General features: G+C 43.2%; 1 protein-coding gene and 1 long non-coding RNA gene across 3 annotated transcripts; both read right to left on the reverse strand.

The window, feature by feature from the left end:
- Positions 1–3,678: 3,678 nt before the first annotated feature.
- FHIP1A (FHF complex subunit HOOK interacting protein 1A) lies at positions 3,679–86,970 on the reverse strand. The gene is given in 18 exon segments (XM_088164419.1): positions 3,679–3,936; positions 5,904–6,082; positions 23,188–23,580; positions 23,583–23,717; positions 23,720–24,190; positions 24,465–24,604; positions 24,606–24,647; positions 25,968–26,071; positions 29,165–29,332; positions 55,724–55,810; positions 57,943–58,095; positions 62,610–62,693; positions 62,696–62,849; positions 62,851–62,900; positions 62,902–63,143; positions 63,146–63,233; positions 64,649–64,881; positions 86,927–86,970. Coding segments are annotated over 17 exon segments (2,937 nt in total). The 5' UTR covers positions 64,838–64,881; positions 86,927–86,970.
- Positions 86,971–92,502: 5,532 nt separating this feature from the next.
- On the reverse strand, positions 92,503–96,852 carry LOC106861953 (uncharacterized). Of its 2 annotated transcripts, XR_015803564.1 has the most exons (4): positions 95,429–96,852; positions 94,724–94,845; positions 94,447–94,521; positions 92,503–94,356 (listed from the first exon to the last, which is right to left on the reverse strand). It is a non-coding gene; the product is annotated as an uncharacterized LOC106861953 (long non-coding RNA). The 2 variants fall into 2 exon arrangements; XR_015803563.1 differs by lacking the exon at positions 94,724–94,845.
- Positions 96,853–144,179: the final 47,327 nt, after the last annotated feature.

The raw sequence follows: 144,179 nt of genomic DNA on the forward strand, positions 1-144,179 counted from the left end.
AACAACGTTACTAAAAATACTGAATCACACCTAAAAGGCAAGTGCTCTGTCCTGCAGCATCAGAGCACTGAATTCAGACGTTCTGCAAAGTGACAAACCCCAGAGAAAGAGGAAACAAGTAATTTATGAACTGGATGCTTAGAAGCATGTACCTGGGCCTGCTGGTGGGAAGGACAGCCCATGCTTGATACTGGAATTTTCTCATCTCTGCAGAATATAGCTGAAAACAGAAGTTCTCATTTTTGTTCTTCCAAACCAAGATCAGCAGTTACCAGGACAAAAAAAGATGATGCATTTTTTACACTCAGAACTGCAACACCAACAACTCGATCTCATTCAAAATATCATAATATTCTTTAGGGCACACATGGAAGAGATCAAATTTAATAAAAATGCCTAGAATACAATAATAAAGGTAGTAAGCACAGCCAGAAACACATGAACTGCACCTGATTATCCATGTCCAAATATCAACACAAGGGTGAATGAAACTGCTCAGTGCTTTAGTCCAATTAGTACAAACCATGTGTATATTTACTAAGACTAACACAGAAAGCATCCAAAAATAGCCAAAGGTTAAAAAAATGACTACAAATTTTGAAGACAAAGTGCTCACTTTATAGGTAGTTTGCAAAAACAAACAAAAGCCAAACCAAACCAAACACACACACACACACAAAAAAAAAAGCACGTTCAAAATGCTGGAAAGATTCCTTGCTATAGCAGAACAGCTTAAAAACACACTCTAAGGCTACATAATTGGAAATGTGGCATTCACAATTTGAAACATCTAATAGGAGACTGGAAATTCACTTTGGTATCGCTGAGCCACTACTTGCAGTCTTTGGAATAGATCTGCCAAGGCACTTCATTTGGGACTGATGCTGAGCCAATGTACCAAAGACAGAATGCTCCAGTAACACAGACACCTGAATGTGGGGAAAACCAGATCATAAAGCATTTCCTTGTTCTTGGACAGAGCAGCATAAGGCTGTTGTCCTCCAGGGACCTACAGGCAGGACCACAGCTTGGACCACAGGCATGGGTTTTTTGGGAAAAGGATGTATCATTGGTTAGAGATATGATAACACATTATCCAGCTGGAGGGAGGAAGCTTATTAGAGAAGCATTTGGCTGAAAAGCTTATGCACACAGATGTGATTCATCTCAAAAGATCAACGTTTTCAAGCAAAATCACAAGTTCTGCATTTTGAAGACAGGAAGAAGCATTTTCCCCAATAGTTTTTTGTGCTGGCTGCCAAATTTTATATTGCTATTGCATCTGAGACACAGCTGCAAGTCTGATCCCACTGAGAAAACAAGCAATGCAAAGGTACATGTATGATCTGCATTTGAACATTTTAAGCCAGGGTCACTGCACTTATCCAACTCCTCCTTTTGGGGAGCTGTGGTTACTGTGCTGCAAAAAGAGAGAAAAGACAGCAACACACATGGACCTCTTTTGGGGAAAAAAGGCCAACTTTATTGTATGGACATCCCCTATTTAAAATGTATTACATGCAGCTAGGACAGGACAGTAGTTCATTGGACAATTGGGACAAACATCCCTGGGACAGCATGTCCGGATGTCCCATGGGAAAGATACCAGGTGTTAATCTTTATTATGAATTCCCGTCTGTTTTTCACCAAGTTATCACTATGGGAGACTGCCTCCCTTAACTGAGGCTATAGTCAGCTTATCAGCCTGGGAATGGACCTGAGAGACAGGAGAAATCCAGGCCTGAAAGGAATTGCCAAGCTGTAATTTCCTAGCTCTCTAAATGTGTGTGTCCACAGGGAGCTGACAGACATTTCCCATTTGTGAGGGGACACTGTGCACAAACACAGCTCTGACCTATCATCAAGAAGCCTTCCACAAAACTCCTGGTTTCAAAGGCTGACTTTATCCTACTGGATGTAGAACATAAGCTCTGGAGGTGATTTTGTTGGAGGTAGACTTTGGGATTTTTTTTAAATTTTATTTTAATAGCCAACAACAGGCTGACACAATGAATGCAGACATTTTAATCCATACCTTGTAGGTTAAAGGCAGAACTTTTCAGAACTATCTAAAGTATTTAGGAGCCTGCACATTCCAGAAGAATTTTACAATTAATTAGATTGTTCTGGATCATCTGGTTTTTGTTTTTAAATTGCTTTTTCCTTTAAATCTCTGAGAATGTGTATTTCAAAATCAGTATGTGATTAACTGGAATTCCACATTATGGAATTACAATGAACACGAGAACTAATGTATGCAATTTCTAATTTCTGTTTCTTCACTTATTTTGCAATCACTGTTAGTTCGTATCCTGGACAAAAGGTTTTATGTCTTTCTTGAATTAGGCCCCTCTTTATGTAGTGAACTAGAACACACCCGAAGCACAATTATGCAGCTAAGATAAGACAAAATGCAGCAGTGATGCACCAATTCATCATGTTTACATTCTTCTATTGAAGCCCATTACTCACACAAGAGAATTTTCTCAAGCAGTTAGTCACCAGCAGACAGCTTTCCCCATTACTCCTTCCTTTTCTGCAGCTGGTGAACAGCCTGGTCCTTCCCTCACCATCCCAGAAGTGCAATATTAGGAAAATTCAACACCTAAATTAAAAGTAAACGAACAGTACTTAACTTCCCCTTAACCAAAATAAATTCACAATAAAACAGTACACCTTTCATGAGCAAGCAAACACTTTTCGTTTAATAAAAAATAGACAAAGACAAAAACAGCCTGCCGTCCATTTAACACTGCAGAAAGATACTGAGTATCTTTCTTTAGCTTATTACATCAAACATACAAATAATCTAGACACTAGTAACAGCTTGCATAGAAACATTTTGGTTTGTAATTTGTGCAAATCTTACTGCATAAGGCATGCTCATCGGCTTAGGTAGCAATGCAAGAGTTATCAAGGAATGCAGAGAAACCGCAAGGAAAATTCCAGGCAGTCTGCAATCCACATCCACTTACATTGGACACTTCATTGGACTTCAAAGCCCAACAGCTGATAGCTGCAGATCTGTCTTCGACATAAGGCAATATGGTATGTGCAGGGCTCAGCACCTGCTCTCAGCTATTCATGGGTTTACTACATGTAAGATCACTTAAATTCAGAAAATCTGAGCCAGTAGTTAAAAAGGGGGTTTGGATATGGATTGGTAAGAACTCGGCTTCAGGCTGAAGCAATGGAAAAGTAAAAGAGGACAATGATGTCAAGAAGCACAGCCCTCCACATAAAGGGGTTTTGTGCAGATTTTGCATGTCTTTTTATACTGTGAACTTTTCCAATGGGGCAATGTTTTTTCAAGCAAACTTGTCTCCTAACAAGTTATTCAGGAGAGTATTTCTGGAACAGAAAAAGCTAATGTGTTTGTGTCTCAGCCAGCCAACAAGTGTCTCTTGCAGAAATTCAACAGGAATTAGTGACGCTGAAGAAAGGTGGCTCTGGAAAGAGGAAGGGATGAAAAAGAAGCTGCAGTAAGAGGAGTATCAGAAATCTCAAATAAGTTATGTAGCACAGAGGGAAATTATAAGGCCTAACTGGAATAATATTTTGCCTCCTCCTTCCCCCTCCAAATCAAGTATTTTCAGGAAATATTGAAGTACAACTTTCTTTTGAAAGCAGCTTTGCATTTAAAATCTGTTTAAACTCCAAAAGCATTTTAAAAACCCACTAATAATAATCTTCAAAATCCCTCAATATTTTGTAACATAAAATGGAATGTTCCTGGGCTAGAGTTGCCAGGTCCTTCAGGAACTCTGGGAAAAGGGCAGCTGCAAGCACAGTGTTCCTCACATGCACAGGAAGGCTGGGATGAGCGAGGCCTTTCTTTCCTTTCTGTCCCAGGAAAGGCTGCAGTACAGCAGGCTGAGTTTCGGGAAGATTCTTTCCTTTCCCTGTGTTGATGTTGTGCTGGACATTACCTAAAGACAGGAGGAGAGGAAAGAAAAAAGATTTTGTATATTAAGCCCACAGAGTATTTGTACAGTGTCCAAACCCAGTTTATAAGGATTGTGTTCAGAGCTGTAATTTGCAGTACCCAGATTGTGCAGGGTGATACTCCACTAATCCAGCATTTTAAAGTTCTATGTGGCCTGGTTCTATTGCATTTTTTATTACCTATCTTTCCCCAGGTTATATATCATTCAGTTCCAGCTCTGATGAGAGAAATAGGAGGGCAGAAGAGGAGTCAAGGGAAAGAGTAATATGGATATACCTTCTGAAACAGCAGATAATATCTACCCATCTAGAGCCAGCATGGTTGTCTCCATTTCAATAATATTATGCTCTATCCCTCCCCCATCAAACTGTTGTTTTGATTTTACTGCTCTTTATCCTCTCCCTGTGAATCACCATGTCAATGGGTTCAAGGCCGAGCTATCACATCACCACGAGTTTGAATCAAGTTAGAAACTAAAGGAAAAAAAAATGGATTTTTCTGCAGCTATAGGCCCCACTAACTACACTTACTTCCCTGTAAAACAACTAACCATTAAAAAGAGAGCAAGTGAAAGCCACTGTGTGTTCTGCTATATGATCTCTGCTGCCAGAGTTCAGAGGATCAGAGCTCAAGTATCAGAATGCATGGAATTACAGTGACATCAGCACTTAAATTTCAATCAATTTCTCCTTGTTTCAACCTGAAACGAACTGCCCTTTAATTACATTATAATTAATTCAGTGAAACTAAAAAGGTGACAAAATTTAATGCTGATGGAAATAAATACTCTACAAAGAAAAATTAACTTGCTACAAGGTATCGAGACCAAGAGCGGAGACAGAGAAAATTCTGCCTAACTTAAAGGTGGGATGTTCTCCTGAGATGCGTAAATCATTACAAAGAAATAAAAGGGCCATTAACTAACATACAGCAGACAAACCCAGCACTGCATTGCTGCCTTCAGAAGGAGTTTCCCTTACAGTGCACACAGTTTATGTTTAAGTAAAAGGCTCAAGTGATGCCAGCCTTGCTCTAAAGCCCCTTCAAGTAGTGAACAGGCAGAGCTGTAGATGAAGGCCTCACTCAATGCTGCACAGCAATCCCTCTGTTCAACAGCTCTGCACTTTTGTTCCATGCCTGTACTTCACCCTAGGCACTGTGGAATTACTCTACTCTTCCAAACACTTGGAAAAAAAAATTAATCTCAATCATTTAACAGACTTATACTTTTCTTGAGTTTAAGACACCTTTCCAACTCCAGACTTATCAATCATTCATGTTGTTATTCTACAAATATCTACCTACTAGAGACAGAGTACAGGAGTTTCTTGTGCTTGAGAGGCAGCAGATGTTACAGAGTCCCCTACAAAGCTGGCTTGGTGGGATGATACCTGTCTAACTCCCCACTGCTCTTAGACACACACTGCTCAAGACACACCTTGTTTTTTTCTGTTTGTTTTGCTTTTTTTTGTCATACAAGAAAGATACTAGCGAGAAAACTTTCAGTGTGTATCTCCTTCACTGGTAGTCCAAACCGTAATAACAAGTCTTATTCAATTGTTGCAGAAACCAACTAATCCTGGACTTCTGTCCTCTCTGACATTTATCAAAAAGACCTGGGAAGTCTGGGAAGCAAAACGTTAAATCATCTTTTTCACAGGTGCCAGCACTTGCCATAACAACAGTAACAATTACTTCTTTCTCCTTTGCTTCCAGTGCAGCCACAGACTGAATATTCAGGCTTTCTCTACCTGCATTAAAATAGAGTTCTGACAAAACCTATGGTCAAACAGAGTTTCCAGTTCTTTGCACAAATGTAATTAAAACATGGAAATGAAATAAGAAGCTCTCAGACAGGTAGGAAAGCTACATGTGAAACTGAAAGGAGCTAATGTAAGGTCTAAAGCGATACCAAAGACACTGCTCCAGTAACATGGCTAACACCTGTGGTAAATACCTGATAGAGTGAGCGCACACTAGGCTGAAACACCATGTTGGTGTTGAGCAGAAAGGAGCGAAGAAGTGGCTGTGGATAACTTGCCAGTTGAGTAATAATTCCAATAAGCAGCAAATTTACATGCAAGGAATTTTCCAGCATGTTCTCCAGCTTCGACAATACTACGCTGATGAATGGTCCTGCAAGAAAATAAGAAGGAATCAATGCTTTTGTTTTCACAGAGGAAAAGCCTTAAGATCCAGGAAAAAGGCATTTAAAGGAAATTTTGATCATCATAACCAAGCAAATTAGCCCTCCCACACACTACTTAAAGACAGCAGGGAGAAAATCCAAACTGTAGCTGAACAGAGAAAGCAGACTTAACAGAGGTGTTGAAAGCTTTTGTGGTTAGCAGCACATTTGCTACCTAGCCAATCAGTTTACATTAATGGCATATTTAATATACGTGACTATTCCACTTGCATGTACCATTAAGGATTTAGCCTAGGACATTACAATCTACCACTCTATTCCCCTTGAATAAATTGGAAGGGTACTACTAGTTTAAATGCAAATAGAATCTGCTATTTTTATTCTTCCTGAGCCTTATTTCTACGTAAGGACTGGGCAAATTGAATTATCGCTAGCTTTCTTGTTCTATCAAAAAACTGGTGTTCTAAAGAAAATATGAAAATGCTATTCTAAACGTAAAAATCAAACTGTGATAGTTCCCATCAGAAGAGAAGGTATCTTCAGTACACCAAACAGTCACACTATTGGGGGTTGGATCTTTTTCTTTTACTTGTTGCCTGTGGAGCTTTCCCATTGACTTGCTAAGAAGCGCTGATGACTGGATACTTGAGATGGGGGAGGGGAAACCCCTCTGGTTTTCAGGAGTTTTTCTCAGAGGGAGGCGGACACCATGATTAGAAGCAGGTAAAAGGGGGAGGGGGGAGGCAGTTGCTCTCTTGATCGCTCTTGGCTTTGGAGGAGGAGGATGGCTGCTACCCCTACCAGAGCCTAGCCAGTAGCTGCCTTCTTCTGCTGCTGGACCCCACACGCCGGCCCTGTCAGGACACCCTGCCAATTCAGCTTGCTGTTTCTGAGCATCCTTCGGGAGCAGCAGGACTGACACTGCCACAGGGTTCATGAAGCAAAGTCTCTCTTTTCGAGCCCTTCCCGTCTCGGACACAGCCGCCATTACCGCGTGCTGCCCGAGCTCGCGCCCCAGCGCCCCCTGCAGCCACGGGGGGAGCATCGCACCTGCCCTGCCCACCGGGAGCCACCAGCGCTCCCTGCCGGCTGTGACGAGAACTGCACCAGAGGGGAAAGTGCCTGCGGCTGAGAGGACCGGAACTGGGTTCCTGTTCTGTTTGTTATTAAATCCATTGTTGTTATTTTGTCTGTCTTGTTATACATACTAGTAAAGAACTGTTGTCCCTGTCAGGAAAATTAATCCACAAACACCAGAGGTTTATGTCCAAAAAGGAGACAGAGGAGTCCTTTTTGCTTTATTCGAATAAAGGGAGAGGCCATGGGACATTCCCCTGGGATCTCTCAAATTTTCGGAGGACGCAGCCTCCTTTTTATCCTATTTTCCCGGCCGCATTTCCCTCTCTCTTTCCCCATTGGCTGAGGTACTTGAGAGGCACAGACTTCCCGGAACGCCTGATACCTGAAATTCCCCTCTAATGTATAACCCTCCCTTTTAATTTTTAATTCTTATAGAATTCATAGTTTTCCCCCCGTTGCTTCTTTCATCTTTCGATATCCAATTTCATTTATCAGCAGCCCTACAGTTTGTTTGTAAAGGCAAATATCTCTTTCCATTCATCAATCAGTGGAATCCATCCCATTGTTTCTTTTATCTCTCAGTGCTAGCCTTATCTACAGGCTGATCCACAACTCATTTGTAAAGACAAATTTAACATTCCTCTCAATCCCTCCTCTTTTATTTATAATAATTGTCTTTACAAACTTTAGCTATCATTGACTTAATTTCTTGTTCCTGAGTTCTTTTTGGTTTTGTAATTATTTGGAGTGACATCAATTTCTATCCTTTTGTAACCATTTCTGGATCAGTAGGCGTGGCTATTACCTGCATTCCTTTGATCACATGTTGAATAAGTTGTACTAAGCAAGGGATCGTGCATGGTAAAAAGATTAGAGTTGCTACAGCACATAAGAGGAAAAAAAGTAATTGTTTAACCTATAGTCCACCAGGTAGCCAAGAAAACATGTCCCATTCCCATAAAGGTTTTTGCTACTTTTTCTCCTAAGGTCAAAACAATTATTTTCCCATTTTTGGCTCCAACCTAACTGATAATATAAAGGTAACATTATTAGGAGAAACATTCTGATTGTGTAATCTAATTTCCTAACTTAATTTTTACTTTCACGTTGTCTTTCACACCACTTGTGGCGAGTGAAGGCACAGAAACGGCTTAATATAAAGAAAACAATGACAGCAAGGGTTGGCCCCCAGTGACTGGAGATCTGAGAGGAGGGATGCCCACACAGACTATTTTAGCAGGCACTCTGTGGGTGGGCACACGAGGCTTCCCCCGATGTCGACGCACTGGCTGCTGCTCCAGTCCACTCCTGTGGAGTGTCAGTCGCGGCTTCCCGTCCTTCTCCTCCAGCTGAGATGTCCAAATCTCTGGGGCTGCAGAGACCTTGGCCCGAGTGTGATGGGTCCACCCGTGTTCAGCTGTCTTGACGGCTATTTCTGTGGTCAGCAACACCTGGAAAGGTCCACGCCACTTGGCCACCAGTGGTGCTTCTTCCCACTCCTTAACCAGGACCCAGTGTCCCGGTTGGATGTTGTGAACAGCAAAAGTCCAAAGGCAAGGTTTGTGCCAGCTGAGCTTCCTGTCAAAGAGATTTCACAAGAGACAGTATCCGAGCCATATATTGTTTTAAATACACATCATTTATCTTTATCCCCCCACTCGGCTGAGAATTACAAGGGTAAGGAATTCCAAAGATCAATTCAAAGGGAGATAATTGAATATCTTCCCTGGGTCTGGCTCTTATCCTTGCTAAAGCCGGGGGCAGGAGCCGTACCTACGGCATCTTAGTTTCTATTACCAGCTTCAGGAGATGTTTCTTTATTTCTCCATTCATCCTCTCAACCTGGCCCGAACTTTGTGGGTGCCAGGGGGTATGGAGGTTCCACCGTATTCCTAAAGCAGTCATAACTCCTTGAAGAATTTTTCCTGTAAAATGAGTTTCCCTATCTGAATCTATCGCTTCCACCATCCCTTATCTTGGAATTTTTTTTTGTTCCAAAAATATTTTAACAACTGATCCTGTAGTTGCTGACACAGTTGGAAATGCTTCTGGCCACCCGGTTAATTGACATACTATTACCAGAAGATATTTAAATCTTGCCACTCGAGGCATTTCAGTAAAATCCACCCGGCATCTCTGGAAGGGACGTACTGCCCAACGCCTCCCTCCCCTGGCCAGTTTCTTTGTAACTTTGTTGTTGGTTTTAGCACAAGTCAAACAGCCTTCAGTGGCTCGCTTTGCCAGGCTAAAGAGACCAACAGCAGTGTTCATTTTGAGGAAGGCGTCTGCCAGTCCTCGGGAGCCCCAATGACTCCCTTCATGAAGTTGTTTTAACAATTGTAGGGCTAGAGCTTTTGGTATCCACTGCTTACCATCCCTTGTAAACCAATTATTTTTTCTTTTCTCTGCCCCACTTTTTTTAATTATCTCAAGTTCCTCTGGTGGAAAAGAGAGTTTCTCTGGCAGCGGTGCAGTTACTGGGAGCAAAGGCAGGATCTTAGAGACTTCTGGCAACAATGCAGCTTTGCGAGCTTCTTCATCAGCCAGTCGGTTTCCTATTGCCTCCTCCGACCATCCTGCCTGATGCCCCTTAATGTGGATTATCGCCACCTTTTTTGGTAAATTCACTGCCTCCAATAGGCGAGAGATTAAGTTCTCGTGAGCTAATGTCTTTCCTCTGCAGCTTAATAAACCTCTTTCTTCCCATAGTTTTCTAAATGCATGTATTACCCCATACGCATATTTAGAATCAGTAAAGACATTTACTGTCTTGTCCTGGTATAATTCACAGGCTCTCACAAGCGCGTACAGCTCTGCTGTCTGAGCTGACCAGGTGTGTGGTAACCTCCCCCCTTCCCTTAATTGCTTCCCATTCACGATAGAGTATCCTGTAAATCGTTTCCCTTTTACCACCTTGGAGGACCCATCAATGAACACATTCTCTCCCTCAGGCCAGGGAATATCCCGTAGATCTTCCCTAGCCCGTGTCTGGAGGTCTATAACCTGGATACAATCATGGATTTCTTTCTGGCCCCCCTTTTCTCCAGGGCCATTTAAATAAGAGGCTGGATTAAAAATTTCCCCACCTTTAAATTCTAAATCCTCCTGTTTCATTAAACAAGATCCATACTGTAATAATCGAGCACTCGTCATCCACTTAGAGGCTCTCTCAGTTAACAAAGCTTTAATCTGATGTGGGACTTTAACAATGAGATACCCTCCCCTTGTCAGCTTTCGGGCCTCAGCCACCATCAGAGCTGTGGCTGCAAAGTACTGCAGACAATGGTGCCAGCCTCTGGCACCGGGTCTAACAACTTAGAAAAACAGGCAACAGGCCTCCGTGTTCCCCCATGCTCTTGCGCCAAAATTCCTTTAGCATGACCCTGTTTGACATCCACATATAGCTGAAATTCTTTTTCTGCGTCTGGAAGAGCCAAGACTGGGGCCTTAACCAATTTGTCTTTTAATTTCTTAAAGCTTTTTTCTCCTTCTGGTGTCCATACCACAACATTAGGACTGTTTTGAGTTAAAAAGTTATATAAAGGTCTGGCCACCACAGAAAAATCCTCGATCCATGCTCTACAGTACCCCACCAACCCTAAAAACTGCCGTAACTCCTTTTTAGTCTGGGGTAATGGTACCTGTAAAATCCCTTGTATCCTTTCTGGATCAATACACCGTAACCCTTCGGACAGAATGTGTCCCAAATATTTCACCTTCTTTTCTACTAACTGTGCTTTCTTTTTGGATACTCTAAGTCCCTTTTTTGCAAGAAAATTAAGCAGCTTTACAGTAGCCTCTTCAACCACCTTTTCCTGTTCCCCTGATAAGAGCAAATCATCTACATACTGCAACAACTTGACTCCTAAGGGTGGAGTAAACTCTCTTAATATTTTCTGCAAAGCTTGCCCAAACAGAACTGGTGACTCTGTATATCCTTGAGGGAGTACTGTCCATGTCAATTGTTGTTTTATCATTTTCCTTCCTTCCTCCTGTTCCCACTCAAAAGCAAAATACTGTTTACTATCTTCTGTGATTGGACACCCCCAGAAAGCATCCTTCAAATCCAGTACAGAATAATACTGATGTGAAGAAGGGATTTGATTTAGGATTGTGTATGGATCTGGAACTGTGGGATGCCTTGGTTTGACAATCTCATTTATTATTCTTAAATCCTGCACCATTCTGTAGGTTCCATCTGGTTTCTTAACCGGCAGGATAGGAGTGTTATAGGGAGACATACACGGCTCTAAAAGACCTGCTTTTAGCAGGGACTCAATAACAGGCTGTAACCCCTTCTTTCCCTCCCTTGAAAGAGGGTATTGCTTTTTAGACACCACTTGTCCTGGTTGCTTCAAATTGGAGAGGCTCTATGTCCAGTTTCCCATATTTCCCTGGAGCTGCCCATACTTCTGGATTTATTTTAGCATAAGCCTTTTCAGACATTTTACACAAAGATATCACAGTTTCGGACTCCGTGTCACTTCGTACAATACTAATTTGCATTCCCATTCTAGCCATCAAATCTCTTCCCAGTAAATTACAATCACAATTAGGAACAAACAAGAATTCATGCAGTTCAAATCTGTCCCCCACATCTATTAACAGCGGTTGAATAAAATGCACTCGCTCATCCTTCCCGCTTACTCCTTGAATAACCAAGGATCTTTTTTGACAATTTCCCCCCCTTAGGTATAAAATTTAAGGTGGACCGAGAGGCCCCCGTGTCTACCAAAAAACACACCTCCTCTCGATCCGGACCCACCTTAAAAGTTATCAAGGGCTCCTGAGTGGTGGGTCCTTGGTATAATAGGAGCCCCTGACACCCCTAACAATCCATTTCCATTATCCTCTGGACTTCTTCCTCCTGAGGGTCCAGTTGTTTTTGCGGACACTCGTTTTTCCAATGCCCTTCTGCCCTGCAGACAGCACACTGGTTCTTCCCCAGCCGCTGTTTGGGTCGGCTGTCCCCTGCCGAGGAGGGAATCCCTTTGCCACTTCCTTGTGACCGACCCCGTCCCCTCTGTCCCTGGGGACCCCTTGGACCCTGCGGTTTATTCCTCTGGGGCTGCAAAAACTTTGCTATCATCTTTGCTTTAGCTTCTGCCTTTTCCTCATCCCTTCTTACACATATCTGCTGCGGTTTTCTAACCAATTCCTTTAGAGGCTTATTTTGCCACTTTTTATCTTTTTGTACCCCTTTCCTTATATCAGGCCAGGCCTTAGTAACAAATTGCACCTCAAGCAATGTGTTGAAGGCTGGCCCTTCAAGATCCATCCCCCCGTGCTTCCTCAAGGCATCCCTAATCCTCTCCAACCAATGAGGGCTTTCCTGTTTCTCCTGTTCTAACGACAGAGCCTTAGCTATGTTGTTAGTTCTGGGAGCCGCAGACTTGATTGCCCTGATCAAATAAGCACGGTAATCGTGAAGGCGAGCCAGACTGGCCTGGTTATTTGGGTCCCACTGGGGGTCTGCCTGGGGGATGGCATCACCCACCGTAGGTGCATTGGGTCCAGCCCCCCCTGCTGCTTGTGGGTGTTCATCCTCCCACAGCTGCCGAGCTTTCTGCAAAATCATTCGTTTCTCTGATGACCCAAATAAAATTCCCAAAAGAAAATCCCAATCTTTCCATGTATAATCCGCATTTCCCAAATATTCCTCTATCTTTTCCCCCACCCCTATGGAATCATCCAAATATGGGGGTAATTCTTTTTTCAACCCTCTTATATCCTGGGTAGTAAGTGGTACAATTACAAACCCAAATCCTCCCCCTTGACCCCCCCAAAGGAACTTGACGGAGTGGCATCTGGTGTACCCCTGTCTCTTGGGGGGCTTCTGATGCCCTAAACTGAGTTCCTCTTCTAGTTCTGGGGGGTGATACAACATGCTGCTCCCCTCCCCCTACACCATCATCCTTCTCAGGTGGGGCTGTAGGAATAACATTTCCCTGATCCCCTTGCTCTGAAAGTTGAGGATACAGACGACCTGCAGCTGGCTCTGGGTCAGCTAGCAACACTGGAGGACAAGACGGGGGAAGGTGCTGAAAAACATTCCAATCCTCACCACTTTCCTCTAAATACCTTCACAAAATTCGACACAAATGAATTTTATCTGTTCCATAAGTAGCCATATAAGTCCCCTTGCCAACTTATACTCTGGCCACACAAAATAACAATATTTTACCATAATTTCCATAGTTACTTCTGGGTGAATATACAATCTGTCCCAAGACCTCAGCATTCACCCCAAGGGACTCTCCAGGGGTATTATGGGATCGTCATCCCATTTGCCGGGGCCCCTTCGCGGCTTTACCTTTCCAACCCTCTCTGGGTGCCCCGTTTTACCTGTGCTACCCTCCATGGGTGCCCTCCCAGGTTTACCTGTGCTACCCTCCATGGGTGCCCTCCCAGGTTTGTTCCCCGAAGATCCCATTTTACTCACCGGTGAGATTTTCAGTGGTCCTTCCCTGCGGACTCTTCACGGACCCCCCTGGTCCGCCACTCGTCTGTCTCCTGGACAGTCTCGGGAACCCAATCAATCGCCCGGTGCCGGCCGGCACCAAGGGGAGCTGATCACCCAAACTGGGTGAGGCGCGCCTTCAGCTCCGCTCGCCGCCCGCCGCCCCGGACGGTGGAAAGATCCCGGACGAGCCCCCAAATTGTCAGGAAAATTAATCCACAAACACCAGAGGTTTATGTCCAAAAAGGAGACAGAGGAGTCCTTTTTGCTTTATTCGAATAAAGGGAGAGGCCATGGGACATTCCCCTGGGATCTCTCAAATTTTCGGAGGACGCAGCCTCCTTTTTATCCTATTTTCCCGGCCGCATTTCCCTCTCTCTTTCCCCATTGGCTGAGGTACTTGAGAGGCACAGACTTCCCGGAACGCCTGATACCTGAAATTCCCCTCTAATGTATAACCCTCCCTTTTAATTTTTAATTCTTATAGAATTCATAGTTTTCCCCCCGTTGCTTCTTTCATCTTTCGATATCCAATTTCATTTATCAGCAGCCCTACAGTTTGTTTGTAAAGGCAAATATCTCTTTCCATTCATCAATCAGTGGAATCCATCCCATTGTTTCTTTTATCTCTCAGTGCTAGCCTTATCTACAGGCTGATCCACAACTCATTTGTAAAGACAAATTTAACATTCCTCTCATCCCTATCCCCATATCTTTGCCTGAGAGCCCCTTAATTTCAAAATTATACTAATTCAGAAGGAGGGAGTTTACATTCTCCATTTCAAGGGGAGACCCTGCTTTCCCTAGCAGACATCTGTCTTTCAAACTGAGACACACAAAGCAGAGAAGACTTTAAAATAGATTTAAAGCATAATTGCTGGAAGACAGACATTATCATATAAACGTCACCAATAAATAATAGCTTTAGTTTGTGTATTCATGCTGAAGGACAGACAATGAAATACAGCAGAATTTACCATGAAGTACATAAACCCTTAGTGTTCAAGCTTAAGAAACCTTTGCAATGTTGAGAATGACTTCACTCAAATATTACCCTGTGTAAGGGTCAGTCCGAAGTTTCCCTCTTTTTTTTTGCCTCTTGACCGTTGCAAGGTGACCTCGAGGACCCCCACCCAGGCTGACTCAAGGACAATGGTTTCCTGGCCTGGCCAAGATGGATGCTTGTTATGTGACTGTGTGCCGGTGTATTGTGTTCACTGGACTGTATTAATAGCTGATCGTGACATTAAATGGGCCTCACGGACAGAATATTCTGGCAGACAGAAGGGATGCAAGGTTGTGTATAGTCTGTATCAGGGGAAGGAAGTCTTACTCCAGCCGCACCTAGCTGGCCACCTTGAAAGGGTGAGCCTGTCTAGAATGCAAGGGGGTTTTTCTGATTTCCCGCAGACTGCAGACACCTTGGTGTAAAGCATCCCCAGACTCATTTGAGGGCTCTGTCGTCAGAATTTCACAAAAGATCTACTGGTGCAAAAGGCTGTTGTTGTTGTTGTTTTATGATGTTTGACTGCTTGGTGCAGTGAAGAGACAACCTGGTGTTTTGTAACTAAGGAGTGCCTCCCAAGTAGTTTGGTCTCTTCACCCGCACAGGGAAGTGAAGCGGGGCACACAGCAAAAGCTGTTTCGTCGTGTGTGGTAACTTAAGCAATAGACCTCCCTGTTTTTTACTTATCCCTTTACAAAATGACTGAGAATTCCACTGTAACAGATAAAGCTGCATTTTATGCTCTATTAGCTAAGTATAGCACCAGATCATCCCAAGGTGGGGAGGAATGGGCAAGCAATAATTAGTTTAATGTAGAAAATGTGATTGATAGAATATGTTCTTTGCAACATGAATCAAAGTTCAAACTGGGCAAAAATAAAACCATACTCTTCTCAATTGTGGGAGCTTGTCTTACAGCAGCTGTAGAAACTCGCTCTAAGTGAAGAAGTGAGGAAGGAACAATTATAGACTCTACAAAATCTTGTTCAAATTTTGCAAAAGCAATTAGATCAAGAAAGGAATGAGAACCATTTGTTGCAATATGAAAATCATTTGTTAAAAGCTGCCTTAAGAAGAACATGCCAAAAATTCAAAGCAAGGTGTAACACCGAAAGAAACACAGAAGGAAGCTGTTCACATTAATCCAATATACTCTCAAAAAGACCTAATTTTGATGAAAAATTGTAGGAAACACTACTGCCCCAACTTGAAACCTGTGATTAAAATAGAATATTATTATATCAATGATGCACCCCCCGAGCAACCTTCTCCACAGGTTCTGGGCAGTGTACTAGAGCAAACTTCTCCACAAGTTCTGAACAATGTACCAAAGAAATCTCCTTCACAGGCTCTGGGAGTTGAGCCAAAGCAATACACCTGCACTAGGCTTTCCCAAGGGTATGAACATTCCCCCACTTTGGCTCACCACGATTTAGCCCAGGAATTAGACAAGATATCCAAACTTGACAATGTGGATATCTATCAATACATCGATAGAACATGAGTGCAACATCTTCTCAGTAACAGAAAGAGCTGTAAAAAATCTGGCAATACAACAAACTGAGAGCTTGGCTAATAGCCATGACAAATCTGCCTTGGTAATTAAAGTAGCCACTCCTTTCTCCCCTGAACAATCAGCAAATTCTTGGTTAACTGATGCTTTTGCCAAATGAGAGGGAAAGGTAGGGAAATACAGGGCAGTAGCCCTCCCCACTTCTTCTGGTGAATGAATTATTACTGAGGGAGAAGGCAGCTCTCAGGCTGATGAGCTGATAGCTGTTTGGAGTGTTTTCCAACTTGAGGTACAGAATACCTCTCTTGTTTACATCTACACTGAATCTTATGCTGTCTTTAAAGGCGGTACAGAGTGGCTTCCTTTTCAGCAGCAAAATGATTGGGAAGTTAACAGAATTCCAGTCCACGCTACACACTGGATAGTTCCATCATTTTAATCTCCAGCCTCCTGGAGGCAGACTCTGTTGTGTTTACTTTTCACAGAAGAACACCGAGGGGCATGAAGAAGCACCTCCTTAGTGTTGGATAACAACAATGTTTTTCCTCCCTTTATAGTAACACAAGGTGATGATGTCACCATAACATGTGAATTAATTGCTGAATCCCTCATCGAACCTGCATACAGTTATGGCACAGGACTTTATGGCCGTGTTTTATATTGTGAAATTCATAATTAGGACTGTTGGCTAAATTTAACTGCTGTACAATTTTCCTATAAAATCATATGTAGTATAAACAATATAAAATACTGGGGAGAACTTGATGTTGATGTTGTAACACCTACCACCCAACCACTGGTTATGTTGTGCCCAAGAATTTTTGAAATTGGACCATTTGTAATTAGGAAAATTGGCAAATAACAAGTGTTGTTTAATCCGTTATGGTCTCTTAAACAAGTCAAATTGTTAATGCAATGCAATGTCTCAGAAATTCAGCCAGCTTGTTCACCTTTTTTGCAGACTTCTTTTGAGGAGTGGACAACCTGGTTGCAAAAACAGAATCCTTCTAAGAAATGAATGACAAGAGATATAACCGGTGTTGTGGGAACAGGATTGGAAATTTTGAATAGCATCGTTTCAGAAGTACTAATGAATAAATTGGCTACCACAGCTGGAGATGTAACCAAATTACAATGGCCCCTGCAATCGTCATTAACAGCTTTGGGAACCCAACAGTGGTTGTTATCAAATATATTGCCAAATTGGGAAAAGGTAAATGTAAATGACCACAAATTGATAATTGATGCACTTGGTGCTACATAAAATAACATCTCTCTGGCTCCCAGCTGTATCCAGACCCAGTTGTGGATGCAGTCGGTTGCTGCTTCAATTATAAAAGAAGGTGAGGAAGGCACTTTTCCCACTGAAATTTGAAAAATAGTCTGGGACAATGCCACCGATTTTGAAAGAGAATTCCAGTCCTGGTGGAACTTAGTAAATTTTACCTATGACCCCAGCACAAAGACAGCCACAGCCTTTGTACTGATGATACGCAAAGCTTCAGTGCATTCAATATTCCCTATCATTGCATTAGGGCTGAACCACGATGGAGCTATTCTCTATCCTTTCGGGCATAGGGGATCTCACATTTAGAGAGCTAGGAAATTACAGCTTGGCAATTCCTTTCAGGCCTGGATTTCTCTCTGTCTCTCAGGTCCATTCCCAGGCTGATAAGCTGACTATAGCCTCAGTTAAGGGAGGCAGTCTCCCAGAGTGATAACTTGGTAAAAAACAGAAAGGAAGTCATAACAAAGATTAACACCTGGTGTCTTTCCCATGGGACATCCGGACATGCTGTCCCAGGGATGTTTGTCCCAATTGTCCAATGAACTACTTCCTGTCCTAGCTGCACGTAACACACTTTAAATACGGGATGTCCATACAATAAAGTTGGCCTTTTTTCCCCAAAAGAGGTCCATGTGTGTTGCTGTCTTTTCTCTCTCTTTGCAGCACAGTAACCACAGATGGGCCTGTCAAATTGGTGAGAAATGGCAAACCGTCAATTTGGAAACTTGCATTGTCCAGGAACAACAAGGGTTTATCTGTGAAAGTAATGCAATTAGAGCTCAAGATATCTGCTTGGACACAGAACAGAATGTTTGTAATTTTGAAATTCATCCAAATGAGATTCCTGAAAAAGTACTGGTATATATAGGCAATGGATGTGCATGCTTTAGAACTGCTTGTGACAGTGTCTTTATAGAAAATTTGGTAGTGGATACTAAAAATCATTCTAATCTTTGTATTTGTGACTTCGCTAGAATTGCAGGGTGTGATTTTTCCTATGTAGCTCCAGTTACTCCTTACCATGTTTTGCAGTCAAATTATACACTGATCCACCATCTATTGCCCACTCCAATTTGAATGAACCTCTCTCTGGTGAAGCAATTGTTGCTCCACCAAGATCTGATCGAAATTTTGGAGAGGATCAAGAAAAACGGACAAAAAACTTTAATAGCTGCTCATCACAATGTGGAAAAAATACATCGTGTTTTGGAAAAAGTAAAGAAAGATACCAAACACAGGTGGTGGGATACACTATTTGGGTGGTCACCTACTGCTTCAGGTGTCCTGAATAAACTGTGTCCTCCCATCATTGTTCTTTTGATTTTGGTTTTAATTGGTTTTGTTTTATCAGCAATCCTATACATTATGAATTGCAGAATGATGAAACAGTTAACACAATTGCCATCTGTGATAGATATACCCAAATCAGTCACTGTTGACATCCCTAAAGTTATTGACACAAGATGAACTACACAGGCATTTAAAAAAAATAAGATAAACTCTGATATTGACTGAAATTGCTTATTTTTTGATTGTGTGGTATTTTTGGAATCAAAATCATTTACTTATTCTTTTGTAACCAAAAAATTGAAAAAATTGCTTATTTCTTTGTAATCAAAATTGAATGCATATTTTAATTGAGAATTGATTATTTGTTTTGTTTTGTTTTATCTCTCTCTCTCTCCTTTTCCTTTTCCTCTCCCTTTTTCTTTCCTACTTTTCTACTTTGTCTGACTCTGTCTCTGTTTTCTGGGATATGCTCCCAACTTTGACGAGTCCTGAAGACTTCGCAGCAGCTCTACAAAGGAGCTCTCTTGACGACGATCATGAGTCACGGGGTTTTGTAAGGGTCAGTCTGAAGTTTCCCTCCTTTTTTTTCCCTCTAGACCATCGCAAGGAGAACTCGAGGACCCCCACCCAGGCTGACTCTGGACAATGGTTGCCTGGCCTGGCCAAGATGGATACTTGTTAGGTGACTGTGTGCTCATGTATTGTGTTCACTGGACTGTGCTGTTGTGGCACCAACCAGAGATTGTGTTGTACCAACTGGAGACTGCATGTACTGCCCAACCACACCTGTCTCCCACAGCACCACACAATGGTCCATAAATCTTCCCACTTTTTGGCCAGAGGCCACTCGCTTTGGAGAAGGACTGTAAAAGAGCAACCCTCTGGAGAAGACCCTTGAGATCTCCCCATGGATGAAGACTCGTCTATTGGCTGGCCCATGAGGACATCTGTCTTGTCTTGTTGGTAGCTATTTTCCCATCCTGTTCTTTTTCTCTCTCTATACTTTCTTTCCCATATCTCTCCCCTCTATCGCAATGGAGTTGTTGGCATTTAATAAAAATGCACTGCTGTTGTTGAATAAATTGATTTTGTCCCCTGCATTTTGCCTGTTTGCACCTCTGAGATCAAACGAACTGTCACAACCCCCGCTCTGTATTAATAGCGAATCGTGACACCCTGTTAGATTACACAGGTGGGGAGATGCCTGAAGCAGGCAGTACAAAGGACCTACTCACAAGTAAAGTCTTAGAAATGTCCCTTGTTTGACCCACAGTCCCACCACACTATTCCAGTTGCATAAGGGCTAGGAAAACCAAGCAGAAGAATCCCTAGATGATAAGCACTGCTATCTTTGATTACCCCACCCTCAAACCTGGCAAAAGATGCATGCCATGGGCGTGAAGCAGGTGACCATAATCCAACATCATTCCAGCTCCCCTCAGCTTTCACATGGCTGCCATCTGAGCTGGCTGGGCACAGTGCAGCCCAGTTCAATATGCTTGCTGGAAGGGCAGCCTGCAGCAGAGGCTAAGGCACTTCTGGGCCAGTGCAAGAGAAAGGATCAAATGAGGAGTGCCCCTGTTGCCTTTTAACATAGCTCCACTAAAGGCTGGAATCTGTCATTCTTTATAGCAACTATGAGCACAAAGCAAGCACTCCTTCCAGACTCATCTCTCAGGGCTAATGCTGGCACAGCTCCACTCGCAATAAGAAAGGTAGGAGGCCAGAGCTGACAAGCCTTTATGTGACTGCTGCCTTTCAATTCAACCACCACAACAGCCATCAGAGCCCGAGTACCCAGTGGAGTAGCCCCAAACACTTTTGCTGAGATACTGTTTCTTCTGTCCCAACATAACCTATCCTGGTTTTGGTGACATTTTCACAGAGCTCCTGAGTATCCTACTGTATCAAATGGGATAGCAGAAGGAGCTGAGATGTGTCACTGTTTCTCTCCTCTAGGTAACACTTCAAAGCTGAGTAGGTGAAGCTGGTGCTAGGTACATGTGACAACTGTTGCTTGCCGCTGTGAGAGATGTTACCAAACAGAGAAACTTTTTTTTTTAAGTAATAGCATTACTTTTACCCCCAACAATTTATTGAAATGAGAATCAGAGTATGTAAGCAGAGTTTGGAAGCCTTGTACGAAACAGGGTAACTAGATGAGAAGTCAAAAAATTACTCCTTTCATGGTCATGAAGTCAAGCACTGATATATGGAGACGGAGGGACCGAAATATAAACTCCTGTTTCTAAACACCACAAATAAAAATAGGGATGAGAGTGCTTAATGCTTTTACAATGGATATAAGACAATGAGAGGACATTTTCTTCACAGATCCATAGGCTTGAAGGGAGTATCTTTGCATTGCTGACACCTACTGGCTTTGGGAAACTTCTGTCAGAAAGAGGCCCCATCCCTTAATGCCATTCCAAAACAGTAAAAGCAACCTAAAAGCTTTACCAAACACATCTACAAACATAATACAGCACAGCATCCCAAATTAGATACAGAATCATAGAATGGTTTGGGTTGGAAGGAACCTTTGGGTGGGAACACCTTCCATTAGACCAGGTTGCTATTCTTGAAAGGCCCTGCAATTTTAACATTTTCAAGGTGGTGTTGTGATGCAGAAACAAAGCCTCCCGAACCAGTTAAAGTTAGAAAGTGGTATCATCCTGGGCACACCTGGGAGAAATCTCCCACAGGGATGTGCAAAGTACTCAGGGCTCTTGCCACCTTTTATCCACAAGTCTTACATATTCATATAATTACACAATATGCCTATACATCTGCATTACCTAACCCCACCAATCTCCACTTCATATTAAAATAAGACCAAAGTCCTTCTATGCTTACTCAGTCCCTTCTTTCAAATGAGTTGGTGGGCATTTGAAATGGGTCCGTGGACTCCCAGTGATGAAATCAGGGAGTCTTCCTCGCCTTCAGCTTTTCACCTCTGTCTTGTTGCTAGGTTCTCAGGTCTTTTGGCCATAGTTCAAGCTCCTAACATGGTTCTGGCTGGTTTCAGGGCCCAGGTGCAGTTATGGTTCCTTCACTTTGACAATATCCCAACCGCCTGTCTTGACACAACAAAGCCAAGCAAGTTATTTATTGTCTTAGCTCTGGCTCAGCCACTTTCTACATTGCTTCTACTATAATCACTATATGTATAGCTTCTATCCCTCAGCCAAGCTTTTAACCCTTTGATTTTGGCTTCAGTTGTGAGTACCTGTTTACATGCAGTCACTAAGATCTCCATTAAAGCAAGGTAAGGAGTCTAAGAGTAAAACACACTGTAGATGGGTAATGAACATGGAGGTTTATTGTTTTTAGCTTTTTATCTTCATTTTCCTCAGTTTTGAGGGTTTTGTCGGTTTGGGCAAGGGGTGGGTTTTTGAAAATTAACAAATGGAGAGAGAGGCTAGATGAAGAATGAGAGACAGAGAAAATATTTTTGAGCTACATTTGACACCAGATAATGGGAAAGAGAGATTTGGATACAACTAGCTTCCAGTACAAGGAATTTGCCACCACAGCAAAAATAGCAAATTAGTTGAAAACCAGACTGGATTCTTCAATTAAGAGACAGTGCCATCCATTCTGGCCACAGCTGACCAGAAAGGGCTGCTTTTTAATGAACACATTTTCCCACTCCAAATGGATGAGAAACCATCTTACAGAGGTTTTGTGTCAGGTGAGGAAACCTAGTACATAATTATTTTTTATTATTTGCATTACTCCAGTATCTAGGGGATCTAATTAAAGACCAGCAGCCTGCAGTGCAAGGAGCTGCACAAATACAGATCAAAAGCCCACTCTGATCTCCAGTAGTAACGTCATTCCTGAATAGCTTATACAGTCAGCAGAGAGCAATCTTAAATTGCTGCCTGGCACTAGACAGAGAAGCATGCCAACAGCACGGGCAGACCTGATACTGGAGAACAGGATGCCAGGCCAGAGCAGGGAGACAGGCACATTACAGATATGGCACCACTGCTGACACCTTCTGCTACAATGTGGAATAGCAGAGAGAGGAAAAATGGCACTATGATGTTGCATCCATCTCAACAGAGATGAAAGTTGCCAGAAAAACAAATTATATTATATTAAATTAAAACAGCTACTCTGAACACCTTTCAACTGAAAAAGCTTCCTCTGGCATGACAGAGCTGTCACATAACAACACAACCCCTGTTCAATGTCTTAAACAATTACCAAGAAAAAAAGTGAAACCCTACCATTTGCTTTCACCACACTGATGACTCTGCTGTATTTTCACATTCTGTCTCTCACTCTCCTTGGAGTGGTTTCAGCTATTTAGGCTATACCCTGTTTAGTGCCAGAACTCTTCCTTGCGTTATGCTTGTATTGTGTGCCACACAGTGTGATCTCATTTGGCCACCATTAATCACCATGCTTTCTTATATTTGCTATGCAATTAACAGGACATTCTACCTGTAAACAGAGCATTCTGGCTCCTTGGAGAGTGCTTGGGAGAGACATCCTCCTTTGGTCCAAAGGGAGATGATATGCTCTCTGCAGAAGGGGTATCTGCTGAGAAATTCTCAAAGTCCTCTTCTGCTGGAGAGACAGGATCAGGAGCGTCCAACTTCTGCTCCTCCAAGCTTGCACTATTTGGATCCAGTTCCTTAATAATTCTGTCATACTGTGCAATGAAATCTTCACCATCTGTGCTCAATAGTTTTACACTTAAGTTACAATCTACCTCCTGAGAAGAAATCTTTAAGTCTGGCTATGGATCAATCTCAGTCATTTTCTGGTTTATTTGTTCTTTAATTACACCTTTAGTTGAGCTTGAATTTCTCTTACTGTGCTCATCTAAGTCATTTCCAGCTGGGTCTTTGCAAGAGACCCATTGACTATGGTCTGGCCCTGCACCTTGTGTTCTCTGGCTACATTTAATTTCTCCTTGGAGCTGTCATCATCCTGAGTATCCTTCTGGGCACATAACCTGTAAACCATATATCATCCTGAAAGTCTGACTCCTCTATATAAGAGCCTTTGATGAGCATAATGGTATTTTTTTTCATTTCTTGAATGTGTTTTGGTGGCTCTGCAGGTGGCTACATTTCTGTGCTTCCTAGATCATCATATGGTTGTGGTGAGCTCACATAACTAGGAGAAATCCCTGTGCCATAGCTATCATGCTCTAGCTGCATCTTCTCACTTAACAAAGCTGCTTGCACAGAACTACATGTACTAGGTGTCCTTTGCTGGAGCTGAAACATGGGGTATTCCACATCTGTACTGTTCTCCTCTGCAAGCATCTGGATAAAGGTGTTTGGATCAGGATTTACTCCATCATACAAGGCAGACCAAACCTCACAGTCTTTCATGCACTGCATGATGGCTTCCCCCAGCTACTGCAAGTAGCTGATGCCCACAGCCCTTCCATATTCCACAATGCAAGCAGATTCAAAATAACACCTACCAGTATCTGGAAGTAAAGAAGACGACTCATATCAAGAGTAGTATATCAAATTTTCTCCAGCAAGGCACCCACTAAGACATTACAGGGAGAGTCTTTAACCCTAACTATCCAATAAGGCAGGAAGACCAAAGCACAATTGAGATTTGCTCATGAACACATGACTTTTTGCTATCGCAAAGACAGAGCTGTAACTCAAGACTTCTCTGAGAGCAGCCTGCATTCAAATCCTAATGCAGCAACCACTCTGAAGCAGCCGGAGTTGCTGCCATGTATCAGTAACCTTTAGTTTGTGCTGGTTTTGTCCAGAGAATATAGTCTTTTCCTTGACTTTCAAGTGTCAGAGTGATTCCAGCGGAGCAGCAGAGAGGTGAGAGGACCAACAGTTTTGCAGCAGATACAGAGTAACAATCTCTCACCACTGGCCCACTGGCTCAGCATCATGTGGTTGCATGGGATCAGATACCTGAAACAGCAGTGCCCAGCATCACTTATCATCCTTTCATGTTAGAGAAAGCAACAACATACAGAATTCCCTTCCCACCTCCATGCCTTCTCAAATGAAAAGAAACAGCAATAATAATATTTACAGTGATCCATTTTCTAAAACTCAAGAGCATGAAACCATGACTCTTCATATTGTGATGCTTGGTTTGATGAGAAGCTGTCAAGATGAGTAGAGATAGGAGACAGTTGCATCAGAACAGGGAATCCTTTGCACATCAGAGCAAACCTGTTGTTGGAAAGTATGGAGGCAGAAAATCTAAGGCCAGCAGAATGGTTTGGTCTGACTATGAATGCATTTGGTCTCAGAATCCTCAATTTATGTTTTCCAGGGAAATCCAGAGAGAGGCAGTTTGCCAGGCAAGCAGCTAGAGAAAAGAAGATGGAAGGGTCATCCAAGAGTTTTACTGCAGCAGATCAAGACTGAGCTCTTAGGCAGAGGAGGGATGATGCTAGAGGAAGCTAAGGAACAGAGAAAGCAGTCTCATGCTGAACTTCTTCAGAGCACTTTTGTTATACTTTTTAAAAGCACTATTGTAAGAGCCTCAGTGTTAATTGCACCAACAATCTGTTGTTCAAAATGCAAATAAATTCTAAAGGATTCCCTAAATAAGCAAAAAGATCAACCACAGCACTCTAATGCTATAGTGGTGATGTATTTATGTTCACAGAGGTCCTAACAGTATTTCCAGGCACCACTGCCAGATCTATAGGGAATTTCACCTTAGTGTTTGTGTGTAGAGGGACAGACAGTATTTTGAAGCAATGTGTAGAATCACAAATCAAAACCAAAAATTATCACTGCATTTAGTACATCACTTAATCTACCCACAGTAGTGCAGGAACCTGAAGTATTCTCATTGAGTGAGGAATCAAAGAGGTGAAAAACAACAAGAAGGGTGGAAGTTGCAAACAGTATATAGGTCCATATCACAATGCATAATACAGTAGAGAAAACATGCAGGAGGGAAGAATTATGCATTTAGAAGCAGGAATAAGGACTTCAAAGGTGATAAATGTTTTCTTCTTATAAATATATAAGCTTCTCTTACTTTTATAGAAATAAATCACAGGAAAAAATCCCTTGTTCTGGAGATCATAGGATGTAAATCAAACTTCATCAGGTCTGGTAGACTTTTGTCAGGACCATAAATATTCTTATCTCTGTAGCTACTTGGATTTTTGATCTCTTGGAGAACTGTCACCCAGCTCAGCATCCACAGGCAGAGACCATACATCTCAAAGCTAGGAGGAAGAATGGAAAAAAGAGTTTGGGCTTTACCTTAGAACTAGCTGTAACATCACATCTTCACAATGCAAGACAATGAGAGTTCTGAACAATGCCAAGGAGACCACACAGAGATGGAAAATGATAAACATTGTCAGCTTTTAATTTGGAAATTGTATCTTTCCAATCTTCCCTGCATACTACATTACAAAAAGGCTCTGCCAGAACATCATGATTTATAAGATACTCTTAGAATAGCATTTCATTTAGTCAGCATCCCATTAGATTTTTTTTTCAAGTTGTCTAGAGCTATACATGTAATGTCACATTTTAACAAAATATAAACAGAATTTTCCTTTAAATAAGCTATTTTAAAAAGCCATCTTAAATATTACTCAAATTTATTAATTTGACTTAGCATGAACTGAACCCTATAAGCTTGTATTGGTTTGAAAGTAAAACCAGTGCGAGACTCCAAGTCAGTAATACAATTTAATAGGAGAAAAGAGAAAAAAATAAAATACATGCAATAATATAAAAGAAACAACCACCAACACAGTCAGAAATACAACCTGACACCCTGTCAGTCAGGGTGTTGGTAGCAGTCCGTATAAATGGTGGCTGCAGTCCTCCTGGATGACAGATGTGGTTCTGTTGAAGCAGTGCTCCTGTAGAAGGTGCAGTTTTCCTCCGAAGATCTAGCGATGATGTGGAAAAGATCCGACTTTCCTCTGGGATCCAGTGGAAAGGTCTGCCTTCTCGTCCCAAACCCCAGTTTTTTATCTAGGTAGGAAAGGCTTGGCTCCTGCCCCTGGCTCGAGCATCTCCCAATGGGATGATGTAATCTTATCAGTCACACAATAGGACTTAATGGCCCATTAACGGAATATATCTTCTGGAGGAAGGATGGGTTGTGAAAAGATAACAATGATCATCCCCCTGATCTTATCAGATGGCACATCAGCAGAGGATATCTCCCACAGAGATAAGGATCACCACCCCTCCCACATTTTAAGAAATGGTGATAGAATACACATTTTTGCATTGTACCCCAGGACAAAGCTCCAATTCAGTGTTTTAGGTTTACCTCTGACACAGAATTTAAACCAACTAGAGGTCTTTTCTGAAATAAAAGTTATCAATCACTTCAGGTTTCTGTTGTTTTAGGTATAAGGAATTATTAGTGTTCTGTATATTAAGCTGAATAGTTGAAGAGCTTCACAACAAGCCCTTGGAAGAAGTCATATTCTTACATGAAAAGTGTATTTTAACTGGAGGAGGGTCAAAGGAGAAAAACAGGAAATCTCCTTTCATTTGTGAAATTTACAGGGAGTCAAGTATAACTTTTTTTGCATTACATGACATTTGAAAAACACCTGCTGCTGACTCAAATTAGCCTGTATTCAATAAATTTCAGTTTACAGGGAAAAAGTAATCATTAGTGTTTGTAATCCTTTGCAAATCTTGAATTTTCTGAATAACTAAATCCAAGTCTATTTTTGTACTGTGTAAAAAGATAAGATTTAAAATACACTCAAGAAACAAAGAGGATAGTATTTCTACGTAGCCGTGGAAAGGGGTTTTAACCCTTTAAGTGTGGCGGAAATAAGATGCACAGCTACATGGTCATCTTTCATGATAGAAAGAAAGAGACAAGTTTATTCAGAAACACACTTGGTTTTATAGCATGACTCACAATTCCAAGAGTAGAGAAAAGGTGATTGGCTCAGAGAGAAGGCACCCTGTTCCCAGGGCCTGGTCACGTACCACAACAAGTGTTCTATCGTTGTTATTAATTCCTTTTTATTTTGACCAAATTATCACCCTGGGTGAAATTCTCCCTAGCCTTGAGCTGGACCAGCTTATTGGCTGGAAACAGAGCTGAAAAGCTCCAGCCTGGAATATTTTTCAGGCTGTAATTTTCTTACTTTATCAATATGTGTCCCACATTTCTACAAGTCTTTTCAGGCACCTGTCTCTAAATAAGTATAACTCTGTGAATTTTTAATCAGTATTTTCATCAATAGTAATGTACACTGCTTTTGTACTATGTTTGCACTTGGCTGAGCTATACTGCAGAAAACTCCTTTAGCATCACAGAACCATTTTGGCTGAGATCCTGAGTTGCTCAGGGCTGCAGAATTCTTTGCAATTCCCATCTCATTTGCCTGTGGAATAGTAACTAATGATTAGCAGAGACAACAGGATTTGCATTTTTGTTGACAGAACTGTTCCAGGTTTCAGAGTTAATCCATCTTAGAGATGCACTAACGGCAGCATATATTGGAATTTGCATACACTTACATTTCAAAACAATTTTCAGATGAAGCTACTACCTAATACACAAATTTAATGTGCATGATGGTGTTCTGGCTTCTCTTGCACTAGAACAGTATTCTTGATTTCATCCAGGAAGCTCTGCATCACCCAAGAGTCAGCCAAGGCTACCAGTCAAGCAAGGCTCACTCAAGTCGTCCAGTGCAACAAGTAGTCATTGTCTCATCCAGAAGATCCAACTGTTGGGAAAGGTACAAAGGTACTCTCTCTGGCAGGCAGTTCTCCAGCCACCGTGCTGCACTGTGCCTAGGCTGAGAAGGGGCTCAGCACAAACCTGATATAAACCCTACCACACAAGGCAGTGGCAAAGAGAAGGAAGCAGCAACCTCATCACTTGAACGAGAAAGCGTGTTGTTTTAACCAAATGAAGCAGGAAACATCGTAGTTAAGTAAACATGCTACAGTAATACAGACTATAGATTCCTGAGAAATACATCAGTGAGATTGCAGTTGACAACTGGGATCCATTTGGAGATATCCTTAGAGGGCTCCCATTGTTTTTCCAGATAGACTATTTGAAAATGTTTGTTGCTTGGCAAAACTCCAAAGATCAAAAATGCTTCTCACCACAAGTATATTTCTAAGTCCCGGGGAGAGTTATATAGTATTAATCCAGCACTGTTCAAAATAAAAATGCTTCCAAATTTACCTTTTATTTTCCAAGAGAATTCAGACTTCCAGAAGCTCTCATTACCTCTGTCCCATTTCCTACATATGTGAAACAATCTCACAGGTTTATTAGCTTTGTATAGCAGTTGTTAAGTGTCGAAACACACATGCACAAAATTGAAAGAGTGGAGGGGAGAAAATTGCTAGTTAAACAAGTACCCAAACTGTAATAAACAAAATCTCCCACTTAAACATTGAAGCTACATCCATACTGAGATCCTGGACTTCCTTTCTTCTTGTCTTACCCGGAATGGTGTGTTGATCCTGCTGGTAAGTGTATCCAGGATATGAACATTCTCCTGTCAGTACAGCAAAATAAAGTGAAGGAAAATCTTGAGGAGATCTGGCTCCAAAATGATGTGCAAGAAGAGGTCCACGTATGCAGTCATAGTCATCGCTTCCTCCACAGTCACCTGTAAGCAAAAGTAATGTAAATACTGCAAACACAAGCATACTGCACATACACCCATCCATTCTCTGCAGTGGTATATCCAGCAAAGCTCTCCATCCATAATACTGCCACAAAACCCACTGAGTTTTCATTCTTTAATTTGCCTCACAAGCATTTTGAACACATTTCCGACCTGTCTTGCATCCTCAGGAAAAAAACTGACACTCCAGATCTCACACATAGTGAAAATCTAAGGATGAAATTATTCTAGAAGATCCCCAATACCTTTCTGCCCATGTCATCTTCTTTGCATAACAATTCTGTTGTCCCTCAGAAGCATTTTCAGATGTTGTGAATGCCTGCATCTACCACTTAATTAAAAACGAATGTCAGAGCAGAATAAAAAGAGCAGAGTACAAGGTCGTGGTCGTGAATCTTTAAAGAGAAAATTCCCATAGATGTCCAGAATTTTGTCATGATTTTCCTTCTTTTTATTTTACCACAGCACAATTTCTCATTTTACTCAATTTTTAAAAGGAGTATATATACAAATATATTCATACATAAAGCCCAACCCAAAATCTTCACTACTGACTATTAGTTGATCAAAACAGAATTCATGATCCATGTGACATTTGCATACCATAACCCACACTGCCCTGCTTATTGCAATCCCTTGGAGATTATCTATTTACAGAACACACTGGCAAAGCACAGAAAATTCCAAAGCCCGCCTCTGCACCATGTACTGCTCTTGCAAAGTCAGCATTTTCTATATAGTTACCCAGGAATCTAATACGTTTAAGTGCACAAAGATAAACCCTTAAATACAAGAATCTGTCTATATGAAAGGAAATACTAAATATCTTTTGTTTACCAAACTTAGCTGGATAAATTAAAAGACTGGTTTTATTAAAAATAAAAATCAAAGCTGTCACTTAAGACCTAAGAGGATTTAGAAAATACTCAGAAGGGCAACATTTACGTAACATGCTGTAAATATTAAAATCTCTGTTCCATTATGCTGCATGTTAGTCATGTACACAGTAATGTAATGATGCAAACATTCTCTTTAAAGCATTTAAGATCACAAGCTGCTTCTGGGTGGTTACACAAAACATAGGAATGGGGTACACAGCCTGCAGACCTTATGGAGAGAGAAGCTCTAAAGCTAAGGTCATTGAATCACTCTCAGTCTGAGGCTTTACTCTAATGCTCAGCTACACCATCATTAATACAGTGGGACACTAGCTCATTTTGGCATTAGAAACAAAGCACCAGTGAAATAGCAACAATCAAATTTTTCATCAGGAAATAGAAGCAGCCCAGCTCTAATCAGAATCCTTTTTTCTTGGAATAGGTTTGGGGATTTGTGGTGTAAAAAGGAATAGCTTTCTGATGAAAGTTATTGTCTGTTGTCCTAAGAACTGTCTTTTCTTGCGTTTTTGTTTGTTTGTTTGTTTGTTTGTTTGTTTGTTTTTAATAGCAGTGAGTGGTAAAAAGCAAAGCCCAGTAATTCCTTCATGTGACATCCTTATGACACCATACAGTTCATGGACAAGTTTAAACTCTCTGCCAAGGAAAGGACAGAGAGAAGTAATATATTGTTACATCTCCACATCCCTTCATCCTTTATGGGGAAAAGGAAGCATGTTCTGGACTGCCAGTTTCACCAATGCTTGCTGATAGAATGTACATGTATCAAATACTGTAGCTGTATATGAAAGCAAGAAAAGCCAAAATATGCACAAGGGCAGTGACCTTTTTTTAAAACCCACACTCTTTGGACAACTCATCCTACAATTTCTATTGGTAAGATAAACCCACATGCTTTTCAAAGTGTGTATCATGAATGAAACAAAGAGCAGCAGCAGAAAAAAGCCAGCTGGAGAGCAACTTAGAAAAGAAATGTTACAGTCTGAGAGTGGGCTCAGTGTTCTCAACAGCTTGGGCACTAGAAAAAAATAAAAATCATGTTTAATAGCCTACACTTCACTGATACTGTCACAGGGCAAGCTGGCTTGTACTGGGCAGTTAATCTGACCACTGATAAAAGAAGCAGCCTGGCTTAATAGACAGGCTCCCAGAGAACAGAGATAGGACAGAATTGGAGACAGACAAGGATGTGATCCAATGACTTCCAGCCCAAGCAGCAGAGAGCTATTGGTCAGAGTGATGAGCAGCCTGAACTTTGAACCAATCACAGGTGCTTACCCAGGAACATGAAAAGGGTATTTAAGGTGAAGTTGGAGGGGAATAAAGGCTTTTTTGTCACATGGACCACAGAGTGCAGCGTCTTCTGTCTCAGGAACTGTGCCAGTCGCAGTAACAGATGGTGACCCTGACGTGATCTGACATAGCCATATCACCACAAGTGGGGGAGACAGGCCGTTCAGAGAGATGGGGGATTCTGGACAAGAGTCAGGGCTGTCCAAAATTTGAGAGATGCCAGAGAGGTAGGAAGTGATGGCCTGGAGCCAGACCGTCCAAAGAGACAGGAAGACGCCAAAAAAAAGAGGCGGGAAGTTCTGGCTGAAGCCAGGGACGTCCGAGAGATGGGAAGAAGCTTTAGCCAAAGAGCTGAAGAAACATGGGAGGCATCTTTTCTGCAGATACACACCCGGCCATACAGGTAGGGACAGAGTTTTTGGAGGAATGGGAAATTGAATATGAAGAGGAATCACTCTTTGATTTAATACTATGGACAAAAGAAAATGGGTTAGAACCAACCGGGGAGACTGCACTAGATATGGACTATTGCAATAAATTGGAAAAGAAATCATAAATAGAGCGTTAAAAAATTATCTACAAGCACTGAAGTTGGTAAAACCTTGGAGGATCATTCAAAACTTAATAAAACAGATGAAATCCTCAGTGCAGACCGATAAAGAGAGTGACAACCAAACGGGGATAAGGGAAAACATGGAGAAACGCAGCCTATCCCCTACGTACAGCAGCACAGAGAATGAATTACCTTCTCAGTGTGAAGCAATTCCACAGACCCTCTGCAGTAAACCATCTGCAGCCAGAAGTAAGGGGCAGGCAGAGCGCTCTGTGCCATCCCAGGGAAAAGCGGGGGGGAGAAAAGAGAATGAAAAAAGATCCAAAGATGGCAGTGACCTCGTGGTCAAAGGAGAGGTCTGGAAACAATCCCAAGATGGTGGTGACCACGTGGTCATGGGCGGGAGAAAGGAAACACAGCCTCCCTCATGGGAGGCCCAAGCCCAGCCCTGGTGGGGTGTGCCTCCTACTCCGACCACACCTTGGTGGGCGGTACCTCCAGCCTCGGTCCAGCCTCAGGCAGGCGGGGCCCCAGCCCCAGCCCAGCCTCCAGAGGGCGTGTCTTTGCCCCAAGTCACCACGGAGACCCCCCACCGACCCCCAAGAAGAGGTGCGCCGTGATGACATCACACAAGGAGTGACACATGATAAACCCAGAAGTGCATTGGGACTGAGAGATACAAATGCCAAAGCCCCGAGAACCACTCCAGAACTGAGCTTCAACCCTCATCCTGCAACCATAGCATGCACAGCTTCTTCACATCAGAAGCCAAGTATGGAACAGCTCCAAGAAGTCACTGCACAGAGGAACAGCCAAGACACCCAGGAACAGGACACAAGCCCTCCAGCTAATAGCCTCCAAACAGCAGCTCCAGCCCCACTGATGTTCCAAGCAGAAGCCATCCCTATTCAAGACCTGGTAACCTTCTGGTTAGAGGTAAAATAAAGGGCAATAGGGTGTGGGGATATAGAAACAGCTGCATTGATTTCTGTGCCAAAGTATTAACCATCACCAGGAAACTGGAAACAGAGGGAGGGAACAATTGAAGCTTTCCCAGTTAGTAATGGGATAGCACCTAACCAATATGTACCCTTTAATTGGCAAATCCTTTTAGACCTACTCCAAATAGCTACTAAACACGGGTTTGGATCCCTGGCTGTTGCAAAATTGCTTCAATTTATAACTTCTAGTGAATTAACCCCTTATGATATAAAGCAAATTGCAAAATTACTCTGTACTCCACTACAATACATGATATTTGAATCAACCTGGAGAAGAGCAAGAGTTACAAAACTTGAGATTATCAAAGCAAGATCCGTGCTTTGGGGTGAGGGTTCCCCAACTAATGGGAATACATCCCATGGAGGATCCTCAAACCCAAGCACGCTTAACTTCTGCAATATTAAAACAGGCAGAAGAATTAGGGATGAGAGCCCTAAATAAAATTACAAACATGTCTGTGCCAACCCAAGGATATAAAAACATAAAACAAAGCCCAAATGAAATATATACACAGTTCATAGAGAGACTGCAAGCTACCATAGAAAAACAAGTAGCTAATAATGATGAAAAAAATCGAGTATTGCTACAACTAGCACAAGATAATGCAAATGAAGACTATAGAAAACTCATAAATGCATTGCCCAAAGAAAATCCATCCTTAGAAGAAATGATTAATGCATGTGCTAAGGTTGGAACTTCATCACATAACATGGACATGTTAGCTAATTCTATTGCAGCTGCAGTAAGGCTGAGAGCACATCGCTTCAGAGATAGCAAAGCCGCATGAAAGCGAACTGTCCCAAAAAACCTGCCTTACAGAAGAAGAATTTACCCTGTAATTGAGGTGGAAAAACCAGAACAGTAAAAATGAAGATTAGAAAACTTAACCACACCAACCAAAGCAATGCAAACAGCAATGTTCACCTTCAGCAGAGCTCAACAACTACTTCATCCACCTCCGACTTGACTTTGACAAAGCCTGTATATCTTGCAAGTTTTACTAAGTTAATATTTACCTTGTTAACCTGTTTTTTCACAGTTGCAGTGAAAATACTATGCCAGTACTATAAATATGGCTTGCAGTTTGCTCAATATATCTAAAGTTTGTAGTACAATGTATCCTGTTATTGTTTGCAAATGCTGTGTCTTGGGGTGACCCCTAAACCAGGACATGCTGAAACCAAAATTTCACAGATCAATTCTTTTACAGTTGCTAAAAAAGTATTTTATCTAATCAGCCATCCTGAAAAATTTAAAAATCTTGCTTACTCTAATATTATAAGTTCAACAAAACGAATCTGTGTGGATCAAAGTTTTCTAAAGTACCTACCCCTTATTACTTCTGTTTACAATGTTTAAAATTTATTAAAAGTTTGTTTTAAAATAGAATAGAAAAATTTGCCTAGTCCAAAGCTTCAACTCTGGCCATGTTGAAATTTTAACTAAGCAAAAGGAAATGTTTATCATCAAAGCCTTCTCAGTCTATTTCAATTGTGGCCAAATTGGAATTTGACTGACAAGGTGAGAAAATTATAAAATCCAGATATTTCTAAGTTAAAAATAAAAATAAGTCATTTTGACTAGCTAATTTAGCTTTGCAAAAGCTAAAACTTTTTCCTTTGGGATAAACATGAAGAATCTTACCCAGAGAAGATTCTCCTAAGTTATCAGTTAAGGAAAACTCCTCAACAGTATTAAACACTACAATCAGATTGTAACATATCAGTAATTAGAAATCTCACCACATAGAAGTAATTTAAAGGTATATGTTTTGTTTCTTGTTCTAAATTCTAAAAGAACAAACCAACCAACCAACCAAACAAAAAACACCAAAAAAACCCAAACAAAAAAACCCCATGTGTTTTTAATTGAAATAGTTTTAAGTTATATAGTGTATTGTTTTTTAAATAAAACAAAGAAAGGGGAATAAAGAATAAAGGAAATATATATGTTCTTATTTAAATTGTTTTAAGTTAAATGGTTTCTTGTTTTTTCAAATGTTAATGATTTGGAACTATGGTCCTTGTTTAATGTTGAATTGCAACATTGTAGTTACTAAGCATTGAACCCATAACATGTCCAGCTAAAAATTATGTTAACAGTGTTCTAAATAAAAACACCACAACTCCAATGATACATCAAGCACATCAATAATTTGGAACACTAAGCTTATAAAATTCAATAACAAAAATTTAAATTTTAAGGAATTGTGGCAGTAAATATTGCAACTTTCCTAAAAGATGCAATTTGAAACCCAGCCAGCCTGTTAAGCAGGCTGTCTTGGTTTAATTTTGTTTCTTGGTAATGTACTAAATAATGTTTTTGTTTTAATTTGTTAATTTAAATAAACTTTTTTCTTTTGCTGTGAGACAGAACCAGGAGCAAAAAAGTAAGGCAGGTTTAAAACTTAAGAGAGTATAAAAAAAAGAAATTTATTAACTACACAAACAAAGAGGGGGGAAAAAATAAATTCAGAATAAGATTTTTTTCAGACCACTCTTTCTTTCCCTCTCCCAACTTTCATAACAACAAAACAAACATACAACATTTACTTTGGTCAGTTCCTAACTTAGGTTTTTTTTAGTTTACCTCTGGAGAGAGAAGCCTCCTCTTGTTGAAGCTATAGGGATTTTTTCTACAAGAAGGAAGAAAACAGTCCTCTCGTGGTTTTATTTTTACGATTTGCATTTGCTGGAACTTGCAATCGTGACACTCCTCTCAACTCTACAGCCTTTTCAAAGCTGTAGATGTGGGCCATGTCGGTTTTATGGGTTATTACTTTTAAGAATGAAATGTTCCACAGCAAAGGTTTTTTTTGGTTTTTTTTTTTTGTTTTTTTTGTTTTTTCTGTTCACGCTTTATCTTTAGAAAACCGAGATCTCCTTTTTTCTTCGGGGCAAAAGATTTTCAACACAGGTATTTTTTGGTCAAATTATCCATTAAATGGAACATTTCCAAACCCCATGTTTTTCTCCATGGTTTATAGGAATATTCAGTACATCAGTTTATTCCTACAATCTTACAAGAGCATTTTTAGCCATTTTGACAGTATCTCCTCATTTTCTTTCCATTTAAAAAACCTAGCTCATGCTTTATCGACTTTAGAAATCTTCTTATTTCCTTTAATATTTAAAGGAAGGCCAGAAGTTTTGCAAATCTTATTTGAGTACTAAAGAGTTAAAGTTTAACACAACTACAAGAGTTGGGCCAGGCTCTGGCCATGCTGGGGGGGGGGGGGGGGCGGCTGAGGTGTTAATCAGCTTTTCTGGGGCTTGCTGCAGCTCCGGACTGCTCATGGTCACCCCTGCTTCCAGACAGGGTCCGGCTGCCTCCCCTAAGCCGTGTGGGGACTGGGTAGGCCTGGCCCTTCTGACAGCATCGGGAACTGGGCCCCCCACCCCAGAGCTGCAGGTCAGTGGAGGAGGAAGCAGTAAAGGTCTTATCAAGGAGCTTCTCCTCCTCCCAGCCATTGGGTCTTCTCGTTTGCAAACGGGGCCCAAGCGGCCTCCTGAGCCTCCACCCCACATGGGGGCAGGGGGAAACTCAGGTTGGTGTTACCCGCACTACCCCCAGAAAGACAAAGAGACTTAGTTCCGGATTACCTCCTTCAAAATGTAAGTTCACAGAGCGAACTAACTTTCTCCAATTAGCTGTTAAAAGTGTCCCAACCCCCACAGAGGAAGATCCCTTAGAGAGAACTTCTCTCTGAGTTTCTTCTTCCCAAGTCAACCCATCACATAGACAAAGTACCTGAGTAAAAATCCCAGTTCATCTATTAGACTTTAAGAGCTCATGTATCATTGGTTGAGAAAGTAAATGACAGAAATTGTACCTACCTCACAGAGATTGAAACAACAGAGTTGTTTATTTACAAAATATTTTACTGTTTACAAATTGTTTTGTTAAGTTGGAATTTTGCACAGTTCTAAAACTGAATGTTATATTAAGTTATAATTTTAAAAGAAGAAGTTTAAAGGTTTATGGTTATAGAGTTAAGTTATATTTCTATGTTAAGCAGTTAAAGTGTTATATGTGAAACCAAAAGGTGCTAAATTCACCTGACCGCTCCTGAACATAAGCACTGCAGCTTCTGGTATGTGGAACTCATCACTATCCAAAAAAGCCAAATTTATTAAGCTAGGTAAAAACCCCATTCCAATTGAATTTATGCTGTCAATGTCATCTTGTGTGCAAATGGACCCTTGCAGGTAAGATTACAAAGAACAAGCTGCACATTTGTGTTTTAAAATTTTTCTTCAAATTAATAAAAAAGAAACAAGGAATTGTCACAGGGCAAGCTGGCTTGTACTGGGCAGTTAATCTGACCACTGATAAGAGAAGCAGCCTGGTTTAATAGACAGGCTCCCAGAGAACAGAGATAAGAAAGAATTGGAGACAGACAAGGATGTGATCCAATGACTTCCAGCCCAAGCAGCAGAGAGCTATTGGTCAGAGAGATGAGCAGCCTGAACTTTGAACCAATCACAGGCGCTGACCCAGGAACATAAAAAGGGTATTTAAGGTGAAGTCGGAGGGGAATAAAGGCTTTTTTGTCATATGGACCACAGAGTGCAGTGTCTTCTGTCTCAGGAACTGTGCCAGTCGCAGTAACATGATACCACTAAGCAGAGCTAGAAGAACCAACCAATGATTAATGAAGCCCTAATAGTTCACAAAGGAGTCACTTGTAATCTTGTTAAATCCTACTCTTTTGAAATGAGGGAGTTTTGTGAAGGGTACCACATTACACTTAATCTTTATTTCTTCTCGGGAAAAAAGTTGGTGAATCTGATTAACCATTTTCCAAGAAAGAGACAAGATGACTAGTTTTGTCAAGATTTAAATGGATTTATCAGAATCTTTTTCAAATTTCAGTGAAAACATACTGCCTTATCCACAACACTCCTTCAAATTTCCTCAATAAGTGAACCTAGGGTCTATTTTGCAGGGTCACTGTGTAACACTCAAAGCAGGCATGTTAAAGTTGCATAAGCAATTTTAATGCTATTGTGTTCTAGAAGTTCTAGTGTTCTCTCAATGTGCCTTTGTGTGCAGCATGTCCCTACAAACCCACAAGGAGACCAACCTTCTGCTTCCTTGCCAGGGCAAATCAAACAAAAATATTACTGTTGGGCACTTAAATGCAAGCCAGGTATGCTGCTTAGGAAAAAGATCAATTAAGTTGGCAAGAAGATATCTGTGCTTTTACAATTACTGTATCTTATTTTGCCACCTTGCTTTCTGTGTTTGCTTCTGCTTTTTAGCATATCTGATGATGAGTGTAACTTCTGAAGATTCAAGGCACCTAGAGAAGTATTCAAGAAAGCCAATTTTAACTCCACGAGGCTAATTTTCCTATTACTCCATGGGATACATTAGTTTGCTCTAATTGAGCCTCTGGAGAACTGACTCTTTTTGCAATTAACTAGAGAAGGATGCTGGTGAAATCAGTTAGACAAGGCTAAACCCAGGCCTGGAAAAAATCCTTTTAACTCTGCACACCTTCTCTTCAGACTGCATCATGCATAAAATATGCAGTGTTAAAAGTGAGACTGGTTCAATTTGTGCGGTTATTATTGAAATCTCTGGTTTTTACGATACCAAAGATATGCTATTAATCTTCATTCAGACTACCTGCTGGCTGTCTCTTCTTAAACAAATGTCTCATGAAGAGGGAAATAATCTCTAATAAATTCAAATCAGTACTTAGATACAGAGAACTAAACAGGTGCTACCTATGTCAAGTATGTCCACTACAGTCAAATCCTGAGGCAGTACTACAAAAACCATTACTGTAAAAGGTTTGTTTTGATTACAGTATCACTTCTCCAAGTAAGCTTTTAGCTACTAACCCTCAAACTTGAACATCTTTGAAAAGATGATAAATAGCAAGCCAAAACTTACAAAAATCTGATATTTAATTTGAAAATTCTTCACCTTTAATAATTCAAATGTTAAGAAAAATACCATAACAATGGGAGACTAATAAAATAAAGATACTATAGTTTTCAAGAAAAACCCTTTGTTAAATAATTAAATTTCATTTTTGATAAATGTTTTGATAAAATTTTAATTGAATTTCAAGCTATGTTCTGATAATACCTTTTTGATAAAGATATTTCAGTAATACTAAATTCACCACATCCTCAACAGCAAAAATAGAAACCCACCAGTAGCATCCCTTGCATTAGATCCTTTTATTCCAGAGAAAGGGGATATCTCTGCTCTGAAAAGAAAACTATAGGATTAAAATAAAAAAGCAACAAAACCAAAAATCATGTTCATTGTATTAGTCAGACCACTACCATTTTTATTTTGATTACCCACAAACATAAGAATTAAAAGTTGCTGGGGTTTTTTTTTCATATATATTAAGTGTCTATCTAAGAATACCATTTTAAAAGCCTCATCCACATGTTTTTCTATACAAAATCAGCTGTTACAGATACTTTTTTTGAGATGTAAACAGCAACAAAAAGGACTAGCTGAGAGTCTTCATGGCCAGGGAGATACTTTACTGGAGATTACTGAAAAGAGAAGACCACTTTTAGCCATGTAACACCCTTCTATAATTATGTAATAATTTTCAGCAAGTCTTTTCTCTCCACCTCTGATGACTGATTAGATGGTGAGGCAGAACACTGTAAAGATCCAGGTTTTACCAGTTACTCTGCTAAGTAATAGCAAAGAGCTAGAAATTACTGTCATTGCAAGTTCAGTTTAATGTATTACACTCATTGTGTTAAACCAATCACATCAATTCTTTACTACTGGCCATTTTCCCTTGGGAATCATAAGATATATTTTCTAATTTACAGATTCATGCCCACTTACAGGAATATGCCTACACAATTCCCCCTTTCTATGGCTTTGTCCCAGCTGAGATTTTCACCCTTGTCCCAACTAGCTCAGATGTTAGGATGAAGCCTCAGGGATCCGCCACATGAACGTGAATAAAAGATAACAAAAGAGGCTCTTTCCCCCCTAGGAAGAATCTGAGGTTTATTTCCTGTGGTCCAGGAGCAAAAAGAGAGTGAGGTCAGGGGGCACAGGTCTTTTCTAGGGTCTGTAAAGGGGGGCGGGAAGAAATTGGATCTCGGCCAACTAGGCATGGCCAGAGAGGAGAGGGACCAGGCCACAGGACATTGCAGGGGTCACGGAATCTACCATTTCCGATACATCTAGTGAGTTACAACATCTCCCCGTTTTTTGTTTAATAAAGTTGAAAGAAGGATATTAGGTTCATCTTGATTTAAATTATGATCTCGTCCACCACTTGCAGTTGGTGGGAGAGTTAGATTGTTCTAGGTTTTTCATCTCTATGTGATTGATTACTGCAGTAGAAGGAATGAGACCATTAGTAGCCTTGAAAACCAAGTGACATAGGATCCCGAATGCCATTATTACAAGGAAAAGAATAATAAAAATTAACATAAAGGTTTTAACTACAGATGTCCACCATCCTGTGAGTCCCCAGCCTTTGAACAGTTCATTGAACCAATCTTCAGATTCTTGCTTCACTTGTCTGATCAAGCTGTTCATACTTTGGAGGGTAGCATGGATGTTAGGAGCTCTCGAGGTCAGGTTCATGCAGCAAAGTCCTTCAAATTCCTGGCACTCATGTCCATGCAGCAGTAGGAGAAAATCTATAGCAGCACGATTTTGGAGTGTGACTTGCCTGGTAATTTCCTTGTCTTCCAGGAGGGAGTTGATTGAGGTGGATGTTAAGTTTGCCTGTTTGACTACCCAACACTCTAGGTGGCCCAATTCTCCTAGAGCTTTAGCTGCTGCCACCCATGGAAGAAACAGGGACGCAGCAATTCTTTTTGACTTGGCCCAATGGAAAATTTCAGAATCACAGTTTGGGTCCAAATTGTCTGCACTTCTCTTCTGGATTTTATTACCCGGGGTTTTTTTATGCATCCAATTGTTAATTAAGGTTTCGTTGGGTGCCAACAGGGACAACCAACCGAAGGTGCATGGCCCTCCTAAGAGCCAAGAAGGGATTCCTGTCCATACCCGATCTCCACAAATCAAGAACAATCCCCTTGGGAGGCTTTTGGGGCTTGAATGAGTTGGGGTGTCAGCTGCAATATGGTTTATAATATTACATCACCTTTTGGCAGTGAATTCCTCACGATATTGCATTATGTTGTGTAACTCTTTTAAGCTAGAAGGTTTTGGGAGGATCATAAAATGAATGCAATATTGTGCTGGGTAGGAACCCAACAGCTCTAATTCTTGGGGTTCCTGAGCTGCTTTGGGCAAACTTGGCAGCAACTCCTCTATGGGGTTCTTACTTATTACAGCTTGCTGCCTACGATTTTTGTATGATGAAATGGTGTGTGACTCAGGAAGTTCATTGGGCATCTGTGTTTCAAAGCTGGCTGAATATTGTCTAGCCTTCAATGGAATTCCTACCAGGCAGGTAGACATAGGGTTTGTTGTTGCTGCTGGGGACAGACATATGTATTCCTGTTGGAGTGTCTGTGCCAGGGTCACCCAGATGTTTTGACATGGCTGAGGGATGATCCATGCAGCTGCCAAACCGTTCAGGGTTAATAGGAAGACAACTTGGATGGGATTCATTACGGGACTGAGTGAAGTTTTTTTCTAAAAGGAAAGACAAACGTTACACAACTTGTTAAAAGTCTCTATCTGCCGGAATGTAATCCTCTATGAGGATTTCCTTTCCTTTTTTTTGGCGGCATCTTCTTTTTGAAGCCACAGCCACTTGCTCCTCATCCCCTTCAGTTGGAGCAGGATGTTTGGGGACATATGATTTCACCCACTTTTGGGGAATCCACCGAGGGGCTGAGGGAGTGGATACGCAAGCATAGCCACGTCCCCAGGTAACGAGCTCATAGGGACCTTTGGTTTCCCAGGTTTCTGGGTCCCTAATCAAGACTGGAGGATGTTGGGATAACTTGAACTGTTTCCCACTGTTAAAGTGGCGCACCACAGGTGGACTCATGTTTTCAAATGAACAATTCAGGAAATTGATAGTAAACATGGCTTTGCAGAGCTTCTGCTGTGGAGACATCCACGCAGTTGAACTGCTCTGTTTAGCCAAGACCTGCTTGAGAGTCTGATTGGCTCGCTCAACTACACCTTGGCCTGTGGGGGAGTAGGAAGTGCCAGTTTTATGTTCCACTCCCCACTGCTGGACGAATTCCAGGAACTCCTTGGACTTATACGCTGGGCCCTTATCAGTTTTGATTTCCCTAGGGATCCCCAACACTGAAAAGGCTTGCACTATGTGTTGTTTAGCATGCACTGCCCTTTCTCCCACATGGGCAGAGGCATAGACTGCGCCTGAATATGTGTCAATGCTTACATGAACGTATTTGAGGCGACCAAAACTGGGAATGTGTGTGATGTCTGTCTGCCATACCTCACAGCTACCAAGACCTTGGGGGTTAGCCTCCATGCCCATTGATGGCATGGTCTGGAGCTGACAGCTGGGACAGGTGGCCACAATGGCTCGAGCCTGACTCCGTGTTAGCTGGAACTGACGCATCAGACCTGGCGCATTTTGATGATACTGCTGGTGGCTCAGCTTTGCCTGATGGAAGACGTCAGGGAGGCCTGCTTGTTCAGCTGGAGTTGCTTGTTCTGCTGGGGTTGCAAGAGAGTCTACCTGATGGTTCCCTTCTGCAATTTCGCCTTGCAAATTGGTGTGTGACCTCACATGCATCACATAGAACGGATGTTCTCTATGAGAAATCTAATAAATTAGTTTGGAAAGCAACCTGAAAAGCTGCTCATTCTCAATGTCTCTGAGCACTGCTTGCTCCGCTCTGGACACCACCCCTGCTACATAGGCCGAGTCTGTTACCAAGTTGATTGGCTCTGAGAACTTCTCAAAGGCTCTTACGACTGCTGCCAGTCCAGCTACCTGGGGTGATCCCTCCACAAACTCAACATCAGCTTCCCAATGCTGAGTCTGGGGATTTCTCCAAGTCATCACCAACTTGTGGGAAGCCCCAGATGCATCCATGAACACTGTGAGAGCTTTGAGTGGTCTCTGACTTCTCACGAGGAATGAGGTGGAATTCCTCATTAAACAGCTTGTAAGACGGGGCATGGACTGATATTTGTCCCCTGTAGATGTCCAGAGATAACTGGAGACTGGCATTGCTCTGGAGCAAATGCTCAAACATCTCTTTAGTCAATGTCAGGACAGTTCCTTCCCTCAGAAAATTTGACTGGGAGGTGAATACATGTAAAGTCACAACCAGCCAGTTCATACAGTCTCATCCTTGCTTTCCGATTCAGCTGAGCTATCAGCTCTTGTGGCTTAGTGATGGTTTTGGATCTTTGGTGGGAGAGGAAGACCCACTCTATGATTAAGAGTGACTCTCTCTGCCCCTCAATCCATTGGAATATCAACCCGTGTAAGTGTGGCAGTTTTCCTAGGATAATGAATTTGAAGGGCAGCTCAGACTGGTAACGATGAGCTTGCCTCTCTCCTAAAGCCTTTTGTACCTTTTCGATTGCAGTCTTTGCCTCTGGGATCAGTTCCCTGGGAGAAAGCAGCTCTCTCTCCCCCTTCAGTAAATTGAAGAGAAGTTCTAGGTCCTCATTAGTGAGGCCTAGCCAGGGCCCGACCCAATTCAAAGACCCACCACACAAGGAATGGAGATCTGCTAAGGTTTTTGGATTACAATTAATTTCCAATTTCTGCGGAACAATGTTCTGTGCAGTAATTTCCAAGCCCAGGTACTTCCAAAGTGGCATCCTTTGGACTTTGTCCTCCTGCAATTGAAATCCAGCAGAGGCTAAAACCTTAACCACCAGGTCAAGTGTGTATTGGAGTAGAGATTCATCGGGGGCACACACAAGCACAACATCCATGTAGTGTAAGATGATGGCATCCCTTCTCTGAGCACGCACCAGGGACAGCAATGAAGCCACCTGCCACTGGCAGATGGAGGGACTACATTTCATTCCCTGCGGCAGAACTTTCCAGTGGTAGTGCTTCACTGGGGCTTCTCGATTGATGGTAGGAACCTAGAAGGCAAACCGTGGGGCATCCTCTGGGTGTAGGGAAATGGGGAAGAAACAGTCCTTGATATCTAGAACAGCCAACTGCCAATCTCTGGGAAGCATCGTTGGAGAAGGCATCCCAAGTTGGAGTGACCCCATGTCCTCTATCACTTTGTTTATTTCCCAGAGGTCGTGGAGCAGCCTCCACTTGTTCTTCCCTGGCTTCTTTATTACAAAGACCGGAAAATTCCACGGACTTGTGGTCTCTTCTATGTGGCCTTTGGCCAATTGCTCCTCCACAAGCTCTTCAAGCACCTTGAGCTTCTCCTTACTCATCGACCACTGTGCTACTCACTTTGGGGTATCATCTAGCCATTTCAATTTTTGGGTCGGGCGCTCTACAGTGGCTGCCTCTAAAAATCCTGAGGAGTCTTAGGAATAACCAATTTCACTCCCCACTGGGACATGGTGTCTCTCCCCCACAGAGGGCATTTATAGTTTGTAACAAATGGACGGATGCTAGCCAATTTTCCATCCGGCCCTTCAATTTGCACAATGCTTTTTGATATTTTTGCCAATTTTACCCCTCCTACACCTTGGATTTTGCCTGCCACAGGTTGTAGTTCCGATTGTGACGGCCACATCCTCTCGGGTATGATAGTCACATCGGCGCCTGTGTCCAGTACCCCTTCCACATGGAGGTGGTCTGATCCACGGGTTAGGTTGCATGCCAGAGAAGGTTTGTCCTCACCCACCACTTCTGCCCAGTAGACATCAGGTGATTTTCCGTCTACTGGGACCTCCGCTGGAATGGGAATGGCCTGGGTGAGGATTTGTCCCTCAACCAGGTAATATGGTGGTAGAGGACAGCGTGCCAGGAGAATGAGGCCAGTTATGCTTCCCTTGATGGTCATGGGAGCTACCTCAATCTCTAGGGGTGTGTGTGCTGTATCCCCGACAACAAAGTACTCACTGTCCAGTTTCATGTGGTTTAACATCACGTCCTATGTGCTGTTAGGTAGGTCCACTGTTATGACTGCCCAATCAGGTGACCTGAAATGAAAGTCTTTGGTAGTCACGAGCCTAAAACGGCCTAGTGGCTGCCAAACCTTGTTAATTGAACATTTGACATTTTGATTGTCCTGCATCCCCACACCCTGTATTCCATCCTCCCCCTTTTCTTTTAAGAGAGAGTCTTTTGTCAGTGTGGAGCCCGCAGTACTTATAGCCGAGCGTGCAATTGTGTTAATGGCAGGTGCGCGCTGGCATGCTAGTTTTTTTGTTTGTTGGTCTTCTTCTGTTTCTGGTTGTGTGGACAGTCTCTGGCAGTGTCCTGGCTTCTTGCACTGGAAGCAGATGATCTGCTGCAGCTGCTCTGGTGACATTGGTTGCTTCTTTGCTCCTGGTGTCACAGTTGCCATGGTCTTTGGGTGTGCCAGTCCAGGATTTTTCTCATGTCCACTGAGCAGTTCTGCTTTCCTGGCACAGGCTTCTATCATCTGTGCTAAGCTAGGCGCTGGTTCGAGGGGAAGGCTAAGGATAACCCTGCAGCAGGTTTCATTAGCATTCCTCTGAGCCATCTCCTTAATCAATTCAGCTTGTACCACCAGATCATGCACCTGTCTTTCCACTTGCACATGAAGACCCTCTACAAACTGTAAGAAATTCTCAGAAGCAAACTGTTTAATGTTAACATAACTACCTTTGGCATCCACTGTTTGTAATTTTCTGCAACATTGCATATTTTATCCAGGACAGACTTGGATAGTACTCTGGTTTGTTTTTCGGGGCAATGCCAATCCCCTTCCCCACATACATGTTCATATGTGATGTCATTATCATCAGCATCTTTTGCATCATCTGAGCTTTGCAAAAGCTCTTGTAAAAGCATTTGCAAAGATCTTTTCCACAGGCTTTCCCATAGATCATATTCTGAGGGAGTTACCAGACATCGGAAAAGATCATTGATATCATATGGAACTAGTTCGTTTGAGCTAAAGGTGGCTCTCATCATGCCTTTAAAGATTTCACTATTTCTGCCAAATTCTCTCTGTACTTTACAAATTTCCTTTTTATCTTGATAGGACAAAGGCTGATAACTTCTCTTGCCATTTCTCCTACCGAGATAAACCACAGGAGCAACTGATGGTATATATTCTTCTCCCAGGTTTTGACTTCCAGGACTGGGAACCCCCCCCGCCCCCACTGGGCCAGGGAGGCTGCCCACCCTCCCCCACCACAGGGACACCATCTGTCCCGCAGGGGCTGTGAGCTGATCCCCCACCCCCACCCCCATCCCCACCAGCACTAAGCCCAGCAGGGGCTCCACTGCCTTCCCCCTCCAGCAGTAGCTTGGAGGACAGGCATGTGAAACCGGAGCAGGGGTGTGGTGGTGGGATCCAGGGTTGCAACATATGTGGGCGGGGTTGCAGGGTGCTGCCATGCAGGGTAGGGTCTTGGAGGAGGGAGGGGGCAAGACAGCTGAGGGCAGGGATGGGTTTTGGGAGGGGAAAGGGTTAGGGGCAGGGACCAGAGGGTAAAGGGGATTGTGGGATAAGGGAGGAAACACGTGGCTGCCAGCATATGGGACCCCCACTACTCTCTCTGCAGTGCCCTGGGGACAAGCCGCATGGCCAGAGCCATCTTGGAACTTGCCCTCAGCCCCTTCAGGCTTAGCCACATGGCTGTTGCCCTGCAGGGAAGGAAATTTTCAGTACACTGCTCCGAAGGAAAAACATTTGGGAGGGAAAGGTACAAGGAAGGATGGCTGACAATTTTTGAAAAATGATCAGAACCGGGATACTGGGGAGGACTCAGGAGCCCAGAGCAGCTACGGCTGTGCTGGGTGCCCTGCGTCTCCTGGGGAGACCCGTCTCCAGTTCCAGGTTATAGGGTTTTGGAGAAAGGGAAGGTGAATCTGAGCTGTTTTGCTGTTGCTGCCTGTTGTTTTCTGTCTGAATTAAAAGCTTCCAAATTTGTAAGAATATCGGGAGGAATATAGAGGCTGTTTCATCTCCATTTTCCACTTTTACAGTTAATAAATTGCCTATTTCATCCCAAAATGAAATCGAATTTATATCTTGCAATTCAAGGTCCGATTTTTCCACAGACAGCCAGCTTGCAAAACGTGCTAATCTTTTCTTAGATATATAAACATTTCCTGAACTTAATATTTCCCTGAGTTGGGAACTTAAACTCTTTTGTAGGGCACATTGCTGTAAGCCCATGATGTTTAGTAACAATCTGCCACTATATCTACCCCACTACAGTTAAAACACAGGAAAAAGAGTCAGTTGTTAGATTCTGCCGCTTATAGCACGGCTTTCAGGCTCTGCTGGCCATGGATCAGATGTTAGTTCCACTGCTTTTGTCGGCAAGACCCACGCAGTGCTGGAGCCACTTTTGGGACCGATCCAACTGAGTGGAGCCACAAAAAGCCTCAAAAAAACCCATGCCGCCACTTTGAAACCGATCAAAGCTGCAGCCTGTCACGCAGTGCCCTGTCTGAAGTGGCTGCGTCCAGCCCCACCCCAGCCTGCACGCTGCACCCCGCGTGTGCCGTGTGCGCCGCCCGAATCGCATGCCTGCCAGGTCGCCATGCACTGCGCACACCCCCGTGCCACCGCCACCTCTTGTGAGTGGCACCGCACTGGCCAAATGCCACCGGTGAGACCACCCCACGGAGCTACAGGAACCCACCCCACCATGAAAGAAGGCTTACACTCACCCTTTATCATGCAGGCATAGGCTTCTGTGTAACTGTAGTGGGTCTCCGTCCAGAACTGACCTGCCTGGGCTACTGACAGGCTCCCGGTTCGTCCTAAAAGTCTCCGAACTGCACAAAATGCAGCTCAAAGAAATTTAAGTTAGTTGAACAGCTCAAAGGCTTATCGAATCCCAAAAATGAGAGTCACAGCCAGTCACAGGGTTCTCTAAATCTGTAGAGACAAATCCACGTGAGCGCCAACTGTGGCTTTGGCCCAGCTGAGACTTTCACCCTTGTCCCGACTAGCTCAGATGTTAGGATGAAGCCTCAGGGATCTGCCACATGAACGTGAATAAAAGATAACAAAAGAGGCTCTTTCCCCCCTAGGAAGAATCTGAGGTTTATTTCTCGTGGTCCTCCAGGAGCAAAAAGAGAGCGAGGTCAGGGGACATAGGTCTTTTCTAGGGTCTGTAAAGGGGGGCGGGAAGAAATTGGATCTCGGCCAACTAGGCATGGCCAGAGAGGAGAGGGACCAGGCCACAGGACATTGCAGGGGTCACGGAATCTACCATTTCCGATACATCTAGTGAGTTTCAACACCTTTCCATCACATATCCCTTCTTATAAGGACTTCATATTGCCAATGAAAAGACCACAAATGTTTTTATTTGAATTTATCCGCTAGATCCACCCACAAGCAGTAAGTTCATCTCACTGATAAAAAAACCCCAACCATTTCCAGTCTCTTCTATTAATTTTCAACTGCTCGCCCCCTGCTTATACAGACAAGGGTTCATGCTGCACAATGAATTGGATCAAGATATTGATTCAGATTAAAGCTATTCAGAGGTTAAGGCAAATTTTAACGTCAATCAATTTCAAGTATGAAGAGTTGTCCTGGCAAAAGAGAGGGACAAGCAGGATCAGGAACAGAGGTTCCCCACTGGAGGAACCAGAAAACCCAAACTGTTTCATCTTCCTTCAGCTCACATTTATAAACTGCTTTATATATACCAGGTTAAAATTCAATTGAACTGCATGGCTGAAGCAAGAAGTGACAGGCATCTTTATATATCCACACCATGGCTGGTAAAATTAAGTTTTGTAGTTATTAATGGGCTTCTGCAAAGCACAACGCTATTCAAAGTTTTCCAGTGGCATTTGGTTTATATGTTTTGAGAGTAGCTGCCCAAATGTTTTTCAGTAAGATGAAAGATGGTATTATTCCTAAATGGGAAAATCTTGGATATTTATAAAGATGCTCCTTCTAATCTGCAGAGTATAATTTACGGGTAAGTTCCCCCTAGCTGAGCTGTATAATCATCAGCAAGTATTATTGAATTATCACAGTAGGACACCATGTCAGAGGCTTTTTTTTGAATGGGTTAGTGTGCAGTATACTTGAGGACCATTTGACAAAGCTTATTTAACAGAACCGTGCCAGAACCTCTGCAGAGCAATTCTGTTCCCTTGGCCAGCAGCAATGTTTTATACTAAAAAGCTGGTATAATTTCAATTATTCAGACTAAACAAAGCCTATTCAGATTAAAACAAACTTTCCAAGTATAAAAATAATTAGATCATAGTTAGCAATTAAATGCCATGTAGTAGAGGAGTATATACAGACATTAAAAATTTGCTTTTGTCAGATTTTAGTGCTTTTTTTTCAATAAACTGAAGTACCATAAATTACATAAACATTGAACATGGTCTGAATAGCTGCCTTTGTCAACCAAATTCTCTGAATGTCAAACTAAAATGAAATCACATGCATCTACAGTAAAGGGATGTATATAACAAATTTGAATTGTATCAAAGGAAACAAAATATTTATAAATACTAAGTGTGGCTCCCAATTATCTAACACACAGTTTTGACTGCAAAATATATACATACGAAAGACCTTCTGAAAAAGGATTTCACTTATATTTCTACAGAAGTGCTGTAACCACCTAAAAGAATAAGGTAAATAAACACAGTCTACTAACATATATAGACCTAAATAAGGTGATACAACCTCTAACAGAACCAGTAAAAATTACTTCATTAGGGTTATTCTGGATTCATTCTGGGATTTCAATGAGGTTTCAACTGAGGAGAAAATTGGTTGTATTCGATTACTTAGACCCTTGTATAATCTAGCCTCAGAAGACCTTGTATTTTATTGATAGAGCTTGATGTTAGTTTTGAAAGTGCAGCAGGAAATAACCAGTGAAATATGTCACAGAATCCAACAGTATGGCTTTGTACCATTTATTGAATAGAACTATACATTGTCATAAGTATTTTTTCCCTACATATCAAAATATAGGAAAGAACATACAGAGCTGCATAATTTCAAGTTGTAACTGACATGCCATCAAAAGTTACCAGTCTTAATTTAAGAACAGTTTCTGTCAGATAGTCTTAGTTTTTCTAAATCCCAGACACTGTATCAGAAAGAATAAAAGATGGTTTTGGTAAAAATTTAAATAATGGAAAAAGACTACCAAATTAACATTTTTCTTTAGCTCTGTATCTTTACAGATAACCACTTTATTTCTCTGTTTTTAAATGAATTTGTGAACTTGCACAAAGACATGCCTTCCCCCCTGCTCCACAAACAATTTCATTGAATCATTTTTTTTGATGTCTCAAGCAACTCCTGTGTCAGAAGAAAGGGAGGTAAATCTTCTGTAAAAAGTACAATAACATCCAGATAACCAAAGGACAAGGCAGGGCTCTCTGTCACAGCCAGTTAATGTACATGCCCAGCTATATAATACAAATCTGGCTCTGACTACCCATTCAGCAATGTGCAGCTTTGGAGATAGGAACATACTTGTCAATCATTCATTATACATGTAGGTGGGATAACCCACACAAAGTGACAAGACTAGGACAGAAATTGTATAAATTAGGCTACAAGAACATTCTATATTTAGGATACTTATCTTTGAGAAATGAAATTAGGGAATCACAAGCTTGAGAATGTTTGGGTTATTTAAGCATATCACAGTTAATCAGCTACAAATATAACCTTCACAGAGCTCACTGTGAAAAACAGGTTATTTCAAGCTAACTAGCTTGCCCAATCAATTTGAAACTTCCTTAACTGGAAATAACCTGAACTAGAGAACTCTTTTTTTCAACTCCATACTAGCTTGACGAGATAAACCAGAAAAATCACACCAATAAAAATATATTGGTCTCCCATCCCTGACTTTTCCGTAGAAACACATCTCTATTCTCAACAGACTTGTACTGTTTCATTCACACAGTGAATTGTGTACATAATAAGTATTTATAGGGAGACAATCCGCAAAAAATTTTAAAAAACAGTGCTTACTACATAGTTCCATAAATTTTACAAGCATTTCATGATCACAAATAAGCATATCTTAAATTTTTGAACCATATACTGAAATTCTAAACATATTTTATGAAATTCTACTTACTGAAATTTTTGTGCTACTTTTACCAAAAGTAAAGTGTTTGATAGACAGATGTTTTAAATTGGGAGAAGAGAAGGAAATTGAGGAAAGGAGGTAAGAGGTCCGTGTGGATGAATTAAGAGCTCCTAAAAAGTCTGGAACATGAAGAGACAGAAGCATGGAAAGGTGACCCAAGAGGAATATGGAAAAAGTGCTTGAGTATGCAGAGAAAGGATGAGGAATGCCAAAGTCCAGCTGGAGCTGAAGAAGAGCTTCAACAGCAAAAGAAGGATCATGAAAAATGGCTGCTCACTGCTGAATGGGAATGGGGACCTGGTGACAAAATACATTAAAGACATCACAGTACTCAATCACAGAATCATAGAATAGCTAGAGTTGAAAGGAACCAGTAATTATCATCATCTCGTCTTACCACCCTTTAACCTCGCACTGATCTGTCTTCCTAATACCATGCTCCATTACACACTGTATTTGAACTCAAGCAAGAATGAATCAGAACAATCCAAACTGAATGACTAAATTAAAACTAAAATTTTCAGCCACAAGTAGTTTATGGCACCAAACCAACTTCAGTGAGTTTAAAAGAAAAAAATCAAGATCCATTTAGTATTGTGCTAAATAAAAGAACTTCTGTTTTAAAAACTGCCATGATACATCTGGCCTTTCGTTTTGGTCCTTTCCAATATTTTATTAACCTTAAGTTTAATTACAACATTAAGGCCCCAAGTGGGAGATACAGTTTTCAAAGTCCACTCTTCCCCTTAGCATTAATGTTTTCAATGGCAACTAGAAATTATTTGAATGTATGGAAGTGTAGTTGCAGCATAATTATCATAGTGCATAGGCACATGTCACAAAAGCAAGAAGGCAAAATATGTATTTTCTGTTAAACATGGAGCACAGGACAGAAAGACTGAAGAGGTCAAAAGTGCTTCAACTTATTTAATTCCTTTTGCTATAGAGTTTTAGTCTAGCAGATGTGAGATCCTTGTATCAGATCCACTAGATGGTGCAATCCATCTTCTCCATTAAAATCATTTGAAGTTTATACACAAGAAGTTAATTTTTAATGAGGAAGAAGTCAATTTTAATGCTAATCAAGGAAAGGTTTATTATTGGAAGAATAAGGCACCAAACAGAATATCAGGGTTTGAGAAAGAGCTAGGCTTTGAAAGTCACCTAAGTTAGCAGCCAACATCCGCATTTTCAAGAAAAATATGATTTCACCCACTGTCAGAGTATATAAACAGAATTTTCATCAAAGGAAAAGTAATCACAACAGCCATCTTTAAATTATTTAATATCAACAGGCAAGTAATCAATCCAGTAGGAGGTCAGGAGATTTACTAATTGATAAGAGTGGCTTTTAGAAGCATGTGATAGGTTGACTTAGGAAGAAGAAACTCAGAGAGAAGTTCTTCCTAAGGGAATTTCCTCTGTGGGGGTTGGGACACCTGCAACAGCCAATTAGAGAAAGTTAGTTCGCTCCGTGCACACACATTTTGAAGGAGGTAATCCGGAACTGGGTCTCTTTGTCTTTCCGGCTGCTGAGCAGGTAACATCAACCCGAGCTTCCCCCTCCCCCATGCGGGGGGGAAGGCTCAGGGGGCCGCTTGGGCCCCGTTTGCCAACGAGGAGGCCTCATGGCCGGGGGGAGAAAAAGTTGTGTGATAAGACCTTCACAGCTTCCTCCTCCACGGGCCTGCGGCTCTGGCGTGAGGGGAGGCCGACTCTTGCTGCTGTTGGACAGGCCGGGCCTGCCCGGGTGGCCATGAGCAGTGTGGGGCTGCAGCCCAGCCCCAGAAAGGCTGATTAACACCTCAGCTGCCCTCCCCAGCGCGGCCTGAGCCTGGCCCAACTTTTGTAGTTGTGTTAAACTTTAACTCTCTAGTACTCAGATAAGATTTGCAAAGCCTTCAGCCTTTCCTTTGAATATGAAAGGGAAGAAGAAGATTTCTAAAGTCAGTGACGTAAGAGCTAAGTTTTTAAGCTGGAAGGAGAATGAGAAGATGCTGAAATGGCTAAAAATCTTTTAGTAAAAATTGTAAAGATGAACTGATGTACTGAATATTCCTACAAACCATGAAAAGAGACATGGGGGGATGGAAATGTTCCATTTAATAGATGATTTGACCAAAGAGCACCTGTGTTCAGAATTTCTGCCCTGAGGAAAGAAGGGGATTTCAGTTTTCTGAAGATGAAGCCTGAGCAAAGAAAAAGGAGACAGAAAGAATCTTTGCTGTAGAACATTTCATTCTTAAAAGTAATACCCCATGAGACAAACATGGCCCACATTTACAGCTTTGGGACGGCTGTGGTGTTGGGAGGAGCATCACGGTTGCAGGTTCCCAGGCGACTGCAAATCGTGAAAAATAAAACCACAAGAGGACTGTCTTCTTCCTTCTTGTGGGAAAAATCCCTACAGCTTCAACAAGAAGAAGCTTCTCTCTCCAGAAGTGAACCGAGGAAAACTAAATTGGGGACTGACCGAAGAATTTGTTATATGTTTCTTTTGTTGTTATGCAAGTTGGGAGAAGGAGGGAAGGAGTAATCTGAAAAATCTTATTCTGAATTTTTTTTCCTTTCTCTTTGTTTGTGTAGTTTAAAAATTTTCTTTTATACTCTCCCAAGTTTTAGGCCTACCTTGCTCTTTTGCTCCTGGTTCTGTCTCACAACAGGAAAAAATAAGTTTATTTAAATTTACAACTCAAAACGAAAACATTAATTTGGTGTGTTGACCGGGAAATCAAAATTAAACCAAAACAATGGCAGTATTCAAAACAATCTAGGATTATTCTCAAATACTTCAGAAATAAAATAGTACTCACTAAGACTAGAATCCATTCTGCTATCTCCCTCATTATCCACAACCTTGACCTAAAACTGGTTAGGCTTTTCACTTCTAATTCCCAGTCTTGGTAAGAGATTAAGTCCAGATACAGAGAGAGAAAAAATTACTGCCAGCTAAGGAGGTGAACTACCTCAGGACAGACTACAGCCTTGATCTGGATCATAGCCAATTTATACTTCAACCTCACCCAATTTCCAAGTGTTCAAGGCCTGCCAAATCATTGAAAAAGACTCTACTTTGCTTATTACTTTCTTGGTGACTATTTACTATGAAGAACTGTTTGTGCTACCAAAACAAGTTGTGAATAAGAAAGCAGGGTATGATGTTTTGTAGATACACAGTCTGGAAAAGCAGAAGCTTTCCCAGGAACTTGGAGAAAACAGAAAGGAAAGAATCTTAAACAGTATGCACGTGCTACTGTTTACAGAGTGTGTACTGTGAGAACTGTGTTGTTTACAGTGAAAACATCTGTGCAAGAGGTGTTGCCCACTCTGACCAATGAGCTGTATTCTATTCTTGGTTTAGCGATCTAATGTATATAAGGAATATAGTTTTACAATTAAGTGTCCTTTTCTCTATCTTGAGAAAAGACCGGTCACTGGGTTTCCTTTTGCCGTTCCTACAGCTAATCTTACAGCTAACAGCAACAATGTTTCACTGTCCTGCAGAAAATGGAACAGATGCAATGCTTTGTGCTTGGTTGGCTTTGTGAGACTTAGAAGATCTTACAAAAGTAATTTTTTAGTTTGCTTCTGAAAGTTTTTTGGGGATGCTTACTCCCAGCTGTTCCTACATTTTCTACTCAAAAGAGATGTTCTTTTACAGGGCAATGAAGACTGTTAATTCATAAATCACAGAACCACATGATGACCTGGGTTTTAAGGGACCTTAAAGATCATCTAGTTCCAACTCACCTGCCAGAGGCAGGGACACATTCCATTAAACCACGTTGCTCAAAATCCCATCCAACCTGGCCTTGAATACTTTCAGGGATGGGGAATTGACATAATTGACATGTTCTGCAACAGTTGGAAATGTAGCTTTTTGAAGCTTAACAAAAAAAAGTAAATACAGACTTTACTAACATTGGTGACATATTTTGCAAAAGATAAACCCTAAAATTCAAAGAAAAAATTGATTTTTTTTTCTTCAAAGTAACATAAATTGTACTCTAATACATTAGGAAACTGATATCAAAATCTACTTTAGGAAAATAACTCTACCCAATGTGATAAGGAACTACAAAACAATAGCAACTTTACTAAGACTAGCATAGTATTTCTTGACTAAACATTTTCTTGTGAGTATCTTCCTTTAGAAAAATATACATTTAGAAAGAAAATGCTCATAGAAACATGTCTGCCATGATGAAATATCTAAAATGTCACTGCTTCTTTGATGATATGTGAGTCTAGAACAACACAAACCTTTTGTTTCTTCATTACACATAAGAATTTTAAACATTTTTAGAAATACCTATATGTCACTTAAGAAATGATATAGAATGAAAAGGTGGAATGTTAGTCTAGAAATGTATTGAATTGCATGGAAGTCACTACTGACAATACATCTGACAGTATCTTTACACAGGGCTCTTCCATAGCTTTTCCTTGTTATGGTTTTGTGCCATGCTTGCAGCTGTCACTGACCTTATGTAGCGCGGGAGCCATTACTGGCAACAAAAATCCATTGTAAATGTAATTCACAAGCTGGTTGCATATCAAGGGATGTGCCACCTAAGAGGGTGGAGGAGAGAAAGATATAGAACAGTTCCAGTGAGACTTAAAAGACACAGAATGCTATTATTCACTACCAAAACCCTTTCTCATTTAATAAGACATTCATTTGTCCTTCTCACCAGCATTTGATATGCTTCAGGTTCCTAACAACTATTTCTTCTACAAAGAAATACACACACCAGCTTTGATTACAGTAAAATCTGCCAAACTTAGAGACATGGCTTTTCCATCTTCCTGCACACTGACAAAGATGAACAGATGGACAGAGAAGTGTATACAGCCATGTATCAAAGCAAGATCTAAAATTCTAAATCCAGCTCCTGCAGCATTGTTGGGGTCACTTGAAGGTGGATTTGCCATTGTTAACTTGACTTTCTACAATAAAGAAAAGCAGAACAGCCGCTTTCCTATAGTTGAAGAGCAGGTAAACCAAAGTGCTCTCTAGCTATGGGGTAAGAATATACTGTTCACATGCCCTTCTCTCAGCCACTGTAAAACAAACAGAAATTACAAAAAAACCCCAGCATAATTTATTTAATGGGATGGTTAAGAGCTTTAAAACAAACAAACAAATAAACAAACAACCCCCCCCCAAAATATTATCAGAAGCCAAAAATTTACTTTTATAATTAAACATTCATTTTGTCTTTTCAATGAAAACACATCAACTAATGTATATAAAAGCAAAATAAAATTTCATTCAGAATCTTTCTAAGCCAATATATTATATTTGAAGTTCACAGAGAATGGAGTGTCACAGCCTACAATAGATTCTCCAACCGGCAATTCTTACCAGACTTCCTTTAACTTGTAACTTTTAATTTGGTAAGAGGAAGAAAAAGAGTGGCCCTTCCTATGCTGTGATCCAGGGAAAAAGTAGTAAATGGCAAGAGGTCTTGGCTACCCTGTTTGTTTTTAATCTCTGGCCAAAGTTTTTGGGTGAACACAGACCAGTCCCTGTGCAAAGCAAAAATTCTTACAGTAACTCAGCTTTCAAGTCATCTGAAGACTACAGAGACATAATCAAGCAGGAGTCAGAAACTGCTCTTTCTGCATGTCAGCTGATATCCTTAACCATTTTGCATCTACTTGAACAATGTTCTAAAAACAATTAATTTTAAAATTTTTCTCTAGTGCCCTTCATATAAGTTTTTAACAAATGTATCAGTTATGATCTCCTCCAAACATAGATCTGTAGAATAACTCTGGTTAGACACCAAAATTAATATTGTCTCTTCTTCATGTTCAAACATGCATTCTAAAAATCTTGTATAGTGCATTTGAACAATGACACTACTATTTTTGCTTGTTCACAGCTTTAATAGTCAACCAGTTCCTTTACAGTACTTTGCACACATTGCACTGAAACATATCTTTTATTTAACAATAAATGTGACTAAATTTTCAATCCTATCCAGCACATTTTTTCAAATAACACAAGCCCACAGTTTCTGTAGAATTTATATCCTGTTTTAATGAAATACTGGATTTGAGTTCTATCGAGTATTCAAGCCTTAAAAACAATATATAAAGACAAGAATTTCATTTTACATTTAAAATAGAAAAAAGTAGTAAGGGAGCAAAGCATTGAAAAAGAACCCTAGAAGAACAGAACAGATGCAGAACAGGCCAATCTAAAATGAAGTTATACTTCTAGGAGGAGACCTAATTAATTCTGCTTCGCAAGCTTTATTTATGTTGTATTCACCAACAGACAATAGAGATTATTTTCACTATTTTCTTTTGTACCATTACAAGAGCTTAAACAAATACAAATATAAACCCTACATTTTCCCACATGAATGTAAAGGCATCCAATTTACTTCTAGGATTAACAGTGATATTAAAATGCAATAAACATTTATTTTTTCTTTTAACAGAAAATGTTCCCAATTATATAATGTAATATCAGGCTTTCATTTGAAACATTTGGCACCTGAAAATCACAAATATATTAGTTCATCCTGATAACCAGAACAGACACCACAAGGCATTTTAAGCAGCTTGTTTTAGTCTAACTTTATTAGTCTGTGACATTAATAAAAATAAATAAACTCTAACTTCCAAACTTGTGAAGGAGCTACAACTTACTACTACTTCTAAAGAACAAGCTAACTCCGTTCAGTCACCTGAATCACAGCATTGCAAAATTCAAGGGAATTCATGAATTGTACAAGGGCTGGTGACAAAAACCCGCCATCTTTCATCAGATATTCTTCTCCTTTTTCTTACAGCTTTGTAGGCAAAGATGAATAGAGGCCAATTAGTCCTGTTGCTAACACCTGTATTTCAGAAACAGAAGAGGAAATTAACTTTCCAAGTGTCCATCTGCTTCAATGGCAGTATCACAAATGGTTTCTCCTGTTAGTTTTAGTAACATAACAGAGTGTTCAGATTAATTTAATTTCATTTCAAAAAAGTCCTGTGGCAGAAAAACAAATATTTTAAAGAGCCTTCCATATAATATGCTTCTTTCAAGATTTGGTATTTAGGAGAAAATGATGGAGAAAATGAGGTTATCTTGGGGTTTTTTAATCCTAAATTATAATCTATTTTTTAATTTTTCTAAAATTATTTTGCACTTTTCTTCAGTCCATTTCAGAAACAGCCATCAGTGCCATTATCTACAGCCTGTCTTTTGTTGGTGATTCAAATGTCACTGCTCAAACATGTATGAAGTCATTTCTCTCAGAAACATGAAACATCAGAAATGGAGGGGGAAAGTGCCCCATCAACAAAAATAAAGTTCAGTCCCACTTAGACCACAGACGCATGTTGACTTTGATTGCCAGCCATTTAAACTCAACTGAATCCACTTCAAAAAATGTTAATTTAACTGTTCATAATTTCCCTTTTTCCTTTTTTATTTGAAGGAAGCGTACCATTAAGCCTAACAGGTGATTTATGTATAATATATCACCGAAGAATAAGAGAGCATTTTTAGTTACAATTTAGAAAGCATATTTCCAAAAAGATTTTTAAATTTTGCTGAATGTATCTAGAGTATGATTTTCAGATGCAGCTTTTAATTATTAAAGTTATTTGAAGCCAGAAACTTTCTAAATATTACTTAGGATTCTTATCCTTCTGAGATGATTTCCTACAACTTCACAATAATTTTTTAAGATTATTCTCATTTTAATGGGAACATTATTAATTGGCCCGATGGAAATCTTTTTAATTTTCATTCAACAGACTCTTCTAAGAATATTTCCTCTTACAAAAGGCCACTTGGCATCTACAGGGCTAGACCATTAAAGCTCAGATGAAACACAGCTCTTATCTGCTAGAAAACACTGGAAAACAAACAGTTGACAATATCCAGATCAAAGACCAAGGGTTCACAGAAGGTGATCAGGTTTTGAACACACACAAGCACAAGCAATTGTAACTGTTAATCCATACAAGGCAAAATCCATAAAAGACAAAGGCTGTGTTTCTGAATACTTTTTATTCCTAATTCACATAATTTTGAAGATAGATTTATTCTGGCATAGGTAAGTAAGCCAGATATTAAAGTGGAGGGGAGAATACTGTGGAAATCGACTGCTTTAGTACAGTGACATATACACAGTTTCATATACACAGATAAAGGACAAATCTGGACATATGTTAAAAGATTGAGAAGCTAAAGCTATTGAGCAAAGCTTTATTTGTAAAATTTAAAAAAAATTACGTTTGTCTTGTGAACTTCTAATTAATGCACACTTGATTTTCCATGGTCTGCTTGAGATTTAATTGCTATTCATAAACACAAACACACCCTCTCAGTATGCAATCTGATTCTCAGAGCTGTGTCCCATCCATGTTTCGCCTTCATAGGGATATTTGCCCTTAAGCACAAGATGCTGACCTTGAACAAAACATGCTACTCTCCACTAATAGGAGCAGTGAACTCACAATGAGTCAATGTCTTGAATTCTTTAGTTTGTCAGACTTACTGAAGTAAGAACTGACAGATGCAGCTGCTAAAATCTTTGAAGTTTAGGAAGCTCTTATTTTTGCTATGAAGTATAACACAAATGGATCTATGAAATTACGCTTTTTAAGCACTGAAACATAGTAGCCACAGGAAGTAATTTCATCTTTTTAGGTAAAAAATATTTTAGAATGTTCATGAAGTATATGGTATAAATAGAGTTACCATCTGAAATTACCAACAGAACACAGTTTTAATCAGTAATGAAACATTAATGAAAAAAATAATCTGAAAGGAAAGGAAATTAAAACATTCACCTCCTGAAAAAGGAAGATTGGTTTTATTTTTTTGTTTTACACAAAGCAGTGTCCTTTTAAACTTCTTCTAGCATTTGTCATGTCAGCCCTACATGCTCATCTACTTTTACAAGCATCTCCAGCAGTTTCTTTCTCACCATTGAGGCATGAATCTCTCTACAAATCAGTTTCTTTTATTTATTTACTTTCTCTTGACTCACAGAAGATACTGACTACATGATTTGTAATCCCAGGCATATTATGTGACTGTAATGTGTTGCTAATGCATAAACAATCACTATCTGGACAATTACCCCATTTTAATAATTCTCTCTCCTCCCACATCCACAGTCTTTCCATCTCTTTGCAGTCGTAACTTTTCAAGGGCACTGCAGAGCCATCCCTCCTCCCAACATTGAAGTTGCTTTCCTAAGCTGCAAGGCATTTATAAAGTTTTGTGAGGGACTTTGAGATGTTACCCTGCCCAAAATTCTTTAGAAACTTTTTTTTCTTATCATAATGCTAAACAGATAATATCTTCAGCCATATCCAGAAAACTTTCATGTCAAAACATGATAAAAATGATTTGGTTTAAAATCAGAAAACTTTACCAAATAGTTTACCCACACATTTCACGTTAAAAACATTTGTTAGTGATGTATCCCACTGCAAACTATCTTCTTCCTTCCTTATAGTTTTGTCACCTACACTTTTGAATACTGTGGATCTATGGACAATCCAGTTTTTAAAAAGCTGTTAACCAAAGTTATGTCAAAAAACAGTATCAAGAAAACCTTCAGGTTGATGTTGGCACAGACTCCACCCCAGGGGATGCCTTTATTATGCAAAATGGTATGGTAAAGAAAACCCTACATGCTAACCTGTCCCCAGAAACAGAAATAACATCAACATAGTGCCACCCAAAATGTCTCTGCTATCAACACAGGACTTCGTCAACTGTTTTGCCGAGTTACCTGAGGCAACATTTGCACTGATTTCAGTGAGATACAGCAATATCACCAACACCTACAAAATCCTCCATCAGAACAAAATCTGTTTTTCAGCGCCTCACAACTCAAATTCAAAAAAGATATTGTGTTAGTAAGCTAAATACATGGCATTACATTAAAGTCTTTTTATATACTTAGGCCAACCTCATTACTGTTGAGAAAAGTCTGATTTTAGCACATTTTGACAAAAAGCCTTCCTAATTGGAATGATTGTCAGCCATGGCTCCCTGCTGTTGAAAGCTGGCTTTTATCTTCAGTGTAATAAGGCTGGGTTGCTTTTGGGGTTTTTTTGGGGGTTTTTTAACTAATAGGAAAATGTAATTATGGAAGTTGTAGCATGGATCCAATAACGGTATCTGTCTTAGGGACAATTTGAGAATCAATATAATATTCTTTGGCAGTATCTCTCTCCTCTTGAGGAGACCTCGAGGTCAACTGGAGTCTCAAATTGATGCAATATTTACAACTGACAGAAGAAACCACTTAGAAGTTTTGTTGTGGAATTTTTAGGTCTCATCTACCCTGCAAATGTGGCTCTGCCCTACTGCTCAAAACAATCTCAGAATAAATGGAAACCTAAGGCTGGAGCAGCTGTCAAGCAGTGGCAGGGATTCTAGTGCTCTCTCTTACAGCTCTCTGCTTTAGTAGCCATGAAAGACTCTCCTCCACTTCATTTTCCAAGGATTTATTAAATTAAAATGCAAACCATGCAGAATATAAAAGAATCCATCAAAAAACTGCCCCACAAGAGCAAGTTCTGTACAGAATGATACCTGGGTTTGAACACACCTACTGCAGATCTCAGACTGTGATAAGGCATGAAGAAGCAGGTGTTGTTATTCAAGTCTGCTTTAGATTTAAAACTTCAGTAGAACATCTTTGTTAGTTAAATCATTTTACTTACTTTACTTACAGCAAGGGAAGTAAAGGCTTTCTATTCATGTGGTAAGATAAATTTTCCAGGTGTAACAATGCAACAGTGCTGCTCATTACAAGTTTTATAATAGAGAACAACGTAGCAAGATTGTGGTTAGCCTGAGACAGTCATAAAAACATCCAGTTTTGTGACAACGAGCAAATCTCCCTTTTATCTTCCAAAAGTTATAGCATTTTTGTAATACTCTCACTATTCTCACACTTGTTTTTTGAACTGTCGAACTGATGTCAGTAAGGGAAGCACAGCCAGCTTAAGCTTGTGCTGCCACCTGAAACAACCACCTCAGGACACCTCACTACCCTTTCTCACTCTCTTCAGCTCCAGAATCTCAGAGGTGCCTCGTAGTGAGACATATTTCTCTCCCACTACATTCTGCTATAACTTCCATCAGTTTTCTGATCCAATTCACTGTATGACTGCAAAAACAATTGAGCTGGCCCAAAAGCACAAGACACTGGTATGGAAACAAGAAGCAAGACTGTGTTTGGCATTGGGGATGGTTTAAACAGCATTACCACTTTTTAAATAGGTGTTAGCAAAACCAAACAAGTTACAACACTTCTTTAACAAAAATGACAGAAAAGGAGGAAAGACAGTTTAGCACTAAAGACCGTGTAAAATAGAAACAACTTACTGGGCAAAAATAGGTGTTTTCTGCTATGTGGTTTGCAACAGGGTTGTTTTCTGCAGACAGAGACAAGAAAAGCAGTTCATCCTTGTTGGTTTACTCCTCCTGTAGGCCTCTTGGCCTACTGTCCCTTCTCGACGGATGAAGGGAATCAGCAGGGAAAAAATGAGGAAATCGGCATCTCCTTGGTCCTCACTAGTGTGAAAAAACAGTTCTAAAATGGAGGCATCTTTCGCTATTATAGAGCTTGTTCAAGTGGACAACCAACTCTGTTTCCACTGTTGGAGTGGTTGTTCCCTGAGCAGGAACTCAGCAACATCATCAAAGGCTTCAAAATGGGCTTGTGATGCAGCAAAGGCTGATGAGACTGGGTTACGAGCATTTCGTACATTTTGAGTTGCTCAATTTTTGTCTCATCGGTGAACTCTTGCCACAGGCTCCAAAGGACAAGCTTCTCCATGATGTTTTCTGAGATCACAAGCTCCAGAATAGGCTCCATCAAGGCATGTTTTGCTTGCTCCTCAATTATAAGAAAAGCATCTGCACAGTGCTGGCCTCATCAGGTGAGATTGCCCCATACTTTGCCTGAGTATTTTTCAAAGGAAGGTGCTTCTCGATGATTTTCAGAACCTAAAGAGAAACAAAGATATATCAGCTGTAATGCACTTGAATGCATCATAAAAAGTATGCACCTACCACTACTGGGAAAAATATTTATCAAAATTATTTAACTCAAGAAGTATTAAGTTTTTCTATGTTTTCAAATTTAGGAGGTTTGACAGGCAAAACCTGAAATTTTACATTTGGCATGTACAAGGCAAAAATATACTGCTGTTGGTCACCTTTTTTAATAAGCACCTAAATTTGTCATTTACCCTATTCCTGAAAATCAGGGGTTGTCTCAAATAGGGATAAACTAGGTTTCCTTAGCGTTCCGAAATAGTTTCCATGATATTTGAAACAAGATTGTCACAGAGGACTGAAATCAAATGTCCTATTCCCCAGCCAGAGTAACTGTGCTCAGGAATATCAATATCATGGGCTGATTTGCAGTAATAAGAGTAGTAGCAGCCCACAGTGCTATTCTTTGCTTGACACCTTATATATGATACCAAATGGTCACTGATGCCCACTTACTCTTGCAAGTTTCAATATAGTAAAAATAGTCATACCAGCATTTCTAACCCTGAATTATATTCTGTTGTGCATGCAAACAATAAAGCTTATTTTTTGGAGAGAAAAAAAAAAGTCTTTAGCCTTTTTGTGGAGGATAATTGCCACAAAACCATAAAGGAACATTGTCTCCCTTAACATGACACATCACTAGTTAGGTGAGAAAAGGTAACTCTTGAATGACAGCTCCTCTGACTCTAGAAATATCTCAGAAACACGACTATTTGTCTGTCTGGTTTCTTGGGAGAGCCAAAGAACAACAAGAACAGCAGCACAGAAATCAATTTTATCTAAATGGTTAGATTATTCATATTACTACAGCAAACAAGACCTTATATTATGGTGCTCACAGCAAAACATCTTTGCTTAAAAGCAATTACAATCCTGATGACATGCAAACAATTTTTAGAATACACTGAAGTGTATAATCTACATCTATCCATAATAAATAAGAATGCTTACAGCTTTGCATTTTGCATACAGCTTTTTAACACTGTGCATCTGATTTACTTTATAAAAGGCAAGACTTACCCAGCACAAGGAAAAGAAGGGCAGAAGTCTGCAACAGGGTGCAAGTCACAATGAATCAATAGGAAAGCCAGTAAGAAGATCTAGGCCTTCAATAAGATATTACCATGTCCTACCACTTCCCACTTAAATACAAATCCAGAGTTCCAAGTGTGATTAGTAAAGGTTAACCATACCTTGAAAGGTCAATTACCTTTGAATTTTAAAAATAGTTCAGTGTCATCTACTGCATTCTGCAGGAAAGACATTTCTTCCTGCACAATTCAGGATTGTATCAAAAGAAAGAATGAAGCAAATTTGTATTAATGCAGCTTATTTCAATCAATAAAACCAATTAACATTACCTGTGCCCAGTGTGTTCTAAACACTATCATGCATGTTTCTGGGTCAACACCCTGCAGGCTGGGAGCCTGCCTATTTCTGCTGATACTTGTTCCAGAAGACATTATAAAATTTCCACATATCAAGCCAACTAGGTCATACTGAATTTCTTTTTTAAATCCTCCAGTGAGCCACAGATGTTCAAGTATCATGATGAGATTGATACTGAGTCCTGAGCTTTGGTACCCACAGAAATCTGTTAAAAAGAAAACAAAACCAAAAAGAAACACACATATAACAGTGCACATCAAATTATAGTGTCTAAAAGAAAATAACATACTTAAAGAGAACACAAACTTTTCTTCTTTTAATTCAGTTTGAGGATAGACTTTTTCAAAGCATGTTATATGGGATCATCTTAGACTTTTGCTCACGATAACAGCTTATAATGCTCAAACCTTTGAGATCAGTGACTGAAATAAGGTGCTACTGAAATAAACAAGCCAAACAGAAGCTTATGAAATAAACATTTTATGCATATCACTGCATTTTTTGTTTCTCATTATGATGCTTTTGCCATCTGACATTCATCTCTTCAGAGTTGCTTAGTAACTAATGTTGCATAGACTGAACAGGTTAAAAAAAAGTAGAGGTTATTTATCTTCTTCCAGTAACAGATATAATAGCAAATTCTTGGAAGTGTTCTGCCAGAAACCATACCATAAACAGCTGAAAACATCTATAGAGCACCATATTCACATAGAAGGGTGCATCTCTATCAATACCAAAGTAAACCAAACCAAACAACATAAAACCTTCATGTATCCAAAGCCGAATAAATTGTCATATTAAAGGACTATGAGAATAGGATCAAACATTGAAACATTCCTTTCATCCATTATTTAATATCCTAGATATCTGAGCATCAAAGTAGTTGCACACTTGCAATGGAAAGTTAAAACGAAACAAAGATTGATATCTTGCAGATATTTGAGAGGCTCAACAGAATATATTATTCCCTCATGCACCAATATCTAAGTAATACAGCTCCCTCCACTCCTTTTTCTTTTGATAAAGTTTACATTTATATCCTTCTTTTTGCAAACCAACTAGACATTTAATTTATTTCAGTTTGGGACCATAGTGAAAAAACACCCAACCGAAAGTGCCCAACAACAAACAATTTATTGAGGCATAAGCAGCCAATCCCATACAGCAATTCTTTGCCAGTATAGAAGGCATTTCTCTGAGCATATCTTAAAATATGAGAATCTTTTATCTGTAGTGGACATCTCTTCTCCCTGTAGGCGAGTTCTGTTTATATTCTTGAAACTGATAGCACAGGAAAACATCTAGCCTGTTTCAAAGTAGCAGTGACTTTTGCCATTTTAAAAGACCCCAAAAATATGCCGGTATAACTGTTAAGATTTCTGAGGCATTTCCTACACATTTGCTAAGCACTCTCATGCAATACAAGTAACACAATCTAGCCCATCTTTTAGGCAGATAAACATATTCCATGTGTGGAAAAACCAGCATAACCAGCATAAACCCTGCACACTATCTGTTTGGGTGACACCACTTCCAGAATGAAGCTGGCACTCCATACAAATTACTCTCCAGATTATAAACCACCTGGAACCAGATGTAGTGGAAAGGATTGTGCACAACCAGTAAGAACTAACTCATGTGCTCATTTACTTGAAGACACCTTGCCAGTACACTGCTACTTCTTAAACAGTCCTGTGAAAATGAACTGTATATACTATTTCTACATTACTGATGTTCCTGCAGAGGAAAAAACCAAAACAAAATAAAACAAAGCAAAACAAAAAACCACAACCCTCACACAAAAATAATCAGAGATCAGAGTAGCAAGTGGATTTGACAACCAGGATCTGGGTGCTTTTATCTTTACTTACTTAAGTAGATACCACTACACCTTAAATGCATAGCTTCTAGCAATGTGTTTGCAACTCTGAGCACTCAACACTTCTACCAAGAAACACTGGAAAAACACGATGCATGCTTACACACCATTTAGAAAAAGTCTGCTCTAAGTACTTGGCCTAATACCATGGCTAATAATCCAAGGAATATTTAGCTGACATATACTTCAGATCACCTGCCCACTTCCTGCTTGTTCCTCTTTGCCAGCACTCCCCTGCAAACAGAAATCTCTTCATGCTGGTAGAAGTTCAGCAGACTCCTCCAGGCAAAAGTGTCCTTCACTTTATAACCCTAATTCATCCTTTTAGCAGATCTCTCCTGTGCATGAAGCAAGCAGCTTTGGAAAAACTAGTATGATCATGTAATTAAGGATAGTATCAGAAGGTGCACTAAGAGAACTTAATTAACAAAGCAGAGGCAAGCTCCATTCCGGAATTTATGAGTTCTTTCACTTGACAACTTAGAGATTGTTTCAATGTGGCCTTTGCATGTTGTTTAACAATTTAACTGAAAGAAACTGATATTATGCATGGACCTATCACATGACAAATTCCGTTAGTAGCACAAAATCGGAAACTTCAGAGCAGTCTCCAGTACTTAAAATCTTAAGATAAGGGAGACTAAAATCAGTGATATAAGACAGTCCGGATGCGTGCAAAGCTCACTACCACACTACCACACACAGGCAACCCAAATCTATCTAACCCATTACCTTCTCTTCTACTCTTACCTGTTTTAATTCTCTGTCCTCCCTAGCCTTTGCTATTTTCTGTCTTCTTCATCTTTTTTCTTCATGCATCTTTCCTATTCCAGCCTCAGATGCTACTCCACAAACACCAACACAGGATTCTTTCCCTCACCGCCAGAGAGACTCTACCCTATCTTTTAGCTCTCTATACATACTGCTTTGGGATAGTTCCATATTGGTGCTTCCGATTCCTGAAATATCGCCTGCTTCTCTGCAGCTATGAAAAGAATCCGAGTGAACAGAAATGGTACATATCTTGATACCCATTCAAAATCCACCAAGATGCCAAGAGGTCCAGTGACAGAGCCACTGTTATGCGTGGCCAGTAGGAAAGCTCACTTTCCACAACAGCGCTATTTAGTTACCAATGTTTGTGTAAGAATTTATGACCATCACTATGGCACTGGACATTCAAGTCCTGCCCTGCTAACAGCTCACTGCTCAGTTTAATACTTTGACTCAGCCATATAGTAACAGAACTTTCTTAGCAGGTAAATCTTTCCTATCTTATCTATCAGTTGTCTGTTATCACAAGGTCAAGCCCACTCACATATGCTCTTAGAGCTATTTCAGAAAGCTTTAGTACAACTTGGCCTAGTTCCAGTTGAAGAAAAGCAGCAGTCCACAAGACTCAGTCATTGGGCTCATGGGAGGATATCTGCATTCCGTTTTCCTTCAGAAGCCTGGAAGCCATCAGCTCTTTTCACACAGCTGATTACGGGCTTAAAACCTCAATCAAAAGAAGTAATTTTTTTTCTGCAAAGTACACTAGGAAGAATAGCCTAGCAGAGAATCTCTTGTGAAGTCTTCTCACAATGGAGTGCCTCTTCTCAAAAATTTCACTTTTGCATTAAAAAACCCAAACAAACCAGCAGAAAAGTTTGCAGGATTGGGGTTTCCCAGGCAATGCATAACAAAAGATACGCAGCCTAATACAGTAACACAGTAACGAAGGCATAAAATATGCAACAAGGCTGTGCAGTTTATCAAGGTTGTCTTCTGTTGAGACTTTAAGATGCCATGGTCAACGATTCAAACACAAGCGAATCTCTGTTATCAGATACTGCACACTTTTGCTCTCTACAGGCTAAAGCTTTTCACCCTGTCAGTCCAGGTACACAAGAGGCAACAGAGAATCCTCGATGGAAGTGAAAGTAACAGCCCATATGAAAACTTTTTCATGGATCAGTATAGCATAAAGGGGCTTGAAATTAGACCACTTCAAAAAAGCAGAGGGAAATTATATGGTCTTGCTCATAGCTATGCAATCATATCTCTGCAGTCTGATAAGTCAATGAGGGAAGGTAGGAGAAAAATGAGTGGCAAATTTTAGTTTGCCTCAACTCAGTTTCAACTTTAAAGGGTCCTTGTTCAGGATTTGTTTACTTTTGATTGAAAAGAAAGCCTTCTGCACGAATTAGTCAGATTTTCTTTTTAGAGACTATGGTCAGGGAGAGTTTATATCTTATTAACAATAGTGTTTCAAAGGAAGACATCAATCCTTCCAAAGAAAAGGATTCATAGTGCTTATGGCAAAGTTTTGCTGCAAAAGCGAAACCTATGAAGAACAGCCACATCCCCACCCTTAATGATCCTATACAATCACCACAAGAGTGCAGAAGGATCACATGTTGTTCACTGGAGAGCAATAGGTCTGTCATAGGCAACTGCAAAACTGTCAATGGTTAAAAGTCAATGCATCAAGGAATCCTTATTTCCATTAAGTCCTACTCACCTTCAGAAGCTTTACTAGCAAGAAAGTAAAACATGAAAGAAACTATACACAGTATGTTTTATAATGAGACAAAAATATCTTCCTGTCCCATGTAAAGTCAGTCTGCTTCAGTTAAAAAAACACAGTTCATCTTTTATCAAATGTCTGGGGAGCTACACTATAAACATATTTATTGTAAATTCACATTAGCTCAACTGGGCTACCACTAGGCTCTTCAAGTGATCTGTATAATCTTTTGGATTATACATTAGGAGGTCCAGGTTCCAGCATTAAATAACTCCATATTTCTCCAGACACATGAACAGGCAATTCTCCCACAGCAAGCAAGCAAGCAGCAGTGACACCCCAAGGCCCAGCTGACAGCCCCAACCCAGCAGTGCTACACTGGCATTAACAGGCTTGCTTCAAGGGCACGCAATAAGATCAACTCCTGCTGGTAGCCTATGCACTGTGACACAGGCTAAGCCACATCCCAGACCCTCAGAGACTCCTGCTGCATGGGTCAGCCAAAATGAAAGAACAGAGATGCCAGTTAGGTAGTATGGTCCAAAATACATTGATTGGTTAGGCTAAAATTACACACAGTTTACCCAGGAAGGTAAACAGATAACCAGCAAAGATGGTTCATCAAAAGTCACATTACCAAAGTAGAGAAATGGCACTGACTGCTCAAGAAAACAGGAATTAAGCAACATGGAATACTTGACAGAGACTTTGACCTACCAAGGAAAGGCCCAATTTACCTGTTCCACCACAGGGTACCACACTTATTTGCACGTAGGCAATTACACTGGAATTTGAGAGCATATGATTACTGAAGCTATGTTTCCAAAGTCCAAGGAGGAATGAACTATATATTCATATCACTAGAAGCTAGAGAAACAAAAAAAAATATGGTTGTTATTCTAATGGTATGACTTGATCCTTGTTACGAGAGATAAGAAAGATAATAAACCTGTTTCTCTGTGGTATTTTATATCCTCACATTTAGCCTATGACAGAAAGACAACAATTCAGTATTAATTAGTTAAAACTGTAATAATAAGATACCAGCTAGGGTTCTTTAAAACTTTAAAGATAGATACCTCTCTATTTTCAATAGCATTCTGGCACAGTATGACAGAGGTGTCTAGTCTTCTACTAGAGAAAACTATATTAAAACTGAACTTTAAAAAAAGGCCTTAATAATAGCAGTTCAGAAAAACTCTTTTCTACCCACACATTAAAGAATGCAGATGTCATTGAATTGAAATCAGTTCAAAGGCTTTAGCTTTGCTGGTTCATTTCCACATTACCAACAAAATGATGACCCCAGAAAAGACTACTTCTACAGAAAACCAAGTTGTGCTGGTTACACCTGGAGGACGGCAGAGTCAGAGAGATTTTTTTTTTCTACTAGAACTTCTGTGAGTTGATGGGACTAATTGGAGGTTGGTTGAATTATTGACAGCCTGAGAAACCAATTAGAGAAGTTATTTCGCTCTGTGAATACACATGTTGAAGGAGGTGACGCTGTCCAGGGAGGAGGAAAAGCTCATTAATAAAATCTTAGCCCTGCTTCCTTCCCCACAGGCCCGTGGCTCTGGGAGGGCCTGGCCCCCGCTGCCGGCTCAGAGCAGCTTTGGAGGGGCTGAGCCCGCCCAGCCCCCGCACGGCCTGGGCAAGGCAGCTCGGCCCCCTGTCTGGGAAGCAAGGGTGACTATGAACAGTGGGTGCTGCAGCTGAGCCCCAGAAAGGCTGATTGAGATCTCAGCTGCCCCCTCACCCAGCGTGGCCTAAGCCTGGCCCAGCCTCTGCAACTTCTGTGTGAAACTTTAACTCTTTTAGTACTTGGATAAGACTCCAATCTTCCTTTGAATGAGAGGAAAAAAACAGAAAAAGTACACCAAAGTCAGCAAAGCAAAAGCTAAGTTTTTAGATGGAAAAAGAATGAGGAAATGCCATGAAGGTTGGCTGAAAAATCCTTTTGTAAGCTATAGGGGTGGACGGTACTGCACTAAAAATTCCTATAAACCATGGAGAAAGACATGGGGGTTGAAGTGTTCCATTTGATAAATCACTGACCAAAAGCACCTGTGTTTAGGATTCTTTGCCCCTAGGAAAAGAAAGGGATCTCTGTTTTCTGGGGATGAAGCATGTACACAGAGAGAGATGAAGAAAAGTTTTGCTTCAGAACAGTTCAGTCTTAAAAGTAACACCCATGAGTTTAACATGGCCCAGAAATAATAACTCTGGGAAAGCTATGAAGATGGGAGGAGTCTCACGACTCTGCAGATTTTCCCTGGGCAACTGCTGTTCATAAGGAAAGTAGAGTGACAAAAAAAATGGTTTTTTTTTCCCTATAGCCAAACAAGGAAAAAAAAAATCCCTATAGCCAAACAAGAGGAAGCTCCTCTCCCTGAAGTGAACTATAAATAAGATTATTTAAGTGAGGAACTGACTGAAGTGTCTTTGTATGTCATTGTTAGGAAGAAAAAAGAAAAAGAAAGAAGTGGTCTGAAGATCTTATTCTGAATTTACTAATTTCTTTTTCTTTGGGTAGTTAATAAAGTTTTTTTATATCTTTCTAAGTTTTAAGCCTACCTTGCTTTTGCTCCTGGTTCTGTCTCACAACAAAAAAATAAGTATATATTTAAATTGACAAATCAAAACTATAACATTATTAGTGTGTTAGCTGAAAATTCAAATTAAAACAAAACACAAGTCATAAAAACGTCCAAGGCCCGCAGACCAAAGCATTTGGTGTTGTACTGTGTGAGATAGACATTACAAGCAAAACAAACCTCAGTTTAAAACTCTGTACTGCAAATGTTTCCCTACCAAATTTCAAAGAGAAAGAAAACCACCCTAGAAGGCACAGCACCCAGCACTGAGTGAAAGAATCTACTTTCCATTACTTCACATCTAGTGAATTTAAAATATCCCATGCTATGTCTAAACTAGTAATTTTTTGCCATAATTGGGTTGAATTACTGCTAAAAATTGTTGCCAAAGTCCTCATCTTTACTGAGAATCTGTACAGAGTTTATTTCAAAATTCATCACTATCTGGGAGTGGGAGGGAGCAACACAGCAGAAAGCAAACATGTGACAAAACCTACTTTATGTTCTGATTATGCTAGTGGAAGAAAGAAATCGAAGTGACGTGTGCACTCCATGCATCGATTTTGCTTTCCAAGATAATTCTGAAACTTTTGTGACACATAAACCTGGCCCCAACATGCTCATGATTTAGAGAAACCACATGCTTCCTGAAGTTGTGATGCTGCAGTGATGGAACATTTTTTGTTGTTTAGATTGGTTTTGAGAAAAGTAAAACAGTTTCTGTAGCTGAAAGTATAAAATAAATTCATAGGAAATTATTAAGTTGCCTTTCTAGAAAGCATTCCTGACAGGAAGATGAATGAGACCAGCAAAGCAGTAGAAGACTCTGTACTCTGAAGATTTAAAACTATTTTCAGAATACTAGCATACTGAACAGGAAATACTACCTTCCCAAGAGAAATATTTTCCAGAAAAATGTTATCAATATACATGTAATTATCATATGTAGATTACAGAAAACAAGATTAAGCTATATATTTTATGGCCACAGCAATAATATGTAAGACGATTTTTCAAGAGCTTTGTACACCACGTCAAATTACTCATTATAATAAGCATAAGAAGTCCAAGAATAATGTTCCCAAGTGTACAAAGTAACATTAAAAAAGACGTGTGCCTTCAGCACTAATCACAATAAAATGCAAATACACATATATTCTAAACATTCTGTGTTTCATGACAGAGAAGCCACAAACTTCTTTTTTAATTTCCACACTCTGAGTTGATTCTGTGTGTTCTAAATATAGTTCAAACATAAGAATGAGCAATAAAACACCATTGAGACTACCTTGATTATTTGACCAATAAACAAAGAAACCAAACAAGCTTCCCAAGAGGATAGATGCCAAATTTGCACTGAGAAAAGAATTTCCATTCTGCATATGGAATTACTTTCTTGTTCACATGCACATGATATTTCTCTTTATGTTTATCTTTCAAACTAAAGGCAGCAGAAAAGGACAGAACATTCTGTAAAATCAAAACTGTTATATATAGAATGGTTATTGCATACTTGTTAACATAATAATTAATCTATAAGCATATTTATTTCTCCTCCCAAAACTTCATTCACCATACACAGTTCTCTTTTTCCTGGAAAGCACCAATTTATACCTCTATCTATATTTAAGTAGCTCTATCACAGTAGAACCCTTATCTACCTCTAAATATATGTTCATTATAGTACATGGACTATAATAATTGACTAGATAACTTGAATCCTCTGCACAGTTATTGAAACTACTCATTTTAGAGATAATTACCACCCCAAGCTACTTATCCACCACGTCAACATTATTTCCTACACTCTGAAATGATAGCATGTTAGTGACATGATGAACTAATGAACAAAGAGAATGAGCAAAAGCATCTTGTTACAGAGCTTCAGGACAACTGTTTCAGCGCACTGTAGGATGGCAGAAGCCAAATTACTCCTCAAACTTAGTCAACTTAATGATCTACCAAAATCTGAAAGGTTATTTTCTTACCTTGCCCTATGTACATCTATTGCCTCATATTAGGTAGGCCTTGTAGCAAAATGTTATATTTTGTGGATTGATACTTTTAAACATAAATGTGTTTTTGTTGACTTTCTTTCCTTCTTTAAAAGAATTAAAGGAAAGATAGAAACAATAGAACTCTGTGAACCAGTATTATTTGCATCAGATATTTCCAATTTAGCTTGGAAAAAGCTCCAGAAGCTAGTGAACTTCCTTTGTCCTAAATTATGTTCAAGTTGGACAAAAAGCAAGCTCCTTGAGAAATTGTTTTTATGATTTGCAATAGTCAAATTTGGGCAAAACCAAAGAATAAATATTAGTGTTTAAAATGAAACACACAAATCATTATATCTCACTGTACACTGAAGAATGAAGGGGTAGAAGAATAAAAGGCGGGGAGGGAATGGCAAAACAAACACTTCCTTACAAAATCCAATCCTACCTCTCCAGCTCCCCATTCCCAATGCACAAAACCCGAGGTATTCGTGTCATAGGATACTGCACAGAAACACTGCTTTCCCTCTCCCTTTCTATTCCAACTCAGAGTAGACAAGTAGAACTTGAAGATTCACATTATATTAATTCCAAAAACAAGGTCAAGAACCTCAATAAAATAACACATCTATGAGCACAGTTCCATGGAAAAGCAATCTTGCCCCCTGTACCAATGTGGAGGGAGCAGAAACTGTTACTGAAGCAAAAACCCTCTCCAAGCTCCTGGAAGGGGCCCCACTGGAAGACAATACCTTAAAGATAAGAAATTTCTTGCTTAGAGTGACTGAGAAGTATTTTGCACCCCTTCCCCCCCTTGTAGAACCCTGTGTTCTCTTTCTGTAATATTAGTGGTTCATTTTCCTCTTATATTATTGATTAGTTTCTCATCTAAAGTTCTTCATAGATTGGTAACTTTTAGAATTCCCTTGGCAATTGCTGCAAAATGTAAAACCCTCAAAATAGATAAAAATCTCTTAGAAACTCCACCCAGTGGATTTGCTAGACTGGATCCCTTCATAGAATAAACTTTATGGAACTTTCCTGTCTGCTTATCTCCGTCACTTATCTCTGCTGGCTCAGAAAGCACTTTGCAAGCAAAATTCTATCTGGGCAAGGCTTGCAAATGTGCCTCGTTGCCGAGAACTGCTTGGGCAGTTTTGGGGGCTCAGAGAGGTCCCCCAACATTGGCAACATAGCAACACTCTTATTTTAGAGTATTAGTACAGATTTGCAGGTTGGGTGGGCTTTGGCAGACCATAGCTTTCTATATGTAGTTTAAATTTTTTTGCTTTTAATACATATCGTAGTAAACAAGAAAATCTAAAACTGAGTGTTGGCATTTTTATGTTTAGTGCATAAAAAGCCAGATCAAATAAAAATCTACATGTAATTTATCTTTCCATTTCTATTTAGCTACATTGCATTTTATACAGGTGGTAGATGTCTTTCCCTTAGAGATTCTCCAGCTTTCCTAGGAATAAGATTATTTGTGTCATTTAGACAATGTTAAGTTTTTCATTACGCAGAATGCAAATTAATTCTGCATCTCTGATCTTCTAACATAAGGCTACTCTGCTATGAAAATATTTTACACTCTTACCACTCTTACCACCTAGTCCTCTGCAGCTGAAAACTGAGTATCATTATAGCATCTCTCATTCCTGTGAATGCCTTTCCCTGGATAATGAAACATATGAATGCATTGGCCAAAAATGATACATATACGGTCTATACAACACCTGTCTCAGACATGCTGCCAGCATGCAAATAAAAGAAACTGATAAACAATCAGAGGAATAATTTTTTCTTTGAATCGAGGTAATCTGATACTTCGATAGCAATTCTGTATAATTTTTTTCAGTATTGCCTTTGAACCTTTGAGAAAACATGAATAGAAATACAGGTCTCTTTCTAGTCCAGGAAGGAATGCAGATAAACGAGCAACTGTCACACCCTGGAGAGTAAAAGAAGGCAAATAACCTAACAAATTGCAAGTGAAAACTATTCATTTTAGAAAAGTGGTGCTCTGAAAAACACAGAACCTCACAAATGTATCTACTAAAAGGTGAAGCAAGTATCAGATTCAAGTAAAAATAAAATTTAGTTACTATTTAAACTTTTTTCACTTGAGATGACCAATACTGAAAGCCTAGTAAGTAAGAGTTGGATGTCAGCCCTGGCAGGAATGCTTCTTGGCATAGATAACCAAAATCCAAACCATAGCCTCTCCCACCTAATTTTGTAACACCTCTGGAGGCTTCCACTAGCATGGGAAAGCACAGGTTCCACCATCACCAGGTTGTTCATTCCTGCCTGCACAGTTCCGAAAGAGGGGAGTGTCTGTGTATGTCCTGAGGAACTCTGCAACTTCTCACCTCCACTTCTGTGCTTCTGTGTAAAGGCTGTCAGAGCTGCAAAAGCTACAGCATCCCACAGTCTGATCTGACACACCAGTCCTCATAGAGCTCCCAAGCTGAAGACAAAAACAGTTCAAAGAGGCACAAGAAAGTCTGTCTGTATGCACAGACCTTGAACACCTGTCAGCTCTAACCACAGCATGTTGGAAGTGAGACCTCCAACTTTATTCCTGAGGACATGGCTCTTGACACTGATTTGAAACATTTATGATTATTTTTCCAACCTCTTGTACAAAGCATATGTCAAACCAATTTTTTGTTTTGATGCAACAGTTTTTAAATTACCTTAAAATATACAAGACTCTACATCATTCAACAGCTATCCCTCTGCTAAAACAAAACTTACAGTATTTCTACTGTGACCACATACACTGCCAATTCCATTCTATTTTATCTTCACCTTGCCCCACAGATAACATTATACTTGCACAGTAATTCATGCCACAGCCACTGCAATAATAAAGCCCTTCCCTGCTGTTTCAGAGCTGTCAGGAAGTTCAGACATCCCTGTTGTTCTCAAGCAGACTTTTACTCTGAACGACATTACCCTCAGTCCTGAGAGTCACAGAACGTCTCAGGAAGACATCCATTGACTTTATGAAGCGTTTGCATACAACCAAGTGTCTGTGCTGAAAAAACTAACTGAAAATAAATGACTAGTAAGTAAGCACAAAACCAAATGTATATGACTAATGACATACTAATGAAGGATAGAAGAAAACCTTGACCTTGTGAGACCACACCTGGAATACTGCACCCAGGTCTGCAGTCCTCAGCATAAGAAAGACATGGACCTCCTAGGGCAGGTCCAGAGGACAGCCATAAAGACGACCTGAAGGTTGGAGAGCCTCTCTTACAAAGACAGGCTGAGAGAGGTGGGGCTGTTCAGCACGGAGAAGGCTACAGGGAGACCTCACTAAAGCCTTCTAGTACTTTAAGTGGGCTTACAAAAAGGAACGAGAGCAATTTTTAACAAGGACAGACAGTGATAGGACAATGGGAAATGCTTTAGAGCTACAAGAGGAGGGGTTTAGATGAGGTGATAGGAAGAAGTAAAGAGTAAAGACTCAGAGAGTAGTGAGACAGTAGAACAGATTGCCCAGAGAAGCTATGGATGCATAATCCCTGAAGTATTCAAGGCCAAGTTAGATGGGGCCCTGAGCAACCTTGTCTAGTGAAAGGTGTCCCTGACCATGGTGGCAGGACTGAAACTGGATAATCTTTCAGGTTCCTTCCAACTCAAGCCATTCTATGATCCTATGAAAGCTTCTCTTCAAGAGTGCGAGTACCAAAGGCGCATACAGCTGCAATTATGGATACCACAACAACCAGCCTAATTGGAAAGAATCAGTCCTTGAAGTTGCCAACACTTTAAAATGAAAATCACTGGATTCCATGTGCACAGACGGCATTGTGGCAATGCTCCTCTATCCTCTTAACTCTGTAGGACTCAGAGACAAATCCATGGCTTTCTCTAAATAGGGAAAAAATGGAGTTTTCTCTGTGACAGCCTGACCATCACTAAGATCAACACAGAAAATACAGTACAGTACTGTGAAAGATGACTACCAGCATAGTCTATCTACCCCCAAAAGTAGTCAACAGACTCTGTGCCCCTATGAGGGCAGTAGCTATTGCTATTAAAATACACTGCTAGCATCCCTCAGGACACTACAAAGAGGTTTAAATATCAGCCTAACACACTATGGTAAGAAAAGAAATTCCTCTTGCACCCCTAGCGACCATTTAAACAGATTCTGTCGTGACAGACCATATGTATCTGAAACACTGCTTTAATGTTGCTCTAGAAAGAGATGCAAACATTTAAAAATTCAATCTGAGAATGCTAGTATAATTTTTTAAAATAAAAGACCACATGGAAGCAAACCCTAACCAAATCAACTTACAAGTGGAATGATTGATTTTGTTGCCTCAGACACCCAGACACACCTGCTCACTCCCAGTCAGTGAATCTTACCAACGTTTATTGAAAAACCTTCAAAGCTTGAAAGCTTGTAGAAGAATTCAACAAGTTTCTTTAGACTTAGACAATACTATATGAGTAACTTGCTGGGGAAAAGCATCAAAACTGGACTTGCCGAAATAATTACTTCAAATGCATTCAATTTCCTCTTCTCTAAATAACATGCAGGGCACACAATAATCATCATCACTAGCTGCAATGGTAACTGCTTGCATACAAGAGCTCAAACCACGAGACTTTACCTTCTCCTCCAATTCTCTTCCCTTTTACATGAGCCTGAGACAAATCGCTCAGCTCAGTTTCTCCCTTAATACAAGAGCCACAGACTTTTGGAGAGCTCTGATTATTAATGAAGCAGAAAATCAACATTATTCAGTCGACTGCCTGGCTGTTTACCTGTCCCAAAAACTCTCAGAATCCCTATGCACCACAGTCTTAGACTTACAGACTACACACTTAGACTTACAGCCCATCACAAACTCCTATTTGGCAAAATACTTCTAAATCCAGGGCCTACGATTAATGAATTCTCATCTTACATTAATTTCTATAATTTGGCATTGTGCAGAAGAGATAAGACACAATCAAGGCCCCTAAATGAAAAAAATAATAAATACATTACATGTTTCAGAACACCAGTGCGAGAATTTCATGGAATGTATGGCTATTATTAGATTGCTATTCTGCTTAGCGGATCAGAGGGTATAATCAGCACATAATACAGTCATGATTTGCGAAGCACAGCCTTATTATAGACTAATTAGATAAATGAGTTAAAATTTACATTTGGCTCCACTGATAAGGTTCATTGGCACACTTAACTCCAACACCATGGTTTGAGTATTAAATCTACTTATTAATGTCTAGTAAGCCTAATTATAATGCTGAGATATATTAAACTATAATAATCAAGCAGATATTAGAATCACATCCTTTAGTATTACTGTAGCTCTGAAGTTAAGTGTTCTGCACTTGGAAAAAAACACCTGTTGAGGTCATGTGTGAGCAAGAACAAGCCTTCTATGCCTTTTCCCTGATTCTTCTGAGAACCCAAAGCCAAGTTCTTCTAACAATGCAACATCAACATAAACATGACTCATTACTATGATTTCAACAGTGTCTGTCTTACTGCAGTAACAACAAGGACTAAGTGACAAATATTTTTGTATCTACAGTATATTAAATTACACTTGACATATACTCTTTAATCCTTAACAGAAAAAGAAAACACTAAGATACTAACAAAATTAACAACAAAACCCTGGAAACCACACCTTTTGGTTTTTTCTCACCTTTTTCAAAATCTTCTGTCAAAACTATAAATATAACTATAAAAACCCCTCAATTTACTGGAAAGGATACTGGAAATACACTTTCTACCTTACACTAGCCTATGTATTTTTGTGTCACATCAATGTAAGCACTTGAATGAACAACAATTTTTTTTAAGGATAACATAAGAAGACAAGGACCATAAAATTCTTTCCATTTTAATCTCCACAATGTATTTGTCTGTCACAGCGCAAGCTGGATTGTACTGAGCAGTTAATTTGGCCACACATGGGAGAAACAGCCTGGCCTGACAGGAACAGACGGAACAGAGATAGGACAGAATTGGAAACAGACAGGGATTTGACCCAATGAGTCCCATCTTAAGCTGCAGGAGCTATTGGTCAGAGAGCTGAGCAATCTGAACTTTCAACCAATCACAAGTGCTTACCTGGGAATATTAAGAAAGGTATTTAAGGTGAGGTCAGAACAATAAAAGTGCTTTTTGTCACATGGAGCGCTATGTTGCTGTCTCAGGCCCAGTGCCAGTCAATGTTACAATTGTCCTGTAACCGCAATGGAAAGAAAATGAGATGGGATAATTAAGTGCCAACTATCCATGGATCAAAAGTACCCAGTGTGAGGACTCATATGTGCCAGTCCAAAAACAATTTGCAGTCAGCACAAGCTTGAGATACACAGTTGCTTCAGGATCTTCCTATCCAAACACAAGAGTAGTGCCACCTCTCCTTCCTCTAGGGGAGTCATACACAGGACTGCACAACAGCCATCATTACCTTTTCAAAGTAGAATATAAAGAATGACAACAAAAAGCATAAAAACACTATGGAGAAAAAAATCTCCACTTTTTATTTCTAAAGTAATACTCAACAGCAGACGTTCATTACACACGTAAGAAAAGCACCACAGAACAATTAAATATTTTTTTCTTCTGTGGGGAAAAGTAAAAAGGTACTTGTATTGTGGTTTGATTTTGTTTTTTGTTAGAGATGGGATTAAAAAGTTTGAGAGACCGTGTTTTGTGCTTGGATTTAAATGTTAATTAATTTTTAGTTTTTATTTAATAAGTTAAAAATGGTGAAATGGTGATCTATTTTTTGTTATAAGTTTTTTAAGTTTTAATTTTTTAAATTAAGAACTAACATTTAATTTTTTTTTATTTTTCATTTAATGATTAAATATTTGTGACTTGTAGTGTGGTATTTTTTATTTAATAAAACAAGATTTTATTTAGATTTATGAAGAAGAAAAACTTATTTTAAATCTTTTGGGTTTTTTTATATATTGTTATATTTTAAAAATTTATATTTAATTTTTTTATTATGTGATATTACACACTTTTATTTAAATTACGTATTAGTGATTTTAGTTTTATTATTCAATTTTGGAATTCAATTTTACTGTTACAGTAAGAGAAACTAGCTGAGCAAATTTTGTGTGAAACATTAAATGCAACTGCTTTTTTGAACATGCTTTTGTTCCTTTCAATTTATCACCTGACTTAAACATTAAGCTTGTAACACAATCCATTCCATTCTTTCTTCAGCACAGCTTTAAAATACTAGCATGCCATATTTCAGCAGTGTCTCCGTTTGAAGAGACAGGTGTGTGGTTGGGAAGAGCAGGGCCTTCCCTTGAAACGGAGAAAGTAAATTTCTTCCTCTGAATGAGTATAATTTTGGAATTAAGGGGCTTTCAGGTAAAGATATAGGGATAGGAATAATAGTTCTTTACTAACATTTATATATATAAAACAAGGCAAACAAAACATCAACCACTACGAAATTTACAACAACAGAACAGGAACCCAGTAACAGTTCTTTTGGTTGTGGACACTTTTCCCCTGTGGTGCAGTTACCGTCCCAGTTGGCAGTCAGTGCCAGCCAGCTCCCGGTGGGCAGGGGCAGATGTGGTGATCCTGCGCAGCTGCAGGAGTGCTGGGGGTGATGGTGGCTGAGTGCCGCATGGGAAGGGTGGAGGAGAGACTCTGCTCGTGAATCCTTGGAGCAGTGTCGGTCCTGGTGCTCCAAACAGGATGCTTGGAGATGGCAGGCTGAAGCAGGAGAGAGTCTGAGCAGGGGTGCAGGGTCCCACAACAGAAGAGGCAGCTCCCTAGTGTTGGGATGGCAGGGAGAGATTTTTCCAGCGGCCGTCCTCCTCTGAGAGCCAAAACGAGCAAGACTCAGAAACTTCCTCCTACTATCCTTTACCTGCCCTTGATCTAGCGGTGTTTCTCCTCTACCCCCTGCCCTCGACCTGCGAAAGAGACTCCAAAAAAAACCCCAAAAAAAGAACAGCGAGCCTCCCTCTCCTCCTATCACTAGCCATCAGTACTTTTTAGCATGTCAAATGGGAAGAAATTCTACAGACGGAGAGGAGAAAGAAAAAAAAACAACCCCAACAAGCAGTAGGAAAAAAGAAATGCTGTGGAGGTTAGAAAGAAAAGATTTGGTATACGGCTTTCTGTGGAGCATTCCACTGGATTCCTGCTTGCAGGAAGACGTGAGTACTGCCCAGCATCCCCAAGCCTGTGCTGCAGCTGAGGAAAAAAAAAAAAAAAAAAAAAGAGCAGTGGTAGATTATAGATGCCACAAGCTGACCAAGCCAACTGAGCCTCCATCAGAGAGTATGAATTATGCCAAGGGAACACACACACCCTGTACCCTCCCTCCTGCTCTGCCATGCTCTTTACATGGATCCTTTAGCACACATGAGGTCCTGAAGCCAGACCTAGAAAAGAGTGTTTGTTCTCTCACAGAAATGTGTCCTGAAAATGGATAGTTGTGACTTTGAAAACACAGAATCATCTTTCCCTATGGGAAAAGTCTGCCAGCCGGATTCCACAGGAGAAACTCTCTCTCAACACTGGCTCTTCTCACAAAGTAGAAAGTGCCCTGCAGTCTTTTTCCTCCAATATACTGTATTGGATGTGGCTTTTCCCAAGCCATTTTATGAGTATGGTTTGTTTACTAAAAGCATAATCCGAGAAGCTCCTCCAATTACTATTTCGACGTAGGTATTCTAAATCTAAATGTTTCAATACTTCTCTGCATCTATAATCAACAGATAAGGATAATATAGTATCCTTTAGGATACTATATTTTAAAGAAGAGACAGCCAACAGCACAGTATTCCCGCAGGCAGGCTTTTCAGGAAAAGATATGTAATAAATAATTAATTTTCCTAGGTTAACTTGAGTTCCGGACTAACATTTGTGAGCATGAATGCCAGGGAAAGGCAACTAACAACTCTAGTTTGTATTCTTGTCCAGTAAGGAGCTTTGCCTTACATGCAAGCACTGACATCAAAAGTTTTATCATCTCAGAGATAGAAAAGGTAAAGAACACTTATACAAGTTGTCCTGGTTTAGGACAAATTCGGGAGGAAACCTGCGAATGAGGTCCCTCTGGAAAAAAAAAAATTGGAGAGAAGTGGAAAAAAAAGAAAACTGTTTATTCAACAGGCAACACACCTCCCAGCACAACAATGAACAATATCAAACAGCAAAACTTCTCGCCGTTCTGAAGAGATGACAGATTTAGAAGAGTTCTTTCCGTGGGCTGCCCGGCTCACTCAGTCTGCTCTCAGTCCCTCCTATGCTGGGGAATGCTGCAGCCCAGGCCGGGCCTGGTGGGCCACAGGTGTGAGGTCCCGGTGCTCTTCTGGGTTTTCAGTCCAGAGCAGGTTCAAACAGTTCCAGGAAAACAGAAAAAGAAAAAAAAAAACAATCAAGGGGGCTTCTCCGCCTCAGCTAGCCAGAAAACTAACCAAGAGCAAAGGAGAGCTCTCTCTCGCTGTCCACCGCAGACAACACAGTCCGTGTACAGGAATGCGGGGAAGCCAGTGCAGTCTCTGATAACAAACTCTGCACTTCTTCTTCCCCCCTTTCACTCCTGGAACCAGTCTTAAAGTTGCAGAATTTAATGTTCAACACCAACAGAACAGACGATTTGGGGATATAGGCATCATACAGTCACCCCAAGACACAAGTCAAGCAAAATCTCTTCTATAAAATTCAAAGAAACCAGAAGTCTTTGCTTGGCTACTACTGGTTTTTTAATTCCTTCCCTCTTTGACAGATAATGGGCCAAACACAGATAGATGCTGAGCACTGATGTCAGACTGCAGCACACAGAAACCTCCAGTATAATCCATTCCACAAATGGTTAAAGACATAGTTTACTGCTTACCGTGCTTTCTTTTTCTGCATTACAGATGTTTGGCAGGAATGGTGGGGACAATTCTAAACACAGGGAAAGGGCAGCACATTCCTGACAAATCTTCTTTTAAAAATTGATCTTAAGCTTAGCAGTTTAATACATTGAGGTTTTAGAGTTCATAAAATGTTACAAATACTACCAGTGTATATTCAGTATTCACGGCTTGAAGTGACTGAGTTTTTACTTAGACTATCAACTGTGATCTAATTATTTTTACACTTCTATTTGTTGTCTCAAAGATGCTATCAGATAGTAACAAAGAATAGTTTGTACAATCAGGAATAAGTTGGCAACAAAGAGAAGATTTTGCAGAAGATAGTTAATTTTCCCTGGAAATGGTTCATAAAAATGGACTAAAAAAATCTAAAAATCTATTTAAGAAACAAATAGCTATAGCTTCTTCTTTTGTTGGACAAAAATACTGTTTTTTCACATTTCTCTTTGAATTCAAAAGAAGCACAGCACAAAGATCCAGGCACAAAATTAACCCAGCCCAGCTCTAACCAATTCCTAGTCTCTCTAACTTTTTAAATTCTACATAGGTTCAGTTTAAAGTATGTCAATGCAAGAGAAAGCTTTAAATAATTTCTTCTACAACATTTTTATGAAAGTAAGTCTGGCATACACCCATCTCTTATTATTCATTTGCATTGAAATGCCACAAAGTTCTACTTATAGACATTTTTGTGGCACTTTCAATAATCAAATCAAATCTCAAACCAATAGACTACTCTAACCAAGACTCATGTAGAATGTGATCTTCAGAGACAGAATTTTCAAAATAATGAAGTTTTTGGAACATGTTCTTCTCCAGAGAGAATGCTGCTTAAATAACAAGAGTCTGTTTTGCTTAAGCAAGTTACTTTAATTAAGAATCGTTCAAGAATTGACTTGATTCTCCACAGAATGTCAGGAAAGTACAAAGAAAGAGACCTTGCTTTGAAAGCCTTTTTAGAAAGCAGCCTTATGGAACCCAATAGCCAAACCAGTGAGGGTACCTCAAATATTGGTGCTGGAGAGCACAGATGTGATGAAGAACACCAAAAGGTTTACTGCTTACAAAAGTCAGGTGATCTGCCAAAAATATTTAGGTTAAGAACCTCTGGAGTCTTCACTCAGTTCCCTACTTGAGATTGTGAATTTAACAGAATGTCTGCTGTTTTTAGAGCATTGTCTGAAAGATGAATACTGCTCTTAGGACTGTCAAAACATAAAGGATCATATAAGAAGCAACTGAGAGCACTAGGAAAGTCAGTCCTGCTACATAAACCACAATTAATTCTGAACATAAACCCTGTGCTTTGTTTTCAAGCCAACAGTGAGTAGATGAATACAAAAAGCAACAGAACACAGAAATAGTGGCTGAATTTCACTAGATTTGGCACAGCACTCCTACAACTGAATCCAAACTCTTTTCTACAGAACAATTCAAGTAGCAGCAACTCAAAGCACTCAGCTCCACAGGAGTCCTCCATGTATCAGATGTGGTACCATTCACAAATTAAGTCTAGGTTTCTGCAAGTTGCAAGATTATGTCCCCTCACCAACAGGGCAGTATGAAAAGCAGAAAAAGCCTTGGCTCTAAGTCCTGCTCAGCAATAACAAAAACCAGTGTGTCCAGCACAAATCCAAAACACAGCCTCATACTAATCACTGAGAAAAAAAATAACTCTACCTGAGCCCAAACCAGCACAGTACAAAGATCCTAGGTCTGCAGAGCACTTTATCAAAGAACCATGTAACTTCATACAAATCAGAGTTAAGAGCCGATACTGAGGTTTTGTTTGTTTTTGAGATGTTGCAATATCTGGGTAAATACAGCTTGCAAGAACGTCCCATGTGTTCAAATGACTCCTCAAAATTCACAGGAAACAACCACAGGAAAGACTAAATATAGCTGGGGACTGAGACCTGTTTTTATTTTTACTAGAAATCCAAAAAACTACTTCCACATTCTCCTCTCCTTCTCAGCCAGGATGGAAATGGAAACCTTGCACTGGCTCAGCCAGTGGCCTCTCTCACCCTGGCAACTGCTTTTATACACAGCAGGGAGACTGAAGAGGTAGAGCAAAGCTTAGTATTACTCCCACAAGCTCAGGACTTTACAAGGACTTTACAGTCTTTTCCCAATTTGCATACCACTACAACTCAAACAACTCCCTATTGCAATGAACAACGTCCTTTTCCCCTTCCCTCCAGCCTCCACAATGAAGAAGTATGATTGCTGTGTCCTCTGACAGAAACTTCTCATCTAGACTTGGAAAACAGGATTAATGTAGAAAACAAAAACAACTTTTTTTTTTTCCAAGCAAAAAGCGATAGGAAGAAGTAAAGAAAAACAGAAATGGTAAACAAAAAATAGATTTATTTGACTTACAGTGATTAACACACTAATCAGCCTCTTCTGTACTGTACAGCAGTGTCAAAACCCCTACCACCACCCTGCACACACACAGCAATACACATGCAATCCAATGCACATTGCTGTCAGGGATTGAGCTGCTGTGTACTTAATATAGAGGCAGATTTACTGAACAGATATTTCTAAATTCATGTTCAAACCCCATAAGTGCCATACCTAAAAAGGTTATCAAGTCCTCCATATCTACAACTCGAACATAAAAACTGCAGTTTGAGATGCAGATATCTTTCTGCTAAAAAAACTTGAACAATTGCATATGCATTAAATAAACCTTACACTGTAAATGCCTTTGATTCTTTATGTGCCAAAACATTAAAAAGGAAATTAATCAAATCCCTCACAGAATAAAAAGCAAATAAACAAACAAAACCCCCAGACATGGGACCAGCTTACTAACATTATTAAAATGCCAAGCAGAGTAGGTTGTTAATTTTTCACTTGAAGTAACTGTATAACTTGGTTGGGGAATTATTCAGTTCTAAAATCTCTGTAGCCATTTCATTTCACCTTTCATTTTCTATCATCCACAAGTCAAAATCATTCATGCAGTTTAATGAAAAGTGCCTAAGTCCTTGAATACCAGATACAGATAGGATGAGCTGTGAGTGATTCTCACCAAAGCTAATAAGCGAGAAACTAAAATAAAAATTGAATTATATAGAGATACTAGTATAAGCACAGTAAGTCAGTGGTACTTTTATCAAAATGAAAAAATAATTTCTTCTTTCTATAAACGCAGGATACACTTTCAATCTTTTTGTCATCTATCCATGCTATGCATCATGAAGATAAATGGTGGTAAGTGAATGGAAATAGAATGGTGATAGATGAATGGAAACAGAATGGTGATCAATGAAAAAGAGTGACACTTAGGAGTACAAGCAGCTTAAAGACTACTTTGAGTATAAACATAAGTGTATGAGCAAGAAAATAATTACCTGTATTCCTCAGACAAACACAGCACAGCCCTGGGGACAGATTCTTTTTTGCTGAAAACCCTTCTGCTAATAATTGTGCAGGAGTCAGAGTCTGGAAAGGATGAAGAGTCAACTTGTGGCAACTAAAATCACAACAGACATGCATTTGATGAATGTAAGTGGGAATCCCACTTGCAGGGATCAGTTGTTCTAACCATTCCCTATACATAATTTAAAGACTATTATTCTGCATCAAGAGATGCTTACTGATTTTGTATGCTACTACAGCAAATTTTATTACAAAACTCAACTAAGATTATCTACCATACAGGTTTAAAAAGTAAGATGTAAAAGAGAAAAAATCACCCAACACAAATTCTCTAACTTGTCAGAAGGGGAATGGGATCTATGCCCTCCAGAAGTACCCAGCACTAGGCTTGTCTCAGTTAGATTCAAAGCCCATATTGTTTCAGAACACTTAAGAACTTCTGTGGAAGCTAATAGCAACATGGCAAATGAAACATGCTGACAGAGCACATTGTCTTATTATTAGTAACATGCCAGGCAATACAAAAAGAACACCACATACTTTAAAAACTGCACCTACACAACTTCCCCACTTTACATTTTAGAAGACACAGATGTAAGATACACTGCCCTATACCAGTTCAGATGCTTTTCTGGAGTACATATTTGTAAGATAATAAAGCAAACACTAAAAAACTTCTATAATAATAGAAAAAAAACAAAGCATTCATAAAAGAGAGTAAGTAATTCTGCTCCAGATTTGTTGGTTTTAGTTTGGTTTTGCTTTTTGTTTGTTTGAGGTGGTTTTTTACTGTTTGGTTGAGGGTTTTTTGTTTTGTTCCCCCCTCCATACTCAGGAAGAGTTTCAGGAAAAGCCACAAATTATGAACAGAGTCATTCATGATACTGATTCAGCTGCTGCCTTGCCTTTCAAAAGTGCCAGACCAGTTTTACCTCACTTATTTTATGAAAGCAGTGCAATGGGACAGTAACTTCATCTCCCAAATTAACTATTGTTGGATACCAAGCTCTAGGCAATTGGCTTACTCTGTGCAAGCACTTTGTATCTACCCTCCTACTTGTTTGTATTTCTCAAAATGCAGCATATTAGTCACTTTGACTGCAGTTGCTTCCCCCGTGTTCTTTCATCCTAGTTTGCCTCACTGGATTTCTTCAACTGCATCTTATTAAATAGCCTGAATTTTTCTTTCCAGCTGCATGCTAGGCTGACTTTCAGTAAAATGAAGGTAGATTTACACCAATGAAAGGAAAATAGAATGCAGTTACATGGTCTTAAACTTTAAGAGGCAACAAAGCTTTCTAGGCTATGAATTTTAATACTCCGAGATTAGCAATTCATCTTAGTTTCAGTTGTATCTTTCTAGGACAAAACAGTTATCTAGAGAATCCCTGATAGATTTTTTTACTAAACGCATTGCTCCAAAAGCTGTGGTGAAGCAGCAGAACAGTTCACGGTTCACACAAGAGTCCTATCCCATGTCCCACATCCCTGGCACATTCACGCTATAGTTCCTGCTCAGTTCACAAACAACTCAGTTCAGCAACAGCTCCAGGAATAGTGAAAAAGAAGGGAGCAAGCCCACATCACTGCAAACTGGGAACAGAGGCTGGGGAGGCTGTGCAGCTTCCACCCTGGACAGAGACTCCCATCAGCTTTGCTGCTCCTAGAATTGTCCCTGATTTATATTACCATAACTGAATATTTGGAGTCAGCAAGCCAGCTTTTGAAGACTTAGAGACAATAATTAATTCTGTGTTAGTTCTTCAGCAATAATATTAGAATACTCAAAACTTACTAGCAGCAAACATGTTCAACATGTCACCAGACTCCAGGTTTCATCTAATTCTGAACTGACTAATGCAAGAACAATATTCTCTGCCCTAGTGGCCACTGTACCTCTGATAAGGGACACAAACTGGCAAATTGTCTTATAGCACAGAACATTCTGTTGGCAGCAAAGATCTCCTAAGTATTGCTTCTGCCCAAACAGCTCTAGATCATGTATTTTCCCTCTAAGAGCTACATAGCCCCATATTCTTCCTCTCTTGTTGTCCAAATCTAAACGGAAAGCTTCTCAGCAACATCTCACACAGAAACTGTGCCAGGATAACTTCACACACAAGCCCGGTGCTCTGTGGCTTCATTCTTCACCTTACGTGATCCAGACAGAACAGAAGCACAGTAATGCTGTTCAGCTTTGGCACTTTTCAGCGTGTATACTGTACAGAACTACTGTGTTTTGTGCACTGCTTTTCCTCAGCTTTAGGTACACTCATACCTTTTCTGTTCCACAGAGCACAAACTGTCCACGCAGCTCTCGCTCAGTGAAATGTGGCAGATGAGAAGCACTCTCTGGATTAGTTGTTGTATGTCCAAGGCATTCAACACAGCATCACAATCTGGGTGATGGGAAGGAGATGTGGAGAACATGTTTTTGTCCTGGCACACTTTTCTGTGTGAGACATTTCTCTGGATCTTTGGTCCTTGTGAAGCTGAAGTGTGCATTGGTACTTCGAGCAGAGAAGCACCATGCACAGAACACGGCAATCTGGCAGCCACGCCTTACAACCTGCCTTTACAGGCTGTAAGGCAAAGAGGACTGCCCATTGAATGTGGTGCAAATAGAAGTTTCCAAAAGTTTTAGTGGAAGTCTATGAGCAAGCTTCGGCTGATGCAATACATAGGAGCTCTTCGCTGCTGACAGTGTTCGGTGCTAGAAGTAAATGACAGTTTGCCACTGGGAGAATGAAAGAGCAACAGGTTGCAAAAGCTGCAGAAAGAAGCTGTAGAGCATGGGGCTGGTGGGTGCAGTGTGCTGGCTGCCACAGGAGCGTGGCTTCCGAATTCATGCTAGCAGTCATAAGGAGGCAATTCAGCAAGAGCTACTTGTGCTTCTACCTATTCTTCTTCCAACCCTCTGTGGAAACAATTGCGCTTACTTTATGCCGTGAGAGTCAGGCTAAACAATGATAGATTCAGTGAAGAAGGGTAAGGAATAGGGTGCATTGGTGAGTTTGATGCAGTTTACGTGCAGCAGGTGGATGGTGCAGCTGTGCACTTGCTTTTACTATTAGAGCTTTTTTCTATGAAAGGAGTTGCTGAAAGTTGGCAATGGAGCTGCCATGGCGAGTGGAAAATATGATAACATATCTATCTGAGAAGGAAGATACAGAGGCACACAATGGTATGAAGAGTTTCATGGCTGCTTGAAGAAGGGGTACTTCAAGAATACCTTCTGTTTTGATGTGTCTTTCTGGGTAATCTATGGGCTGGGTGATCATAGACTCTGGAATACTAAGAGCTTGAAAAAGAGCTAATCTCCAAGTTGTGTGATGAAGTCCAAAGGCATCACTTTAATTTTTCAAGTAGCAAGAGAAGTCTCAGCCGACTCTGATTGTGAAGGAGCTGTTGCTGGACTTTTGCAATTTGGTCCACTCTGCAGCTTTGTTCTTTGCCTTTTGTGTCCTGTCACACTTACATCCTCACAGAGGCAAATCGTCCTCTACTTTATGCACAGAACACTGCTCCAGCAGCAAAGTGCTCCAGTCAACTGCTTCTGCCGAAAGATGCTCAGGCGATGTACTTAACGTAGTTAGAAATACGTATTCCCTTCTGAGGTCCATCTATCCCAAGGAAATTCCCCAGCAATCATAGGCCATCACCTACAATTTGTCTTTTGGAATCATGACTGACTTGCCTTTTTGTAGAAGTGTTTCAAACATACACTGGGGGTTCAGGGGCTTGGTTGGGTTGTTTGAGACTCATCCTGGCAGACCCAGGCCAAATCCTAACACCTAGAATTACAGGGAAATATTAATACAATAGGTCTCTTGCCTGCAACTCACATCCTCACCACACATCCCCCAAGCGGATTTACTCCGTTGTTTCTTCCCAATAGCAACTCTCCAGCACAAATCCCACTTCTCATAGACACAAACCAAACACTAATCTACTACAGGTGTTGGCTTAGAAAGTAAAAACCTTAGTACATCTGGCTACATGATTAAAACACACACATGCATTGGTGGTCATAGATGGAAAGCTTTTCAGTGGAAGAAATAGTCATTTCAGCAGAAGACTTCCATACACCTTCAGAAAAAGCAGAAGTAGCATCAACTCCTAAGACCCCTGCTGAGGATCCCAGCCCTCCTTGGGATACCCAATGCAAGAGACATGGAAAAAGGTGGGGAGAAGCCCAGCTTGTGATGGAAAAAGAGAACATTAATACACCAGCCTATAAAAAAAACCTTCACATTGCAATCGTGAAAACCAGTCACATTTACTCTTTCCTTGCTTTTTCTGATGACATAAATATGAAATAAAAACATGTTATACACAAGGCAAACCTAGGATTTTACAGGTCTTCATTTTGGCAGCCTGGATTAAAAATGTCTCTTCCTGCACTAAAAGCCAGCCCAGTTTAAAACCATTTTTAGCCTGACCCTTCCTAGCCTCCCATTTCCCACTGCTCTGCTCAGGGCTTTGCGCCTCACACTCATTCCTCCCACCAGCAGCATCGCACAAGAACACAGAGAGGCAAACCATGTCCCCCACCCCCTGCCCCTCGACACCTCGACACCTCTCACCTTCCTGCCAAAGAGAGCAGCTGCTGCCGCCCCTCACAGTTATGTCTGTCTTGTCCGCTGCCTGAACCTGGCCCTGACACTGGCTGATGCTGACCAATTCTGCACTCTCGGCACCGATTTCCGCCGTCATTCCTGGCATGAGGAGGCGCATCTGGATCAGGGGTGCCGGAGCTGGGCGGCAACCATGCAAGGAGGAGCAGGAAGTCTCTCTCACAGGCGAGGTCCTGCCATGGCCACCATCTTGAGCGGGGCAGAAGCCCAACCTGGCTCCTGCAGGGTCCTGGCACACTGTCGCTTCGGCCATCTTGAGAGGGAAACAGCAGCCCTGTTCTCACTCCACTCACCCGCCTGTCCACTGCCCTGGCCAGTGGCGCACTGTGACCATGCCTCCACCACCTGCCGAAACCAGCCCCGCCAGGCCACCCCCACCACTAACATCCTTCTAAGCCATTGCGTCCCTTTGCACTCCGAACTCTCCTTCGGCCCTCTTCTCTGTTTACAGACACGACCTCGTTCACTGCTCGTTCCTGCCCTTCATGCCCTTCCCACAATAAGCAGCTGCTGGTTCCTCTCCCCCCATGACCCAGCAATGGTGAGGAGCAGGGCGCTGGCTCAGGGCTGGCTGCAGTACCGCCTCTGACCACAAGATGGCAGCACTGCCACGGAGCTCGACCTGGGGCTGCAAAGGGGTGCAAAAGGAACAAGTCCCATCCCCGAACAAAACCCCGACCAAACAAAACTTTAAAAAATTCTGCCTCTAACCAGATAAAAATCAAGAAAAACTTTTATTTTAAACTATTCAAATATTTTTTATATTTGTATTTTGATATTTATATTTAGAATCTACATTTACATATTGTTATATATTTAGATATATTATATATAATACATAATATGTTATGTTAATACATATAATATTATTTACATAATATATCACATTTATACATATTTATTGTGTTGTATTTATTCTTAATATTGATTTATATTTACATTTGTGTATTTATATATTTATTTTATAGTTTAATGCTTATTTTTAATTTTTATTTATTTTCTAAACTATAGTTTAAACTACATAAATTCATTAACCCTATACATCAGAAACACAAAAGTCGACACTAGTATCCCATCATATAAAGGACATATAAAAACAAAGCCTATTTCTATTGCTAATGTAACCAAGCAATCCCAACATTTAACCCTACTAAAAACTAAATCAAACCTAACTATAAATAAATCCAAAAAAATCCCACTGTGATTTTTTGTGATGAGGCCCAAGAACCCCATTCTTTCTAAACATAAACTTCCTCCAAAACAAATATTTCAAAAACCCAAAAAACTCAAATACACATTTAAAATTAAATAACTACTAATGAAAAAACAACACAAAACCAAAACAAAACCAAAACAAATCAAACCAACTCAGTAAACTCAAAACTGTACAACTGACCCTAAACATTACTAAAAAACCCTAAAGCTCTACCTTTTTACTAATTCACAAATCATAAACAATAATGCATAAAATATTTTAAATAAAAAATAGCTAATTAAATACATTAACAAACCAATCGAAACTACTAGAAAATTTTTAAATATCACTACCTGAATGAAGTAAAAAATTACCAATAAAAACCAACCATATAAGTGCCTCTGTCCCCAAAAATAAAACTAATAAAAAACACCAAAACAGAAATTAATCAAATTATCAACATCTAAACTAAAAAGCATTAACATTCAAGAAGTAGACCCTATCCCTTATCATACACCAACTACAAAATAAATAAAACTATACAAGGAATTATTTTAAAAAGCCTTCTAAGCACTGAATTTAAAAAATCTTCCAAAAATTAAAACCTGCATTAACAAAAACCATCTCATAAATGAACATCTGAAACTCCACCAGCCAAGCTGGCCCTACCCAAAAATCCCAATCATATGTATGAAAAGTCTATTAAAAAAACCTATTTCAACTAATTCTACGTCAAATACAAACAAACCCACCCATAAAGTTATCTAGACTCAAAATCCAAATGACGTATAGTCAATAATACCAACAAATAAAGCAGCATGCTCTATACGTATATACAGACAGCCAGGAACAAGGTGCATCCCTGAGAATGACCATCACACCAATGGCCTCGGACATTCTGACTTCCGTGGGGATAATATTGCAGGAACCTCCTGCGTTCCATTCCCTAGTATAGCAGCAAGACCGAGTCCTCACCCAGTCTATGTCTTCATCAAACCGTGCACAAGGTCTAAACAAGCCTTGAGCTTCAAGAGGCACCGTCTGCCCCAACAGCCTGCATGCAGAGGAAATGAGCCCCACAAACAGCTGAGCGAACACCAGACGCAGGGGATGCTGTTAGCCTGGGCCTGCCATGAACTCAGCAATGGAGAAACTTGGGCCTGAAGGTCTCAGGACAGAGCGCAAAATGAAGCAAACACTCTAGAAGGTGCTCACGGTTACTGCTGAAAGGTATGGCTCAATTAAGAAGCAATACCAATAAAGCACACAGACAAAAAAAAGCAAAAGACAGGAGCTTATTTTCTTTAAGAAAACTCAACTACCTAAAGTTGGATTCAGGAATTCAGGCAAGTTCAGCCTGCCATTTTCTCTGGAAAAAGGATCAACTCAGTCTACCCTCTAAGATGGAAAGAGAAGTTCCACATATTAAGGAGGTGGGACACACCAGTATCATTTTCCCTCGGCCACAGCAGACACTTCTATCAGCCCCAGAAGCTGCAAGGAATTGGGGTAGGTGAAATGACATTGGAGAATTGTTGTAAACGCCAAGGCAGGAAGAGAAGATCTACCACTGAAAAGCAGCAAAAAAGGGAAAGGTTTCAGAAAACATCTCCATGCACAAATTGCTATTTATTTCCAATTCCCCAGTGAGAACAGGAACCTGCAACAATTAAGGCTGCACAGTCCAGAGCAGCAGGGAGAACTCAGCACACATCCAGCGAGGCAGTTCCAGCATCTAGGATAAAAAAAAAAAAAAGAAAAGAAAAGAAAAGAAAAGAAAAGAAAAGAAAAGAAAAGAAAAGAAAAGAAAAGAAAAGAAAAGAAAAGAAAAGAAAAGAAAAGAAAAGAAAAGAAAAGAAAAGATGAAGAAGAAAAAGTTAGAAAAAGTTGATTTATTTTGTTTTAAAGTCATTTGAAGTTCTTAAAACCAAACCGACCTTCACTCTTGATTTTGGCTTGCTGACACACACACAAGAAGCAGTCAAAGTCACACAGGCTGCCCTGCTTGCAGAATTCCTGATGCAAACTCTCACCTTTCCTGCCCAGCGCTGAGGGAAATCTGGCAGGGGAATAACAAAGAAACTTTGCTGAGAGCAGTCATTGCCCCAGCACTTCCTACTCGGCATGGTTTCATAGCGAACGGAGCCGAATTTCATTCCTAACTCTAATGGCTCATCCTCACAGGCCCAGGCCACATCCAAGCACCCCCACCACTGCTCCTGCCCCAGTTTCAGGGATATATGGGTACAGTTTATAAATACTCCCCTTCCCTGAAACTCAGTCCCTCACTACACATCCCCGGAGGAAACTTACTCCATCCTTTCTTCCCGACAGCACCTCTCTCTCCAGCACAAATCCCACTTGTTACGGACACAAACAGAGCAGACCAAAGGCATTGTTTCCAGCAGCAGATGCAATTCCGAGCTCCCTGTTCCCTGGATTGATCATCCAAGCATGCCCAGGAATCTCACCTCAGCCCAGAGACTCTCTGTCCTCAAAGGGAAACATAGCCTGATGGGACAGAGCTCTGGCATTCCATTTCCTCTTCCCTTCTTCCCTTTTTCAGCAGATCAGGCTGCTGGAAATGGCATTCTCTACAAAGTTCATCCCAGCAGAGAGGAAAAGAGGAACCTGTGACTCACCCACACCATGGGCAGGACCAAAGGGGTCCTCGTTGGCTTTGGCAGCTGCAACGCCAAAGCTCTTGGCAAAGATGGAGCGAGTTCCGTTGTGAGGTTTCTGGGGACCTCCGGGTGCCTCCTGTGCACCCACACTGTTGGGCTTCTTCTTCTTTTATGTAAAAAGCAAAGCGACTAATAGTTGCTGTAAAGTTATTTATTGCAGAAGCACGTCAGTCTCAAAAGCAAATACGAAGCAAGGCAAAGCAATGGCTAAAAGCAATGGCAAAGCTGCAGTGGCAAAATGCAATGGCAAAATGCACATGGCATAAAGCCATGGCATAGAGCCCCAGCTCTCCCTGATGCATGTTCTTTTATAGAAACTTTCCAACTAGCTAAGACACAAAGTCAGACCACTACTCTTTAACCTATTAGAATTCTGGTTTCTTAGCACGCCAGGCTACATATAGACTACGTTCATGGCCTATCTTGTTCTAACTGAAAAATGTAAGCAATATTCTTAACTCTATTATGTCTGAAGCTAGGTTCTTGGAGCCTCTAAGAAAACACCAGCATGTTTTTCAACCTTCACTAGAACATGTACTACTTCTCAGGCATCTAAGACCTTTTACTCACTAAAAGCACTTAAAACTTATTCCATTTACTTACTTATTTTCTCTCTCTTATGTTACAATCTAAATCTTCACCTCTGCTTATAAGTGAGAGGCCTAATATACTTCAATCTATCTAAAGGTTTCAACTCAATCCCTGCATTCTGATTTCTCTCTGAAGAAATCAGAGAGACTCCTGACTTACTGACTCCAGCATTCAGTGGTTTTTCCTGTCCTGAAAGAGAGGAGAAAAGGGAGGTTAAGCCACTTTTCCGCTCATTTCTGCCACTCCAACAAATCGACTTGATACTATCTCTAGTCAGTGGTAACTATTTAAACATTGTATCAAGAATCACAGGGACACTGGGCTTCGAATTCTCAGCAGCTTCACAAAGGGGCTACTTCAAGGACTTTCCACCCACGGAACCCAGCGCTCCCAGCTTGAGACAGCACATTTGCTACAAATCCAGGGAAAAACTGCACTCGGCTACCAGCACTACAGCTACTTCCACACACAGAGGACACCAGTCTGCTGCGAGTTGCCCCTTGGGCAGCAGCAGCTCCTGGAGACCGCTCCCAGCTGGCTCAGCTCGGACTCCATGCAGCACTCAGCGACAGCTGAAAGCAGGGAGCTGGAATTCTCCCTGGGAAGCTCTACCCAGCAAACTATGCCCCCCTCTCCTCCGTATCTCTCATCATTCTGGCAAAAAGAGCAGCTGCCTCCTCCTGCTGATTGCTCCCGGCTGCGGGCAGGGCGATGGCTCAGGCAGCTCTGCCGACTGCTCTTTCTTCCTCGATGCATTTCTGCTTTCCTCCATTTCGCCTGGCCGAAGGGGAGCATGGGGAGGGGGCGAGAAGGCAGCGAGGAGGCGGCGGGAAGTGACGGACGCCCGCCACAACACGGCACGGGGCGGGGGCCATACTCAAGATGGCGGCCGTCACAGGACCTCGGAAGAGAGAGGAGCTCCCACTGCTGCCTGTCGGCGCCCGCTGAGCCCATAGCCCGTGTTCGCGCACCTGGGAACACCACCGTGATAAACAATGTGAAAAACACGGTTCACTGTCCTGGTAGAATTTGTCAGGAAAATTAATCCATAAACACCAGAGGTTTATGTCCAAAAAGGAGACAGAGGAGTCCTTTTTGCTTTATTCGAATAAAGGGAGAGGCCATGGGACATTCCCCTGGGATCTCTCAAATTTTTGGAGGAGGCAGCCTCCTTTTTATCCTATTTTCCCGGCCGCATTTCCCTCTCTCTTTCCCCATTGGCTGAAGTACTTGAGAGGCACAGACTTCCCGGAACGCCTGATACTTGAAATTCCCCTCTAATGTATAACCCTCCCTTTTAATTTTTTAATTCTTATAGAATTCATAGTTTTCCCCCCGTTGCTTCTTTCATCTTTCGATATCCAATTTCATTTATCAGCAGCCTTACAGTTTGTTTGTAAAGGCAAATATCTTTTTCCATTCATCAATCAGTGGAATCCATCCCATTGTTTCTTTCATCTCTCAGTGCTAGCCTTATCTACAAGCAGATCCACAGCTCATTTGTAAAGACAAATTCAACATTCCTCTCAAATTTAAAAGGTTTAATAAAAAGACAATAGGAGACAAACATAAAGCAAAGGGTTAAAACGGCTGGGTGCTTGGCATGCTGCCAAGAACACACGGCTGCTTTGGGAATGCTCCTTTAAATACGTTTTACAATACATCAACCTGTTGCATATTCGTAGTCTTTCATGCATAGTCAACTTTTTCTGGGAACCGTTTAGTATGGCCACTCCTTGGATCCGCCTTTTTAGAGCATGTGTGTTTCTTGGCTTGTGGTTTTAATCCTCTTCTTATGACCTTTTAATTTGGGTGGTGGTCCAGGCCTTTTGCAACCGGTGAGTGTTGATAATTGTCGTGTCAGCTGCAGGGTTCCCATCACACGTTCACGGGCTGTTATCTCAACTAAGCGGGTAGTTTAAGCATACCATCTCAAAAAACTTATGTCTAACTTTTGCTATTAGAAGAGAAAGAAGAAAAGAAAAAAAACTATATTCGTACAGAAAAGCTATTTCAATATTATACATATAGCATTTATCCCAATTTTTGCAAAAAGCCAACAACATGTCATGTACTTAAAACAACAAGATTTGCAATTTGGAATTTTTTAGAAGTTTAATAAGGGATAAAAAAAGAAATGAAAAAAAAAAAAATTAACCAGCGCTAGGGTGCTCTTGGCTTTTGGCCAAAAAGCATGTCGCTAAAGTCAGAGAGTGTGATCTATATACTGCTACATTACTGAGGTACATACATATTCATGTGATTCATACATTATTCAGACAGTCTTGTGAGTTTTTGATGTTTCAGGAACTGTTTGGTTTGTTTTCTTTACACTCATACTTTTCCGCACAACATCCTGTGAGATATGCTTTATTTCTTTTTGTGTCTCCATCCTGTTGCTCCACATCCTCTGATAAGTTGCTGGCATACTCTTCTCCAGTGGTCTGTTTTTGATACTGTTATCTCTTGGAGAGGTCAGTCAGCAGATGTGGGAATCAATATAATTGTCTCCCACCATTCTTTCAGTCACATAGCAGCATTTTAAACATTTCATGCTTTTGCTGAGGCCTACAATTTAATACATTCATCATGCCACTATTTCTATAAACTATATCGTACATACTTAAACTAATAGATTATGTTATACTAATGAACAGCTAAATAGAATTATACATTGTACTGTATCAGAATATTTATGGTCAATACCAGCATGCAAAATCTAATACATAAATGTGAAAGCCAATATCACATTGAAGTGTTTGATAATTTCTCCCCTTTTCTTTTTACTGTATTTGGCTTGTGCTACAACCTTTGAACTTTGCATTCTTAGCATACTGATACCTTTCATAGATTTTACATGCCATTTCTAGGCCTGTACCTTCTTTCATTCCTTTTAATACCTGAATGTTCTGTTCTCTTTCTACAGTTTCCCAGTTCTGGATTAATAGGCACTGTTATTATTTGCATGTTTTGAACTACATAGGTAATTAATCGAATCAGGCATGGGATTAGGCATGGAAGAAAAAGACTGCTTATTCCATATAACACTACATGTCCCACTCTCTTCCACCAGGATATCTCAAAGAAAATTTAAAACATGCAAAGCACTGGTCCCAGACAAAAGCTGCCCAGAAAGATGGGTTTGGCTGCATGAAACCTCCCCTGGGTTTCTTCTCACATGCTCCTGAAACACTGCAGATACATGAGAGCCTTGGGAGTCCTAGGAGGAGCAGGCAGAGCAGGGCCAGAAAATACCACAACAAAGAGGTTCTGAATTCCAGGTGGGCAACAGGTGAGCAAGGTAATGCAAAGCAAGGAATGGTTTCAAGAGCAAGGCAAGGCAAGGGATTTATAGGTAAGGCAATGAGAGTCCTAGGAGGAGAAGGAAAGGCAAGGCTGGAGCTGGGCAAATGGGAAGGAAAGTCATGTGGGGGATTGTTGTGATCTTGGGGTTCTTGTTGAGGTGTAGCAGGTAAAAAAATAGGAATGGGCCTTTGCATGGGTTGCACAAAGATTTTTATTTCAGCCATGCATGTGCATAGTCCAGGAGTTCAGAGGCAAAGGCAAGACCGTTGGTCTGGGAGTCTAGGTTAAATACATGGGGGTTTCACAAGGATGGGGTTAGGTTGTAGGGGCCAACAGGGAAACAGAGTGGGAGTGACCAAAAGGCTGACAGACAGGGAGAGGGCAGGGGGCTGTCCTAAGGAACAGAACAAGGGTTGTCTTGACCTGATAGAACAGTATTCGTTATTAAAAGGAGATAATTGAGTGGCTTCTCGTATCTTTCTAACTGGCAGTGCCTTTGAAGGTCTCCACAAGGGAAGGTTGAGCAAGTCAATGCAAGGCAATGGAGAGAAGGAAGCCCAAGGGAAGGCTACAGAGTGGGCAGGAAGGCAATGCAAGGTGTGGGGAAGCAGGGCAAAATAAAGGAAGTCAGGAAAGGCAAGAAAATTTGAGGTTGTGTAGGAAAGGCGAGGCAAAGAAATCCAACGGCAGGGTAGACAAGGCAACGGGTGTCCTAAAAAAAACATTGCAGGTATGATAAGGCCAGGGTAAGAGCAGTAGGGAAGTCGAGGAGGGGGATGCACGAGCAAGTCAGGGGAAGGCACTGGATTGGTAGGAAGGACAGAGGAAGGACATGGATGTGTTAGGAAGGCAAAGGAAAGGAATGGTCAGGAATGACAAGCAAATGCAAGGGGTTGGGTAGGAAAGGCAAGGCAATGTAAGGGAGAGATAACAACACAATGGATGTCCTGAGAGGAGCAGCCCATGCATGGCAAGGCCATGAGAAAAGTGGTAGAGAAGTCAAGGTGAGAGACGGGTGAGTTCAGGTGAGAAAGAAAGGAAGTGCATAACTCCGGGGGGGGCGGGGGGGGGGGCGGTGTGCAGGTGTGGGTGTGAAGTTGGCAGGATGTAGAGTGAAGAAAGCTGTCATTTGATTGTGCAGTTTTTCTACATAAGTGACAATGTCTAAGCAATCTTTTCCAGCTGGTGCATCTATTCCTGCAGGAGGTAGTCAGCAAGTCCTTAATTAACTTCAGACTGCAAGCAAGACACAGAATGTGAAGGTGCGAATAGCTGAGAAGGAAAGCGCATAGCATCGGCATGTTTCCACAGAAGCACTTCGTCTATGCAAGAAGGAGATGGATATATGGTTCTCCGGCAATATGACAATACACTAAGCTGAGAAGCAAAGTGCATTCAGTGTGTGCTCTGAAGATGAAACACTGCAAGGAAAAGGCAAGCGGGCAGGTCAGCAAAAGCTTTCTGTCCTGGCACACTTAGTGATTTGAAGTAGAATGGCTGTTTGGTTTCGCTAAGGACTTTGCTACACTACTGAGAGCCTGTGCTCTTCCACATAGCTGAGAAGGAAAGTGAGACTCACCCAGTATATACTCAAGTGTATCTGACAGAGTCTGTAGGCTGCAAGGGGAAGGTGAAGGTGTATCGGGGTCGAGGGTGGTCCCCGATAATCCTTTCTGGGGTTCTCAGATATTCAGGGTATAAGCGGCAAAATAAAAGAAGAGCAGTACCATGACCAAGGCTTGGTAACATAAAACACTTTAATAACAGTTAAAGTGAAAGTGGGAAGAGGCCCAAAAATCCAAATACAATAACCAAGGGGGTGAGGTTTCTTTAAGGGCTGGTGGTCAAAGACAGGGCTCAAGGGAGGTCCAGGGTTAAAATATTGGGTATGAGAGGAGGTGGGGTTGAAGTAAGGTCCAATGGGTGTAGCAGAAAGTGGTGTAGAGGTGGGACAAGTGGAAGCAAGGTCCAATGGGGTAGGTGGGGTGGAACATTGCACCAACTGGGGGCCAATAGGAACACAAGGAAGGGAGAACATTCTGGGTGTGGGAGCGGTGATACTTGACTATCAAATCAGATATTAACATGGACAATCCCATAATTTTTTTTCTGGGGTCACCACAACTTAAACAAAAGCTTCCCACGGTCTAGGGTTGGGATACAACTCTTCTTCACCAATGGTTGCCTGACCTGGAATACCAGTCAGGCTGATTCCCAGAAAGGTGAAGGCCAGACCTGGATTTTAGCTGTAGGACTTGTTGCAAGGAAGCAGGTGCTGGATGTTTTTAAGCCTTTTGGGAGCTGCAAGAGTGAAAGACTATGCTGGTAACTAGAGCTTGAGGGAAGATGCACATTTCCAGCATGTGTGACATTGATCACTTTGTTGGATTTTGAGCAAGGGAGATTTTCTTAGCTGACACTGCTGGTCCTAGAGGACACCAGTGGTTGGCACTTTCCTTCTCAGCTCTAGGTACTGTGGTCTTGGGGCACTCCAAGACGCTTTGACACTTTGAATCTAAACTCAAAGTTTTCCAGCTATGGCTCTGTAGTGAAAGAGTTAAAAGTAAACAATGTTTCCCCATTGCCCCTTTGAAGATTAAGGTTTGAAAATTAAAGTTGTACATTACCTCTAACAAAACCTTTAGAAACTGCTTTATTTTAGAAAATGAGGCATCCTGTTGAAAGTTATTACTGGAGCTTGTAGTTGATACACTAATCTTGCTAATTCCAGGCTTTGGATTTAGCAGGCGAGGGAGCAGTAAAATGTTGATTCATTAAGAGAGGTAGCAGCAGATACATGAGGTGAGCAAACAGCAAACTTTTGTAACCCCATCAAGCAAACAGTAAACTTTTCCTTACATCAGGCATGTCAGCCAATTAACTTTATGAACCGGAAGTGACAACCACCACTCTCAAGACCCTCTATAAGCAAGTGCCAAAACGGTCATGTGTAGCTGCGCTGCTAAAATCTACTTAGTGCCAGAATCTTTGCTGTGCTGTCCTTTGCTGTCCTGGCTGCTCCTGCAAGGCTGCTCATGCTCCCACAGACACCAACACCAAGCCCCACCGCTGGTGCTGCTGCTGCGGCTTTACTCCCTCTCTGGCTTGTTTGATTGCTTTCAGAGGGACCAGAGAAAGACCCATCCCACTCGATGAAGATCTCCCCCATCACACTTTAAAAGCAAGTGCTGGACCCATGGTGGTAACCCCTTTCCTGTGCTTCTCATAGTTATTCTGGGCATTTTTCCTACTTTTCTATTTTCTCACTTTCTTTTCTGTAAAAAAATTAGGTTTTATTATCACTTTGGATCCCAACATTTTACCTCCTTTGTGTTTAAATCTCAGTTTGAGATGTTTAGAACCTAGTTTCTTTCCACAGTTGTGGCTCGAGGCAAACTTGGCTCTCCTCCCTTTAAGTGGATTGGAAAAGGTTCGCACCGAGAAATTTGCTAGGAGAGAGAGCTTCTCTGACCTTGCTGTTCTTGTCTTTTAATAAGCAGGCAAGCTTTACAAGCAGGCACCATTAGTTGTCCTTTCAACAAGCTGGAAACTGCACGTGTACTGCAAGGTTCTCTTTAATGCACTTTCCAGTGGTCTGTTGGAAAGCTTGTGTTGCGTGCGACGGCGCAGAGTCTGAGACAGAAGACCTACACTCTGTAATCCGTGTGACAAAAAGCCTTTATTCACGTCTGACCTTGCTTTATATACCCCTTTCAATGTTCCCGGGTAAGTGTCTATGATTGGCTCACAGATCAGGCTGCTCAGCTCTCTGACCAATAGCTCTCTGCAGCCAGGGATGGAACTCATTGGATTAAATCCTTGTCTGTCTCCAATTCTGTCCTATCTCTGTTCTTTGGGGCCTGCCTTCCAAGGCAGGCTGCCTCTCCTGTCCGTGGTTAGATTAACTGCCCAGTACAAGCCAGCTTGCACTGTGACAAGCTTGGAGACAGAAGTACTACTGCAGCAACTGCTTCTGTCCTGAGCCTTGCCTTTGAAGCCTTCCTTTGCCTTGCATTACCTTGTTCACTCCTCCCTCACCTGGAATTCAAGACCACTTTTCTCCTGGCGTTTCCTAGGGTTGCCTTGCCCTGACTTCTCCTAATACTCTCAAGGCCTTCACATACCCTCAGTGTTTCAGGAGCACATGAGGCACTGTTACATGTTTTGGAAGACACCTATATGCAAAAAACTCTTAAGATACAATTGTGATTGCAGAGCAAGTTTGATTTTATTAGTTGCTGTAGCATATAATACATATCGACACTTGATTCATGAAAAGCCGCTGAACAGAAGAAGATGGAGCATGGGGCTCAGGCAGGAGGGGCAGTTGGAGTAGGCTGTTGGAGTTGGAGTAGGCTGTTGACCTTTAGGGAATCCCCTGGATTGAAGTGGTGTGCATCATGTGCTCATCACCCCCTCCAGCCCAGAACCAAGCCTTATATCTCCTCCTCTGGAGTGGAATTTTTTCCTTTAAAGTGTCATCTCATGCATGGCCACTGCATGAGATGGGGCCGCAATGGCTTATGATAACAACAGTTCCATTATGTGTTGTTCGTCCTCCACAGGTTAACCTCCTATCAGTTGAACAACATCTTGTTTCTCTTAAGGGTTTAGTTCCCACCAATTAAACAATAAGGTCTTCTTCATTGTTCTTCATTATCTTGTCAACATGCACAACAGCAGCCCAAATACAGCAGGGCCTTAGGCACAACTTCAGTCCCTGACACATGCCACCACATGGTGCATAGTTGGAGCATGTCAATATTCAACCATATGAACAACAATATGATACAACATGCTATCTCTTAAAGATCAGATTAATTATATTAAATAAGGAATACAAGAAATAATACATAATTAATATATAATAATAATACCTAAGGCACAAAATATCTTTTTGAACTAATTCCAACCCCATGTCCATTCATTAAAAGTAATTCCAACCAGTGTCTTCTACAAGCTGTTGAGTAAGTGTCTGTAATTTCTGTAGCTGTGCATGGGCAGAGCAGGAATGGTCACTTAAGTTCCTACAACATAACCTGTCAAAATGTTCTCATCCATGTCCATGTGCTAAAAGCAAAAATTCAATTACTGCTCAATTTTGAAGCATAGTGTGTCTAATACTGTCTGCATCAATTAACAAGACAGATAAAGTTATGCTAGCACTACTTAGCTTTGCTAACCAACAGCCAAGTTTATTCAGGCTTGTTACGGCTTGTGGTCTTTCAACCCTGTGAGCTAATGAAGGGCAGTGATTATCTTAGCAGTGTTTCAGAACTCAACAGTCCCTGCAGTCAGGGGTAAAAAGCATGTATGCTGCTAGTGTGACGGTGGTAAGTTTGGGGGTTTTGGATCAATACTGCAAGTGTTATATTTATAGATAAGAGGGTTCATTTTCCCAAAGTACATGGACCACCTTTAACTGCCATTGGCACTCTGGCCTGTGCTCAGACTCTGCAGACTGAGAAGATAGATACCCAGTGGGAGTTACATATATGTACTGTAAGTCAGGGTTAGTTATGCTGCAGTTGAATTACACCAGTGTGAAGCATTTTGATACCACGGTGAAGTCGCATTAACCCACCAAAGCTATGGGGCTATTCCTTGTGCTGACAAATTTAAAGGTAGTACAGCTATCTGCATTCAAGATGCCTGAAATTTGCAACTCCTGTGGGGGTAAAGCAGAGGATTTCCCGAGGTGAGACAATAGTTGCCAAACTCCAGTAGCCAGACAAGCCACAGAAGCAGGGGTGCTGTTACTTAACTGTTGCAGTTCATGAGCAGTGAGAGGGATGTTGACCAGATACCTTGTGAATGGTTTCTGAGGCGTGGCAGTGCTAAGGCATAAGGTAGTTTATCCAGTTGCCTTAGCAGGGGTCACACAGACATTTTGTTCCAAGGTGGTATGAGTTGGAAGTATCCTGTTAAAACATAAACAAAAGACCAGAAGATGTCCCACCCTTCTCCTGCTCCCCACCAACATAATTATTGAGCAGGTACTCAACACCAGTACTGTTCTCCTGGAGCAGTGCTAGTAACTGCCTGGTTTGTTTCTGCTGCCATCACCTCAGTGGCAATAGGACCAGCTTCCATGGAGTGTTGACACTATAGCTTGGCACCTGAAAAGTAGAACTGTGTAGGACCTTGAATGGATATGGAAGGCATAACCCAAAAGAAAATTTATCCTGGAGTTCTACTAGGGAGCATACGAGTAGAAGAAGGAGTGTTTTGAATGGCCAAAATTAAGGGCTCCTTAGGGTGTGGATGTACAGGATTTAATACTACAAGTACACTTGCTACTAAAGCTGGAGTAAAAAGCAAAATATAAAAATACTTGTTGGTCCTCTGATGTTCTAATCACAAGGTCTGTTTTCACCCATTGCCCTTCTTCTGGGTGGAATGTGAGTGTAGTTTTCTGTGTAACAGAGAGATACCCACTTTCTACTTGGGCTTGGTATGTTTGACCATTCAAGTACGTTACTGATGTGACAAGGAACCTAATACTTGGGCCCTTCATACATACCAAGGGGGTTTGTATTTCAGCCACAACATGGTTATTTGATATCCATATTGCCTCAAGAAAATGGTCAACCCATTTTTTATATGAGTTGTCTCCCAGGTGCCGTAATTGTTTTTTAAGCATTCCGTTTAGACACTCAACAAGGCCAGCCCATCGTGGATGGTATGGCAAATGCCTAAACCAATTTATTCCCCAGTCCTCTGCCCAAGCTTTTACCTGCTGGTTTTTGAAATGTGATCCTTTATCTGATTGCATTTCTACAGGTGTCCCATAGTACAGTTCAACAGTGTCTAAACTGTGTATTGTTGTATAGCTGCTGCTATACCTACTTGGGACAGCTACTCTAGTACCAAAAAGTTATCAATTGCAATGCAAACATAGCACTGTTGCCTATATTTGGGAAGAGAGCCATACATCTACAGGCCCTTTACCTCTCTTGATTTGTCCCACTGGTGGTACCCATACCCCTTTGTCCTGCAAGTGTGAGACATACATCAGGTGTACTAAAAATGGTGTTAGCTACATCAGCCTGGCTATGTATGCCTCATTTCTTGGCCCAAGCAACTCTGGCATCATGACCCACACATGACCAGCGGTCTCATGTGCCCATTTAGCTAACATCTGCATGTCTGCTTGATGTGGATCAGTATCCAGCCTTCCTATATGCGCCAACTTGCACATTCCACCTTTTTGTTTCTTCTTCTTCTGCAGTGTGAGCATCAACATGGAATCCTCATTCTTGTAAGAGATCCCATATCTGAACCCAGTAGTTCTTTCCCCAAACAGTTTTTGTGCATGCCATTTACTTAGCCAATTTACAAGCCCCTGTGCTACTGCCCAGGAACCTGCATACAGATAACAAATAGCATGGGGCAGCGTCACATCAGTGGCTTGCCAAGCTGTCATTAATTTAGTGAACTGACTGCTACCTCCTTCCCCCTCAACTACCAGTAATGTTTGTGTAGCTGGATTGATTGCTGCAGCTCTCCCAGTTGGCTTGCCACATTGAATCCCTGCACTGCCATCAGTAATCCATGCAGTTTGTTTCTGAATGTCTGTTAGCTGGTCATAGGGTTGTCCCCACCAGCCCATTTGATAATTGTGTATGTCTTCCCTGATTAGGCTCTGTGTGTCCTTGGCTCATGAGCTCAACAGGGCTCCTTTGACCCCTGTTTTTGCTCTTTCCTGTATGTACCACTTGGTTTTTACTGTAGTTGCCTCCTGTGCATGCCCTATTTTGTGAGTGGCTACCGGAGCTAAAGCCCAGGTGACTACTGACACATCTTGTGTACCACCACTTCCTAACCCACAGTTAGGGCTACAGTATTAAGGAGAGTCCAATACACAGCCAACAAAGGCCTTTGCTGTGTATCTACTCTGTGTATCTGTTAGGTGGAAAGACCAAAAGCCTAATGGTCACCTTTGATCATCTTGGAGCTGCCAAAGCTCCACAGGGCCATATCCCTTTGCAGGGTAGCCTGTAGTTACTGGTCCCAGATCCATTATACGCAACTTACTGTGTTCCTGAATGGGTGCTTCCATTTTATCAAAAGAAGTCTGCTTTTCTGACCCCCATTCAAAACTAGTCTTTTCTCAGGTAACTTTTTGTAATGGATTGAATAGCACAGCTAAACCAGGTGCATATGATCACCAGTACCCAACAGCAACTAAAAAGTGCTGTACTCCCTTGTTAGGGGTTGAATTGTTCCCTTTTCTTTCTGTGGAATTTTTCCCATTGTTATGCTAAGTATTTGTGGCTACACTTCTGTAGCAATAATTTTCTCTCACAGCGGGGTGGGGAACAGGGGGAATGGAAAGGAAAGGTGGGACAGGGGCCTTGGCTCTCTCTCGCTCTCTCGCTCACTCATGGAGTCGAAGGAAGATGGCCAGGGCTCCTACCTAGCGTCCTCCCCACAATCCAAAGGCTGGGAGCCACGTTCCCTGCCGTCGGACATCGCAGTGCTGCTTTCCCGCCTCATCCTACTACCTCCAGGCACTCTGCCGAGCACCATGACCAACACCGTGAGGAGGGAGTAGCCCCTCCATCCCTCTCATACCCAGGCTTCTGCCGCCAACATCACCCAGCCCTCTTCAACTGTGCAGAACCTGCCCTGCCCCCACCACTGATAACTGAGCACAAGGAGCCTGTGGCCAAAAGGGACTGGAACTGAGCTATACTGTTCTGTTTTGTTGTCAATTTTTATAGCTGTTGTTGTTTCTGCTGTTTGCCTTGTTAGATATATTAGTAAAGAACTGTTATTCCTATCCCCATATCTTCTGCCTAAAAGCTTCTGATTTCAAACTATAATAATTGGAAGGGCGGGGGTTGCACTCTCCATCTCAGGAAAGGGGTTCTTGCCTTTCCTTTAGCAAATACCTGTCTTTCAAACCAAGACAACATGCCAGGACAAAGATATGTTCCTCATTCCCCCTTCTCGTCGGCCCGGTTGTGCTGCTGTGAGCAAATCCTTGCTTGAAAGATGAGCAAGCACCTCTCCTAGAGCACTGCACTGAGTGCGAGCTCACTAGGGACTTTGGACCCGGAGCACCAGAGAGTGGTGTGCTAGCACGTAGAGCTGAGGCAAAGGCGTGCACAGAAGTGCCACAAAGCTGAGCCTCCTCGCTGGACCTCACCTCTGTCCGGAGCGTAGATGGCAAAGAACGAACCCGCGGAGTAGCAGGCTTGAGAGCGTAGTGCAGCCCATAGCAGACGAAAGGCCGCAAAAGACCTTCGAAATCACTTTTACATCTCACTGCTCTTGCTGCTTGGAAAAATAGCAGAAACGTGTTGCACAGCAGGCCATGGCAAAACCTGGGGTAATGTGCTTGCTCACGCTTTCAGTGTGGTGCAGAGCATGCACCTTGAGCTAACCGAGAAGGAGGCAATGAAGCAGAAGGCGTTCTTAAAGTACCCCTTCCTGTCAGCAGCCCTACAAGTGAGCACACCACACTGTGTCTCTCTGCCCTCCATTTTTCATTCTCGCAGCTCTGTTGCGGACTTCCAGGAGTTGCTACCAGGGAAAAGGGGGCCAGAATGAAGAGCCAGTGCTGAGCTTCACCTTCTTCTTCTTGCACGTAAGCCAGCTCCAGCTCCTCACTGCAGCCTGTGTTTCCCTTCTCTGTGGCATTTACCACGGTGTTCTCTGCAACTCGAAGCCTGGAGGTGACTGCAAATGTTTCCATGGAGATCTGGAAGAGAACCAAGGAGCAGCACAAGCAGCTGTGGTGGAACTTGGTCCTTCCGACTGCTAACGGCACTACGGAAGGCAAATGAGAGGCAGTCATCTTCCTCTTGTTGCCTGTAAAGTTGTGCACACAAGCACTGTACTTGTATCGCGCTTTCATTTCCCGGAGGTTATCAGTCTTTTCCTTCTCGCACATAATACAATGTTGGCAGCTAAGCTATCAAGTGCCCTCCTTCTGCCATTGCACTCATTGTTTTTTGCCTTGGGAATGTATTACCATCAAATGAACAAACCCTAGACTTCTCTGCTTGTGCACACAGGGCCTAGGCTGCAAGGGAACCTTGCTTTCTATGCCCTTGCCTTTTGAATTCTCGTTAGCAGTCAGAAGAAAGAAGTGCAACCCTAGCTGCTGGTGCTGCTATCTGCTCTTCCAGCACTCTTTGAAAACCTTATATTCAGGTCTGCCGCTCTTCTTTCTGCGTAGTCATCTGCAGATACTTTTCCACAGGTTTTCTGCTGCTCTACTTTTCGTGGTCACTTTCTGTTTCTCAGAGGCCAAAACTCTTAGCTGGCTGCACTCAGAGAAAGGTGCCAGGAGAGAAGCATTTGCAGAACTGATATTTCAGTGTCTACAATTTTCATCACAGCACCAGAAGATGTGCAAGCAAAGGAAATAAAGACAAAAAAGTACTAAAATCAGTCACCAGACACCAAAAACTTCCACTGAAACACTCCAGACTTTCCAAAATTCCTAGAATTCTTGGTTTAAAAAAGGGGGGAAAGCAGGGAAAAAATTCAGCCTAAAAGCTAAAAAATACTCAAAAATTCGCAATAAGAAAATAAATAATCCACTAAAAATGACCGACAATGTTTCCACAGCGGGCTGCAAGGGAACAAAGGAGCAGCACAAGCAGCAGTGCTTCAGCTTGCTCCTTCCGACTGCTAAGGGCACTTGGGAAGGCAAGCGAGAGTCAACCACCTTCCTCACCTAGTAGCCTGTAACGTGGTGCACACAAGCAGGGGACTTGTGCCGCTTTGTTCACCGCCCTCGCCCTAGCCCTCGCCCAAGCGTGGCGCCGATTTCACTTGCCGGCGGCCAGAAGCCGCTGCAGGGGCGCCACGCAGCCAGAAGTGCGCCCGCAGCCAAGAGCTAGAGAACGCTGCTTCTGCCCAAGCCCGCCTAGGGCGTGCACCTTTGTTCTCAGAGCTCCGTGCAACAGTCTGCCTCTCTCGCAGTTCGAATGGAAAACGAAAGCTTCTCGCCTACGCCCTTCACAGAGATCCGTTGCCAGGACGAGAATGTCTTGTGGCCGGAGCTCGCCCCCGCCGCGAGGAAGCTGCTATTAGCACCGCGTTGCAGGGACACGTCTCGCTTCTTGACTACGTGCTCAGCGCTCTCCGAATTCGCCGCTAGCTCCACGGTCTTTCTGAGCTGCAAGTAGCAGCGCTCACAGTACATAGAGCTTCGCAAGGACCGAAGACCCGGAGGGAAGTATCGCACACGAAAATGTGCCAGGACAGAGACGTTCTACACTGAGTAGAGACACAGACAGACAGAGTTCTACACTGCCCCTTCTCGTCGGCCATCTTGTGTTCTGCTGCCTCTGCTGTGACGAATAGGTCCTTGAAAGGCGAGCGACAGCGGCTCTCCAGGCACTGAAGAGAGTTCCCTAGGGACTTTTCGATGTAAAACTTTTTCCACCTCCAAAAATACATGGGTAAGTCCTAAAAGTTTTGGTTTTCTTAAGAATAGTTTCGCCCAAGTTTTGCTGTTCTAAACACCCATGGTTTCAGTCTTCACTTAACTGCTTGTTTCTGTCTTTTTGGCTAGTGGCAATCTAATTCTAAGGTAACTAGATGTGTTGGAAATCCATAAATTACATCTCAAGTTAGGTGGGATAATTGGCTCGGAAGAAAATGGAATTGAGAATTTGGAAAGAATCCAGAGTGAGCTGATGTCACAATCCGAGATTCCCTTGGGTTCCAAGTCCTTTCATTTGTGTTTTTGTGGGCTTTTTTGAAGGCGGTGTACAGTTGAAGCCATGATTTAGCTGCGGTGAGACCTGCTCTGCTGCATTATTTTCTCAGTGAGCATGGACAACAGTTAGAGTGTCGTCTTTTAAGATTCCCTGCACTCCACTTATGGTGGCAAAAGCAGTGCCTTGACTGTAATCATAAAAGTGATTACAGCTTCATTGCTTTGACATCATGTAGGATGCTTCCTCCATCTGCTGTGGTCAGCATTAAGTAACAGATTTCTCAGTTTCTAGGAAGAGTCTAGCAAACAATCACCTTGCTCCTTCTCTTGCATTTATTCATCACTGCTATGCTGCTATACAGACAGGTAGTCTGTTTATGATTCAACAATTCAATGGGACATCAAGTAAATAACAAAGCAAAACTAACTACCGAAAGCACTATAAGGGCCAGAGATTAGCTTGGATCAAAACAGGTATTCTCCTAGCATTGTTTACAAACGAGTCAGCATGTGAAACAGAAGGCACAATGTAGTTTGTGCCTTGTTTTGGGCATGCCCGGAAGAAGGAAATTCTGATTTCACATACGGGAAAAGAAATGTTGACATTTGAATGAGATTGTTCATACCCCAGTAAAGGTTGCTTTGAAAGGTTGTGGAAGTCCTGTTAGGAAACATGGCTTTACAAGTCCTTTCCACCAGGAGACAACAGCTGCAGAACATCTGGGTGTGCCAGTGTTGAGAGCACCAGCAAAGATCAAAGTGGAGAAGTTGGTGAACAATGGCAGTGGCCTGGCGGAGGGCAAGTGGGGTGCTGGCTATGGGACCAGGGGAGTCCTGACTGATTTAGGAGGCGTGTGATGGTCTGTGCCAGCAAGCAGAATAGTGCTGTGGCCTTGGCACACTGCTAATACTGGAATTCAGTGGGGTCACTGGGCAGGCTGAGTGTGTGAGCTGCTGGAGGGACCCAGGTTGCCCACATGTAAACACCCAGTCTCACTCTTGCCAGCCACAGAAAGGAGCAGGATGTGGCTGCTGGCGATGCCTGTCACGTATATGTAGTGTATATGTGTGCTATCCCAGCCTGCTGGGAACACTTCTTCTTTGGGACTGCTTGGGCTGAGGGAGAGAAAGCAGTGGTAGTTTCTGAGGTTTCGAGTTTGCTCGAGTTTCTCAGGCTGTTTCTGGAGCCACCCAGAGTTCTCTTCCTTGAAGCATTTCAAGTCCTGCTAATTTTCAAAATTCAAACAGACACAGCCCTAAGCTAGTTGATCTGACTTCAGAGCTATTCTTACGCTGAGCTGTTGGATGATCTGATCTCCTGAGATGTCTTCCATCTCAGTTTATGACCTGGTTCTTGTGAAAAGTAGGATCTTTTAGCCTGGAGAAGAGAGGTTTCTGGAGAGACAGTATTGTGGCCTTTGAATATGTAAAGAGGGTATAAGACAAATGGAGAAAGACTTTTTAGGAAAGTTTGCAGAGACAGGATAAGGGGCCATGCTTTCAAACTGAGACTAGGTTTAGATTGGCTAAAATGAAAAGCTTTTCTATAATGAAGCTGGTGAGACACTCAAACGGGTGTTCCAGAGAAGTTGTGGATGCCCCATCATTGAGAGTGCTCCTTATCAGTTTGGCTAGTCTTGAGCAATTTGATCTACTGTAAGATCTACCTGGCAAGGAAGTTGGACTACATGATCTTTAATCACAGACTGTTGTATGATTCCGTGGAAGACAGAATGCAGTAAAGTTCATATTTCAGATTTTGGCGCAGACATATTTATTTTTTCTCACTTTATGCATCATTGCAATGACAACTTGTTAGCTTCTGAAATGATTAGCTGAGATTGATTTCCTTCCTTAGTTTCATTTTCTCTGTTATTCCTTCACTCTTGGACTTTTTTTTTCACTAGATTCCCTCTTTCAATAAACTGCCCTTAAGTATCACTTTGCTCCCCACCTGGCTTTTTTTTTTTTTTCAATGACACCTTTTCACTGGTTCGTTTTGGGCCTTTGCTGCTTGAAGTCCAGCAGCCTCCTTGTCTGAGCATTACGGAGCTTTCTTTACAGCTTCATCACTATGCAAAAAGCCATAAATTACTGTGTTCCATCTCACATACCATCAAGTATCACACTAATATTCCCTCTGCTGAATAGCTGGTTGGTTTACATAGACCAGCCAAATACCAGGAAATCCAGATGGCAGCAAGAATCTTGTAGACTACTCCCGCTGTTCATTTAAATTCTGGAGAAGTCACGTGAGGTATCACATTCTCTTGAAAGAAGTGTCTATCATCTCGGACATTCTAGAATGGGCTATTAATATTGTCATGAGTTTCTGGCTAGACTTTTTAGTATGCAAATTCAAATTCAAATGATCTGAAATGATAGAACTTCAAGAAATTTTTTTTCCCAGAATCGAAGTATGATGGAGTTCCATAGGGAGAATCTTAATCTTAGTTATTCTATTCCATCTCACATCATGGCTGGGGGCAGGGAGAAGGGAGTATCTTTGGGGGACAATGGGTTCCGGTGTAGTCAGTAAGCTGGGCAGAGGAGCCATCAGGTATTTTCTGTTGTTGGGGGGGGGGGGGGGATTCGTGTGAACTCTTCCTTTCTTGTACCCTGCCACTAGTATTGTTGCTAAAATTGTTTGTTTTCTCATCCAAGTGACAAAATCAGCACACTTAATGAGGGATGAAGAGGGAGCAGCGACCTCAGAACAGGAGGAAGAAGAAGCAGAGCCTGCTGTCCTCCAGAAGAAAAAAACACTACCAGCCAATTTTGCATCATCTGTGAACTTCCTGGGCGTGTACTTTATCCCTTTGTCCAGATCACTGAGCAAGATATTAAACAGGACTGGGCCCAAGACTGAGCCTTGGGGACCAGCTGGATGAACTCTATTTCCCACCACTCTGTGGGCCTGGCCATCACCCAGTTTGTCACCCAGCAAACAGCCCACCCATGCAAACCATAAGCAGACAGTTTCTTCAGGAGAATGATGTGAGACTCATTGCAAAAAGGATCAGGGAGATGCCTAGGAAGAGTCTCAGGTGAATCCAGGAGACTATAGTGGAAGACTATTCAGTTTTCCAATCAATTTGCTTAAAAAACTCTACAAAACCATAATAAACAAACAAACAAACAAACAAACAAAAAAAAAAAGCAGACCAAACAAACACACAAAACCCCCCAACCAATAATCCCCAAAGAGACAAAAAAAGCCCCCAAAAAAGCCCACCAAAAAACCCACCCAAAACTGAAAAAAAACCTCAAACCCAACACAAAAAATCAGGGTGAAGGTTTTTAGTAACTTTAAAAATAAGAAAACAAAACAAAACAAAAAAAACCCCAGAAAGTCACATTTCTAAAGGTGCTGTCCCAGCCTCTTCTCTCAGCAGGGAGGACATCCTGAAGTGGAGCCAGTTGGAAGAAAGCGGGACAGGGCAGCACCTGGGCCATTGTCTCAGGACGGCCCTGTGGCTGCCCCATTGCCAAAACCTGGACACATAAATCAAACACAGGTATGCACATGTGCTTAGACACAGCAACAATATATTTGTCTGAAAAGAATACTGGTCCATTTCTATCACTGGAAAGAGCATAATGCCTCATCTCAGCTTTCTTTTCAGTCATTACAAATGTTTCGAAAATAAAGGAGTGCAGAAAATGGAAATATCCAAGATCAACATGAGGACCAGTAACAAAGATTCCATTTTTGAAACTGCATTGGGAATCCTCTGCAGAAATTGACTCAGAGCTCTAAGATTTACAAAAAAAGACCAAGAGGACTGGAGTCAATACAACACAGTGTCTGGAGACTTCAGCTGGTTACCTTGATTTCTCAAATATGATGGAGAAAGCACCTTAGCAACTACAGCTGCCAGTTCTCTCAGGGCCCTGACATGCCTCTGGGTGGGTCCCATGGTCTTGCATGCTCAGGTTCCTCAAGTGGTCTGAAAGCAGACCTGCTACTATGGGTTAGAATCAAGTCCACCAGTCCAATAACCTGAGAGATGTGGAAATAGTGACTGGCAGTAAAAATTGAGACCAACACTTGTTGAGTACCTCAGCCTTCTCCTTGTCTGTTGTCACTAGTCCTGTCTGGCTTATGGGGGTGGGGGTGGGGGGGAATAGGGGAGGTGTGATAGGTTTCTTTTCATCTTCCTTTTCCCACTGAAATACCCGTAGGTGCCTTTATTATTCTTAGTTTTGGCATGCTTTTCCAAATTCAGCTTCAACTGAGCCTTAGCTATACTGATCCCATCCTCACACACTCATGTGTTACCACTGTATTTTTCCCATGATTTGTCTCGCTGTGTATTGTCTGCATATTACCTACTTGCATCACATCTATTAATTTTCAATAACCTTCTGGCTTTAACTTGTTTTCAAAAAAAACCCTTTTTGAACCTTTCCACCTCAGAAATTCACCTGGGAAACCCCAAATCCCCAAAATTCACCCCGAAGTCCCCCCTGGGACGCTCAGCACTCACCTGGCAACTCCCAAAAGCCCACAAATTCACCCCAAAATTCACGGGGGACCGCCAAATCCCAGGGCTTCACCCCAAAATCCCACCTGCAACCCCCAAAACCCCTGAAATCACCCCCAAGACCCAGTCCCCCCAACACCTCCCAAATTCACTCCAAAATGTCTCCAATTCCCCTCAAAACCCTCCCAGATACCCCCAAATCCACCAAATTCACTCCCAGACCCATCTGGGACTCCCAAAAATCACCAAAATTCCCCGGAAAATCCACCTGCATCCCCCCAAATTCATCCCAAAATTCTCCCACGACTTCCAAATGCTCACCTGGATACCCCAAAATCGACAGAATTCACCCCAAAATACGCCTGGCATTCCCAAAACTCACCTGAGAACCCTAAAATTCACACGTATACCCTAAAATTCACCAAATTCACCCCAAAATTCCCCTGAGATCCCTAGAATTCCACAAATTCCCCCTAAAATTCAACTGGGACTCCCCACATTCCACAAATTCACCCCAAACCTCGCTACCCGGGATCCCCCAAAATTCCACAAATTCTCCCCCAAAATCAACCTGGGACCCCTCAAAACTCACCTGGATCTCCCCAGATCCCCGCCCCGCCCCCCCCCACCCCCCACCCCCCCCAATTCACCTGGGCACTCCCAAATCCCCAGAATTCAACCCAAAATTCACCTGGGACCCCAAAAACCTCCAAATTCGCTCCAAAATGATTGGCAACTTTACACACTCCATTTTCCCACAAAAGGATCTAGAGCCCTGTGCGCTTCGTATACAAACTAAATGCAAAAAAACTTTCTATTCATTCTCAGCAAAAAGACTTCCTATTCCTCCTTCTTTTGGACAAAACTGCCTTCACTTTCAAACTTATTCTCTTGCTCACTTACCTGCATAATGCTTAGTCCCTGTTCTGCATGCTCATTTTCTTCACTTTTACAAGGAATCCTCTCCTCATCTTCTTCTTCCTCTGCTTCTTCCATTTCCTGTGCCAAGATCACCTGTTTCTCTGTTAGATTTCTTTCTCCAGCTGATTTTTTGACAACTGTCCCTATCTTCTGGCACCGCTCGCTCGAGAGAGGCGATTGTCCCGCTCTGCTCTGGGCTGGGACTGCGCTCTCTTCAAGCCCTGGGGGCAATTTTGGATGCCACAGCGTCAGAAAGACCTCAGGCTATTGGAGAAATGTCCAAAGGAGGGACACAGGGATAGCGAAGAGGCTGGAGGGAAAGCCATACAAAGAGTGGCTCAGGGCATTTGGTTCAGCTGCAGAGAGGACACTGAGCTCACACCTCACTTGGGACCTCTCAGCTCCTCCCAAGGGCAGCACAGGGACAGCTTTGCTCTCTGCTCTCTGCAACCAGGGACAGGAGCCAAGGGAATGCCAGGAGCTGTGTCAGGGGACGATTAGGCTGGCTATCAGGGAAAGGTTTTTTTCCTCAGAGGCTGGTCGGGCACTGAATAGGTTCTCCAGGCAATGGGCACAGCCCCAAGGCTGCCAGAGATCCAGGAGCGTTTGGCCAATGCTCTCAGGGATGCAGAGGGTGGGACTGTTGGAGTGTCTGTGCAGGGCCAGGAGTTGGACTTTGACGATCCCTAGGGGTCCCTTCCGACTCAGGAAACTCTTACCATTTTCCCCTCTTTCCTCTCCTTGCACAATGCTCTCAGCTTACTGTTCCACCGCATGCTCCACTTCTGAAACCTCCGCTACTTCTTTCCAGTTCAAGCACAGTTCTACTGGTTACAATCCAAAGATAGACAGATTGAAAAACAACCAAAAAGAAACACCTGTTTGGAATGTCGTGGTCTTATCTGCATCTCCAGCTATGAAGTCGATTGTGCCTTGCAAGTTCTAAAAGCAAAACAACAACAACAAAAAACACCCACCACACCGTTTTAACATAGGGATTTGCCTTCTTCTAAGAAATCCATATCCCTTCTCAAAATGGATCTATTTCAGGAAGAGATCATCTTGAATAGATCACTTACTACCTAAAGAACCTGGAACACTCAAATCCGTAATGATAAGCCTGTTACCTTGTCGTTTTCTGTTCCAAAGGCAAATGCATTTGCTCAAGTGCCGTTTGTAACAAGGACAGAGCTCAAAGTGTGGCTCTGAGAAATGTTTTGGTTTCCCTCTCCTATCTCCATCAAAAGCACTTTCTTCAATGGCTGAAACAATACTTGATACAGTCTGAATTTTAAAGGTCATGAAAATTTTCTCCAAAGTGAAAAATTAATATAGCAGTCAGGTTTGAAACCAACGGGAATTTTTGTTTTACCTGTTTGAAGATCCCCTTCACACTAAAATGCTGGCTGATGGATACCTAGAAGAAATCAATTCCCACAAAATGCTTCTGGGTAAGCCATTACGTCATCCATTACAATTTGCTTCAGTGTCCCGTTCCTGTCCAATTGAAGGTCCCTGTTTAAGAGACTCAAGTGCGGAGAGAAATAAAATTAAATATGACTACAGTGCCTTTAAATCTAAATCGAACTTCCTGATCAATCTCATAAAACCTTTAGGCTAAATGTTGCCATTGATCTGTTTCTACTGAACACAATCACGTCCTGGCTTGTTAGAGATTAGTTCATTACAAAGAAAGAAACGCAGAGAAGTTAAAATATTTCCAAAGAAGCATTTGACATCCTTCCTTTTGGATGGGGAACCACACCAACACTGCTTACATAAGAGGTCAAATGACTGTCTTCCATGTTAGTTCTGCACTGTGCTCAGCGGAGCCTTTCTGGTTTATTTGCCTTTGACTTGGACATAAAGCTGAGTCTTGATTCAAGAAAAATCAATATTCACACTTGTTTTCATTTACACGGACATTGGCTTGGTCTCCTAAACAAAGAGAATGATGGGGAATTTTTGTACGAGTTCAGATAGGTAACATTCTCTTTCCGCAACCTGGCATTGTATTTTCACTTGGTCTGTTACCTCTGGCTTTGTTTTAACGGCTCAAATTATTAGGAAGAGTATCAAACCTCCAGCTCTAACCACAGTCCCACTGCGAGGTGTGTGAAGGTATGTGCATCTGCCCCTCAGGTCCACACTGCTCTTCTAATGTGCCTCTGATCGAGCAGGTAGGAAAGACCTCCTGGGTGTGTGAACAGTGCTGCTTCCTCTACGGCTTCAGAGCTGCTGCTAAGATCTTCAGGAAGGAGAGCGGTATTGTACCCATTTTTAGATGGTTTTTAAAGTTGCCGGTGCTTGGCTGTCTTAAACGTCTGAGTTCCTAGAACTTTGAATGAGATCAAATCTATGAGTGAAGAGATGATGGTGCAGACCAACTTCTGATTCCGGTGATCCAAGAATCTGCACTACTACTTTTACCTTCTGAATAAGGCATGGATGTGACGGTATGCACAGTAATACTGATGTGCTATGGTTTTTGAATGATAGCAGTCTTCCTTTGTCCCATTCCTAAACCGTGGGCATTATTTGCCTTAACCTTGTTCAGTAGGGACATTATTCTATATTCTTACATGAAGTGAAAAGCACTCTTTTTCCATACCTTCACACAACAGCATTAAAACAAGGCCTAAGTAGTACAACCAATGTTCAAAGATGCTCTACCTTTTAAGTTTACAAAACATACCAAATTCATACCTTGTTCTAAGTTGATCTCAAGAAGAAAGGGTGTTCTCCAAATACTCCTTCAGCTCTTCCTCACAGCTCACCGTTTGCCTTTTTTCTAAGATTGTATCCAGATCACTTTCATCATCTAAGGCCACATAAAAAAGCTAGTAAAAATGGTTTCGTAGATACTAAAATCTCCCCAGCTCTTTAGGATTCAAGGAAGTTAATTATGCACATATCTTCTACACCCAGAAGAGAAAGCTACCTCAGCAAAACTCATCGCCTATGAAAATCTTCCTAGATAATGAACACCTCTGACACTGCCACCCCAAGTTGGTGTTCTGAAACAATGAGAACCTCACATCCAATCAGACTCTAGACCTGCACAAGATCTCGTCATAGCAACTTGCAGCCACTTTCTACAGAAAGCAGCAGTGATCTCTATCGCTGTTGCCACACCAACAATAAGACAGGACTGTCCATTCAGCGTGAATCAAGCAGTTAGCAAAAATGCACCTGACAGAATGAAACTGAAGAGGAGAAATTCCCATCTAAAAGTCAAAGATTACATTTTTAATTTTATAGCAGGTATTTTGAATTTCAGAGGGCTCTTTGCATTAAGAAGTCCTGTCTTTATAGCACACCCTTGTTTTTATGTTTCTACCTGGATTATGGCCATTTAGCCGTCTCCTTCAAATCACTCCAAAGAAGAACATTCAAGTGAACAAGTTCTTTCTAAACTGCTGGAAGGTGAAATGAATGAGTAAGAGGATATGTAACATGATAAAAGGCTGCCTGGAATTTTACGACTGGTATCCAACATGGCGTCTTCTATCTGGAGAGTAAAAAAAAATCAGTCTCCAAGTAAACTGGTAAGAATGCGGATTCTCAAAACTTCTGTTTATTCTGGCACCATAAAGCACCAAATCACATTCTATAATTTATCCCTTTAGAAACAACTGCCCGACTTTTTTTATGTATAGAAAAGATTGGAAGACATTTGGGAGATCATTTCCAGCTCTTCCTGAAGTCTGATCTTAAGCAGACTGGGCCATACGTCATTCATCGCTATCCTATGTATTTCAGATAGAAATGATCATAAAAATACAATCTATTTCTATTACAAATAATAAACACAAGAATTATGAACACTTCCACATGAAACTCTTCCACACCAAACTGTTTCTCTGGAGTGTTTTGTCACACTATGGACCTCTTTCTAAGGTGACATCAATAGCCTACCACGCAGAAGGCATTGCAGGTGGGAGCACAGGAAGAACAGACTAATCCCAAGGAGTGATGAAGATATATGTCATCAAATAAAAGAAACGTACATCCACGTGCTCCACTTCTTCTTCAAACCTACATTTTCGTTTCTCAGTCATCTGAAGCATGTTGGAGTGCACAACTTCAGCATCTTCTGCTGTGCAAATGTTCACATCCAACAGGGTGTTCTGAAGAAGAACAAATTATTGACATGCACAGAAGAAATACTGTGTGGCTTTCAGAGAGCCTGGCTAAACGTAGTGTTTCTTTTCTTGTGATGGACAGAGATAGATTCAGCCTCCCACATGCCATATTAGATTACTAAACAATACCATCTGGTTGGACACAAAGGGAGAAATTGAGGCAGAGGTGGAATTTCTTTCCCAAGATAAGACAGATTTAGCACAAGGGCTGAGGCTCCTTGCATCTTCCACATTCATGTAGGACAGCACTCCCTTCATTACTGGCATTTGTTACGGCTTTTCCACATTTCAAGCACAAATACCGACTACTACTGTGAAACCAAACGGATGGCTTACTTTTTGAACAGAGTAAGGAGGAGGTTAAAAAGGAATTCCACTTGTTATCTCACTGTCTGGTGCATCCTCAGACGCACTTTACTCTTAATGACACATTGGACCACGGCTATCACAGCCAAAAGCTGTGGCACTCAACTTGCACATCTGCCCTTTCTCCTGACATTTGCCCTCGACCAGCTCATACTGGATGCTCATTTTCTCCACGCACTCCACATTAGGGCTGTCTGAATGATACGGAACAGACCACAGTCAAAATTCCCATCTTTCACAGTGCAGTGTGACATGGAAACATGACAGAGGCCATGTGCTGAATCTCAGCACACGGAACAGATGCCAGCAGTGCCTACAGACACCAGACATTACCAGCCAAAGAAATCAAGACATTTTCATACACAGCTGTTTATCATTATGCTTCAAAGTAGCAAGGTACTTAACAATCGCTACCAACTTCTTTGCTACCATACAGGCTACAAACATCCCAACTGGATGTGCTCTGGAGCAAGAGAAGGCAGACACAGAGCGGGAAGGCATGCTGCAAGGACACAGAGAAAGGAAGTATCTCCAATACTTCCCCTCTTCTTCTCATACTTCCCCTCTTCTTCTCCAGGAGTTAAAAAGGAGTATTTTTGTATGACTGAGAAGGGATCCACGTCAAAATTAACATTTGATTTCCCCCAGATTCATTCTAACCGAGCCAGTTCCTGCTAGATCTCCCCATGCACAGGTGTTTGTACTGGCCAAAGGAAAGCCATGCCACAGGCAGCTTCTTTGGCTCTTACTGCCACCTCCAAGCAACTGAGAAGGTATGTGGCAACACACGGAACAAAGAATAGAGCAAACATGCACTCTCAAAGCAACAGTCTGCCTCATCGTTGCCCAGGAGAAAAGAAAATATTGCTTGAATTCCAGACTGTTCTTAGGATTTCCCGACCTACCTAGACTTTTGTTTCAATTCTCCAGAGTTCTGCACCATTCGTTTCCATCAGATTTGGCACGTGTTGGAGGCAACAGGGTGCTATCAAAGCAGGAAACAAGAGTCAGGTATCCTAAAATACAAACCAGTCAGTACTTCAAATATAAAATTATGAATCCGAATATCCATACTACTGGGCGTTCTTTTATTTACAGCCATCTTGGCAATGAAAATAAACCTGAGATTGTTGTTGTTCAAGGCCAACTGTTTACTGCCCGATAAGGAACTAACTGTCATCTACCTGGTTCCTACATCCACCGTAAAAAACCTCCCTGTAAAGATCGTAATGCATTGCACCCACACCAATGTGTCTTGTGTTCAGGATGGATATTCAAACGTAGCAACGTTAGATTTCTATCCAGACTCCTCTCTTCATTTATTCCGCAAATAAAATCCCACGCCATGGAGAAAAAAATGCCTTGACAAAAACACCAAGTTCTAGCTCTCCACCCCTCTTTGCCCATTTCTGCTATGTTTCGAGATTTACTTCTGCATTCCTCCATTTTTAGAGCCTGATCGCCACCTATTAAGTGTAGCTGGGGCACTGAAAATCAAGAATGCATTTTTTCCATTCAAAAGAGCTGTACAGAAATAGATGTAGACCCTGCCTTACTGCTGCATTTAGCAATCACACATTGACAGGAAGCAAAGTGCATTTTGTAGCCAAGTCCTTCATTAACTCCAGCAACAATTGTTTTCCTTTATGCTATACCCTCTTTTGCCATACCCGATATATTGCAAAACCTTCAGTCTCTCTTCACTGAGTACCATCTGCTCCTTTATCAACTTTTCCATTTCCATATTCACAGTTGGGGGATTCTGTATTTCTTCACTTGCCATAAATTCTCTGCAGGATGGAAAGTAGATATGTAGAATGGAATCACATGATATATGTGATATCATACGTGGTATCACGTAGAAAGAAAAAATGATCAAGTATTACTTTAACAGAAACCAAAAGTGAACACTAGCCTCTTGGTGTTGCTCATTGTCCAAAAGAAGACTGCCAAATTTCTGACCTGAAACTCTGAACTCCACACTTCTTTTGCATGAGCTTCCAGTCCCTTGCCATTTCAGTTGATGCCATTTTTCTTTCTCAAGCTCTGATTTCATTCGATTCAAGAGTAGCTTGGCAGTTGCCCTCTCATTATCCAGCAGTGCTCCGTTTATATTCTGTGTATTAAAAAACAAAACCAGAAGCAGAAGCAGCATACAACATGCAAAAACAAACCAAAAATTGTCTCTTCTACAGAAAATGAGGGGAGAAAAGAACACAAATGATAACCAATACCCCGTCAAGTAGAAATTTCTTCTATATTTCAGTGATTGATAGGCAGAAAAAATGAATTTCATCTGGGGAAAGAAAGACATTCTAGGAATATTCAGACTGCTATCTTGCCCCAGGTAAAACATTTACCATGGCCTTAGCGTTAATGAGCTTGTGAACATCAGCTGCCAAGAGGAAGGACATTTCCTCCAGTTTCACACAATACTTGGTCAGTACATCTGCTATCTGTGCAATCAAAGAATACAGAAAAGCAACAACAATGAAAAGTAGAACTCAAATATCAATTTCCCAAGTTAAAATCTACATGAACAAGACAATTTTTCCATTCAAGTGAATTCGATTTAATTAATTCATTAACTACATAAGTAGCATTCTCACGTTCAAGAGTAGAATTCAAAGAATCGACGTTGCTTCTTCTGAGACATTGAAGCCTGAGTAGATCCCAACTTCAAATCTAGTAGGACGGCATGAAAGCAATACCTGCTACATTTAGTACATGTAAACTACAAAGAACATCTAAAACAGCTCTAAAAGATGCACAAACCCATGAACTTTGAAGGAGACGCTAGCAAGAAATGTGGAAATAGGCTTTATCTGCCCAGTGCTTTTCCCAAAAGCACGGGCACTCCTTGGCGTCAGTGAGAGTCTCTGTCTCATTACTCAGCAGCTGGCTTAGGGTAAAAAAGGATGCATGCAATCACTTCATTCCTGTTCATGACATAAACTTACTGCATCATCATGGAAGCCATTTACTTGGAAATATAGCCTAAAAAATAGGTGTCAGACTGGGTACATATCTAGATTGCTATGAGCAAAACCAATTTCTTTTTAACAGGAAAGCCATACAATATGCCTGCCATGGCAAATATTAGTCTACTAGCCCTGCACTTCAACGGGCAGTGAGCAGTTCATGACACCAAGTTTACGTTTGGCAAGGAGACAGTCTATTTATTACAAGCCCCTAGTTCTAGAACCAAGAATTCAGGAGTTGCTCATTCCCAAGGAAAATCTGTCCATTTCATACCTTTGGGGTTTTATGCTTCTGTTCTTTACCTGTCTTGAGTGTGGCTTTCTTGTGAAGTCACTGATGGGTGTTTTTCCAACACATTTCTGCTGATTACACGGTAATTGCGTGGCATCAGCAGACATCTCTGAATGTCTCTTGAAAGTATGCTTTTTACTCTTCCTAGAGGACCTTGTCTTCTTCTTTCCTTCACCCAAAAGGTGGGCTAAGTGAGCCTTCAAAGAACCATCATCTCAACAATTAGAATTCTTTCAAACCTACTGAATGGAGAACAGCGACAAAAAAATTTTAAAAAGACTAGTACGCGAAAGACAACAGAAGAGAAAGGTAAAATAATGAATCCTACATGCCACGCGCATAACTCTCTTCATTCAAGGCTATTTTCAAAATGAGAAAAAAAAAAAAAAAAAAAAGATCATCTTTTCCTCAGAGAGGAAAAGTGGAGTAACTGGATTGTGTTGCCTTGCCTACAGTTACCAGAAAAGTCAACAGCTGAGTTGAAAACTCCTGAAGCTGGCTAACTACACCTCTAAATGTTTTACTACTGTGTTATGATTCTGTCTTCAGTTAATAGAACCCGATATACAACAAAGAGATGGGAGCACATGGAGATGCATTGGAGAGCCTACGCTGGAGGTAACACATTCATTTTTTACTCAAACAAATCCAAATTAGAAATGTTGAAAATTACCTGGGGCCATTTCAACAGCCAGCAAACTGACTAACACAACCAATCTTTGGCTTCTATTCAATCCTTTGCTTGTTTTACCTGGACCTTGAAGATCTGTCTGCAGCCTTCCTCTCTGCAAATATATCACACTCGTCCTATTGAGAACCCATGGCTCATCACAGCTGCTTCGCCACGCCTGCTTCCAGAAGAACTGGCAACTACAAGCTGGGAGCCAAGAGATACAACACTTCACTTGGAAAAGGGCCTTCCATGAATCCTAGAATCCCAGAATGGTTTGGACTGGAAGCGACCTTAGAGACAAATTATCTTCTTCCCACATCCTGACACGGGCAGGGACACTTTTCCACTAGTCCAGGTTGCTCCATGTCCGCTCCAGCCTGGCCCTGGACGCTTCCTGCCATGGGGCTCCTACACAGCCTCTTTGAGCAACATGTGCCTCAGCACCCACCCAAGGAAGAATTCCTTTCCAATATCCCATCTATCCCAGCCCTCTGGCAGTTTGAAGCTATTCCCCCTTGTCCTGCGAGTCCAGACCCTTTTCCAAAGTCCCTCCCCAGCTATCTTGGAGCCCCAGCAGGCACTGCAAGGGGCTCGAAGATCTCCCTGGAGCCTTCTGTTCTCCAGATTGGACACCCTCAGCTCTCCCAGACTGTCCTAGAGCAAAGAAGCTCCACCTTTCAAAGCACCTTAGACACCTCCTACCGGCCAAACTCGATGGCAACGCTGGCCTTCCGGGCCCTACGGATATCGCTTCCGGTGTCGCTCGGAGTCACTCCCGGCTCTCTTCCCGCCCCCCATGGGGCCCTCAGGCGATGCCGCTCCTACGCCACTTCTGCCGCTGTCAGACCAACGGGGGGGCGGGGGGCCAGCCCAGACTCATCCACAATCCACACTGTCCTCGGCGGCTGCTGCGGGCTCATGGCGGCCCACACACCCGGAAGCAGAGCTCCGAACCACAGAGGATCATAGCCCCACATTTGTGTTCGTCTCTGCACAAGGCAGGCCAGTCTTGCCATGCCCGGACTTTTCAGTTCAGCACGAGAATGAGAATACACCTGCGCCATGGGGGAGGAAACCTCTAAAGACTCCCTCATACGTGGTCGCTCAAATTAATGCCTAGGCACTTGCCATACCTAAGGCTACACTAAAGCCTTTTTTACCTTGCGGGTAAGAAATGCCGTTGTTCTCGTCTGCAGCTAAAGGCGCAGCACAGGCAGGCCGGGGCAAAAGCTGGGGCAGAGCCCTTCCTCACACCTTCGCTGTGCTGTACTCCATGCAGCTAGAGAGAAGCGAGAAGGACGCGAGGAAGAAAAAGGCGTTCTTAAAGTAGCACCCTGGCAGCAGCCCTGAAAGGGTGCATAACACACGGCGTCTCGCTGCCCTCCGTTCTACATACTCGCAGCTCCCTCTGCCGACTTGCAAAAGTTGCTACCAGAGCAGAGGCGGCCAGATTGAAGAGGCAGTGCCTAGGTTCACCTTCTCCTTACTGCACGTAAGCCACGTCCAGCTCCTCGCTGCACTCTGGATTTCCCTTCTCCGAGGCACTTACCGTGGTGCTGTGTGCAACTCGGCGCCTAGAAGCGACCGCCAATGCTTTCACAGCGGGCTGCAAGGGAACCAAGGAGCAGCACAAGCAGCAGTGCTTCAGCTTGCTCCTTCCGACTGCTAAGGGCACTTGGGAAGGCAAGCGAGAGTCAACCACCTTCCTCTCCTAGTAGCCTGTAACGTGGTGCACACAAGCACGGGACGAGTGCCGCTTCGTTCACCGCCCTCGCCCACGCCTGGCGCTGCTTTCACTTGCCGGCGGCCAGAAGCCGCTGCAAGGGCGCCACACAACCACAAGTGCGCCGGCAGCCAAGAGCTAGAGAACGCTGCTTCTGCCCAAGCCCGCCTAGGGCGTGCACCTTTGTTCTCAGAGCTCCGTGCAACAGTCTGCCTCTCTTGCAGTTCGAATGGAAAACGAAAGCTTTTCGCCTACGCCCTTCACAGAGATCCGTTGCCAGGACGAGAATTTCTTCTGGCCGGAGCTCGCCCCCGCCGCGAGGAAGCTGCTATTAGCACCGCGTTGCAGGGACACGTCTCGCTTCTTGACTACGTGCTCAGCGCTCTCCGAATTCGCCGCTAGCTCCACGGTCTTTCTGAGCTGCAAGTAGCAGCGCTCACAGTACATAGAGCTTCGCAAGGACCGAAGACCCGGAGGGAAGTATCGCACACGAAAATGTGCCAGGACAGAGACGTTCTACACTGAGTAGAGACACAGACAGACAGAGAGTTCTACACTGCCCCTTCTCGTCGGCCATCTTGTGCTCTGCTGCCTCTGCTGTGACGAATAGGTCCTTGAAAGGCGAGCGACAGCGGCTCTCCAGGCACTGAAGAGAGTTCCCTAGGGACTTTTCGATGTAAAACTTTTTCCACCTCCAAAAATACATGGGTAAGTCCTAAAAGTTTTGGTTTTCTTAAGAATAGTTTCGCCCAAGTTTTGCTGTTCTAAACACCCATGGTTTCAGTCTTCACTTAACTGCTTGTTTCTGTCTTTTTGGCTAGTGGCAATCTAATTCTAAGGTAACTAGATGTGTTGGAAATCCATAAATTACATCTCAAGTTAGGTGGGATAATTGGCTCGGAAGAAAATGGAATTGAGAATTTGGAAAGAATCCAGAGTGAGCTGATGTCACAATCCGAGATTCCCTTGGGTTCCAAGTCCTTTCATTTGTGTTTTTGTGGGCTTTTTTGAAGGCGGTGTACAGTTGAAGCCATGATTTAGCTGCGGTGAGACCTGCTCTGCTGCATTATTTTCTCAGTGAGCATGGACAACAGTTAGAGTGTCGTCTTTTAAGATTCCCTGCACTCCACTTATGGTGGCAAAAGCAGTGCCTTGACTGTAATCATAAAAGTGATTACAGCTTCATTGCTTTGACATCATGTAGGATGCTTCCTCCATCTGCTGTGGTCAGCATTAAGTAACAGATTTCTCAGTTTCTAGGAAGAGTCTAGCAAACAATCACCTTGCTCCTTCTCTTGCATTTATTCATCACTGCTATGCTGCTATACAGACAGGTAGTCTGTTTATGATTCAACAATTCAATGGGACATCAAGTAAATAACAAAGCAAAACTAACTACCGAAAGCACTATAAGGGCCAGAGATTAGCTTGGATCAAAACAGGTATTCTCCTAGCATTGTTTACAAACGAGTCAGCATGTGAAACAGAAGGCACAATGTAGTTTGTGCCTTGTTTTGGGCATGCCCGGAAGAAGGAAATTCTGATTTCACATACGGGAAAAGAAATGTTGACATTTGAATGAGATTGTTCATACCCCAGTAAAGGTTGCTTTGAAAGGTTGTGGAAGTCCTGTTAGGAAACATGGCTTTACAAGTCCTTTCCACCAGGAGACAACAGCTGCAGAACATCTGGGTGTGCCAGTGTTGAGAGCACCAGCAAAGATCAAAGTGGAGAAGTTGGTGAACAATGGCAGTGGCCTGGCGGAGGGCAAGTGGGGTGCTGGCTATGGGACCAGGGGAGTCCTGACTGATTTAGGAGGCGTGTGATGGTCTGTGCCAGCAAGCAGAATAGTGCTGTGGCCTTGGCACACTGCTAATACTGGAATTCAGTGGGGTCACTGGGCAGGCTGAGTGTGTGAGCTGCTGGAGGGACCCAGGTTGCCCACATGTAAACACCCAGTCTCACTCTTGCCAGCCACAGAAAGGAGCAGGATGTGGCTGCTGGCGATGCCTGTCACGTATATGTAGTGTATATGTGTGCTATCCCAGCCTGCTGGGAACACTTCTTCTTTGGGACTGCTTGGGCTGAGGGAGAGAAAGCAGTGGTAGTTTCTGAGGTTTCGAGTTTGCTCGAGTTTCTCAGGCTGTTTCTGGAGCCACCCAGAGTTCTCTTCCTTGAAGCATTTCAAGTCCTGCTAATTTTCAAAATTCAAACAGACACAGCCCTAAGCTAGTTGATCTGACTTCAGAGCTATTCTTACGCTGAGCTGTTGGATGATCTGATCTCCTGAGATGTCTTCCATCTCAGTTTATGACCTGGTTCTTGTGAAAAGTAGGATCTTTTAGCCTGGAGAAGAGAGGTTTCTGGAGAGACAGTATTGTGGCCTTTGAATATGTAAAGAGGGTATAAGACAAATGGAGAAAGACTTTTTAGGAAAGTTTGCAGAGACAGGATAAGGGGCCATGCTTTCAAACTGAGACTAGGTTTAGATTGGCTAAAATGAAAAGCTTTTCTATAATGAAGCTGGTGAGACACTCAAACGGGTGTTCCAGAGAAGTTGTGGATGCCCCATCATTGAGAGTGCTCCTTATCAGTTTGGCTAGTCTTGAGCAATTTGATCTACTGTAAGATCTACCTGGCAAGGAAGTTGGACTACATGATCTTTAATCACAGACTGTTGTATGATTCCGTGGAAGACAGAATGCAGTAAAGTTCATATTTCAGATTTTGGCGCAGACATATTTATTTTTTCTCACTTTATGCATCATTGCAATGACAACTTGTTAGCTTCTGAAATGATTAGCTGAGATTGATTTCCTTCCTTAGTTTCATTTTCTCTGTTATTCCTTCACTCTTGGACTTTTTTTTTCACTAGATTCCCTCTTTCAATAAACTGCCCTTAAGTATCACTTTGCTCCCCACCTGGCTTTTTTTTTTTTTTCAATGACACCTTTTCACTGGTTCGTTTTGGGCCTTTGCTGCTTGAAGTCCAGCAGCCTCCTTGTCTGAGCATTACGGAGCTTTCTTTACAGCTTCATCACTATGCAAAAAGCCATAAATTACTGTGTTCCATCTCACATACCATCAAGTATCACACTAATATTCCCTCTGCTGAATAGCTGGTTGGTTTACATAGACCAGCCAAATACCAGGAAATCCAGATGGCAGCAAGAATCTTGTAGACTACTCCCGCTGTTCATTTAAATTCTGGAGAAGTCACGTGAGGTATCACATTCTCTTGAAAGAAGTGTCTATCATCTCGGACATTCTAGAATGGGCTATTAATATTGTCATGAGTTTCTGGCTAGACTTTTTAGTATGCAAATTCAAATTCAAATGATCTGAAATGATAGAACTTCAAGAAATTTTTTTTCCCAGAATCGAAGTATGATGGAGTTCCATAGGGAGAATCTTAATCTTAGTTATTCTATTCCATCTCACATCATGGCTGGGGGCAGGGAGAAGGGAGTATCTTTGGGGGACAATGGGTTCCGGTGTAGTCAGTAAGCTGGGCAGAGGAGCCATCAGGTATTTTCTGTTGTTGGGGGGGGGGGGGGATTCGTGTGAACTCTTCCTTTCTTGTACCCTGCCACTAGTATTGTTGCTAAAATTGTTTGTTTTCTCATCCAAGTGACAAAATCAGCACACTTAATGAGGGATGAAGAGGGAGCAGCGACCTCAGAACAGGAGGAAGAAGAAGCAGAGCCTGCTGTCCTCCAGAAGAAAAAAACACTACCAGCCAACTTTGCATCATCTGTGAACTTCCTGGGCGTGTACTCTATCCCTTTGTCCAGATCACTGAGCAAGATATTAAACAGGACTGGGCCCAAGACTGAGCCTTGGGGACCAGCGGGATGAACTCTATTTCCCACCACTCTGTGGGCCTGGCCATCACCCAGTTTGTCACCCAGCAAACAGCCCACCCATGCAAACCATAAGCAGACAGTTTCTTCAGGAGAATGATGTGAGACTCATTGCAAAAAGGATCAGGGAGATGCCTAGGAAGAGTCTCAGGTGAATCCAGGAGACTATAGTGGAGGAAGGACGCGAGGAAGAAGAAGGCGTTCTTAAAGTAGCACCCTGGCAGCAGCCCTGAAAGGGTGCATAACACACGGCGTCTCGCTGCCCTCCGTTCTACATACTCGCAGCTCCCTCTGCCGACTTGCAAAAGTTGCTACCAGAGCAGAGGCGGCCAGATTGAAGAGGCAGTGCCTAGGTTCACCTTCTCCTTACTGCACGTAAGCCACGTCCAGCTCCTCGCTGCACTCTGGATTTCCCTTCTCCGAGGCACTTACCGTGGTGTTGTGTGCAACTCGGCGCCTAGAAGTGACCGCCAATGCTTTCACAGCGGGCTGCAAGGGAACCAAGGAGCAGCACAAGCAGCAGTGCTTCAGCTTGCTCCTTCCGATTGCTAAGGGCACTTGGGAAGGCAAGCGAGAGTCAACCACCTTCCTCTCCTAGTAGCCTGTAACGTGGTGCACACAAGCACGGGACGAGTGCCGCTTCGTTCACTGCCCTCGCCCACGCCTTGCGCTGCTTTCACTTGCCGGCGGCCAGAAGCCGCTGCAGGGGCACCACACAGCCAGCAGTGTGCCGGCAGCCAAGAGCTAGAGAACGCTGCTTCTGCCCAAGCCCGCCTAGGGCGTGCACCTTTCTTCTCACAGCTCCGTGCAACAGTCTGCCTCTCTTGCAGTTCGAATGGAAAACGAAAGCTTTTCCCCTACGCCCTTCACAGAGATCCGTTGCCAGGACGAGAATTTCTTCTGGCCGGAGCTCGCCCCCGCCGCGAGGAAGCTGCTATTAGCACCGCGTTGCAGGGACACATCTCGCTTCTTGACTTCGTGCTTAGCGCTCTCCGAATTCGCCGTTACCTCCACGGTCCTTCTCAGCTGCAAGTAGCAGCACTCGCAGTACATAGAGCTTCGCAAGGACCGAAGACCCGGAGGGAAGTATCGCACACGAAAATGTGCCAGGACAGAGACCTGTTCTACGTTGTCCCTTCTCGTCATGCAGTTTGTGCCTCTGCTGCTTCTGCTGTTAGGAATCGCTCCTTGAAAGGCGAGCGAGAGCGTCTTTCTGGGTGCATTGCACTGAGTCGAGTGCTCGCTCGGGACTTTGCACTCGGGGCCAAGGCAAGAGGGCGTGCTTGCCCGCAGAACTGAGAACACGCTGTTGGGCAGAGCTGCAACTGACCGCTGGAGTTCAGCTCTCGCCGGACGGCAGAAGGCGAAGAACGAAGCCGCTTGCGAGCGGCGCAGTGCAGCGAAGAGCTCTCCGAATTCGCCGCTAGCTCCACGGTCCTTCTCAGCTGCAAGTAGCAGCGCTCGCAGTACACGGAGCTTCGCAAGGACCGAAGACCCGGAGGGAAGTATGGCACACGAAAATGTGCCAGGACAGAGACGTGTTCTACGTTGTCCCTTCTCGTCATGCAGTTTGTGCCTCTGCTGCTTCTGCTGTTAGGAATCGCTCCTTGAAAGACGAGCGAGAGCGTCTTTCCGGGTGCATTGCACTGAGTCGAGTGCTCGCTCGGGACTTTGCACTCGGAGCCAAGGCAAGAGGGCGTGCTTGCCCGCAGAACTGAGAACACGCTGTTGGGCAGAGCTGCAACTGACCGCTGGAGTTCAGCTCTCTCCGGACGGCAGAAGGCGAAGAACGAAGCCGCTTGCGAGCGGCGCAGTGCAGCGAAGAGCTCTCCCAATTCGCCGCTAGCTCCACGGTCCTTCTCAGCTGCAAGTAGCAGCGCTCGCAGTACACAGAGCTTCGCAAGGACCGAAGACCCGGAGGGAAGTATCGCACAGGAAAATGTGCCAGGACAGAGACCTGTTCTACGTTGTCCCTTCTCGTCATGCAGTTTGTGCCTCTGCTGCTTCTGCTGTTAGGAATCGCTCCTTGAAAGACGAGCGAGAGCGTCTTTCCGGGTGCATTGCACTGAGTCGAGTGCTCGCTCGGGACTTTGCACTCGGAGCCAAGGCAAGAGGGCGTGCTTGCCCGCAGAACTGAGAACACGCTGTTGGGCAGAGCTGCAACTGACCGCTGGAGTTCAGCTCTCGCCGGACGGCAGAAGGCGAAGAACGAAGCCGCTTGCGAGCGGCGCAGTGCAGCGAAGAGCTCTCCGAATTCGCCGCTAGCTCCACGGTCCTTCTCAGCTGCAAGTAGCAGCGCTCGCAGTACACGGAGCTTCGCAAGGACCGAAGACCCGGAGGGAAGTATGGCACACGAAAATGTGCCAGGACAGAGACGTGTTCTACGTTGTCCCTTCTCGTCATGCAGTTTGTGCCTCTGCTGCTTCTGCTGTTAGGAATCGCTCCTTGAAAGACGAGCGAGAGCGTCTTTCCGGGTGCATTGCACTGAGTCGAGTGCTCGCTCGGGACTTTGCACTCGGAGCCAAGGCAAGAGGGCGTGCTTGCCCGCAGAACTGAGAACACGCTGTTGGGCAGAGCTGCAACTGACCGCTGGAGTTCAGCTCTCGCCGGACGGCAGAAGGCGAAGAACGAAGCCGCTTGCGAGCGGCGCAGTGCAGCGAAGAGCTCTCCCAATTCGCCGCTAGCTCCACGGTCCTTCTCAGCTGCAAGTAGCAGCGCTCGCAGTACACGGAGCTTCGCAAGGACCGAAGACCCGGAGGGAAGTATCGCACACGAAAATGTGCCAGGACAGAGACCTGTTCTACGTTGTCCCTTCTCGTCATGCAGTTTGTGCCTCTGCTGCTTCTGCTGTTAGGAATCGCTCCTTGAAAGGCGAGCGAGAGCGTCTTTCCGGGTGCATTGCACTGAGTCGAGTGCTCGCTCGGGACTTTGCACTCGGAGCCAAGGCAAGAGGGCGTGCTTGCCCGCAGAACTGAGAACACGCTGTTGGGCAGAGCTGCAACTGACCGCTGGAGTTCAGCTCTCGCCGGACGGCAGAAGGCGAAGAACGAAGCCGCTTGCGAGCGGCGCAGTGCAGCGAAGAGCTCTCCGAATTCGCCGCTAGCTCCACGGTCCTTCTCAGCTGCAAGTAGCAGCGCTCGCAGTACACGGAGCTTCGCAAGGACCGAAGACCCGGAGGGAAGTATCGCACACGGAAATGTGCCAGGACAGAGACGTGTTCTACGTTGTCCCTTCTCGTCATGCAGTTTGTGCCTCTGCTGCTTCTGCTGTTAGGAATCGCTCCTTGAAAGGCGAGCGAGAGCGTCTTTCCGGGTGCATTGCACTGAGTCGAGTGCTCGCTCGGGACTTTGCACTCGGGGCCAAGGCAAGAGGGCGTGCTTGCCCGCAGAACTGAGAACACGCTGTTGGGCAGAGCTGCAACTGACCGCTGGAGTTCAGCTCTCGCCGGACGGCAGAAGGCGAAGAACGAAGCCGCTTGCGAGCGGCGCAGTGCAGCGAAGAGCTCTCCGAATTCGCCGCTAGCTCCACGGTCCTTCTCAGCTGCAAGTAGCAGCGCTCGCAGTACACGGAGCTTCGCAAGGACCGAAGACCCGGAGGGAAGTATGGCACACGAAAATGTGCCAGGACAGAGACGTGTTCTACGTTGTCCCTTCTCGTCATGCAGTTTGTGCCTCTGCTGCTTCTGCTGTTAGGAATCGCTCCTTGAAAGACGAGCGAGAGCGTCTTTCCGGGTGCATTGCACTGAGTCGAGTGCTCGCTCGGGACTTTGCACTCGGAGCCAAGGCAAGAGGGCGTGCTTGCCCGCAGAACTGAGAACACGCTGTTGGGCAGAGCTGCAACTGACCGCTGGAGTTCAGCTCTCGCCGGACGGCAGAAGGCGAAGAACGAAGCCGCTTGCGAGCGGCGCAGTGCAGCGAAGAGCTCTCCCAATTCGCCGCTAGCTCCACGGTCCTTCTCAGCTGCAAGTAGCAGCGCTCGCAGTACACGGAGCTTCGCAAGGACCGAAGACCCGGAGGGAAGTATCGCACAGGAAAATGTGCCAGGACAGAGACCTGTTCTACGTTGTCCCTTCTCGTCATGCAGTTTGTGCCTCTGCTGCTTCTGCTGTTAGGAATCGCTCCTTGAAAGGCGAGCGAGAGCGTCTTTACGGGTGCATTGCACTGAATCGAGTGCTCGCTCGGGACTTTGCACTCGGAGCCAAGGCAAGAGGGCGTGCTTGCCCGCAGAACTGAGAACACGCTGTTGGGCAGAGCTGCAACTGACCGCTGGAGTTCAGCTCTCGCCGGACGGCAGAAGGCGAAGAACGAAGCCGCTTGCGAGCGGCGCAGTGCAGCGAAGAGCTCTCCCAATTCGCCGCTAGCTCCACGGTCCTTCTCAGCTGCAAGTAGCAGCGCTCGCAGTACACGGAGCTTCGCAAGGACCGAAGACCCGGAGGGAAGTATCGCACACGAAAATGTGCCAGGACAGAGACCTGTTCTACGTTGTCCCTTCTCGTCATGCAGTTTGTGCCTCTGCTGCTTCTGCTGTTAGGAATCGCTCCTTGAAAGGCGAGCGAGAGCGTCTTTTCGGGTGCATTGCACTGAGTCGAGTGCTCGCTCGGGACTTTGCACTCGGAGCCAAGGCAAGAGGGCGTGCTTGCCCGCAGAACTGAGAACACGCTGTTGGGCAGAGCTGCAACTGACCGCTGGAGTTCAGCTCTCGCCGGACGGCAGAAGGCGAAGAACGAAGCCGCTTGCGAGCGGCGCAGTGCAGCGAAGAGCTCTCCGAATTCGCCGCTAGCTCCACGGTCCTTCTCAGCTGCAAGTAGCAGCGCTCGCAGTACACAGAGCTTCGCAAGGACCGAAGACCCGGAGGGAAGTATGGCACACGAAAATGTGCCAGGACAGAGACGTGTTCTACGTTGTCCCTTCTCGTCATGCAGTTTGTGCCTCTGCTGCTTCTGCTGTTAGGAATCGCTCCTTGAAAGACGAGCGAGAGCGTCTTTCCGGGTGCATTGCACTGAGTCGAGTGCTCGCTCGGGACTTTGCACTCGGAGCCAAGGCAAGAGGGCGTGCTTGCCCGCAGAACTGAGAACACGCTGTTGGGCAGAGCTGCAACTGACCGCTGGAGTTCAGCTCTCGCCGGACGGCAGAAGGCGAAGAACGAAGCCGCTTGCGAGCGGCGCAGTGCAGCGAAGAGCTCTCCGAATTCGCCGCTAGCTCCACGGTCCTTCTCAGCTGCAAGTAGCAGCGCTCGCAGTACACGGAGCTTCGCAAGGACCGAAGACCCGGAGGGAAGTATGGCACACGAAAATGTGCCAGGACAGAGACGTGTTCTACGTTGTCCCTTCTCGTCATGCAGTTTGTGCCTCTGCTGCTTCTGCTGTTAGGAATCGCTCCTTGAAAGACGAGCGAGAGCGTCTTTCTGGGTGCATTGCACTGAGTCGAGTGCTCGCTCGGGACTTTGCACTCGGAGCCAAGGCAAGAGGGCGGGCTTGCCCGCAGAACTGAGAACACGCTGTTGGGCAGAGCTGCAACTGACCGCTGGAGTTCAGCTCTCGCCGGACGGCAGAAGGCGAAGAACGAAGCCGCTTGCGAGCGGCGCAGTGCAGCGAAGAGCTCTCCGAATTCGCCGCTAGCTCCACGGTCCTTCTCAGCTGCAAGTAGCAGCGCTCGCAGTACACAGAGCTTCGCAAGGCCCGAAGACCCGGAGGGAAGTATGGCACACGAAAATGTGCCAGGACAGAGACGTGTTCTACGTTGTCCCTTCTCGTCATGCAGTTTGTGCCTCTGCTGCTTCTGCTGTTAGGAATCGCTCCTTGAAAGACGAGCGAGAGCGTCTTTCCGGGTGCATTGCACTGAGTCGAGTGCTCGCTCGGGACTTTGCACTCGGAGCCAAGGCAAGAGGGCGTGCTTGCCAGCAGAACTGAGAACACGCTGTTGGGCAGAGCTGCAACTGACCGCTGGAGTTCAGCTCTCGCCGGACGGCAGAAGGCGAAGAACGAAGCCGCTTGCGAGCGGCGCAGTGCAGCGAAGAGCTCTCCCAATTCGCCGCTAGCTCCACGGTCCTTCTCAGCTGCAAGTAGCAGCGCTCGCAGTACACGGAGCTTCGCAAGGACCGAAGACCCGGAGGGAAGTATCGCACACGAAAATGTGCCAGGACAGAGACCTGTTCTACGTTGTCCCTTCTCGTCATGCAGTTTGTGCCTCTGCTGCTTCTGCTGTTAGGAATCGCTCCTTGAAAGGCGAGCGAGAGCGTCTTTACGGGTGCATTGCACTGAATCGAGTGCTCGCTCGGGACTTTGCACTCGGAGCCAAGGCAAGAGGGCGTGCTTGCCCGCAGAACTGAGAACACGCTGTTGGGCAGAGCTGCAACTGACCGCTGGAGTTCAGCTCTCGCCGGACGGCAGAAGGCGAAGAACGAAGCCGCTTGCGAGCGGCGCAGTGCAGCGAAGAGCTCTCCCAATTCGCCGCTAGCTCCACGGTCCTTCTCAGCTGCAAGTAGCAGCGCTCGCAGTACACGGAGCTTCGCAAGGACCGAAGACCCGGAGGGAAGTATCGCACACGAAAATGTGCCAGGACAGAGACCTGTTCTACGTTGTCCCTTCTCGTCATGCAGTTTGTGCCTCTGCTGCTTCTGCTGTTAGGAATCGCTCCTTGAAAGGCGAGCGAGAGCGTCTTTCCGGGTGCATTGCACTGAGTCGAGTGCTCGCTCGGGACTTTGCACTCGGAGCCAAGGCAAGAGGGCGTGCTTGCCCGCAGAACTGAGAACACGCTGTTGGGCAGAGCTGCAACTGACCGCTGGAGTTCAGCTCTCGCCGGACGGCAGAAGGCGAAGAACGAAGCCGCTTGCGAGCGGCGCAGTGCAGCGAAGAGCTCTCCGAATTCGCCGCTAGCTCCACGGTCCTTCTCAGCTGCAAGTAGCAGCGCTCGCAGTACACAGAGCTTCGCAAGGACCGAAGACCCGGAGGGAAGTATGGCACACGGAAATGTGCCAGGACAGAGACGTGTTCTACGTTGTCCCTTCTCGTCATGCAGTTTGTGCCTCTGCTGCTTCTGCTGTTAGGAATCGCTCCTTGAAAGACGAGCGAGAGCGTCTTTCCGGGTGCATTGCACTGAGTCGAGTGCTCGCTCGGGACTTTGCACTCGGGGCCAAGGCAAGAGGGCGTGCTTGCCCGCAGAACTGAGAACACGCTGTTGGGCAGAGCTGCAACTGACCGCTGGAGTTCAGCTCTCGCCGGACGGCAGAAGGCGAAGAACGAAGCCGCTTGCGAGCGGCGCAGTGCAGCGAAGAGCTCTCCGAATTCGCCGCTAGCTCCACGGTCCTTCTCAGCTGCAAGTAGCAGCGCTCGCAGTACACAGAGCTTCGCAAGGACCGAAGACCCGGAGGGAAGTATCGCACACGGAAATGTGCCAGGACAGAGACGTGTTCTACGTTGTCCCTTCTCGTCATGCAGTTTGTGCCTCTGCTGCTTCTGCTGTTAGGAATCGCTCCTTGAAAGGCGAGCGAGAGCGTCTTTCCGGGTGCATTGCACTGAGTCGAGTGCTCGCTCGGGACTTTGCACTCGGAGCCAAGGCAAGAGGGCGTGCTTGCCCGCAGAACTGAGAACACGCTGTTGGGCAGAGCTGCAACTGACCGCTGGAGTTCAGCTCTCGCCGGACGGCAGAAGGCGAAGAACGAAGCCGCTTGCGAGCGGCGCAGTGCAGCGAAGAGCTCTCCCAATTCGCCGCTAGCTCCACGGTCCTTCTCAGCTGCAAGTAGCAGCGCTCGCAGTACACGGAGCTTCGCAAGGACCGAAGACCCGGAGGGAAGTATGGCACACGAAAATGTGCCAGGACAGAGACGTGTTCTACGTTGTCCCTTCTCGTCATGCAGTTTGTGCCTCTGCTGCTTCTGCTGTTAGGAATCGCTCCTTGAAAGACGAGCGAGAGCGTCTTTCCGGGTGCATTGCACTGAGTCGAGTGCTCGCTCGGGACTTTGCACTCGGGGCCAAGGCAAGAGGGCGTGCTTGCCCGCAGAACTGAGAACACGCTGTTGGGCAGAGCTGCAACTGACCGCTGGAGTTCAGCTCTCGCCGGACGGCAGAAGGCGAAGAACGAAGCCGCTTGCGAGCGGCGCAGTGCAGCGAAGAGCTCTCCCAATTCGCCGCTAGCTCCACGGTCCTTCTCAGCTGCAAGTAGCAGCGCTCGCAGTACACGGAGCTTCGCAAGGACCGAAGACCCGGAGGGAAGTATCGCACACGAAAATGTGCCAGGACAGAGACCTGTTCTACGTTGTCCCTTCTCGTCATGCAGTTTGTGCCTCTGCTGCTTCTGCTGTTAGGAATCGCTCCTTGAAAGGCGAGCGAGAGCGTCTTTACGGGTGCATTGCACTGAATCGAGTGCTCGCTCGGGACTTTGCACTCGGGGCCAAGGCAAGAGGGCGTGCTTGCCCGCAGAACTGAGAACACGCTGTTGGGCAGAGCTGCAACTGACCGCTGGAGTTCAGCTCTCTCCGGACGGCAGAAGGCGAAGAACGAAGCCGCTTGCGAGCGGCGCAGTGCAGCGAAGAGCTCTCCCAATTCGCCGCTAGCTCCACGGTCCTTCTCAGCTGCAAGTAGCAGCGCTCGCAGTACACGGAGCTTCGCAAGGACCGAAGACCCGGAGGGAAGTATGGCACACGAAAATGTGCCAGGACAGAGACCTGTTCTACGTTGTCCCTTCTCGTCATGCAGTTTGTGCCTCTGCTGCTTCTGCTGTTAGGAATCGCTCCTTGAAAGGCGAGCGAGAGCGTCTTTACGGGTGCATTGCACTGAATCGAGTGCTCGCTCGGGACTTTGCACTCGGGGCCAAGGCAAGAGGGCGTGCTTGCCCGCAGAACTGAGAACACGCTGTTGGGCAGAGCTGCAACTGACCGCTGGAGTTCAGCTCTCGCCGGACGGCAGAAGGCGAAGAACGAAGCCGCTTGCGAGCGGCGCAGTGCAGCGAAGAGCTCTCCGAATTCGCCGCTAGCTCCACGGTCCTTCTCAGCTGCAAGTAGCAGCGCTCGCAGTACACGGAGCTTCGCAAGGACCGAAGACCCGGAGGGAAGTATCGCACACGAAAATGTGCCAGGACAGAGACCTGTTCTACGTTGTCCCTTCTCGTCATGCAGTTTGTGCCTCTGCTGCTTCTGCTGTTAGGAATCGCTCCTTGAAAGGCGAGCGAGAGCGTCTTTACGGGTGCATTGCACTGAATCGAGTGCTCGCTCGGGACTTTGCACTCGGGGCCAAGGCAAGAGGGCGTGCTTGCCCGCAGAACTGAGAACACGCTGTTGGGCAGAGCTGCAACTGACCGCTGGAGTTCAGCTCTCTCCGGACGGCAGAAGGCGAAGAACGAAGCCGCTTGCGAGCGGCGCAGTGCAGCGAAGAGCTCTCCCAATTCGCCGCTAGCTCCACGGTCCTTCTCAGCTGCAAGTAGCAGCGCTCGCAGTACACGGAGCTTCGCAAGGACCGAAGACCCGGAGGGAAGTATGGCACACGAAAATGTGCCAGGACAGAGACCTGTTCTACGTTGTCCCTTCTCGTCATGCAGTTTGTGCCTCTGCTGCTTCTGCTGTTAGGAATCGCTCCTTGAAAGGCGAGCGAGAGCGTCTTTACGGGTGCATTGCACTGAATCGAGTGCTCGCTCGGGACTTTGCACTCGGAGCCAAGGCAAGAGGGCGTGCTTGCCCGCAGAACTGAGAACACGCTGTTGGGCAGAGCTGCAACTGACCGCTGGAGTTCAGCTCTCGCCGGACGGCAGAAGGCGAAGAACGAAGCCGCTTGCGAGCGGCGCAGTGCAGCGAAGAGCTCTCCCAATTCGCCGCTAGCTCCACGGTCCTTCTCAGCTGCAAGTAGCAGCGCTCGCAGTACACGAAGCTTCGCAAGGACCGAAGACCCGGAGGGAAGTATGGCACACGAAAATGTGCCAGGACAGAGACGTGTTCTACGTTGTGCCTTCTCGTCGTGCAGTTTGTGCCTCTGCTGCTTCTGCTGTTAGGAATCGCTCCTTGAAAGACGAGCGAGAGCGTCTTTCCGGGTGCATTGCACTGAGTCGAGTGCTCGCTCGGGACTTTGCACTCGGAGCCAAGGCAAGAGGGCGGGCTTGCCCGCAGAACTGAGAACACGCTGTTGGGCAGAGCTGCAACTGACCGCTGGAGTTCAGCTCTCGCCGGACGGCAGAAGGCGAAGAACGAAGCCGCTTGCGAGCGGCGCAGTGCAGCGAAGAGCTCTCCGAATTCGCCGCTAGCTCCACGGTCCTTCTCAGCTGCAAGTAGCAGCGCTCGCAGTACACAGAGCTTCGCAAGGCCCGAAGACCCGGAGGGAAGTATGGCACACGAAAATGTGCCAGGACAGAGACGTGTTCTACGTTGTCCCTTCTCGTCATGCAGTTTGTGCCTCTGCTGCTTCTGCTGTTAGGAATCGCTCCTTGAAAGACGAGCGAGAGCGTCTTTCCGGGTGCATTGCACTGAGTCGAGTGCTCGCTCGGGACTTTGCACTCGGAGCCAAGGCAAGAGGGCGTGCTTGCCAGCAGAACTGAGAACACGCTGTTGGGCAGAGCTGCAACTGACCGCTGGAGTTCAGCTCTCGCCGGACGGCAGAAGGCGAAGAACGAAGCCGCTTGCGAGCGGCGCAGTGCAGCGAAGAGCTCTCCCAATTCGCCGCTAGCTCCACGGTCCTTCTCAGCTGCAAGTAGCAGCGCTCGCAGTACACGGAGCTTCGCAAGGACCGAAGACCCGGAGGGAAGTATGGCACACGAAAATGTGCCAGGACAGAGACGTGTTCTACGTTGTCCCTTCTCGTCATGCAGTTTGTGCCTCTGCTGCTTCTGCTGTTAGGAATCGCTCCTTGAAAGGCGAGCGAGAGCGTCTTTCCGGGTGCATTGCACTGAGTCGAGTGCTCGCTCGGGACTTTGCTCTCGGGGCCAAGGCAAGAGGGCGTGCTTGCCCGCAGAACTGAGAACACGCTGTTGGGCAGAGCAGCAACTGACCGCTGGAGTTCAGCTCTCGCCGGACGGCAGAAGGCGAAGAACGAAGCCGCTTGCGAGCGGCGCAGTGCAGCGAAGAGCTCTCCCAATTCGCCGCTAGCTCCACGGTCCTTCTCAGCTGCAAGTAGCAGCGCTCGCAGTACACAGAGCTTCGCAAGGACCGAAGACCCGGAGGGAAGTATCGCACACGAAAATGTGCCAGGACAGAGACGTGTTCTACATTGTCCCTTCTCGTCATGCAGTTTGTGCCTCTGCTGCTTCTGCTGTTAGGAATCGCTCCTTGAAAGACGAGCGAGAGCGTCTTTCCGGGTGCATTGCACTGAGTCGAGTGCTCGCTCGGGACTTTGCACTCGGAGCCAAGGCAAGAGGGCGTGCTTGCCCGCAGAACTGAGAACACGCTGTTGGGCAGAGCTGCAACTGACCGCTGGAGTTCAGCTCTCGCCGGACGGCAGAAGGCGAAGAACGAAGCCGCTTGCGAGCGGCGCAGTGCAGCGAAGAGCTCTCCGAATTCGCCGCTAGCTCCACGGTCCTTCTCAGCTGCAAGTAGCAGCGCTCGCAGTACACAGAGCTTCGCAAGGACCGAAGACCCGGAGGGAAGTATCGCACACGGAAATGTGCCAGGACAGAGACGTGTTCTACGTTGTCCCTTCTCGTCATGCAGTTTGTGCCTCTGCTGCTTCTGCTGTTAGGAATCGCTCCTTGAAAGGCGAGCGAGAGCGTCTTTCCGGGTGCATTGCACTGAGTCGAGTGCTCGCTCGGGACTTTGCACTCGGAGCCAAGGCAAGAGGGCGTGCTTGCCCGCAGAACTGAGAACACGCTGTTGGGCAGAGCTGCAACTGACCGCTGGAGTTCAGCTCTCGCCGGACGGCAGAAGGCGAAGAACGAAGCCGCTTGCGAGCGGCGCAGTGCAGCGAAGAGCTCTCCGAATTCGCCGCTAGCTCCACGGTCCTTCTCAGCTGCAAGTAGCAGCGCTCGCAGTACACGGAGCTTCGCAAGGACCGAAGACCCGGAGGGAAGTATGGCACACGAAAATGTGCCAGGACAGAGACGTGTTCTACGTTGTCCCTTCTCGTCATGCAGTTTGTGCCTCTGCTGCTTCTGCTGTTAGGAATCGCTCCTTGAAAGACGAGCGAGAGCGTCTTTCCGGGTGCATTGCACTGAGTCGAGTGCTCGCTCGGGACTTTGCACTCGGGGCCAAGGCAAGAGGGCGTGCTTGCCCGCAGAACTGAGAACACGCTGTTGGGCAGAGCTGCAACTGACCGCTGGAGTTCAGCTCTCGCCGGACGGCAGAAGGCGAAGAACGAAGCCGCTTGCGAGCGGCGCAGTGCAGCGAAGAGCTCTCCCAATTCGCCGCTAGCTCCACGGTCCTTCTCAGCTGCAAGTAGCAGCGCTCGCAGTACACGGAGCTTCGCAAGGACCGAAGACCCGGAGGGAAGTATCGCACACGAAAATGTGCCAGGACAGAGACCTGTTCTACGTTGTCCCTTCTCGTCATGCAGTTTGTGCCTCTGCTGCTTCTGCTGTTAGGAATCGCTCCTTGAAAGGCGAGCGAGAGCGTCTTTACGGGTGCATTGCACTGAATCGAGTGCTCGCTCGGGACTTTGCACTCGGAGCCAAGGCAAGAGGGCGTGCTTGCCCGCAGAACTGAGAACACGCTGTTGGGCAGAGCTGCAACTGACCGCTGGAGTTCAGCTCTCGCCGGACGGCAGAAGGCGAAGAACGAAGCCGCTTGCGAGCGGCGCAGTGCAGCGAAGAGCTCTCCCAATTCGCCGCTAGCTCCACGGTCCTTCTCAGCTGCAAGTAGCAGCGCTCGCAGTACACGGAGCTTCGCAAGGACCGAAGACCCGGAGGGAAGTATCGCACACGAAAATGTGCCAGGACAGAGACCTGTTCTACGTTGTCCCTTCTCGTCATGCAGTTTGTGCCTCTGCTGCTTCTGCTGTTAGGAATCGCTCCTTGAAAGGCGAGCGAGAGCGTCTTTCCGGGTGCATTGCACTGAGTCGAGTGCTCGCTCGGGACTTTGCACTCGGAGCCAAGGCAAGAGGGCGTGCTTGCCCGCAGAACTGAGAACACGCTGTTGGGCAGAGCTGCAACTGACCGCTGGAGTTCAGCTCTCGCCGGACGGCAGAAGGCGAAGAACGAAGCCGCTTGCGAGCGGCGCAGTGCAGCGAAGAGCTCTCCGAATTCGCCGCTAGCTCCACGGTCCTTCTCAGCTGCAAGTAGCAGCGCTCGCAGTACACAGAGCTTCGCAAGGACCGAAGACCCGGAGGGAAGTATGGCACACGGAAATGTGCCAGGACAGAGACGTGTTCTACGTTGTCCCTTCTCGTCATGCAGTTTGTGCCTCTGCTGCTTCTGCTGTTAGGAATCGCTCCTTGAAAGGCGAGCGAGAGCGTCTTTCCGGGTGCATTGCACTGAGTCGAGTGCTCGCTCGGGACTTTGCACTCGGAGCCAAGGCAAGAGGGCGTGCTTGCCAGCAGAACTGAGAACACGCTGTTGGGCAGAGCTGCAACTGACCGCTGGAGTTCAGCTCTCGCCGGACGGCAGAAGGCGAAGAACGAAGCCGCTTGCGAGCGGCGCAGTGCAGCGAAGAGCTCTCCCAATTCGCCGCTAGCTCCACGGTCCTTCTCAGCTGCAAGTAGCAGCGCTCGCAGTACACGGAGCTTCGCAAGGACCGAAGACCCGGAGGGAAGTATGGCACACGAAAATGTGCC

This window comes from Sturnus vulgaris, chromosome 4, assembly GCF_052056855.1.
Source record: "Sturnus vulgaris isolate bStuVul1 chromosome 4, bStuVul1.hap1, whole genome shotgun sequence".
Taxonomy (NCBI): domain Eukaryota; kingdom Metazoa; phylum Chordata; class Aves; order Passeriformes; family Sturnidae; genus Sturnus; species Sturnus vulgaris.